Source organism: Schistocerca americana, chromosome 11 (assembly GCF_021461395.2).
Source record: "Schistocerca americana isolate TAMUIC-IGC-003095 chromosome 11, iqSchAmer2.1, whole genome shotgun sequence".
NCBI lineage: Eukaryota > Metazoa > Arthropoda > Insecta > Orthoptera > Acrididae > Schistocerca > Schistocerca americana.
In genome coordinates, this window is record NC_060129.1 from 78043658 (window position 1) to 78187836 (window position 144179).

Genomic DNA, 144179 nt, shown 5'->3' on the forward strand with positions numbered 1-144179 from the left:
GGTCGTCGAAGGCGCTGGGAGAGGCTTAATGAGCCAGAGCTTATTCTCATGAAGGGAGGACTATTGGCTATGCCAAAGGGACACCAACACCAGACAGATGGCAATGCAGAGATTGGAGGGAATATTTGTACTTTCAGGCTGAAGTACGAGGACTGCAGCCTTGGCAGCAGCGTCAGCAGCCTTGTTTCCTGGCAGACTGACATGACCAGGCACCCACAGAAACATGACACTGGCTCCACGAAGAGTGAGCCAGTGACAGTTTTCCTGGACCCTTTGGACTAAGGGATGTGTAGCGTACAGTGCATATAGACTTTGGAGGGCACTGAGTGAGTCTGAGCAGAGGACACAATTGGAAAGGCTGTGTCGCTGGATGTACTCCATGGCCTGATACAAGGTGAAGAGCTCGGCTGTAGATACTGAGGAGTGGGCTGGAAGCTGATATCAAAAGACCTGACAGGTGCCAACGATGAAGGCACACCTCATCCCCATGGTCAGTCCAACAGCAATCAATGTAGACAAAGGTACTATCGAGAAGTTCCATGTGGTGGTTGTAAAACTGGACGAGATAGACCAAGGCTAGAGTAGTGTTGTTAGGAAGCAAATAAAGGCCAAGGTTAACATGGGCCACTTCACGAAGCCAACATGGTGAAGGGTTCACACCCACTGGGAAAGTTGCAGGTAATTTGAAGTTAAGCTGCTGTAGCAAGTGGCGAAAGCGAACTCCAGGAGGTAACAGAAGAGGGACGAGCTCTATACTGACAATCAAAGGAATCATCAAATTAGGAGATATAGGAGGGGTGGCCATGTATGGCAGACTAACGGCATGCATACCTGCTGAGGAGAATGTCACAGAAGTAGGACAGTGGTAGTTCAGCAGCTTCAACATACAGACTTAACCAGGCTGGTGCAAAAGGCGCCCATGGCCAAATGGATGCAATGGTGGATAGTGTTGAGATGGCGTAAGAGGGATGGGCATGCAGATGCATAAACAAAGCACCCATAGGCGAGTTTCGAACAGACAAGGGGCCAGTACAAACGAAGGAGAGTGGTTCGATCAGCATCCCAGGGAGTACCGTTCAGGACACACAGGAGATTGAGGGACCACGTTCAGCAGGCTGCAGGGTACAACATATGGGAGGACAAGAGTGTTTCCTATCGAGCATATGCCCCAGAAATTTTGTAGTGTCAACGAACAAAGGGCAACAGACCCAATATGTAGAGATGGTGGGGGGAACTATTTGCACTGCCAGAAATTCATACAGACGGTTTTGTTAGGGGAAAAGCGAAAGCCATTGTCGATGGTTCAGGAGTATAGATGATCAAGACACCGCTGAAGACACCGCTCAGGGAGAGGTCCATGAAGAACTACAATAGATGGCAAAATCGTCTACAAAAAGAGCTGGAGGTACACAGTTGGAGACAGGTTATTATAGGGTCAGTGACGATAGCAAAGATGATGACTCTTAGGAAAGAACCCTGAGGCACACCATTTTCCTGGATAAAGGTGTCTGACAAGGCAGAACTCAAATGCACCTTGAAAACTCGTAAAAATGCCTGAAGAAAACAGGACAGGCGCCCATGGAAGCCCCATGTGTAAAGAGTATGGGGGAGACCAATTCTCCAGCAGGTTTCATAAGCCTACCCCCAAATCTAAAATCACGGCCACAGTCTGGGATTTCCACAGAAAACCCTTCATGACATGGGTGGACAAAGTAACAAGATGATCAACTGCAGAACCCCGTGCTCGAAATCCACACTGTGCATTCATTAGTAAATGTCAAGACTCGAGCCACCACACCAGTCGGGCATGAATCATGGGTTCCATCACCTTGCAAACGCGGCTGGCAAGAGAGATGGGGCAGTAACTAGGAAGTTTGTTGTCCTTACTGGGCTTGGGTATGGATATGACGGTGGCTTCATGCCAGCGTCCAGGAATTGGGCCCTCTGCCCAGATGCGGTTGTACATGTTAAGCAGAAAGTGCTTGCCCACAAGTGAAAGATGTTGTAACATCTGAATGTGGATAGTGTCTGGCCCTGGGGGTGGGGGATCTCATATAAACGATTGCATTGTAACACGATTTGGAGAAGAGATGGGCATCGCCCAAGCCTCCTTCGCTCGTTTCCAATGGAGGAACGGAGGGTGATAGTGGGAAGAGCTCAAAACTTCCACAAAATGGGGGCCCAAGGTGTTGGAGATGGCAAAAAATGTTCAAATTGTGTGAAATGTTACGGGACTTAACTGCTAAGGTCATCAGTCCCTAAGCTCACACACTGCTTAACCTAAATTATCCAAAGGACAAACTCGAACCTCTGCTGGCATCAGCTGTGGAGATAGCAATAGGGTCCGCAATGACCGTCATCGACTGTCCGGCCGGAAATTGTGGAGTGGATCTTGGTTCCAGAGATTGGCCCACACAACAGAGGAAGGTGTGGAACTGTTAAAAGAACTTGTGAACGAAGTCCAGCTAGCTCTTTTGCTACCGTGAAGTACGGGACGACCCTTTGCACACATCTGTTTATAATGAATGCAGTTTGTCGGCGCTGTGTAGTGGTTAAAGAAGCAGAGATCTCGTCAACATGTGCGAATTGATTCACGCCATGCCTCAGTCCAGCAAGGGACTGGGACACGACACAGTAGAGAGGAGATGTGGGGGATGGAACGTTCTGCAGCATTAAGGATAACGTTTGTGAGATATTCGACCTGGTCATCACAACTGGGGAAATACTGAAGTGAAGTTAACTGTCTGCAGTTTTTCATGGGGAAATATTGTTCATCAAAGGCCGCCACAGAGGAGTAAAGTTGCCAGTCAGTCTTAGGAAACTGTCGTTTAGGCGTGCACGCAGATGGGGTAGGACTCAGCAAACAGACAGCACACGGGAAATGGTCGCTTGAGTAGGTATCAGAACGGACCACTCAGGACGATGGGCAAGTTGGGCAGTGCAGAAGGATAGGTCCAAATGGGAATATGTGTGCGAGGAGTCAGAAAGGGAAGTGGGTACTCCAGTATTAAGGCAGAAGAGGTTGAGTTGGTTAAAAATGTCAGCAAGAGAGCACCCTTCTGACAGGTCGTGGGAGAACACCAAAGGAGGTTATGTGTATTAAAGTCACCGAGTAGCAGAAATGGGGGGGGGGGGGGGGAAGAAGCTGCCTAATAAGTTGAGGGAAGTTTACCCTGGTGACAGCAAATGATGGAGGGACATAGTAAAGGTGGAAAAAGTCAGGTCAGGAAGGGAAAGCTGAACTGCAACAGCTTGAAGATTGGTAGTCACGGAGATGGGTTGACTATAAATGTCATCCCATATGAGCAGCATGAGCCCCCACGAGTGGGAAAGCCGACCTCAGGGGGAAGGTCAAAATGAATCGGTAAGAAATGTGAAAGCTCAAACCAGTCTTGAGGGCGCAATTTAGTTTCCTGAAGGCAGAGTACAAAGGGACATTGCGACGCTAAAAGCAGTCATAAATACTCCCTGTGGGACCAAACGCTGTGAATGTTCCATTGGCGGAGAGTCATGATGAAGAGACAGAAGGGTGTCAAATCGGCGGCTGCCTATTGACAGCTAGGGAAGAGGAGCTACTACAGGACACAGAAGGAGGAGGATCCTTCTCCATGGGGTCCACAGCAGCGTCAGGTCTGTCGGTCGGTCTGTGGAGTCCAACGCCGAATAACGATTGTTGGTGCACACCAGTGACACGGAGGCTGGCCGGGCTAAGGTATCATGAACCAACACCATCAAATAGAATCTTCGAGGTGGCAAAGGAGACCATTTGCCTTTGGAGCCTTCTTTGAGCTTTTGCAGTTGGATGAAGGCTTGGGTGTCGTTTCGCTGGAGGGATGGAGGAAGTCTTCACAGGAGTATGCCTCCTGTCCTTGCCCGTCTACCGGTTGTGTAGCTGGTGGTTTCGTCCCTTGAGGCGAGAGTTTGACGATGTTGCACAGCTGGATGGGGGAAAGCGATGCTACTTTGACAGTGGTCGATTTCACAACCTCAGAACTGAATTGGAGATCCCATGTTTGCGTGGCCATATCCTTCATGGAGCAAGGGGTAACAAGAACAGAACTATAGGCATCAGATAGGAGAATGCTGGGTCTGAAACTAGCCACTAACCTGCGAGCTACTGGATAAGGCACATTATTCTTTACCTGGGCCTCTTGAACAGCCCACTCATCGAGATACACTGGACACTTCCGAGAGGCGGCGGCATAGCCGCCATTCCAGTTCATACAGTGGGGAGAAGGAGGTGGACAATTGCCCTCATGTGCATCCCTACCACAGGTGACACATTTGACTGGGTGTTGACAAGACGTTCTAATGTGGTTGAAGCGATGACACTGGTAGCAGCATATCGGGTTCAGAATGTATGGCCAGACAGTGATGATTTCATAGCCTGCTTTGAGCTTGGACAGAGGCACCACTCTATCAAAGGTGAGAAAGAGTGCAGGTGGGCACTAAGGAGGAATTACCTTTTTCAATACACTATGGATGGCAAAGACACACTGATCAGAGGGGTAAGATTTGAATTCGGCCTCAGACCTTCGAGCAGCCTGGTGTAAATTACACCACAGGAAGAATTCAACCTTCTATGGGCCTTGACACAAACAGGGTAACCGTGGAGAAGTGTGGCAGCAAGCAGTTGTTGTGCTTGAAAATCGGAAGTGGTCTCCTAAAGGAATTCTGTAAATGAGAGCAGGATTTCACAGGGCCAGCAATTGCATCAACACCTTTCTGAATAATGAACAGATTTAATGTGGGGAAGGACTGCATCTTCAGTACATGAAACCACAAGGAACCATGGTGCATTGGGAAGGGTCTTTGAATCATTAGCCGCATTGCATTTATGTTTTGTAGATGTTGAGTGGGAAGATGAATAACTCATGAGGAAATCCCCATGATTGCCAGCATCTACAATGGCGCACTCTTTCCAATCGCGGGCCCCCTTCAAATGGGGTGCACACGCCTTAGCTGATTGTCCACACCTCCCAAACACCTGATGGAAGGACCAATCGGCAATTTGGGAAATGTTACGACTCAGGCAATCACTCCTGCCTGGGCCTGTTGGGGGCATGCACGATCTGTTCCACCATTTGGTAGTGGTGCTACAGAATCTGATTTGTGATCCGACAGTGGATGTTGGCGAATTAGCATCATGCCACCGATACTGGTGATAGTATCTTGTGAGCTGGAGATGAGTTGTCCACGCCACATGCGTGTTTACGTTCGAGTATGGTTTCTTTCTCGCTGTGGTTCGGTTAGGGTTATCGCCAGATCACCTATGGTGCAATATTTTTCGCTGGTGTCACTTTTTCGTCTGTAGTTGTCACTTATCCATTATCGCCAGTTGTGCGATGATGTTTCCTTTGAGGTATTTCGATTGTGGATCGCTAACACCAGATGTGCGTCATCGGTAAAGCTTTGTATTACGTGGTGTACATAGAGTGAGGCACGGTAGCAAATTTTTAGATGGATAGGAAGGAAACAGCAAATGGCACCAGATGAAAGTGATAGATACAGATTCTTTTGCACTACAAATTATTAAAAATACTTGGTATTTTTATGTCACTGCAGCTGTTAATTGATATCTGTACATCGATTTTTGAGAGTTATTGGTTAGTTTCAGAGGGAAAGGTGAACTCGTTCAATTTATGACCTATAGTGACAACACAAATGGTGAGCAGTATTCGACGCTAATTCTGCACCACATATCTGCATCAGCATAACCATCCAATAAGTTTGCATCAGGAGAAGTATCACAGTCCAGAGTAGCACAAAGTAGAAAGGTCAGAAGTAGCTACACTTGGGAATGGGTAGAACATTTATAAGTGCTGCATGGTGTGAGCGCTTTAAGTATGAATTCGTAGGCTGTGCTGGCTTAGCCCATTGGGGTGCACTAGTGTTGGGAAAATACTGTAACACTGACTTATGCAACAGCAACATAGCTTGACAACTAGAAAAAGATTATGGTTTTTTAGATAAAAGATTCGTTATAATATTTGGTACACAAATTAAATGAAAAATCAGTAAGGCACTTTTCTTCACGTTAGTAATATTTTGAAGTTTAATGACCATCAGTTCATATTTTTGTTATGATTTTCTATGTATGTGTTTTTGTAAACATTCATTGTGAAACATGGCACTGAAACATGTACAAAGGATTATGCAGAGGACTACAGTGTTCCAAATGAGGATCGAGTGATAGACCATGGCTGGACGTGGCTTGGTACAGTGCAGGCGACCATATGACAATGCTGGCAGAGCTCGGGTGTCATAGCAAAGCCTTGGGTGCTGCTGACAGCGTGACGTCACAGCAGGGGGCGATGTCCCCAGGTGAGAGTCCAACTGTTGCCCTACGCGACAGGACAGGTAGCTGGACAACATGACACCGAAGCAGCTGAAGGACGATGGAGGCGCAGGCAGAATAATACTCATTCCTTTCACCTGTATATGAGAGAGAGAGAGAGAGAGAGAGAGAGAGAGAGAGAGAGAGAGAGAGTGAGTCCACAGGGGTGCCTCATCTGCAGCCAACAGGTAACAGAGGCTCGCCCCTAAAGTCATGCAACAACCTGGGGCCACCACTGACAAGGGTCTCTAGGGACCTGACAAGAAAGGAGGGACTGGAGAGCGCCAGACCAGGCAATTTATGTCTCACAGCAATTGCCACAACACTGACAACTGCTGCTGAAGGACTGTCTTTAACAAGAGTAACTGTGTTTGTGCTGCCCATCTCTGTCAATAGTCCAGATGCCTACCTGTTGCTGCCATAGATAAGTTCTGCCCTACCATGCTGCTATCACTGATAAGTAAAGGGGGCTAACTTTTCTTAGCACGAACTCACCCACTACACCAGCCACATCCAACCTGTTACGCACATCTTCACTAGTGCTGTGTTTATTTGTCTAATGTTTTAATTTTTGAACTTCATGAACACCCTTGAGAAGGGAGCAGGATTAGACAATGTTTGTGTTTTTAATTCTGATTTTTGTGTTCTGTGCTGTATTTTTTGTTAGGTTGAAGATGTGTATTGGGGTACAAGGTCGCTCTCACTTAAAATCTAAAACTGTCGAAAGATCACAACAAATACACTAATAATGAAACTGCCCGTGTCATTTCTGTAAGTCTCACTATGTTACACATGTCATGTGAATTTCATTTATTTTATGTCAACACCATTTACTCTGTTGTATTAAAAGAAAGTTTTGCTGTATGCTTGGCTAGGATTTGTCATTTTGTTGTGTACATGGAAGGTTTGCTTGGACAAGGGAAACAAAATATCTGAGGCAGAGAAAGCTCAATGCTCAACGATACTGTATTGGGGTTAGGGAAACCTATCATCTGATAGCCTCGTTGTAAATGGATTAGTCAAATGTCTGCATGAACTTTCAACCATTCAATCTTCGTATTTATGGTCAGAGTATGTCAAAGACCTGAGGGTCCATAGGAAAAATTCTGACACCCAGCAAACCACAAAAATTTTGCAGTCATGCGGCAGTGAGTGTATGACACCTACCTGAATGAGGTCAAGATAGGATGTTGTGTTTCTGGTTGGCAAAGTTGTCAAGGTCTGGCATTTCATTCTCAATACCCAGTTAGAGTGTCAATTTCTTCTGCTCCATGTCACACTAACCTCTTCAATAAAGTGTGAAATTATTTGTCAACAGGGAGCTAGGTATGTTTTTCCAATACTAAATTTGGTATGTGTGGTTTATGACTTTAAATGAGGAAATTGTGGGCATAATGTTCATAGAACTGCATGTGTAGCCTGCAGAGGAGAACTTTTACCGGAGGAGCGGTAGTGGAGGCGATGGAGAATAGGGAGAAAGGTGGATTGCAGGCCATACATGCTGTGTCCAACGACCTGGCTGTGCAAGTAATTCTGGGAAGCGGCGGTCTGTGGATTGTACCCCGAGAGGGGCTTCAGGCCATGGCACTCCCCTCTTTCCACTTACGATCAGAGCAGGAGAGCGCTGGTTCGCAAAAAAATTTATCTGGGCTAGGTAACAGACATCGACAAGGTAGCCAGTTGACAAAAAGTGGGAGGAGGAAACCATTTAAAAGAGACTACTGGAGTCTGATCTTTTGTGCAAACAGTGCTATGGTTAAACTCCAAGCATTCTCAAATTTGGAGCTGGGACGATACGGACAGAACGGCTGGTGCACGTGTTTAGTGGAGGCAAGACTGCAACTCGCCTGACGCCAGGAAGTCAGCAGCTTCTTTTAATGAGCGGCAAAAACACATTACATGGAGGAGGGGGGGGGGGAGACTGTCTGGTAAGCTTAACAGCTTCTTTCAGAAATTGAAGTGGTCGGCCTGGAAAGATTAGATCTCTCCATAAAAGACTGTTTTCCCATCTAGTTAGACTTTTTGCCAAAACATGGCCATGCTTACTGTGAGAAAGACACCTCCTTACTCTTAAAATCTTTTTCAGACGAAAGCGATTTTGAGTCGCTGATTGGCTGCTCTCACGAAATGCAAAGCAGATACTCTCCAGCGTGGGAACCCTGTGCTGTGTCTGGATTGGCTACCCAGATAACAGAACAGTCAAGGGAGTAGAGGATAGTTAGATTGGTTTGTACAGCTAGACGCTTTTTTGCTAATTTGGCTCCTGTGCCAAGGCTTGGTGGAAAGTGACAGTGTCTTCTGGTCCTCCTCTGGAGGGGAACTTCAGGTCTTTACCTAGTGGGTGAGACATGTGATGTGCAACTTGTGGTGGCCTAAGAGCCAGTGGCAGTTTCCAACTTCACTGACAGTAGAACTGCATATCATCTTACATATCGCGTGTCACAAGGGTGGTCGCAGTTTAATCCATTTGAATAAAATCTAACCTCACATTAGATTCATGTAAACAAAGATTACATTGTAAAAAAGTAATTCATAACAAAATTTGTATAGTTTCCATCCCAATGAATGCTTTGTCAGTCAAGAATCATCCATTTTTCTGTTTTGTCTGCTTTTTGTAAGATTTATCAGTTGGTTGTAGTTATAAAAGGATGAATAAAAAATTTTCATTACCTTTGCAATCTTAAATATGCCACTGTCCTCGTATGCCTGAACTATTATCGTTTTTATTTTTTGTGGTAATAAATGGGTACACAGTAATTAAACGGTTAATTTTATTAAATTAGTTAATTTGATTGTTAATTTGAGTTATGAAAGTGAGTGCAGATATAGGCAACAAAAATGTGATGAGTAAATTCATTAATTTCACAAATAAAAAAATTATGTAGCCCACGATTTGAAGATTGTTGAGAGTATTTTTCTGTATGTAAAGACAGTAACATTTAACGTCACTCAGATATATTTATGATAAAAGTAAGCGATGGCTTGCAGCCTCTTGTTAATGTAGAGTACTCATATCTACCTGTACCTGAGTTTTGCTGTAGTATTACTGGAGATGGGACCAAATAAGAGACTGCAGGATCAAATTTTTGCATTCTTTATTAAAACTTATCAAGAAGAAGTGTAAAAAAACTGTCAAGTTTCTTCCACAGTCATTTGCTGCACAGATAATTTCATGTCAGCATATCTCTGCTTATTTTGCTCTCTGACGATAACCAGGGGGCTTGTCTTCCTTTGGATCCCTGACCCCACTGTTTGCCCCTGCCTCAAGCAGTGCAGTCGCCACATCTAAATGGCCCTCTCTTGCTGCATCATGCAGTGGCGTCCTCCCTAGAGCATCTCTAGCGTTGGGGTCAGCTGATGCCCCAAGCAGCAGTCGCACCACAGGTGTGTGGCCCTCATATGCAGCCAAGTGCAGAGGTGTGACTTGTCTGTTGTCTCTGGCGTCCACCTCTGCCCCAGCCCCCAGCAGGCGCTTCACCGCTTCCAAGTGCCCGCTCTCCGCTGCCCAGTGCAGAGCAGTAGTCTCGCACTCTCCTCTCGCCCCCACATCCGCCCCTGCCGCCACCAGCGCGATGACCTCCTCCATGTCCCAGTCCTCAGCTGCTTCCATCAGCTTGCTGCGGCTTTCCTCTCTGGAAAGGCGGCAACACGAAACAAAAATTCTCTCAGTACTGCAAGCACACATACCTGACAGAGAAAGCTATCATACAGGGAAAAACTGTTCTCAATGCTTATCCATCCAGCAACAAACCTGATATTCTCCTAAGATCCAAAAATAGTGTGAAACTGTATTAAGCTACAGAGGTTCTGTTGTATCGCCTTAATCAAATTCATTTAACTATCCATTAAAAATTGCTTTATTCAATTACTCAAGAAATTATCTTGCCATATTTATTTTCACATTGACTCCTGCAAGTCAGTTCCTGTTACCTGAGGGTGCTACTCCATACCAGTCTTTTGTCTACATTGAAATGGATGCTTCTTGCGGCAAATATCAGTGCATGCACGTATGCCTGACAACTAATACCATCTCCAGGTATTTAAAGACATTTTTCTGATATGAGGCCAAACAGATCAGTCCAGTTATTTGTAAATTTCGTGATACAGCCTCACCAAATAGTGCGAGTTTGTTTCACATGCAACCACCTGATCGAAACATTTCATTTCAGACATTACAATGACACTAAGGCGACTACTATTCCAAATACACTAAGCTTACAACACGATCTTATCACTTAAGTCCATTTTATTGGATCACCTCTTTAATTAGCAGCTGGTTCTCTCCATACCACTCCCCATGCAAGGCACCCCCAGCTCCTTTCTAACATTTTCTATATGGTGGAGTTGCTTTAAGTCTACATAAGCTGGGACATTCATATGAGCACTTTTGTGCCTCAGTGGATTTGGCTAATAAGAGGAGAGACAGGCTAATGTAGCAAAGGCCTGGAGTCTAGGTAAGGATTTCATCTGGGTTATGTCGTGACAAGATGGGGCTCCTGAAATCAAATGTTTAACTGTAAAGAATATAAAAAAACCTGATGTGAAAACAAATCACAGTTTAGCTATGACGTTGAATATGATGAAGCTTAAGAGAACCATCAGTAGGAATCTATGTGTAATCAAGTCAGGTACTGAAGAACAGAGGAATAAAATGCTAGTTTGCCAGTTGAATGAGAATGGACTTCTCAAACACTGCCTATTAAAGAACGGGAAAAGACAAATGCAGGTACAGGAAAGGAAAGCTGAAGAAATCTTTGTGAAGAGGAAACATAATGATAGGGGTACAGAAGTAGAGGCCACTAAAGAATGAAATAGACAACTGCAGGAAAGAAAGCAAAACTGGGCAGGAAGAACTAGAAGAATTTGAAGAAACGCTCGTAAGAAAGAAAGAAATCGCAGCAGACGAGCATAGGTGATGCTTTACGAAATGTAGCATAGCCTTGAAATGTTGCCGTGTCAACCTGGCACGTGTAGGAATAGTTAACACAGGAGTACTCAAGCAGCAGATTTGACAATCGTTCCACACTGGCAGCTGTGGAAGTCTGATGTACATGCCAAAAGGCATAGCTCAGGCCAAACACATGCAGCTCGACGGAGTACTTGTACCAAACCCATTTATACTAAAGTCGTTTCTGTGAGCACCACTTCTCTAACACGAAACAGGCTGCCCCTTGAAGCTGTTCGATACTGGAGCAGTCACTACACACACTGCAATTGGCCAACACTGGTCCAACACTATTTGAGGCATAAGAATTCCTTGGCCGAGCTGCAGCCATCCTGTAGTGGGCTGCTGCCTTATGTATTATAAGGAGTATCAAGAACTTACAGATTGTTTCCGTGGCACACTCTTGCACCCATCCAACATGACCAGCTACTGACTGGATTACACGCCTTGTCAGAATTGCTACCACTTTATGTTCACCACCACATCTGAACTTCCAGCTTACACAGCAGCGAATCAAGAGCTATGATTATTTATTATGGAGAGAGTGTCATGGAAAGAAAGCTTCACCACCACGCTATGTGCAAAGTTTAGTTAAGAATAAGGATCTGTGGGTGTCACTATAGGTATTGGTAAACAGGATTCGCCAGTAACTGTCAGATTCATTTAGTACAAGTTGCTCGATACAAGTTAAAAAATTTTGTAGTGTAATCAAGATGGTGTAGTGCAAGTCAGCATAGGTTTTACGAGGGAGAAAAAGGTAATGGGAATCCCTGTACTCAGGTGTGGAAAGACTCCTGCCTTCTTCAGCTTAAGTGCTGCAGTGTGAACTCTTTGCACAGCTCACCTGGCCAGCTCGCCTCGCAATGCACGACTGCTGCATTGTGATTTGTAAGGCGTAACATCACCTGTGGCTGTGTCTGCTTTATTCTACTCCCTGCTTTGCACGTTTCCGACTGAATATGGTCTGTGTGTTACAGCGACAAACTGCACATCAAAAGTGGCTACCATAAAGTACAAGAATAAGAAATTCTACTGCATTGAGAGTAAACTTACAAAAGTCGCCGATATGCAGTGGGATTCTGGAACATATTGTGTGGGAACGTTATGAATTACCTCTAAAAAAACGGTCTTTTCACGCACACACAACATGGATTCAGAAATCATCTTGTGAAACACAACTAGCTCTTCATTCGCATGAAGTGTTGAGTGCTATTGACAAGGGATTTCATATCGATTCTGTATTTCTAGATATCCAGAAGGCTTTTGACACTGTACCACTGAAGCGGCTTATATTGGAACCCAGCGACTTCCTGTCTGGGGTCACAGTTTGTAGTAATTGACAGAAAGTCAGTAAAACACAAGTGATTTCTGGCGTTCCCAAGGTAGTGTTATAGGCTCTTTGCTGTTCCTTATCTATATATACGATTTGGGAGACAAACTGAGCAGCAATCTTAGGTTGTTTGTTGATGACGTTTATCGAGTAATAAAGTTATCAGAACATCAAGAACTACGAAACGATTTAGAAAAGATTTCTGAATGGAGCGTAAATAACAAAAAGTGTGAGGTTATCCACGTGAGTGCTAAAAGCAATCCGTTAAACTTCGGTTACACGATAAATCAGTCAAATATAAAGGCCGTAAATTCAACTAAATACCTAGTAATTACAATTATGTACAACTTAAATTGGAAGGAACACACAGAAAATGTAGTAGGGAAGGCTAACCAAAGACTGCGTTTCATTGGCAGGACACAAATTTAATAGATCTACTAAGCAGACTGCCTACACTACGCTTGTTCGTCCTCTTTTAGAATACTGCTGCACGGTGTGGAATCCTTACCGGATAGAACTGACGGAGTACATCGAGAAAGTACTAAGAAGGGCAGCACGTTTTGTACTATCGCGAAATATGTCACTGGATGCAGGATTTGGGCTGGATATAAAAGAATGGAGTTTTTCGTTGCGACGGAAACTTCTCGCTATATTGCAATCACCAACTTTCTCCTCCAAATGCGAAAATATTTTGGAGACACCGATCTACATAGGGAGAAACTATCACCTCGATAAAATAAGGGAAATCAGAGCTCATAAGGAAAGATACAGGTGGTCGTTCTTTCCGCGCTCTATACGAGGGTGGAATAATAGAGAATTATGAAGGTGGTTCGATGAACCCTCCGCCAGGCACTTAAATGTGATTTGCAGAGTATCCATGTAGGTGTAGAGAGGTACAAACATTATTTTCAGAAACACAAGCAAGCACAGTCAAAGACAACATCCTTTGCACAACAAAGCTATTGGTACTGAACATAGCCCTTGAAATGGGAAAGAAATAGCTGAGAATGCACAATTGGAACACTATTTTATAGAAGTAGTTCATGGATTGTCGGGGGGGGGGGGGGGGGAGACAGGAAAAGAAGGGAAATAAGCGATCGGAATGTGGTGGCATTGATGTGTGTTGAAAGTTAGGTGACCTGACGTAAGGCAACTGAACACCTCTACAGAATCAATGGAGATAGTAGTAGTAGTAAGGGGAAAACCCTGACAAGAAGAAGGGACAGGATATTAAGAACGTGTGTTAAGGTATCATATGATTACTTTCATGGAACTAGAGGGGGAAAAGTGTAGGAATACATAGAAATTTGAAAGCATCCAACATCTAAATGAGGAATTAGGGCGCAAATGCTACAAACAAAGTTGTCCCCGTTCCCCCTATAGAAAAGGAAATACCGAAGGCAAAGTCTGAACAGTAAATCGGCAGTAGAAACAGCCACAGTCATCATCTACATTGGCCGAGGTTTTACCTCATTTGTGTGGGGTTACTGGAGCGGGCAGCTGTGGCAACATTGACAGTGCTTCCAAGATGTTCCACATCCTGAGAAACTGAGGCAGAAAAGGCAGTCTCCTGTGACAGTTCTGTTTTGATTGTCCAACAATATAATTCTTGTTCCTCGCAGACTTCCCCCTCTCATTCCTACGATAGACCCCATACTGTCTTTCTTTGTCGATTCCGTAACTACAGTATTTCAATACTTCATCATTGTGTGTTCATCTGGATTTGCACATAAAATCTGTTCAATGTTGTAACATAGTTATTCTCTCTCACCAAATTTTCTACACGAGACTTTGGATTACATACCTTTATTGTTGACACTGGTTTTCTAAACCTGATGAGAATTGTTCTATCACTGAAGTGATCACAGTAACTTATTTCTCTTACATTCCTATTCTAATTAACCTTCCTCATAATACAATTTTATAGTACAGTAGATATTGTGCCACTGTTCATCTGATCAGATATCTAGATCTTGGCTGCTCCTTAGATTTACTTTACACATTTTCTAGTTTCCTTACCACGCAGTGGTACTGTGTAATGGTACTTTGTATGGATGCCATTTCTCGTGTGCACTTAGGAGAGGTAAATGCTAAATTTCAAAGTGGTGTCTGCTACTAGCTACTGAAACTCCTGGTACAAACCTACTGAGATCTCCACACAAGGATAGCACTAACTAGATATGGCACCCCCCAGTAGCTGTGCACTCACACCAGTAGAGGTAATCAATGAGTAAAATGTGAAACCCATTGAAAGTAATTATTCAAAGGCTTTTTACTGTTGAAATAAAACAGTTACCGGGTAACGAAAGTCTTTATTATTTGAAATATCAGAATGCACAACATAAAAACACGGTAAGTGAAAAACCCGGCACATAAACATCACAAACTGTCGTTAGTAAAGGTAGGATAGGACTGGAAATGAATCTTCGTACTTTCCATGCATAGAAATTTTGGATAACTTACTCTGGCTGCGAATAGAATTCAGAAGTTGGATGATTGTGCACAGAGAAAATGCCCTAGCAATAACACTTTTCATCTGAAAACCGGTGGAAATAGGATCTCCACAGACAGTTAAGTCTGCAAATATTACCAAAAGACACAGCCATCTGCAAGAAATTATGCTGCGGCAAAGACCTGCTATTTGTCTTATTAGTGCTGGTGGCTACGCTTGCTCACTAGGCCCAGATGTAAACAACACAGGATTCTGCCCCTATCTGAATCAGACTGTCATTAGGCGCCTCACACCCTTCCGTTAACAAGCTTCCCTGCTCGACACACCATGTTCGTTTAACTACAGAACACTCTTACTCGGCGCACCACGCCCATCTGCCTATCTGCCACGGCAGAACACTGTAGTTCCATGAGGACTGCCCCAGGAGCGCCTTCAGCCATTCGGAGAGAGCGCTTTTTCAGCACCAGTTTAATCAGCTTACACACACACACACACACACCACCACCACCACCACCACCACCACCACCACCACCACCACCACCACCACCACCACCACCACCACCACCACCAATGCAACAGGAAGTTAGCCAGTTGGAGCTTTGTCCAGAAAAATGAGGCAGCTCTATGATTACTGAGCAACTGTGCAGGTAATCAGAGTGAATTTCACGGTTTCCAGCAGGAAAGTCATCTTGCTGGCGTGGTTGGTGTAAAAAAACCTTGCACTCTTGTCAGGTGGGCTAGTGTTCTGCCCACATCGTCATGGCATCACACACACCATTTTATCCCTGGTCGACATCCTTCTCTGGCTAGCAGAAAGTAAGTTCTGCCACGCCCAGCGTGACCAATGTATACATTCACCGCTTCTCCGCCCCTGACAGCACCAGTCTGAGGCGAGACTAACGTATAGATTTACCTCCAGCATGTCAAATTCTCCGCCTGCCCTTTTGCCTTTGTGGGGGACCCTAACCCATTAGCAGGCTTACAGAGTCTCAATTCAGAGCATACTTGATTGATAATTGCACAGAAAAAATAACGCAAATGAAACCTGAGAGGTGAAGTTGAGGCTACCTGAAAGAACAACCCCCTTCCAAATTCTACCTTTGTTATGAAGGCGAGAAACGAAACCTGGCGTGGGTAGAAACGGGGATGGTAACCACAGAGGTCAACAACCTGCCATCACGTAAACAAAACAATTGCACTTTCAGTGAAGCAAAAATTTTTTATCAAAACAATTCCATTTTTTATGATTATTAAAATCATAGGCATCTGTGCCATTAAATATGGGTTCTACGCTACGTTACATGGAAGGGGGGACGGCGCTGGAAGAAGACAGTAAAAGACTAAGCTGCTCCAGAACCGAACCCTGGGTATGCGATTAACAACTAATGCCCAATAATGTATTAAATATGAGGCAGTGAATAACGTGGTGGTCAAGAATAATGACAAGGATCTGATGCAGATCATAAAGAACGGTTGAAAAATGCGCAGATAATAACAAAATTTTCCAACATAATATGTCATTTGACACCATGTGTAGTATGAGTTTGGAGTCTTCTAGATAAATATATTTGTGTGTAATGTTTTAAGGAAATACTTTATTTACAAGGAAGCACATAGCAATAATACGTTGCTTGTTGCAAATGTGAGTTTTTGTGTTAAGCTAAAGTGAACAACGACAGTGAAGTATGGTACAGGTTGTAATATAATTCGAAATGATCGGTAGGGTATAACGGTGCAAGGACTGTCACCTCAAAGGAAAGGTTTCCATTGACTGAAATAGCACAAAGAACTGCGTAAATATTTATATCTAGATGGGAACTACATGACGATATAGGAGTTTTATTGACTTCTAGACTCGCAGGAGGTTTATCAAGCTGACGAAGGAATGTTAGATCACAAGTCTTCAGTGGTCAGTTTCTTTTTGTGGTTTTAGGGCGCACAACTTCAATGGTCATTAGCGCCCAGACTACGTTAGGAATGCACCGCGAGGCACAAGTTTGAAACAGCAACTAAAAGGGAAAACACGATAAAAGATTGACAGGCATAGGATTAAAAAAACAGCATAATCAAATGTCCTTAGACAGGTTTGTCAAGTTGATAAAATGAACACTAGCAGCTGCTCCTGGGTCATCCGCTAAAATGGCATCGAGAGTACATGGCAGGCCAAGATCAAGACACAGTGTAGTAAAATCCGGACAGGACGTTAAAATGTGGCGGATTGTCAGCAATTGCCCACATGGGCAGAACGGCACCGGCGCAGCCGTCAGCAGATGGCGATGGCTGAACCGGGAGTGTCCAATCTGTAACCGGGCCAAAACTACCTCCTCCCACCGAGAAGGGCGTGAGGAAGACGTCCAAGCCACGGGGAGAGGTTTCAAGGCCCGAAGCTTGTTGTCCGTAAGTGCAGCCCGATCGGCATGCCACAGCAATAAAATGCGCTGACAAATGACCCTGCTACAATCTGATGAAGGGACACAACAAGAAGCTGTCCGAGGCTGGAGGACTGCAGCCTTGGCCGCAGCATCTGCAGCTTCATTCCCAGGGATACCGACATGGCCAGGAATCCACATAAAGCTAACCGGAGAACCGTCGTCCACCAGCTGCTGAAGAGAGCATTGGATCTGGTGCACGAAAGGGTGAACCGGATACGAATCACTGAGGGTCTGGATGGCGCTCAGGGAATTGGAGCAGATGACATTAACAGAATGTCGGTGGCGGCAGATATAAAGAACAGCCTGGTAGAGGGCAAAGAGCTCAGCTGTGAAGACCAAACAATGGCCATGGAGCTGGTATTTGAAACTTTGTGCCCCGACGATAAAAGTACTCCCGACCCCGTCACTGGTCTTAGAGCCATCTGTATAAATGAAGGTCATATTAATGAACTTCGAACGAAATTCGACAAAACGGGAGTGGTATACCGAACCGGGGGTAACCTCCTTTGGGAGCTAGCTGAGGTCAAGGTGAACACGAACCTGAGCCTGGAGCGAAGGTGGCGTGTGGCTCTCGCTCACTAATGGTTGCAGGCAGTGAAAAATCAAGGTGTTGAAGGAGGCGACGAAAGCGAACTCCAGGGGGTAGCAGGGCAGACACATACAACCCGTATTGATGGTCGAGAGAGTCGTCAAAAAGGGAACGATAAGAAGGGTGGTCGGGCATTGACAGTAGCAGACAGGCATACCGACAAAGCAGTATATCGCGCCGGTAGTTCAGTGGCAATTCACCGGTTTCAGCATGAAGACTCTCGACGGGACTAGTATAAAACGCTCCGATCGCAAAACGTAAACCCCGAAGTTGTATGGAGTTGAGACGGCGTAAGATGGACGGCCGTGCAGAGGAGTATACGAAGCTCCCATAATCTAGCTTTGAGCGGACGATCGACCGATATAGGCGAAGTAGGACGGTTCGATTCGCTCCCCACGAAATACCTCTGAGAACACGGAGGACATTTAGAGAACGGGTACAATGGGCAGCCAAATAAGACATGTGGAGACCAGCTAAGTTTCCTGTCAAATGTAAGACCTAAAAATTTTGTTGTCTCCACGAATGGGAGAGCAACGGGACCGAGTCATAAGAACGGCAGAAAAACGGAAGCCATTGGCGACACTCCAGGAGTAAAGATGGTCAAGAGAACGCTGAAGACAGCGCTCCAGGAAACATGTATGCTGCGCGCTGGTAAATCGTCCACGAAAAGGGAGCCTGATACATCAGCTGGGAGGCAATCCATTATTGGATTGATCGCTATGGCGAAGAGAGCGACGCTCAAAACTGAGCCCTGTGGCACCCCATTCTCCTGGCGAAAGGTGTCCAACAGGACAGAACCCACATGTACCCTGAACTGTCGATCCATTAAAAAGGAACGAATAAAAAGGGAGGCGACCGCGAAGGCCCCATGTATATATGGTGTGGAGAATGCCCGCCTTCCAATAGGTGTCGTAAGCCTTCTCCAAATCAAAGAACACAGCCGCGGTCGGGCGCTTCCACAAGAAGTTATTCATAATGAAGGTCGACAAGGTAACCAGATGGTCAACAGTAGAGCAGCGCCTACGAAATCCACATTGTACATTGGTAAGTAGGCGTCGAGATTCGAGCAGCCAAACCAAATGAGAGTTATTATAAGTACGAAGAAGGAAACCTTTACCCGCAGGAGAAAGGTTCTTCAGCATCTGAATATGAATAGAGTCAGGCCCTGGGGCGGAGGACCGTGACCGGGCAAGTGCATTTTCGAGTTCCTGCATGGTGAAAGGGGCATTATAACTTTCACGATTCGAGGAGCGGAAGTTAGGTGGCCTAGCCTCCTCTGCCTGTTTTCGGGGGAGGAAGGCAGGGTGGTAATGAGCGGAGCTCGAAACCTCTGCGAAAAAGCGGCCGAAGGCATTGGAGACATCCTCAGGGGCCACAAGGACATCATTCGCGACCGTCAAGCCAGAAACTTGTGAGTGGACTTTAGTGCCAGATAGCCGGCGCAGGCTACCCCAGACAACAGAAGGAGTAGTAAAACTGTTGAAGGTGCTTGTGAAAGCAGCCCAGCTGGCTTTCTTGCTTTCTTTAATAATACGACGTCACTGCGCACGCAATCGTTTATAAGTGATACAATTCGCCACTGTAGGGTGGCTTTTAAAGGTGCGTAAAGCACGTCGACGAGCACATAAAGCGTCTGTACATGTTGCGGTCCACCAGGGGACCGTTACGCGACGTGGAGAAGAAGTAGTGTGAGGGATGGAATATTCAGCAGCAGTGAGAATGACTTCCGTGAGGTGTGCGACCTGACTATCACAGCTTGTGAAGGTTTGATCCTGAAAGGTCGCCCTGGAAGAGAAGAGCCCCAGTCTGCTTCGGAGATGTTCCACCTAGTTTAGCAGGGATAGGGGGTATGATGCAGGAGATGGATGACACACAGCAAGTGGTCGCTCTAATATGTATCAGAAAGGGCATACCACTCAAACCGGCGTGCAAGTTGGGTAGTACATATAGAGAGGTCTAAATGGGAATAGGTGTGAGATGTGTCTGAAAGAAAAGTAGGGGCGCCAGTATTGAGGCACACAAGATTGAGCTGGTTGAAAAGGTCTGCTAACAGAGAGCCCCTCAGGCAGGATGCTGGAGAGCCCCAAAGGGGATGGTGGGCATTGAAGTCTCCATTTAACAAAAATAGTGCAGGTAGCTGAGCAATAATTTGCATCATGTCTGTCCTGGTAACAGCAGACGACGATGGAGTGGAAATGGTACAAATGGAAAATGTAAAAGTGGGTAGAGTAATTCGGACGGCAACTGCCTGCAGGCCAGTGTGCAATGTGATGGGATGGTAGTAAATATCATCCCGGACCGGCAACATAACCCCTCCATGAGCTGGAATACCTACCACAGGGGGTAGGTCAAAACGCACAGAGGTGTAGTGTGCCAAGGCAATGTGATCGCATGGGCGTAGCTTCGTTTCCTGGAGGGCTACGACGAGCGGACGGTGCAAGCGGAGCAGCAACTTCAAGTCCTCCAGGTTGGAGCGAATGCTGCGAATATTCCAGTGAATAAGTGCCATCGTGAGAAGAAAAGGAAGATGAAAGAAGGGGGGTCACCTCTAAGGCCTCTGAGGGCCTGGCTTCGAGCGAGCACTGCCGCCGCTATCAGTAGGCGGACAGTCATCGTCCATTGGTTCTATAGGTTCATCCGCCATCTCGTTAAGATGGCCGGGAGGAGCAGCTTCCTCCGCCAGTGGACGGCCAGATGTTCTGCTACCAGCGGTGCGGCCAGGCGAAACGGATGACGGCCTGGGGCGGCAACCGCTGGGTGGCGCAGGAGAAGAAATGCGCCGTGGTGGAGAAGGAGAACTGTGCTTCCTATGAGCCTTCTTGGAAGGTCGTTTAGTGGAAGTACTGGTCGACGGCTGGGAGTTCGAAGTACGTAGGAAGTCTGCACGGGACGGTTCCTTCTTGAAGGCCCGTGCATCTGACTTCTGGGTCTTCGTCTTGGCAGAAGCTGATGAAGGTGCTTGTGTCTGAGGGGTGACGGGAGGAAGAGGATACGTCGACCGCGCGATCTTAGCACTGGCCGAACGGACGAGCGTGGTGCTGAAGGTCAGATGGTATGTCTGCATCGACACCTCCCTGGTAGTCCGAGGAGAGGCGAGGACAGTGCTGTATTTTCCCGCTGGGAGCAGCGTGGCTTCCTACTAGCAAATAGCTTGCGAGCAGCCCAGGTGGACACTTTCTCCTTGACCCGAATTTCTTGGATACAGCGTTCTTCCTTGTAGATGGGACAGTCGCGGGAAGACGCTGCATGGTCACCCTGACAGTTCACACAACAAGGAGAAGGAGGTGGACAGTCACCCTCATGGGCATCCCTGCCACAAGTGACACATTTAGCCGCATTGGAACAAGACTGACGAGTGTGATTAAAACGCTGACACTGGTAGCAGCGTGTAGGTGGCGGGACATAGGGGCGAACAGAAATAACCTCGTAGCCCGCTTTGATATGCGACGGCAGCTGAACACTATCAAAGGTCAAGAAAAGTGTCCGGGTCAGTACAAGGTCATTGTTGACCTTTTCATGACCCTATGGACAGCCGTCACGCCCTGCTCAGCGAGGAAAGACAATCTCCTCGTCAGTCAATCCGTCGAGTGATCGAGTATATACCACACCTCGAGACGAATTCAAAGTGCGGTGAGCCTCCACCCGGACAGGGAACGAGTACAGGAGTGTGGCCTGAAGCAGTTTTTGTGCCTGAAAGGCGCTCTCAGTTTCTAGTAACAAGGTACCATTACGCAACCTGGTACACGACTTGACAGATCCGGCTATGGCATCTACGGCCTTCTGGATAACGAAAGGGCTGACAGAGGAAAAATCCTTGCCGTCCTCAAATCTAGAAACTACGAGGAACTGTGGGGCAGGCGGCAATACTTTTGTCACTGGTGGCTGGTCAAGTTTCCGTTTATGGGCAGAAGTCGAGAGAGAAGAAGACAAATCCATTGTGGAGGAATCCCCCACGATTGCCAGCGTCTCCGATGGTGTGCTCCTTCCTTGTGGGGACCCACTCAGAGGGCACTCCCGCCTTAGGTGAATGTTTACACCTCATGTTACACCTCCCGAGAAACAGACGGAGGGACCAATCGGCATGGTCAGAAGGTATCAGCTCAGGCAATCACCCCCCCCCTGGGCCTGGCCTTCACCAGGGCGTACGTGCATGCCTTACTTGTCTACACAGGGTGGGGAATTACGCGTAACCCCGTCACCGGCTACGCATGCGAACGCGTGGGTCGGCCTTCAGGCATGTGCACAGGGAGGAGAAGGAGGAGAAGAAGGAGGAGAAGAAGGAGGAGAAGAAGGAGGAGAAGAAGGAGGAGAAGAAGGAGGAGAAGAAGGAGGAGAAGAAGGAGGAGAAGAAGGAGGAGAAGAAGGAGGAGAAGAAGGAGGAGAAGAAGGAGGAGAAGAAGGAGGAGAAGAAGGAGGAGAAGAAGGAGGAGAAGAAGGAGGAGAAGAAGGAGGAGAAGAAGGAGGAGAAGAAGGAGGAGAAGAAGGAGGAGAAGAAGGAGGAGAAGAAGAATAAGAATAAGAATAAGAAGAATAAGAATAAGAAGAATAAGAAGAATAAGAATAAGAAGAATAAGAATAAGAAGAATAAGAATAAGAAGAATAAGAATAAGAAGAATAAGAATAAGAAGAATAAGAATAAGAAGAATAAGAATAAGAAGAATAAGAATAAGAAGAATAAGAAGAAGAATAAGAAGAATAAGAAGAATAAGAAGGCGGTGGCGGCGGCGCAAAGGAGGAGGAGAAGAAGAAGAAGAAGAAGAAGAAGGCGGTGGCGGCGGCGAGGAGGAGGAGGAGGAGGAGGAGGAGGAGGAGGAGGAGGAGGAGGAGGAGAAGAAGAAGGCGGCAAGGAGGAAAAGAAGAAGAAGAAGGCGGCAAGGAGGAAAAGAAGAAGAAGAAGGCGGCAAGGAGGAAAAGAAGAAGAAGAAGAAGAAGAAGAAGAAGAAGGCGGCAAGGAGGAAAAGAAGAAGAAGAAGGCGGCAAGGAGGAAAAGAAGAAGAAGAAGGCGGCAAGGAGGAAAAGAAGAAGAAGAAGAAGAAGAAGAAGAAGAAGGCGGCAAGGAGGAAAAGAAGAAGAAGAAGAAGAAGAAGAAGGCGGCAAGGAGGAAAAGAAGAAGAAGAAGAAGAAGAAGAAGAAGAAGGCGGCGGCAAGGAGAAGAAGAAGGCGGCGGCAAGGAGAAGAAGAAGGCGGCGGCAAGGAGAAGAAGAAGGCGGCGGCAAGGAGAAGAAGAAGGCGGCGGCAAGGAGAAGAAGAAGGCGGCGGCAAGGAGAAGAAGAAGGCGGCGGCAAGGAGAAGAAGAAGGCGGCGGCAAGGAGAAGAAGAAGGCGGCGGCAAGGAGAAGAAGAAGGCGGCGGCAAGGAGAAGAAGAAGGCGGCGGCAAGGAGAAGAAGAAGGCGGCGGCAAGGAGAAGAAGAAGGCGGCGGCAAGGAGAAGAAGAAGGCGGCGGCAAGGAGAAGAAGAAGGCGGCGGCAAGGAGAAGAAGAAGGCGGCGGCAAGGAGAAGAAGAAGGCGGCGGCAAGGAGAAGAAGAAGGCGGCGGCAAGGAGAAGAAGAAGGCCGCGGCAAGGAGAAGAAGAAGGCGGCGGCAAGGAGAAGAAGAAGGCGGCGGCAAGGAGAAGAAGAAGGCGGCGGCAAGGAGAAGAAGAAGGCGGCGGCAAGGAGAAGAAGAAGGCGGCGGCAAGGAGAAGAAGAAGGCGGCGGCAAGGAGAAGAAGAAGAAGAAGAAGGCGGCAAGGAGGAAAAGAAGAAGAAGAAGGCGGCGGCAAGGAGAAGAAGAAGGCGGCGGCAAGGAGAAGAAGAAGGCGGCGGCAAGGAGAAGAAGAAGGCGGCGGCAAGGAGAAGAAGAAGGCGGCGGCAAGGAGAAGAAGAAGAAGAAGGCGGCGGCAAGGAGAAGAAGAAGAAGAAGGCGGCGGCAAGGAGAAGAAGAAGAAGAAGGCGGCGGCAAGGAGAAGAAGAAGAAGAAGGCGGCGGCAAGGAGAAGAAGAAGAAGAAGGCGGCGGCAAGGAGAAGAAGAAGAAGAAGGCGGCGGCAAGGAGAAGAAGAAGAAGAAGGCGGCGGCAAGGAGAAGAAGAAGAAGAAGGCGGCGGCAAGGAGAAGAAGAAGAAGAAGGCGGCGGCAAGGAGAAGAAGAAGAAGAAGAAGGCGGCGGCAAGGAGAAGAAGAAGAAGAAGGCGGCGGCAAGGAGAAGAAGAAGAAGAAGAAGGCGGCGGCAAGGAGAAGAAGAAGAAGAAGGCGGCGGCAAGGAGAAGAAGAAGAAGAAGGCGGCGGCAAGGAGAAGAAGAAGAAGAAGGCGGCGGCAAGGAGAAGAAGAAGAAGAAGAAGGCGGCAAGGAGAAGAAGAAGAAGAAGGCGGCGGCAAGGAGAAGAAGAAGAAGAAGGCGGCGGCAAGGAGAAGAAGAAGAAGAAGGCGGCGGCAAGGAGAAGAAGAAGAAGAAGGCGGCGGCAAGGAGAAGAAGAAGAAGAAGGCGGCGGCAAGGAGAAGAAGAAGAAGAAGGCGGCGGCAAGGAGAAGAAGAAGAAGAAGGCGGCGGCAAGGAGAAGAAGAAGAAGAAGAAGGCGGCGGCAAGGAGAAGAAGAAGAAGAAGAAGGCGGCGGCAAGGAGAAGAAGAAGAAGAAGGCGGCGGCAAGGAGAAGAAGAAGAAGAAGGCGGCGGCAAGGAGAAGAAGAAGAAGAAGGCGGCGGCAAGGAGAAGAAGAAGAAGAAGGCGGCGGCAAGGAGAAGAAGAAGAAGAAGGCGGCGGCAAGGAGAAGAAGAAGAAGAAGGCGGCGGCAAGGAGAAGAAGAAGAAGAAGGCGGCGGCAAGGAGAAGAAGAAGAAGAAGAAGAAGGCGGCGGCAAGGAGAAGAAGAAGAAGAAGAAGAAGAAGAAGAAGGCGGCGGCAAGGAGAAGGAGAAGAAGAAGAAGAAGGCAGCGGCAAGGAGAAGGAGAAGAAGAAGAAGAAGGCGGCGGCAAGGAGGAGAAGAAGAAGAAGGCGGCGGCAAGGAGGAGAAGAAGAAGGCGGCGGCAAGGAGGAGAAGAAGAAGGCGGCGGCAAGGAGGAGAAGAAGAAGGCGGCGGCAAGGAGGAGAAGAAGAAGGCGGCGGCAAGGAGGAGAAGAAGAAGGCGGCGGCAAGGAGGAGAAGAAGAAGGCGGCGGCAAGGAGGAGAAGAAGAAGGCGGCGGCAAGGAGGAGAAGAAGAAGGCGGCGGCAAGGAGGAGAAGAAGAAGGCGGCGGCAAGGAGGAGAAGAAGAAGGCGGCGGCAAGGAGGAGAAGAAGAAGGCGGCGGCAAGGAGGAGAAGAAGAAGGCGGCGGCAAGGAGGAGAAGAAGAAGGCGGCGGCAAGGAGGAGAAGAAGAAGGCGGCGGCAAGGAGGAGAAGAAGAAGGCGGCGGCAAGGAGGAGAAGAAGAAGGCGGCGGCAAGGAGAAGAAGAAGGCGGCGGCAAGGAGAAGAAGAAGGCGGCGGCAAGGAGAAGAAGAAGGCGGCGGCAAGGAGAAGAAGAAGGCGGCGGCAAGGAGAAGAAGAAGGCGGCGGCAAGGAGAAGAAGAAGGCGGCGGCAAGGAGAAGAAGAAGGGAAGGGAAAGAGCAAGGAGGACAGTGAGATGGAGAAGAACAAAGTAAAGAACCAACCAAAGGAAGGAAGGAAGAAACGAGAAGTGAAAAACAAAAATGACAGCAAATATAGGTCGTGGAATCATCCGTCTCTGGACGCAGGCACTAACTACCCCCTTGAGGGGGAGGAACTCCTTTTAGTCGCCTCTTACCACAGGCAGGAATACCTCGGACCTATTCCAATCCCCAGACCCGCAGGGGGAGTGGTCAGGTTGTCAGAGACTTAAGAGCAATTGTAACAGATGGGATTTAGTAAGTTATTGGCAGTGCCCTAATTTAATAATGTATTCGCCAAATGGCTTTGGTAAATCTGTAGAGATCTGGACCAAAGGCAGACAGCTCTGATGTCCTTCCATCAAGGATGGAAGTAAGGCACATGCCATGGCCACTTTGCCAGAAAAGCTAATGTACCTAAGCATGACCCGCACTGTGGATCATTTATATTGCATATACACTACTGGCCATTAAAATTGCTACAGCAAGAATAAATGCAGATAGTAAACGGGTATTTATTGGACACATATACTAGAACTGACATGTGATTACACTTTCACATATTTTGGGTGCATAGATCCTGAAAAATCATTACCCAGAATAACTATCTCTGGCCGTAATAACGGCCTTGAGACACCTGGGCATTCAGTCAAACAGGGCTTGGACTGGGATCAAACGAAGGGTAGAGCCACGGGTAGTAACACATCTGAAATGTAACGTCCACTGTTCAAAATGCCGTCAGTGGAAACAAGAGGTGACCGAGACATGTAGCCAAAGGCACCCCATACCATCACACTGGGTGATACGCCAGTATGGCGATGACGAATACACGCTTCCAAAGTGCGTTCACTGCGATGTCGTCAAACACGGATGCGACCATCATGGTGCTGTAAACAGAACCTGGAATCATCTGAAAAAATGACGTTTTGCCATTCATGCACCCAGGTTCATCATTGACTAAACCATCGCAGGCGCTCCTGTCTGATGCAGCATCAAGGGTAACCGGAGCCATGGTCTCCGAGCTGATAGTCCATGCTGCTGCAAACGTCGAACTGTTCGTGCAGATGGTTGTTGTCTTGCAAATGTCCCCATCTGTTGACTCTGGGATGGAGACGTGGCTGCACGATCCGTTACAGTCATGCGGATAAGACGCCTGTCATCTCGACTGCTGGTGATACGAGGCCGTTGGTATCCATCACGGCGTTCCGTATTAACCCTCCTGAACCCACCGATTCAATATTCTGCTAACAGTGATTGGATCTCGACCGACGCGAGCAGCAATGTCGCGATACGAAAAACCACAATCGCGATAGGCTACAGTCCGACCTTCATCAAAGTCGGAAACGTGGAGGTATGCATTTCTCCTCCTCACACGAGGCATCACAACAAAATTTCAGCAGGTAACGCCGGTCAACTGCTGTTTGTGTATGAGAAATCGGTTGGAAACTTTCCACATGTCAGCACGTTGTAGGTGTCGCCACTGGCGCCAAGCTTGTGTGAATGCTCTGAAAAGCTAATCATTTGCATATCACAGCATCTTCTCCCTGTCGGTTAAATTTCGCGTCTGTAGCACGTCATCTTCGTGGTGTAGGAAGTTTAATGGCCAGTAGCGTATTTAGTAACAAAGTGAAGCACAAATATGCAGGATACAGAGGTGTAGCACTGAGGCAGATACAGCGATTACTGTGACCGCCTGCTTTACTACACAGAAAAATTTCCACATATCAGCACCGTATTCTGCCGGTTTGCCCATCTCTGTATTTGAATACAGATGCCTGTATCAGTTTCTTTGGCGCTTCAGTGTAAAGCTATGAGTAAGGCAAAAATTATTTTTTTTACCGAGTAGTTTCTGTAAAATTGGTTGCGAAACCTTCAGGGCGTGAGTATTCTGTAATCAAAGCACGTCACTAGCTGGCCGAAAGCGGGCATACAATGTCGGTCTCTCTTTCCGAACAAATCGTCCAGCGCTTAGGACGAAAACTGGTCGCTGCGCGCGTCAGAGTGTCCTGTGCAGAATCTGCAACTCTTCCTTAGAATTCTTCTGATGGCCCAGTCTAGCATGCGCCGTACTTCCTATTAATTTCCGTTGATCGTTCCACTTCAGACCACTCTTTACACATACTCCTGGATATGCTATGTAAGTAACTGCATCCCATGATTATTCTGCAATTGTGTAATCACACAACGAAGGGGTTTCTGTCTATGTATTTGCAGTACGTTACTTTTATGCTGAAGGACAACTGCTAGTCCCTGCACTAAGTGTCACGACGTCTATGTACAACAGCATCATCCGCAGAAAGCTTCCTCGGACTTCCGATGTCTACAAAGCCATTCACACAATTATATTGTGAAACTTAATGGTTCTGGAATACCATCCTGAGGCACTCTTATGATTACATATACCTTAAGAAATTCCTCTGTTCAGAATGACAATGTTTTCTGTTTGCTAGAAACTCTTCAATTAAATGACACTTGGTCCGATATTCCATAGGTTCGTATTTTATTACTTGGCAGCGTAGAGCTGCCTCCAATGCCTTCCACAGGTAAAGGAGCACGGCATCCACCTGGGCACCTTTATCTATTGCTTTATGGGTCTCTTAGGCGAACGGAACAAGCTGGGTTTCACCCAAGCGTCGTTTCACCCAAGCGTCGTTTCCGGAGCCCATGTTGGTTCCTACAGAGGGGGATTTTCAGTCTACAGAAATGTTTCTATATGCGAGGGTAAAAGATGTCCCAAAATTCTACAATATACCGACGTTATAGAAATATAACCTATATATCCTTGCATCTGTGTGTAGAACTAGTGTCTTGTCAGGTCCAATGGGCTTCTCTGTTGATAGATTTCTGTTGCTTTTCTAGCCCTTCGTTGTTATTCATGCGAATATTTAAACGAGGAACTATAGCGCGATGTTCCTGTGCGAAAGTTTTGGAAAAAGGCGTAGAGGCGTTTCGAAAAGAATGTACGTATTGCAAAGTATTTTGTCCAAACTATCGATCGCTGCGCCTCTGCTATTGGAGAAACGAGTACATAATCTAGCTTATATTAATAACCGCTAGATGTCAGTTGACTGTTTTGCTTGGCAACCGTCATATATTTAAAATGGCTACTCCGCTGCAAAAATCGTATCGTGTTCTCGAGTTTGCGAAGTTCATTCAGTGATTACAGTGCAAAGACGTTTCAGGTTGAGGTACCAAATTGATCCTCCGAGTCTTTTTCCAACAAGACAAGGCACCCCCCTCCACCGGACTCGCCAAATGCGTGAATATCGGAATGAAACTCTACCGAACCGTTGGATTGGTCGTCAAGGAGCTGGCGACTTAGCATGACCGAGCGAGGTGGCGCAGTGGCTAGCACGCTGGATCCGCATTCGGGAGAACGACGGTTCAATCCCGCTTCCGGCCATCCTGATTTAGGTTTTCCGCGATTTCCCTAACATCGATCCAGGCAAATGGCGGGATGGTTCCTTTGAAAGGGCACGGCCGACTTACTTCCTAGTCCTTCCTAATCAGATGAGACCGATGACCTCACTGTCTTGTCTCCTCCCTCAAAACAACCCCAAACCACCTTAGTATGTCTCAGCTGGGCTCCACAGTCACCGGATTTGACACCATCTGACTTCTTCCTGTGGGGCTTCGTTAAAGACAACGTTCCTGTACCACCTCTCCCACAGAATCTGGAAGAGTTGAAGAACCGGGTCCGTACTGTCATAACATCAGTGAGGAACAACATGCTTGCCCGAGTATGGTGGGAATTTGACTATCGGTGTGATACTGTAAGTGTCGCTGATTGAGGACATATTGAACATCTGTAATCTGAACTTGAAAAGTTTGTGAGTGTGAAGTTTCATATTCGTAAGTCTTAAATATATGCATTCGAAATATTTATTGGTTTATTTAACCTGGCAAGATTAGGGCCATCAGGCCCTCTCTAACCAGGCATTCTACTTATTTTACATCCATTTGTTTTAGTAGGCATGTTAAATTACATCTAGTACAAAAAGTGAAAAACAATAACAAAGTCACTTGAAAAAATACATACATATAGAGTTTATATTCATAGATGAAAGTACTGTTACAATTAGAGGAGACAGATTTTAGATAGGAATGCTAGCAGCAGGTAGTATGAGGGAGACTAATGGTGAAGGGAGGAGAATAGACATGATGAAACATAATCAAGGAAATATAAAGGAAAAGAAGATTGTGTGGCTAATAGAGATACATGAAGAGTAAGAAGAAAAAGGAGCAAGATAGACACTAGCTTCGCTATTTGACAGAGGAGAGGATTGGCCTTTTACATTAATTTTTTGGAAAATTTTATGTGGATGAGAGTAGGAAATGCTTCAACTTCTTAAAAGCAGCAGGGGATTGAATTTTGCGGAAGGTAAGGGGCAGTTTGTTCTAGAGGCGGACAGCTGCAACTGCGAAGGAGTTTTCAAAAGTTTTTGTTTTGTTAGTGGGCACAGTTAGGATACCAAATAAGAGTGACCTCTTGTTTCGATTATGATGGCATGAAAGGTGTTTAATCTCTGAAGTAAGGTACTGAGGGGCTTGCGTGCCGAGTAGTCTGAAGTAGACAAAATGTGGTAGTCACGCAATTTGTCTGGCCACAGCCAACCTAACTGGGAGTATGAAGCACTAACATGATCATATAGGCGAATGTTACAGGTGTAACGCACACTGGCATTCATGGTTGGTTCTAGTTGTATTTTGTTTTCACTACTCATGTCTTGTTGAATTACATCACAATAGTGGAGGTTTGGTGGAACGAGTGCTTGCACGAGCTGGCGTTTCAAGTCCTGTGGAAATAAGTTCCGAAACTTTGAGAGCATAGAGACAAGCAGACGTCTTCCGGCACACTGTGACTATTCTCCACCCAGGTGAGATGCTCATCCAAAGTTACACCCAAGTTCTTAACTGTTTTCTGATATGGTATTTGAATACCGTCAAGCAGAGTAGGAGCCAGCCGTTCGCGTAAATCTGAACTTATTAATTTCTGATGGGCTACTAAGATTACTTGTGTCTTTTTTGCATTTAGTTTAAGCTCCAGGTTATTCGTCCATGTCACTACTGAAGACAGAGCACCATTCATCTGAGCGATTGCAGTGTTTATATCTGCAGGTCTGACGCTTGGGTAGAGCTGGAGGTCGTCGGCGTAGAAATGATATTTACAGGACAGAACAGACGAAATATCGTTGACATATAAAGAAAACAAAAATGGTCATAAGACTGATCCTTGTGGCACTTCCGAGGATACATGTTTCCAGGAAGATTTTTATTTACACTGACAACACATTGCTGTCTTTAGTAGCTCTCAAACCATCTCATTGCACTATCTAAGAAATTAAGTTGTTCCATTTTTCTGAGCAATATGTCAAAGATAAGTGTCAAAAGGTTTGCTGAAGTCTAGTAGCGTCAATATTGTTGCCTTTCGGCTGTCTATGGCATATTTCAGGTTATCAGTTACTTTAATTAAAGCAGTGTTTGTGCAGTGATGTTTACAGAAACTGAATTGAAATTTGTCATATAGGCTGAATTCATGCAGGTATTCAGTTATTTGATCACGAACAGTATATTCAAGTGCTTTGGAAACAGCAGGCAGTATGCTAATTGGTCAGTAGTCACTAGGCAGTTGCGGGTTTTCGATCTTAGGGATGGGTCGAATTATGCTTCTTTTCCATGCAGTGGGGTATATTACGTTCACGAGGGAAAAATTAAATATGTCAGTTAAGACAGGTACTAAGATATCGGCAACATTCTTAATCATGGTTATATTGATTCTGTCATTGCCTATCGCGTCAGAAGATATTCTCATTATTGCTTCTCTTGCCGTATTTATTGTTGTGTGTTTTAGATGGAAGGCATCGTTGTTAGTTATCCAGTTAGGGGATTCTTGTGGAGGGTAATTACCAGCCATGGGTATTCAGAGGTGCACAGAAGAATTAATTTAATTCGTTAGCTGAGACATGAAAAGCAGTTTCCGATTTTGCCTTTCCGACCCCCAAGCTACGGAGATTCTTCCATAGAGTCGTGGGCGTCAGATCGCTGCATACAAGGGAGCGAGTGTGCCTGATTTTACCATTGCGAATGCATTGCTTCACTCTGTTCCATAGCTTTCTATATTCTTCGAAACGCTCGGGTTTCGGATCTGCGTTTTTTGTTATGGTTTTCGGGCGCAAAACTGCTATGGTCATTAGCGCCCGGTCTGTGACAGGAAAAGGTAAAAAAACAGCAGCAATGGGAACAAAACTCAAAAAATTGGAGAAACTAAAAACAGAAGGAAAGCTTTAAAAACCACTATAGAAGGGGGTTGATTGTCCCAAAAAGAGTTTCAAATGAATGAAGTCATCTCACTGGCACTAATAAACTCGAGAACGCGATCGGCTGAGCGCGTGTCATCTGCTAAAATGGAAGATATATCAGGCGACAGCTGTAGACGGGCGCGTAACGGAGTAAAATAGGGGCACTCAAGTAAAAGGTGTCTTACTGTCCACAACAGAGAAAAGACAGTGCCATATCCGGAGTCTAGTTAAAATTACCTCCTCCCGACGACGCGTTCGGGAGGAAGAGGTCCAAGCACAGGGAAGAGCTTTCACGTCCCGCAATTTATTATTCGGAAGTGTCGACCAATGTGTGTGCCATAAAAAAACAACACGACGACATGAAACACTCAGTAGGTCGGCGAAAGGAATCATGCCAATAGCTGGCCGAAGAAGAGAGACTGCTGCCTTGGCCACTATATCGGCCTCCTCATTTCCACAGATACCAACATGTCCTGGGATCCAGAGGAACGCTACAGAGACGCCCCCAAGTGGAGCAAGTGGAGGCAGCTCTGAATCCGGTGGACTAGAGGATGGACAGTGTAGAGACTGAGGAGAGAGCTGAGAGAATCTGAACAGATAACACTGCATCCGCTGATGGCGACGGATGTATTGGACAGCCTGCAGAAGAGCATAAAGCTCTGCAGTATAAACCGGGAAGCCGAAATCTATTTTAGGTGTCGCCAACAATATAGGCACTCCTAACACCAAACGATGTTTTTTGAGTCATCAGTGTAAATAAATGTGGCATCCTTCATTTGTGCGCAGAGAGCAGAAAATGACCGACGATAAACAAGTGAAGGGGTACCATACTTGGGAAACTGACAAAGGTCACGGAGCAAGTAGATCCGGGGACAGAGCCAAGGCGGTGCGGTACCCCAAGTTGTCAAAGTTTTAGGAAAGCGGAAGGAAAGAGAATGGAGCAGTTGATGGAAGCGGACTCCCGATGGTAGTAGGGAGGAAGGGCGGCCTGCATACCCTAAATCCAAGAAGGCGTCGAAAAAATGTCATAAGCCGGATTTGCAGGCATGGAAGACAGATGGCTAGCATAACAGAAGGACAGCTCGCCGATTGGACAGCGGAGGTTCAGCAGTCTCAGCATAAAGGCTTTCCACAGAGCTGGTGTAAAAAGCTCCAGACACTAAACGTAATCCACCATGGTGGATAGAGACGACGACGACGACGACGAGTAGACAGCCAAGCAGAGGAGTTAACTATGCTTCCATAGTCCAATGTCGAGCGCACTAAGGCGCGATAGAGGCAGAGGAGGACCACTCGATCCGCTCCAGAGGAGGTACCATTCAGGACATGCAGGGTGTTGAGGGATCGCAGACAGCGAACCGAAAGATAGGAAACGTGGGAGGACCAGCACAGTTTTCTGTCAAACACAAGACCCAAGAACTTAGCGACGTCCGAAAACGGAAGGGTGACAGGTCCTTGATGTAAGGAAGGTGGAAGAAACTCCGTACGACGCCAAAAATTAACACAAACGGTCTTACTGGGAGAAAATCGGAATCCGGTTTCTATGCTCCAAGAGTGGAGGCGATCGAGACATCCTTGAAGACGTCGTTCAAGACGGCTGGTCCGTTGAGAGCTGTAGTAGATCGCAAAATCGTCCACAAAGAGGGAGCCCAAGACATCAGGAAGGAGGCAATCCATAATGGGATTTATGGTAATGGCAAAGAGTACAACACTTAGCAGAGCCCTGGGGTACCCCGTTTTCTTGGGAGAAAGTACGGGAGCGAGTAGTGTTCACCCGCACTCTAAGTGTGCGCTCTGCCATAAATTCGAGAAGAAAAATGGGGCAGCCGACCTCTAAAGCCCCAAGAGAACAGTGTGCGGAGGATTCCTGTCCTCCAACAGGTATCGTATGCTCTCTCCAGATCAAAAAATATTGCTACCGTTTGGCGTTCCCGGAGAAAATCGTTCATGATATAAGTGGAGAGAGCAACAAGATGGTCAACTGCAGAACGATGCTTTCGGAAACCGCATTGGGCAGGTGTTAAAAGACTGCGGGACTCCAGCCACCAAGCTAAACGGCAATTCACCAGACGCTCCAAAACCTTACATACACTACTCGTGAGAGAAATGGGGCGATAGCTAGAGGGGAGATGTTTGTCCTTTCCAGGTTTCGAAACAGGAACGACGATAACTTCCCGCCACCGTCTGGGAAAAGTACTGTCGGTTCAAATTCGATTATAAAGGCGAAGGAGGAAACGCAGACTATGGTATGGTAAATGCAGCAACATTTGGATGTGGATACCATCCGGTCCTGGGGCGGAATAGCGAGAAGAATAGAGTGCATGTTGGAGTTCCCGCATGGAGAAAACAGTGTTGTAGCTTTCGCGATTTTGAGAAGAGAAGAGGTTGCATTTCCGCAGCGCGTTTCTTCAGGAGAAACGCTGGCGGGTAATTTGAAGAGCTCGAAATCTCAGCAAAGTGTTGACCCAATGAGTTAGAAATTGCGACGGGGTCCACTAATGTATCATGCGCGAGAGTGAGCCCAGAGACTGGGGAGAAACGAGGCGCGCCAGATAACCGTTGAATCCTCAGTGTTGAGGCAAACAAGATCCACTTGGTGGAAGACGTCTATCAATAGTGAGCCATGCAGACAAGGATGTGGAGATCCCCAAAGCGGGTGTTAGGCATTGAAGTCCCCAACCAGCAAATAGGGGGGTGAAGCTGATGAAGATGAAGGAGATCAGCTCGTGCCATTGGTGTGGACGATGGACTGTATACAGTACAAAGAGAGAAAGTGTATCCAGAAAGGGAAAGACGGATAGCAACAGCTTGGAACGAAGTGTTTAAGGGGATTGGGTGATAATGGAGAGTATCATGGAGAAGAATGTGCTGGAGTGCCTTCAACAGAGGGGAGATCAAATCGGACTGACTGAAAATGGGGAAAAACAAAGTGGTCGTGGGGATGCAGCTTTGTTTCCTGAAGACAGAAGATGACCGGCGAGTAGGATCGTAAGAGGATCGACAATTCATCCCGATTGGCTCGAATGCCGCGTATATTCCAATGGATAATGGACATAGGGTGGAAGAATGTGACCAAGGTCGCCCACAACGACAGCTCAGAGCTTGTGACTGACAGCGTGGAATGGTAGTCAGCCGAAAATCCTGATCCATAGGTTGTTCAGGAGCAGTTCTTGCCACCAGTGATCGGCCAGTTGATCGGCCGCCAGCATTGCCCCTCGGCAACACAGAAGACGGCCGAGGGCGGCTACTGCCAGGTGGTGCTGTAGATGAGACACGCCATGGTGGAGAAGGAGAGCAACTGGGTTTCTGATTAGCCTTCTTGGAAACAGGATGTTTAGATGAAGGAGGAACTGATGGTTGTTAATTTGGGGTACGTAAAAAATCTTCACATGTAGGCTCTTTTTTGGAATTAGGGGTATCTGACTTTTGGGCTCGAGATTTAGCGTTACCCGATGACACGTGAGCCTTAGAGTGAGCCGGCGAAAGTGGGGAGATTGAACGAGCGATCTTTGCGCTGGCCGATCTGACGACCGTGGCACTAAAGGTGAGATCACAAGTCTGCGTGGCCACCTTTGTTGGCCGAGGAGAGGCAAGGACAGTGCTGCATTTACCTGTCTGAGGCACAGTGCGCTTTCGACTGGTGAATAATTTTCGAGCAGCAAAGGTAGACACCTTTTCCTTCACTCTGATTTCCTGAATGAGCTTTTCGTCTTTAAAAATGGGGCAATCTCGAGAGGAAGCAGCGTGGTCACCCATACACTTGATGCAACGGGGGGATGGAGGTGGACAGGCACCCTCATGGGCATCCTTGCCACACGTAACACATTTGGCTGGATTGGAACAGGACTGGCTGGTATGATTGAACCACTGCCACAGATAGCAACACGTAGGGTTTGGGACATAAGGGCAAACGGAAATTGTCTCACAGCCCACTTTCGTATTCGATGGGAGTTGAACTCTGTCAAATGTCAAGAAGACAGTTCGGGTTGGAACGATGTTGGTGTCATCCCATTTCATGACTATGAACAGCCGTCACGCCCTGGTCAGACAGGTAGTGTTGAATTTCCTCGTCAGACAATCCGTCGAGGGAGCATGTATAAACGACTCCACGTGAGGAATTTAATGTGCGGTGCGCTTCCACCCGGACAGGGAAGGTGTGTAGTAGTGATGTACACAACAATTTTTGTGCCTGGAGGGCACTGACTGTTTCCAACAACAAGGTGCCATTCCGTAATCTGGAACAAGACTTTACAGGACCTGCAATTGCTAAGACGCCTTCCTGAATAATGAAAGGGTTGACCGTGGAGAAGTCGTGACCTTCGTCAGACTGAGAAACAACAAGGAACTGCGGCAACGATGGAAGAACTGTTTGTGGCTGAGACTCAGTGAACTTACGCTTGTGAGCAGACATAGTGGAAGATGAGGAAACCATTGTGGAAGTATCTCCCATGATTACCGGCGTCTCCGATGGCACGCTCCTCCCTTGTGGGGGCCCTCTCTGAGGGCACTCCCGCCTTAGGTGATTGTTCACACCTCAGGTCACACCTCCCGACAAACGGACGGAGGGACCAATCGGCACTTTCGGAAGGTATCAGCTCGGGTAATCACCCCTCCCTGGGCCTGGCCGTTACCAGGTGGTACGTACGTGTCCTACCTGTCTACCCGGGGCATAGAATTACGCGTTACCCTGTTAGCGGCTACGCACGGAAATGCGTGGGTCAGCCTTCAGACACACAAAGACGGGGGGGGGGGGGAAAGACGGGGGGGGGGAAAGACGGGGGGGGGGAAAGACGGGGGGGGGGGGAAAGACGGGGGGGGGAAAGACGGGGGGGGGGGAAAGACGGGGGGGGGAAAGACGGGGGGGGGGGGAAAGACGGGGGGGGGGGGAAAGACGGGGGGGGAAAGACGGGGGGGGAAAGACGGGGGGGGAAAGACGGGGGGGGAAAGACGGGGGGGGAAAGACGGGGGGGGAAAGACGGGGGGGGAAAGACGGGGGGGGAAAGACGGGGGGGGAAAGACGGGGGGGGAAAGACGGGGGGGGAAAGACGGGGGGGGAAAGACGGGGGGGGAAAGACGGGGGGGGAAAGACGGGGGGGGAAAGACGGGGGGGGAAAGACGGGGGGGAAAGACGGGGGGGGAAAGACGGGGGGGGAAAGACGGGGGGGAAAGACGGGGGGGGAAAGACGGGGGGGGAAAGACGGGGGGGGAAAGACGGGGGGGGAAAGACGGGGGGGGAAAGACGGGGGGGAAAGACGGGGGGGAAAGACGGGGGGGAAAGACGGGGGGGAAAGACGGGGGGGAAAGACGGGGGGGGAAAGACGGGGGGGGGAAAGACGGGGGGGGGAAAGACGGGGGGGGGAAAGACGGGGGGGGGAAAGACGGGGGGGGGAAAGACGGGGGGGGGAAAGACGGGGGGGGAAAGACGGGGGGGGGAAAGACGGGGGGGGGAAAGACGGGGGGGGGAAGGACGGGGGGGGGAAGGACGGGGGGGGGAAGGACGGGGGGGGGAAGGACGGGGGGGGGAAGGACGGGGGGGGAAGGACGGGGGGGAAGGACGGGGGGGAAGGACGGGGGGGAAGGACGGGGGGGAAAGACGGGGGGGAAAGACGGGGGGGAAAGACGGGGGGGAAAGACGGGGGGGAAAGACGGGGGGGAAAGACGGGGGGGAAAGACGGGGGGGAAAGACGGGGGGGAAAGACGGGGGAAAGACGGGGGAAAGACGGGAAGGACGGGAAGGATGGGAAGGATGGGAAGGACGGGAAGGATGGGAAGGATGGGAAGGATGGGAAGGATGGGAAGGATGGGAAGGATGGGAAGGATGGGAAGGATGGGAAGGATGGGAAGGATGGGAAGGATGGGAAGGATGGGAAGGATGGGAAGGATGGGAAGGATTCAGAAAAGGAAGGTATGCAGCCCGGAAAGGAAGGAGGGCCACATTAGCTCAGGGTCCCGTGCTCGCTACACACGTATCCACAAAGGAGTTGTGGACCCCCTGGGGGGGGGGGCAGCATCCCTATTATTCATCATTTGACGTAATTCAGCTGTCAGCCATGGAACAGGAGATATTCTTACACAGATTGTGTGTACAGGTGCATGTTTGTCATAGAAGGCAGTGAGTTTACCACCAGGTTCATTAATTTTGCCATCGATTGTAGATTCTCTGATTATTTGATGCCATGAGATTTCTGAGCAATCGGCTGTTAGAGCGTCAGGGTCAATACGTTTCATGTTCCCACAAGTTATGTAACGTGATTTGATCCTTGGGGACTGCACAGAGTAGGCCAAGAATATTACATCATGTGCTGAGAGGCCAGGGGCCGAAGTTTGACCATCTCTTACTTTGTCAGTCTGTTTCGTTGCGATTACGTCTATAAGAGTATGATTGTGCGCCGTATGGTGTGTAGGTTGTAATGTAATAATGTTCATGCTATTGCAACTAAACAATCTTCTTAGGTTTATTGCGGAGGGAGTGTCCCTTAGCAGGTCCATGTTCAAGTCACCTATTACGATGACATGTTCGTATTGACACTGAAGTGAATGTAATTCCGAGTGAAGGGAATTCATTGAGCTTATTTTTGGCGGCTTGTACACGACACCAGTCCAGAACTTCAGACTTATGTTTATTTCAGTGAACATGAATTCAGCATCTTTTCTTAAGCAGGGTTTGACGTACATAAGACTTTGAGATGTGTTCGTATACAGGGTGTTACAAAAAGGTACAGCCAAACTTTCAGGAAACATTCCTCACACGCAAAGAAAGAAAATATGTTATGTGGACATGTGTCCGGAAACGCTTACTTTCCATGTTAAAGCTCATTTTAGTACTTCTCTTCAAATCACAATCATAGAATGGAAACACACAACAGAACGTACCAGCGTGACTTCAAACACTGTTACAGGAAAGGTTCAAAATGTCCTCCATTAGCGAGGATACATGCATTCACCCTCCGTCGCATGGAATCCCTGATGCGCTGATGCAGCCCTGGAGAATGGCGTATTGTATCACAGCCGTCCACAATACGAGCACGAGGAGTCTCTACATTTGGTACCGGGGTTGCGTAGACAAGAGCTTTCAAATGCCCCCATAAATGAAAGTCAAGAGGGTTGAGGTCAGGAGAGCGTGGAGGCCATGGAATTGGTCCGCCTCTACCAATCCATCAGTCACCGAATCTTGTTGAGAAGCATACAAACACTTCGACTAAAATGTGCAGGAGCTGCATCGTGCATGAACCACATGTTGTGTCGTACTTGTAAAGGCACATGTTCTAGCAGCACAGGTAGAGTATCCTGTATGAAATCATGATAATGTGCTCCATTGAGCGTAGGTGGAAGAACATGGGGCCCAATCAAGACATCACCGACAATGCCTGCCCAAACGTTTACAGAAAATCTGTGTTGTTGACGTGATTGCACAATTGCGTGCGGATTCTCGTCAGCCCACACATGTTGATTGTGAAAATTTACAATTTGATCACGTTGGAATGAAGCCTCATCCGTAAAGAGAACATTTGCACTGAAATGATTGACACATTTTCGAATGAACCATTCGCAGAAGCATACCCGTGGAGGCCAATCAGCTGCTGATAGTGCCTGAACACTTGTACATGGTACGGAAACAACTGGTTCTCCCGTAGCACTCTCCATACAGTGACGTGGTCAACGTTACCTTGTACAGCAGCAACTTCTCTGACGCTGACATTAGGGTTATCGTCAACTGCACGAAGAATTGCCTCGTCCATTGCAGATGTCCTCGTCGTTCAATGTCTAGGTCTTCCCCAGTCGCGAGTCGTAGGCTGGAATGTTCCGTGCTCCCTAAGACGCCGATCGATTGCTTCGAACGTCTTCCTGTCCGGACACCTTCGTTCTGGAAATCTGTCTCGATACAAACGTACCGCGCCACGGCTATTGCCTCATGCTAATCCGTACATCAAATGGGCCTCTGCCATTCCTCATTTGTAAACATTGTACTGACTGCAAAACCACGTTCGTGATGAACACTAACCTGTTTATGCTACGTACTGATGTGCTTGATGCTAGTACTGTAGAGCAATGAGTCGCATGTCAACATAAGAACCGAAGTCAACATTACCTTCCTTCAATTGGCCAACTGGCGGTGAATCGAGTACATAGTGACGAAACTAAAATGAGCTCCAACATGGAAATTAAGCGTTTCCGGACACATGTCCACATTACATCTTTTCTTTATTTGTGTGTGAGGAATGTTTCCTGAAAGTTTGGCCCTACCTTTTTCTAACACCCTGTATACTCGCTGACCCCGCCACCTCGCTTTTTTTATGTCTGCCTTAAGAAACGTGTACCCTGGAAGATGAGTACATGCAGAGGATGTGTGGTTTTAACCACGTTTCGGATAAGAGGATTACGTGGTAGTTTAGTTGGTTGAAGAGGAGGCTTAGTTCTTTGTAATGTGCAGGTAAAGACTGGATGTTGCAGTGCGCTACTAAAAGATCTGTCGCGTTCCGCTGGGTAGCCTGGAGTAGGGTGGCAAACTGGTTTGTCCCTTTGTTAGGCACTGATCGCGAGGGGCACTGGCCGCTGCTTCCGCGAAGTGGCATAACAAAGGGGTGTCCGAGAAGGGGTGTCCGAGATTTTGCGCGCCCTGTTTGCGACTCCACGAGTGCCAAAAGAAAGGCGATCGCAAGATATTTCCTGAGGTTGCTGGGGTATAGAAAATGGAGTAGTGGTATTCGGTGCATGGAGAATATGACCAATACAGTGACAGCTGTCTGTCACTGTATCCTCTGTCGTAGAAGGTGAAATTTAATTAATGTATTTGAAACAGCTTAGGGTGGAAATAGGGAAAAGGGGAGGGATTTAAAAGACCAATGGTGCCAGCAGAGAGAAACAAGCTTAATTAATAGATTATCGTAGGAAGCTATGAACAATTTAAACCGAAGAGATGGGTGATTAATGAACTAAAGGAGAGACTAATAATTGCAATGGTACTATTACAGAATGGAAGAGAACAAACTGAGCAAATAAAAATAGTACTAGTAGTAAATAAAATTAAGTAGAAGCTACAGCAACAGGTACAAAAAATACAAAGTTAATACAATAACAAAAACAATTAGTTGATGTTACAAATATTGGGATAATTAAAAAGGTAGTATATCTGAATATAGGGATGTTATAGTTTGCAAATGATGTTAAGTTTGCACTTTTGGCTTGAGTAGCTTCACTTAATACTATTCAGTTCTGTCATGTTTGTGACTTTTTTCCAGCTGCTGTCTTAATGATTACTCTGCCATCCTGAGTCCACACATTCTGAGGACCGAAATGGGATACTGCACTGTTTAAAATCTTTAGCCATTCGTGTGTGAAATCTTCCCTTATTTTAAGCCCTGTCCTTGCTAACTTCTCCTGGGTAAAGATACCTGCCCTTTTTCGGTATGAGACAAATTTAACTGTAATTGGACGACGTTTGGTAGCACCTGGTACTTTTCGCCCCACCCGATGCCTCCTGTCGATGTCTGCCCTAGTCACTTCAACGCCTAATTTTTCACGTGCAACCTGTGTAAGCAGTTTGTGTCGTCTTCCTTATTTTCTGCTACTCCAAATAATCTTAGACTCTCTCACCTTTGGTACTGTTCTAGCTCGTCTGTTGCGGCAGATAGTTTTACTTCCAACTCCAGTGCCTTTTCTCGTATTCAGACAGACATTTTCAATGCTGTAATTTCGGCAGTATTGGCCTCAACAGTTTCACGCATTTTGGCCAATACTGCTGCCGTTAATGTATCCGATATAGTGCCTGCTATCAGATCGAGAAATACGTATATTGATTTTGAAACATCCAGTATTTCGATCGTTTGTGTGTCGCCCTATGCTTCAGTGCCATTATGACCAGTGTGCGTGTGCGGACACGCTGCTGCGACCCATTTACTAATTTAACCTGAGACCAAAACAGGTTTGCTGTCAAGTCTGCAGACAATTTTACTTTCGCATTCATTGAACGCTTTACAGATAGCCTACCACTCGCTAATTTTGGCCTCCTTTAGTTTGTGAAGCTGTGGCTGCATTTCAATTTGCAGGGAAGTTCTCTTTGGTTTCTTGGCTTCTTTCTAACGACTGGGTTAGCACATAGCGTCTTTTACACCGCTCACTTTCGCTCGGCACATAGTATTCTGAAGCATATTGTAGCACGTGGCTGTATCTGCAGTGCCGCTACACATGGAGGTCTAGTGTTGGCTGTAATTATCATGTGACACCGAAACTTAGTATGTAAGCTAATGCGCCTTATTGCTAAACCGAATTACGCTGGAAAAAATTAGTTCCAATTATGGCCACCTGGTGCTAATATGGCACTGTACACTGTATGACAGTGTGACACCCGCATTGCCATTTGACAAGCCACAAAGTGCGTGAGTGGACTTCATCCAGAAGAGACTGAACGCTTTTAGTCTAACGTTTATGCTGGCAGCAGCAATTGCAGTGCTGCGCAGAGGATATCTCCGACTGAAACGTCGGAGGAGAGGCCTGTTATCAACTCGTTTAAAGAAGATAACGGAACTCGAAAACACCTGTGAGTTTGGTGTGGCGCCTGGAAGAGGAATGCGTCCTATACCGGTGGAAATTTACGTGTTTGCTGTTGATATAACTGACCGTACAGCATGGACCGTGGGTAGTGCTAGTGCAGTTAGACGAGAATTCTCCCTCCATGGTCAACAGTACAGAGATATGTGGTCTGTTTTGCAAATGGTACCTGTACAGGATCCATATGGTGCAGCAACTGAGACTTCACAACTCTTTGGTTTCTGGCACAGATTCAAGTGAGCAAGCATCATTCTATGGGGAGACGAGGCACATTTTACACTACACAGTGCAGTGAATACACAGAACTGTCGAATTCGGAGTACTGTTACACCGTGTGTGGAGCTTTGAGAGCTACTGCACTCGCCGTATGTGACTGGGGTACGGATTCACAAGGACCGTTATTCTCAGTCCATGTTCTTTGAAGAGAATACAACCAGTGCGTCTGTCAAGTGTACCAAGACAGAGTATCTGAGTATCTAGTAGCGCAGAAACCGAGAAATGGACATTACTATACAAATGTGACAGTAGAAAACAAGTGCATACCAGGTGACAATTATTGAACTTCATGAAAAAACTTTAATTAGTGACAAACTAAGGCGTGCACACAGTTTATTTAACATGTAAACGTCACTAAACATATTCAGATTTAGGTTATGATAGGTTAGAGTGGCTGCCACCATTGACAATGATGTGGCGCAGAGAGCGAAATCCTGCATGATCCGCTGAAGTGTCGGAACATCTTCAAGAACAATTTGTGTCACAGTCTCCCAGTTGATTCCTTCCTTCTTCCAGCTCTATGCGCACAAATGAAGGATGCCACATTTATTTACACTGGTAGCTCAAAAACATTTGGTGTTGGGAGTACCTATATTGTTGGCGACACCCCTAATCGATTTCGGCTTCCCGACCAGTGTTCGGTTTTTACTGCAGAGCTTTACGGTGTTCGTCAGGCTGTCCAATACATCCGTCGCCATCAGCGGATACAGTATGTCATCTGTTCAGACTCTCAGCTCTCCCCTCAGTCTAAGCTCTACTCTGTCCACCCTCTGGTCCACCGGAATCAGGACTGCCTCCACATGCTCCACTTGGGGGACGTTTCTGTGGCGTTACTCTGAATCGCAGGACACATTGGTGTCCATGGAATCGAGGCAGCTGATATAGTGGCCAAGGCTGCAGTCTTCTTCAGCCTCCTGTTCACATGGTTCCCATCGCCGATCTACAGAGTGTTTCATGTCGTCGTGTTGCTCTTTTATGGCATTCACATTGGTCTACACTTCCCAATAATAAATTGTGGGATGTGAAAGCTCTTCCTTGTGCTTGGACCTCTTCCTCCCGAACGCGTCGTCGGGAGGAGATAATTTTAACTAGTCTCTGGATAGGGCACTGTCTTTTTAGCCATCGACATCTTTTAAGTGGCGATCCTCCCCCACTCTGTCCCCACTGCTCTCAGCTGTGGACGGTAAGACACCTTTTACTCGAGTGCCCCTATTTTACTCCGCTACGCGCCCGTCTACAGCTGTCGCCTAATATATTTTGGTCTTATGTCAAAGCGGTAGGTGGATCAAAACAAAATGTCCAGACACACTGTGACCAAAATGGTACTGAAACAGAGGATGAGACTAAATGCCTAAATAATAAATGTCTTTTCCAAAGCTGTTTCACAGAGGAAGACTGCACTGTAGTTCCTTCTCTAGATTGTCGCACACATGACAAAATGTTAGATATCGAAACAGACGACAGAGGGATAGAGAAACAATTAAAATAGCTCAAAAGAGGAAAGGCCACTGGACCTGATGGGATACTAGTTCGATTTTACACAGAGTACGCGAAGGAACTTCCCCCCCTTCTTGCAGCGGTGTACCATAGGTCTCTAGAAGAGCGTAGCGTTCCGAAGGATTGGGCAAGCGCACAGGTCATCCCCGTTTTCAAGAAGGGACGTCGAACAGATGTGCAGAACTAAAGACCTATGTCTCTAACGTCGATCAGTTGTAGAATTTTGGAACACGTACTATGTTCGAGTATAATGACTTTTCTGGAGACTAGAAATCTACTCTGTAGGAATCAGCATGGGTTTCGAAAAAGACGGTCGTGTGAAACCCAGCTCGCGCTATTCGTCCACGAGACTCAGAGGGCCATAGACACGGGTTCCCAGGTAGATGCCGTCTTTCTTGACTTCTGCAAGGCGTTCGATACAGTTCCCCACAGTCGTTTAATGAACAAAGTAAGAGCATATGGACTATCAGACCAATTGTGTGATTGGATTGAAGAGTTACTAGATAACAGAACGCAGCATGTCATTCTCAATGGAGAGAAGTCTTCCGAAGTAAGAGTGATTTCAGGTGTGCCGCAGGGGAGTGTCATAGGACCGTTGCTATTCACAATGTACATAAATGACCTTGTGGATGACATCAGAAGTTCACCGAGGCTTTTTGCGGATGCTGTAGTATGTTGAGAGTTTGTAACAATGGAAAATTGTACTTTTTTGTGGTTTTTGGGCGCAAAACTTCTATGGTCATTAGCGCCCGGTCCGTGACTTAGGAAACAGTAAAAAAACAGAAATTGAAAACCAGCAGCAATGGGAACGAAAGTCATAAAATTGGAGAAACTAAAAGCAGAAGGAAGGCTTAAAAATCCACTACAGAAAGGGGTTGGTTGTCCCCAAAAAAGCTTCAAATGACTGACGTCATTTCACTGGCACTAATAAACTTGAGAACGCGGTCGGCTGAGCGCGTGTCATCTGCTAAAATCGACGATATATCAGGCGATAGCTGTAGACGGGAGCGTAACGGATTAAAATAGGGGCACTCAAAAGGTGTCTTACCGTCCACAGCTGAGAGCAGTGGGGACAGAGTGGGGGAGGATCGCCGCTTAAAAGATGTCGATGGCTAAAAAGACAGTGCCCTATCCGGAGTCTAGTTAAAATTACCTCCTCCCGACGACGCGTTCGGGAGGAAGAGGTCCAAGCACAAGGAAGAGCTTTCATGTCCCGCAATTTATTATGGGTAAGTGTCGACCAATGCGTGTGCCATAAATGAACAACACGTCGACATACAATGCTCCATAGATCGGCGAAGGGAATCGATTGAATAGCTGGCCGAGGAAGAGAGACTGCAGCCTTGGCTGCAATATCGGCCGCCTCATTTCCACAGATACCAACGTGTCCCGGGAGCCAGAAGAACGCTACCGAGACGCCCCCCAGGTGGAGCAAGCGCAGACAGTCCTGAATCCGGTGGACCAGAGGGCGTACAGGATAAAGAGCTTGGAGACTGAGGAGAGAGCTGAGAGAATCTGAGCAGATTACGTACTGTATCCACTGATGGCGGCGGATGTAGTGGACAGCCTGGAGAACAGCGTAGAGCTCCGCAGTATAAACCGAACACTGGTCAGGAAGCCGAAAGTGATTTGGGGTGTCGCCAACAATATAGGCACTCCCTACATCTAACGATGTTTTCGAGCCGTCGGTGTAAATAAATGTGGCGTCCGTCATTTGTGCACATAGAGCAGCAAATGCCCGACAATAAACAAGTGAAGGGGTACCATCCTTGGGAAATCGACAAAGGTCATGGAGCAGGCAGATCCGGGCACGGAGCCAAGGCGGTACTGTACCCCAAGTTGTCAAGAAGGTTTTAGGAAAGCGGAAGGAAAGAGAATGGAGCAGTTGGAAGCGGACTCCCGGTGGTAGTAGGGAGGAGGGGCGGTCTGCATACCCTACATCAAAGGAGGCGTCGAAAAAAATATCATGGGCTGGATTAGCAGGCATGGAAGACAGATGGCTAGCATAACAGAAGGACAGCTCGCCGATTGGACAGCGGAGGTTCAGCAGTCTCAGCATAAAGGCTTTCCACAGGGCTGGTGTAAAAAGCACCAGACACTAAACGTAATCCACGGTGGTGGAGAGAGTCGAGACGCCGAAGAATAGACGGCCGAGCAGAAGAGTAGACTATGCTTCCATAGTCCAATGCCGAGCGCACTAAGGCGCGATAGAGGCGGAGAAGGACCACTCAGTCCTCTCCCCAGGAGGTACCATTCAGGACACGGAGGGTGTTGAGGGATCGCAGACAGCGAGCCGAAAGACAGGAAACGTGGGAGGACCAGCACAGTTTTCTGTCAAACATAAGACCCAAGAATTTAGCGACGTCCGAAAACGGAAGGTTGACAGGACCTAGATGTAAGGAGGGCGGAAGAAACTCCTTACGTCTCCAAAAATTAACACAAACGGTCTTACTAGGAGAAAAGCGGAAGCCGGTTTGGATGCTCCAAGAGTGGAAGCGATCGAGACATCCTTGAAGACGTCGTTCAAGAAGGCTTGTCCGTTGAGAGCTGTAGTAGATCGCAAAATCGTCCACAAAGAGGGAGCCCGAGACATCAGGAAGGAGACAATCCATAATGGGATTGATGGCAATGGCAAACAGTACAACACTCAGCACGGAGCCCTGGGGTACCCCGTTTTCTTGGGAGAAAGTACTGGAGAGAGTAGTGTTCACCCGCACCCTAAATGTGCGCTCTGCCATAAATTCGCGAAGAAAAAGGAGCAGCCGACCTCGAAAGCCCCAAGAGAACAGTGTGCGGAGGATGCCTGTCCTCCAACAGGTATCGTATGCTCTCTCCAGATCAAAAAATATTGCTACCGTTTGGCGTTCCCGGAGAAAATCGTTCATGATATAAGCGGAGAGAGCAACAAGATGGTCAACTGCAGAACGATGCTTTCGGAATCCGCATTGGGCAGGTGTTAAAAGACTGCAGGATTCCAGCCACCACGCTAAACGGTAATTCACCATACGCTCCAAAACCTTGGAGACACTACTCGTGAGAGAAATGGGGCGATAGCTAGAGGGGAGATGTTTGTCCTTTCCAGGTTTCGGAACAGGAACGACGATAGCTTCCCGCCATCGTCTGGGAAAAGTACTGTCGGTTCAAATTCGATTATAAAGGCGAAGGAGGTAACGCAGACTATGGGTTGATAAATGCAGCAACATTTGGACGTGGATACCATCCGGTCCTGGGGCGGAGGAGCGAGAAGAGAGTGCATGTTGGAGTTCCCGAAAGGAGAAAACAGTATTGTAGCTTTCGCGATTTTGAGAGAAGAAAGCAAGAGGTCGCACTTCCGCTGCACGTTTCTTCGGGAGAAACGCTGGCGGGTAATTTGAAGAGCTCGAAATCTCAGCAAAGTGCTGACCCAACGAGTTAGAAATTGCGACGGGGTCCACTAATGTGTCATGCGCGACAGTGACCCCAGAGACCGGGGAGAAACTAGGCGCGCCTGAGAACCGTCGAAGCCGACTCCTAACTTCCGAGGAGGGAGTGAAGGTGTTAAATGAGCTAATAAAGAATTTCCAGCTTGCCTTCTTGCTATCGCGGATGACGCGACGGCATCGCGCACGGAACTGCTTATAGCGGATACAGTTGGCCAAACTAGGATGGTGTCTGAAAACGCGGAGAGCACGTCGCCGCTCATGTATTGCATCACGGCATGCCTCGTTCCACCAAGGAACTGGGGGGCGCCGAGGCAATTCGGAGGTGCGTGGTATTGAATGTTCCGCAGCTGTAAGAGTAACGTCGGTAATATGTGTGACCTCATCGTCGACGCTGGGAAAGTGACGGTCATCGAATGACGCTAGAGACGAAAAAAGTGTCCAATCGGCTTGGGAAAACTTCCAGCGTCGCGGGCGCATGTAGGGCAGTTGAGGCTGCAGTCTAAGGACACATGAAAAGTGGTCACTCGAGTGTGTATCATCAAGGGCGAACCATTCGAAGCGCATAGCTAGCGGAACAGTACCGACCGCAAGGTCCAAATGAGATAAATTTGTCGTGGAGGCCGACAAAAATGTAGGGACCCCAGTGTTGAGGCTAACTAGATCTGCTTGGTGGAAGACGTCTAGCAATAGTGAGCCACATGGACAAGGATGTGGAGAACCCCAAAGCGGGTGGTGGGCATTTAAGTCCCCAACCAGCAAATATGGGGGTGGAAGCTGACCAAGAAGATGAAGGAGATCAGCTCGTGCCATTGGTGTGGACGATGGAATGTATACAGTACGAAGAGAGAAAGTGTATCCAGAAAGGGAAAGATGGACGGCGACAGCTTGGAAGGAAGTGTTTAAATGGATTGGGTGATAATGGAGATTTTCATGGAGAAGAATCACGAGTCCATGTGCTGGAGTGCCTTCAACAGAGGGGAGATCATATTGGACGGACTGAAAATGAGGGAGAACAAAGCAGTCATGGGGACGCAGCTTTGTTTCCTGAAGACAGAAGATGACCGGAGAGTAGGATCGTAAGAGGATCGACAATTCATCACGATTGGCTCGAATACCGCGGATATTCCAGTGGATAATGGACATAGGGTGAACAGAAAATGGAGGAGTGTGACCAAGGTCGCTGTACACTCAACGACTGCTCTGAGCTTGCGACCGACAGCATGGAATGGCATTCAGCCGAAGGCAGAAGATCCTGATCCATAGGTTGGTCAGGAGCAGCTCCTGCCACCAGCGATCGGCCAGTTGATCTGCCGCCAGCAGTGCGCCTCGGCGACACAGAAGACGGCCGAGGGCGATTTCCGCCAGGTGGTGCTGTAGATGGGACACGCCTTGGCGGAGAAGGAGAGGAACTGGGTTTCTTTGTAGCCTTCTTGGAAGTATGATGTTTAGAGGAAGGACGAACCGATGGTTGGGAAGTTGCCGTACGTAAAATCTCTTCACGAGTATGCTCTTTTTTCGAAGTCTTGGTGTCTGACTTTTGGGCTCGAGATTTAGCAGAACTCGAAGAAGGGTGAGCCAGAGAGTGAGCAGGCGAAAGTGGTGAGGTTGAACGGGCGATCTTTGCGCTGGCCGATCTGACGACCGTGGCACTAAAGGGTAGGTCACAAGTCTGCGTGGCCGCCTCCTTTGTTGGCCGAGGAGAAGCAAGGACAGTGCTGTATTTTCCGTTCTGAGGCACGGTGGGCTGTAGACTGGCGAATAATTTTCGAGCAGCAAAGGTAGACACCTTTTCCTTTACTCTAATTTCCTGAATGAGCTTTTCGTCCTTAAAAACGGGACAATCTCGAGAGGAAGCAGCGTGGTCACCCATACAGTTGATGCAGCGAGGGGATGGAGGTGGACAAGCACCCTCATGGGCATCCTTGCCACACGTAACACATTTGGCCGGATTGGAACAGGACTGGCTGGTGTGATTGAACCGCTGACACCGATAGCAACGCGTAGGCTTTGGGACATAAGGGTGAACGGAAATTGTCTCACAGCCCAGTTTTGTATTCGATGGGAGTTGAACTCTGTCAAATGTAAAGAAGACAGTTCAGGTTGGAACGATGTTCGTGTCAACCCTTTTCATGACTATGAACAGCCGTCACGCCCTGGTTAGACAGGTAGTGTTGAATTTCCTCGTCAGACAATCCGTCGAGGGGGCATGTATAAACGACTCCACGTGAGGAATTTAATGTGCGGTGCGCTTCCACCTGGACAGGGAAGGTGTGTAGTAGTGACGTACACAACAATTTTTGTGCCTGGAGGGCACTGACTGTTTCCAACAACAAGGTGCCATTCCATAATCTGGAACAAGACTTTACAGGACCTGCAACTGCTAAGACGCCTTTCTGAATAATGAAAGGGTTGATCTTGGAGAAGTCGTGACCTTCGTCAGACTGAGAAACAACAAGGAACTGCGGCAACGATGGAAGAACTGTTTGTGGCTGAGACTCAGTGAACTTACACTTGTGAGCAGACATAGTGGAAGATGAGGAAACCATTGTGGAAGTATCTCCCATGATTACCGGCGTCTCCGATGGCGCGCTCCTCCCTTGTACGGGTCCTCTGAGGGCACTCCCGCCTTAGGTGATTGTTCACACCTCAGGTCACACCTCCCGACAAACGGACGGAGGGACCAATCGGCACTTTCGGAAGATATCAGCTCGGGTAATCACCCCTCCCTGGGCCTGGCCGTTACCAGGTGGTACGTACGTGTCCTACCTGTCTACCCGGGGCATGGAATTACGCGTTACCTGTGGTGTCACCGCCAGACACCACACTTGCTAGGTGGTAGCTTAAATCGGCCGCGGTCCATTTAGTACATGTCGGACCCGCGTGTCGCCACTGTGTGATCGCAGACCTAGCGCCACCACAAGGCAGGTCTCGAGAGACGATATAGCACTCGCCCCAGTTGTACGAGGAGATTGCTAGCGACCATACGGACGAAGCCTTCCTCTCATTTGCCGAGAGCCAGTTAGAATAGCCTTCTGCTAAGTCCATGGCTACGACCTAGCAAGGCGCCATTAGCCTTACCTACTTTGAGAGTTATAGTATAAATGTCTCAAGAAGAATGCTGTAGTCATCAAATAATAAAGTTAAGTATAAAGCAGCTACGTACTTTTCTTGCTACCATTCAATAGTTATCCTGTTCCAGAATTGACGCCCGTCGGCGTGAGTGTGTACGCGTGCCTTTCTATCGGCTACCCGTCACTGTGGACTGGCTGCCTTGTCAGTCCACTTCATTACCCCATCACCGGCTACGCACGGAAATGCGTGGGTCAGCCTTCAGACACGCACAGCGAGGAAAAAAGAGAAAGGGAAAGGAAAGAAGAGAGATCTCAAACGCCGCAGCGGAGAAAAGGGTAAAGAGTAGAGGTAAGGCAAAGAGAAGGACAAAGGAAGGATGAAGACATACAAGCAAGGAAGGCGAAGAATGCGGTGCATTTACACGCGTCCTTCTCCAGACGTAGGCACAAACCATACTCCCAGAGGGGGAGAAAGGGAAGGAAAGAGCCAGAGGTGAGGGGGGGGGGCCAAGATGGGGGATGGGGAAGGATGCGGAAAGGGAAGGTATGCAGCCCGGAAAGGAAGGAAGGCCACATGAGCTCGGGGTCCCATGCTCGCTACGCACGTATCCACAAAAGAGTTGTGGATCCCCTGGGGGTGGGGGGGGGTGGGGGGGGGGAAATTGTACTGAAAAGCAGGAGGATCTGCAGCGAATTGACGCATGGTGCAGGGAATGGCAATTGAATTTCAATGCAGACAAGTGTAATGTGCTGCGAATGCACAGAAAGAAAGGTCGCTTATCATTTAGCTACAATATAGCAGGTCAGCAACTGGAAGCAGTTATTCCATAAATTATCTGGGAGTACACATTAGGAGTGATTTAAAATAGAATGATCATATAAAGTTGATCGTCGGTAAAGCAGATGCCAGACAGATTCATTGGAGGAATCCTAAGGAAATGCAATCCGAAAACAAAGGAAGTAGGTTCCAGTACGCTTGTTCGCCCACTGCTTGAATACTGCTCAGTAGTGTGGGATCTGTACCAGATAGGGTCGATAGAAGAGAGAGAGAAGATCCAACGGAGAGCAGCGCACTTCGTTACAGGATCATTTAGCAATCGCTAAAGCGTCACGGAGATGATAAACTCCAGTGGAAGACTCTGCAGGAGAGACGCTCAGTAGCTCGGTATGGGCTTTTGTTGAAGTTTCGAGAACATACCTTCCCGAGGAGTCAAGCAGTATATTGCTCCCTCCTACGTATATCTCGCGAAGAGACCATGAGGATAAGATCAGAGATTAGAGCCGACACAGAAGCATACCGACAATCCTCCTTTCCATGAACAATACGAGACTGGAATAGAAGGGAGAACCGATAGAGGTACTCAAGGTACCCTCCGCCACACACCGTCAGGTGGCTTGCGGAGTATGGATGCAGATGTAGATCTTCCATTTTAGCAGAGGACACGGACTCTGCCGATCGCGTCCTCGAGTTTGTTAGTGTCAGTGAGATGACATCAGTCATTTGAAGCTCTTTTCGGGGACAAGCAACCCCCATTCTATAGTGATTTTCTAAGCTTTCCTTCTGTTTTTTAGTTTCCCACTTTCTTTTCGCTCCCACTGCTGCTGATTTCCAATTGGTGTTTTTTACCTTTTCTTAATCCACGGACAAGGCGCTGATGACCGTAGCAGTTTTGCGCCCTAAAACTAACAAAAACAAAAAACTCATCACGAACACTACCCGTCCTCTCGAACTTGCAAATAAAGTTCTTGATTGTTAGCACACTTGCACCCGCTGTCTTCAGCTTCAACGCGGTCGCGAGCTTCCTTTGAGCCGCAGCAGGGCCCTTATTACTCGCATAGTAGGGCTTCACAAGCGCTATAACCTCAGGCACGCTGTACTGCGATATTTTCACGTGCAAATGGCCGACAACAAGGCGCATGCACATGCGCATACCAGCTCCCATCATGCCCCGAGGCTAACCGTGCAGTTTGAACGACCTAGCACAAACCGATCTTAACTTATGACTATATTTCATATAGGTCAACAATTGCCACACTGTATATTTTCTTTAATCTGAAATGCTCAGCTTGCTGCATCCTGTGTGAACACAGCCGGCAGAAAAGCGGCGTGACTATTGCGTGCGCTGATAGCGCATAAAATGTTGCGTAGTGAGTACCTGCTTTCTGGTGCCTGTGCCTCAGCAGACTCTTTCGCTGCAGCCTCGGGCGCCGCCGGCTGCCCCACGCCTGCTCCGTCGCCAGACTCCAGCTGCCCGCCCTGGCCACCTGCCTGGCTGCCTCTCCCAGACTCTGCCATCACAGTCACGGTCTGAAACATATACATCGGATATCGGTGGGTCTATATAGTTTCCACAGGATGGCAATCACCTGTTGGACGATTTCTAATTGACATGTTTGTCATTTTGATGTGTTTAAATGGAATAAACTACTAGGTCCACCCCCCCCCCCCCCACACACACACACACACACACACACACACACACACACACACACACACACACACACACACACACACACGAGAATAATATAAATCACCTATAGTGTTTAATTTTATTGCCTCATCAAGTTTCAAGATTTCCACTTTTCTGAAGATTTTAGTAGTTAATCACACAGCACACATTTACAGAACACTTTGTAAGTAGGCTGTTTAGGTTTTTTTATTGGTAACGCCACCTCTGTATGAAAATCACTGGCTGTGTGGTGTGCAGTCTGTGGCTAGTTTGCATTGTTGTCTGCCATTGTAGAGGGGCAGCTGGATGTTAACAGCGCGTAGCGTTGCGCAGTTGGAGGTGAGCCGCCAGCAGTGGTGGATGTGGGGAGAGAGATGGCGGAGGTTTGTAATTTGTCATGAACTGATATATATATTATGACTTGTGATGATATTAAGGTAAATACATTGTTTGTTCTCTATTAATATCTTTCATTTGCTAACTATCCCTATCAGTAGTTAGTGCCTTCAGTAGTTTGAATCTTTTATTTAGCTGGCAGTAGTGGCGCTCGCTGTATTGCAGTAGCTTGAGTAGCTAAGATTTTTGTGAGGTAAGTGATTTGTGAAAGGTATAGGTTAATGTTAGTCAGGGCCATTCTTTTGCAGGGATCTTTGATAGATTGCGTTGCGCTAAAAAATATTTTATGTCAGTTTAAGCACAGTCATGTATAAATTGTTCAAAGTGGAAGTTTCAACTTTGCCATATCAATATATGTTTTATTGTCACTTGCTCTGCTTAAAATACTTAAAAAATTAAATATTTATGTTTTGCCATTTTAAAAATGAGTGTTTAAAGAGTGACTTTGGAAAGTTTATTATCCATGCCGTATCTTGCTGAATTCTGTGCCCAGCAAAAAAAAAATTTATCAGAGTTTTATTTTAGTTTCCTCAACAGTTTTGTGCTGTTATGCCGAACTTCAGGGAGCCTTAATCTTTTAGCACAGTTTATAAGCTTTTAAATAAAAACACTAGGTATGAAACACACACCCGACCGTTCATCTGTGAAGCCTATTATAAAATAGTCCCGTCGCAAAGTTGACTATTTTGTGTGTACATGCTATGTACACTAACATTTTGTGCCACCGTTCAAAACTGAATAGGGAGAAATGAGGTAAGCCATCGTTCACTGGAAAATTACACCAGGGGTCTACATGCCTCTTACGGTGGCTACAATGGTCCTAAACACGTCGTGGCAGTAAAACCTTCTGGAAAGGTATCTGTAGCTGGATGCGGTCTCTTTCAGAAGTCTAACTTAAATTGCGTTGGAAAGTTCAGTAATGTGCTAAATTCAACCTATGGTGGAACAGCTGACAAACCGATTGCCTTCAGGAGGTAGTGATTACAGAACAGTTGGAAACTGGTTCCACACACTTAGATCGTGGCCTGGACGGATCGAGCGAGATGGCGCACACTGAACTCGCATTCGGGAGGACGGCGGTTCAAACCCGTGAGCGGCCGTCCTGATTTAGGTTTCCTGTGATTCCCCTGAAGCAATCCAGGTGACGGCCAGGGTGGTTCCTTTCAAATGGCACGGCCGATTTCCTTCCTCGTCCTTTGCTAATCCGAGCGCGTGCTCTGTTTGTAACGACCTCTAATGTCTACGGCAGTTTGAGTCCTAACAGTCCTTTACCCGTTTACATAGGAGCGAATGGAACCGAACACAAGTCGGCGAGCATTCTCAGATCGATTCGTCAGTGTTCACTAGCATTAACTGGCACCTGAACAAGCCGTTACACTATGGTGATGAGGGTGGGGGTCCGGGGGGCAAGCGAAATCTATGTAACAAGCATAAGGCGTGAGCGCTGCGCCACCGTTCTCTGCAGCTAGTAATTCGCACACACGATACCACGCCACAGTGAAAGCCACGACAGGAAACATTAGTGAAAGAGAATTTTGAATGTCGTGCACGCTGTTTCTGATGAAGAAAGAAAAAGTAGCGTAGGTAGAAGACTATTTAGTTGGCTTTATTTTTACCTAAGAGTGATGTGTGTGTGGAGACGGCAGTAAAACTTAACTACAACTTCCCTTAGAATCAGTTCAGAACTGTGACTGTGTGTCGGTTGAAGTTTTCCTTTGACTTCCGGTAACAGGACGGAATTTAAAAGCACAACAGTAATTACCGAGCACGAACATATCCTAAAGAAAAGCGGGCACTTACACTTTGTGTTAGCAGCTGGAATCAATGTTAATGATTGTTTCGCATTTCCCTAGCTGCTACATCTCATAGCTTCGGATGTCTGCGCCGACATACGCAAAGTATTTCAAGGATTTTATTGAACGTGTAAGGGATATAACGTTAATAAATTATCATCAACGGACTATAAATACTCACGCGTCACACTACTCGATATCTGCTATACAGGGTGATTCACGAAGATATGCAAATATTTTAATGTTATTCTACACGTAGAACTAAAGCAAAAAGTTCATACGAAGATAGGTCCGCAAATGTTTAGTTACGGCTAATAAAAGATTTTGCCTGACATTCAGCAACTTTGCTAATATGAAGGAATCGCAAAACCGCACGAGGTCAAAGTAAAGCACAATTTCCATTTATTTTTTTACTGATCTGGTGAATCTAATAAAACATGTCCCAGGCGTGTGTCTGCAGTAGTTTTCCACAACATCCAGAGAAGCAAAGATTATACAACTAAATTTGTTTACTTCCCATTAAGAATGTAGAAACTTTTATGTCATTGTTGTCAACCGCTAGTTGTTTCTGTCGTTTCCTAACCTTGAAACGAGTTAGTTTTCTGTATTGCTTAATGAAAGAACATAACAGTTTATGTGAAACCACATAGTAACTTCTGTAGCTCTTAGATTATTTATGAAAGAGGGATGCCTTTGAAATTTACGATAGAGGAATACGCCGATATGGTGTTTATGACAAATGTGATAAAGCTACGGCTGCAGTTAACGAATATCGCTTACGTTATCCAACTCTGAGGATTCCGAATGCACGAACCATTAGTGGAGTATTTCGAATGTTACTTGAGATATATTCTCTACCTAGCGTTCATAATGAGTACGAGTGCTCAATACGCGAAGACGACGAGGATATTATGGATGCTGTTCATCGTAGCCCGGATAAACAGTACACGACGTATCTCTCAACGATTAGGCATTTCACAATCTAAGGTATGGCGTACTCTGAAGTACAATAATCTGTATCCTTACCATAAACAAAATATGCATCATGTACATCCGGGAGATCCTGCCCTTCGCTTGGAGTTGTGCATCTGGTTAAATCCTAATCGGCGGTTACACAAATACATTTCATTTACTAATGAGGCACAGTTTACTCGAGATGGTATAAAAAAATTTACATAACTAACACGTATGGTCTGAAGCAAACCCACATGCAACAGTGCAACGCAATTTCGAGCAGCGACTTAGCATAAACGTGTGGAGTGTGGTATAATGGACCATTCATTTTCCCAGGACGTATAACTGGCGAGACGTACGAACAATTCCTTCAAAAAGAATGCCCTTCTTGCTCGAAGATGTTCCTGTTTCTACGCGATTGCAAATGTATTTTCAACATGACGCCGCGTCCACATTTGACGAACGCCGTTACTACACGTTTAAATGAACATTTTCCCCAGAAATGGATTGGTCGTGGTGCTACACGTCTGTGCCCACCCAGATCGCCCGATTTAACACCAATGGATTTTTGTGTATGGGGATGGTAGAAAGTTTACGAGCACAAATCAATACACGTGAGGCATTACTTGCATTATGAATGCAATAGATGAAATTACGAACAACCCTGTGAAACAAACGAGCAACAAAATCTAGTCACACATGTGCAGCTAAATGCATTGAACTCTGAAGACACATTTTTGAACATTTGTTGTCACTGTGTTGTGAAATTTTAACCGTGTAACTTCTGTAACACTGAGCTTTGTTTTTTTTCGGTTTAACATGAATTCACGTGTGCTATTGTATTAATAAAAGCAGATTATCTGACACTGTTTCAGTTAATGTTATTACCATCAGTTTCCAAAAAATTAAATTCTCTACAGCTTCTGTTGAAAACTGCAGTTCTCTGGAACTTAGAAACAGATTGGGCCAAGTAGGCAGTTCATTAAAAATTTTACGAAATTACGTCTTTGGTTCTCTGGATGTTCTGGAAAACTACTGCACATACACGTCTGGAACACGTTTTATTAGATTCGTCAGATCAATAACAACAAAATAAATGGAAATCGTGCTTTACCTTGTAGAGTTTAGCGATGGCTTGGTATTAGCGAAGTTGCTTAATTCCAGGCAAAATCTTTTATTAGCCTAACTACTTAAACATTTGTGGACCTGTGTTTATATGAGTTTTTTTCCCTTTAGTTTTACTTGTAGAATAACATTAAAATATTTGCATATCTTCGTGGATCACGGCAGATACTGCGATGCCAGGTAAACATTTTCTTTTGCCATCCAAAAGCAGCTAACATCGCACTGATACACCAGCCATGTAACTGCAGCTACCATGAACGTAAGCAACGCAAATGAACGTGTATTTTTAATATTTATCGTAGTAACACATTCACTTGTTTAACTTCAATAAATGTATCGCGCTTTTCTGTTTTAATAACAGAAAAGTCGAAGTTTGTGCTTATTCAGTCCGTTCCTGGTGGATAGCAGCCTGGAATGAATTTAGCGTCTTTCTCAACTCCCAGCTTGGACCGTTGACTGCTTTACAGTTTTCTGTGAATCATATTTCTTTGCATCAGCATTTGAGCTGTGGACTCAGGGATCCCAAAAGCATGTACACCGAAGGTACACCTGCCTAATATCGCCAGGGCCCCCTCGCGCACGCAGAAGTGCCGCAACACTACGTAGCACGGACTCTACTAATATCTGAAATAGTGCTGGAGTGAATTGACACCATGAATCATCACAAATTCCCAAGAGTACGAGGGGGTGGCTATCTGAACAGCACCTAGCAAGACACCGCGGATATGCTCAACAATGTTCAGGTCTTCGAGTTTGGTGGCCAAGGGAAGTGTTTAAATTCGGAAGAGTGTTCCTGGAGGTACTTTGTAGCATTACTGGACGTGCGGGTGTCGCATTGTCCTATTGTAATTGCCCAAGTATGTCAGAAAGCACAGTTGACATTTATCGACAGGATGCTTAGGTACATGTGATCTATCAGTCGCATCTAGACTTATCAGGGGTCCCATATCATTCCAAATGCACGCGCCCCACACCATTGCAGAGCCTCCACCAGCTTGAACAGTCCCCTGCTCATATGCAGGGTCCATGGATTCATGAGGTTGTCTCCGTACGCGTACACGTCCATCCGCTCAATACAATTTGAAACGCGACTTTTCAGACCACGCAAAATGTTTCCAGTCATTAACAGTCCAGTGTGTGTTGGCGGGCCCAGACTAATAGGCTTCCGGCTCCTAAAGCCCATATCGGTAATGTTTCGTTCACCGACTTGTTGATGTACCAGTACTGAAATCTGCAGTAGTTTGCGGAAGGGTTGCACTTCTGTCACGTTGAACGATTCTCTTCAGCCGTCATTGGTTCCGTTCTTGCAGGATCTTTTTCCGGCCGCAGCGATGTTTGAGGTTTGAAGTTTAACAAGATTCCTGATATGCCCGTTACACTCGTCAAATGGTCGTATAGGAAAATCCCCACTTCATCGCTATCTCGTATATGCCGTGTCTCATCGCTCGCGCGCCGACTACGTTACCTGCCATTGTAGCAGCAGCAGCCGATCTAACAACTGCGCCAGACCCTTGCTGTCTTATACAGGCGTTGCCAACCGCAGCGCCGTATTGTGCCTGTTTACATATCTCTGTATTTGAATACGCATGCCTATACCAGTTTCTTTGGTGCTTCAGTGCATAATACACATTCTGTCACGCAACTCACGTCGACAACAGAAGTAAACAGACTAAAGATTTACCCTAACTTTCACTGATGCTTCGCTGAAGAGGCGACCAGAGAAACCCGAGCGAATCCGAACACGGCCGAACGCTGTTCACTTGCGCTCGCCTGCTTTCGACGCAAGATATTCCTCGGCCGCCGACACTAACGCACTTTGTTTTCCTCTTGAACGGGAACATTCATCGATTAGATGTGTGACAGTTGTCACCGCTTCTCCCCCTCCCCCATCGTCATCTTTCTGTGGTGACTGATCTGTAGCGTTTTGGTTTTAAGTTGGAGAAACCAGTGTATGGGTGAACGTAATAAAGGTCCAGGTAAAAGACTGATGGCCGAAAGTATATATTCGCTCCATATATCACGCACTTTCAATTATAAATCTATGGAACAACGAAATTTCGAGAATACAGATTACAAATAGACAAATGTCCAATGAACATTTCGCTGTACGTTATGAGCACGTATCAAACCTAACATGGCAGTAGGCACTACGCAACTCACTTATTCGCTGGTAGCGCATTTCCCAGTATTTCCGTACATTTAAAGTTTACTATGATGTTCCGCACTTCCGCAGTACACAATTTGAAGGACGATAGTTACCAAATACAAATCGGTTTCACAAAGAACGAATATTATCTGGCATCTATGCGGGCAATTTGTTTTTTGCACTTCACATCACAGGAAAGCGGATGTCGCGTGGAAACTGTTCCGTCACACGTTTGTGAACGAAATCTTTTGTACCAGTCTACTCTTAATGTACGTTAAAGTAACTTCCAGTCTGGATAAACTCATTACATTTCACTCATTAAACCTGTACGATGATGAAAAATACCGCTTTAGTTGTATGATAAATCTTTCTGGAAGCCGTCTAATGGTTCAATTCTACAGCTGTGGATGCTGCTTTTCTTTGCTGTCTGAATGAAGAATAAAGGTGCAAGAATCATGTATATTTCTGTGATACAATAGCGTACTGTTTTATTTTCTTCGTGGAATTCAAATTAAATATTCGATAATGACGTTTATTAAATCATGTACCAGGCTCCTGTAAGTACGAGTTGGCGCAGCTACATCTAAAGTGTATATTTGCGAAATAACCAAGCATAAATACGAAATTCACCAAACACGGCACTTTTATCAAATGAAGGCTCCTTTGTTAAATTTTCAGGACACACAAGAACATACTTAACAGACACTACACAGTTCCTTCTCCAAGGTAAAGCACAAGTGATCTGTAAATTTGGAAAATGGCTAAAGTTGACAAAGGGTAAAATTGCATATGTTTTAAATATTATGCTTTTCTTGAATGATATGAGGTACCTATCTCTGACAATACCAAATGCCCATTTCAAGGTACAGCCCTACGTACTACAGGCCTGCCAACCCTACAGAGACTGCAAACATTACTACAGAGGCACTGTGAGTATTAAAGTTCGTCATTGTGACTTCTGAGGGGCGATCTGATATCTACGAGTTATTGACATACAAGCCAAGATAGCTTAAAATTTTTACTTAGAAGACCGGTTTCCGCAGTATTAAATTGAGTACAGCTTTTGACGTGACCTAGGCCCTATCAACCCAGGGGCTTAATGTTTTATGTTGTGTTCCTATTGAGAAATGCCGGTAGTGGAACTGGCGAGCTTTCTCAACTTCAAAAATAGTAGGTGGCTCTGAAGAGTTACGGTTACTATTGTGATACAGATCCGATGACGGCAGTTTAGGCCTAATTCTGCCGGAAACGGTTATTTAAATAAAAATCTTAAGCAATCGTGGCTCGTAGTTGATTAATAACTGTCAATATACTGTAAGACGCACATATTGTACTCTAAATACTGTATGTTCTGGAATGTTTTGCTTTGTTGATATTTTGGGGATGCTAACTCCTACAGGCAAAATCTCTGGTAAATGGTAGTACTTTCAAAACTAAACAAAAACCTACATTCGAATATCATACGATTTTTACTATTAAATATTGCTTCAGGTCAAATATTTACTTAAAATACATAACTGTGGGCTCCATCCGGGTTCCCAGATTTCGCGACGACAGTTAAGTCCATTTTTTTCCTTCTCTCCGAATCCTCTGGGGAACGAACCTTACTAAATCTACTTCTGGAATGGTTAAAGCAAGTTTATGGCAGCACAACCACCCATAATTTCGTGCTAAAGTGCCGTGACGCAAATCCTATAGCACTGCAGAAACTTTACACTTCAGAGCTCTGGGAAAAAAATGGCGGATACGCCAGCTCGTGCTTATAGGAACCTTAGTGGATGCTGTGACGCCACTTCTTGGTGAGTAATTTTCTTTATAGCACTGTTTGCCGTATTTTCGTTGGTTTCGAGAGAAATTCAGTTAAAGGTGTGTATGAGAAGCAATGCTATGTTGATTGTCGAAGGAATTATTATATTCAGTTAGTTTATCAGTCTTGTTTAGGATGAAATTTTTTTTAGTCTTAGTGTTTATCCTGGCACGCACTACAGCAATAGCTTTTGCGATACATCTTTGGCTGCCATGTAGCCTAATATTGGTATCGTTGGGTGCCGCGAATAATAGGCGATGTCAGAAAACGCTGAGTAGGACTGCTTATACTGTTAAGTGTGAAATCACATTTATAATGCGAAATACTGTCCCTCTTATTCACTCACGCATTAGTAGAAAACCGATTCTGTTTTAGTATGGTCTTTTTTCCGGGTTCTGCAACTGTTCCCAGCTGGTGGATGCTTTGGAACCTGAGAACACAAATTCGTTGGCTCTGTTACCGTGCATACCGCCCACGTTTTTTATTTCGTTGTGGCGTCGTTTATTTTCTTACGAGGAATGTCAGTACGATGTTTAGCGAACGAAGGTCCATCACTGCACCCGATATCTTATGCAATCAGACACCTCCCGTTTCCGTATAGCGCACGGGATAGCAAATTTTATGCTTTTTAGAAGTAGAAATATATCATGGCTACCTTTTGCTATCAGAGATGAATGTAATTACACGTCCTTGTGTTTCAGTAGCTGCTAGATGTCCGCTGAAGTTCTACCACAGATTGCTTGTTATTAAGCAAACGAGCCAGTCAAGGTTTTTAGAAAAGCGATTGACAATAAAAGACTAAATTCAGGCCATTCAACATTCTAAGCACGACAAAAGCTGTGAAAGTTTGCACATTAGAAACTCCACACCCGTTTGGTAATTCATCTAAGCCTGCACTAACAGCAATAGTCAGGATACAATTGGAATGGGACAGTCTGACCTGACTATGCAACATTAGTTTGACACCAAGAACGTCATTCTAAAATATCCTGAATATCGAAAGTAAATTGTAAAGTGGCCAGCAGTAACACGACGCATTTGAGTAACAACGATGGTGTGCTTCGCTGACACATCATACTATTACTGGAAGCGAACTGAGCGGGAGCCATATTGGACTAAATGTTTACGCAGCCAAGTGCTATTACTAGTGGTTTCCATTACGTCATATGCTGCTAAAATATGCTGTTTATGTGATTGTGTGTTCAGGAACTCTCAAAAACGCACAATGGTACCATCTCGACCGGTAACTGCAACAACAGACCATAGCAGTAGCCAATACAAAGCAGTGCCTTGACAAGTTTTTTTACACCCAGCAGTGATTCAAGTTTTGTCTTATCCAGTACTTCTAAGGGAAACTTTTTGTTCCACTGCGAAAGATATTTCTTCTATCATCACGTATCTTTATTGGCTAAGTGCGATTTAGGGACCCACCTCATCCCACAGCCCACTGAACTTCTGGATGTGGTGCCAAACTAATCTACAGCATAGCTCTATTTCTAGTTTAGATTGAAGAGTGCTAATTTGGAAGAGTTCTAGAAACCAACGAATGTGGTAAGAGATTGAACTGTAGAGTAGCCTGATGTTTATTTTCGTGCTACATTTAAAGGTACTCTGCCATATAAAACGCACCTTTCCGTTATACAAATTAAAAGTGCTGGATAAATTCAGAAAATATGTAATACATAATGGCACGTTTCTCTTAGTCTGATGTATATTATGTTCATCTACCGCTAATGAACTATGAGAAATGCAGGAGGTCCACCACGCAAATATTACCCCGTTATTCCTTACTAAGAAGGATTTTTCCAGCAGATTCGTAGAAGTACAGCATTACATTCAGTTTCCAGTTTTCTCATCAAAATGGCGAGAGCACAAGACAAGACCTCCCTTCCAGTTCACGCTACACTTTTCGTACCTGAAATCTGTCAAGCAGCGGGATTTATGAGACAACAGTTATGGTTAGCAATAAGAAGTTCGGGAGTAACCATTTCAACAGGATATCTTGTTCCGTTTAGCCTCGACGGTGAAATAAAAAGAGAACAGGAAAATACCATCGCTGCGCAAAGTAAGTGTAAAGCACGCGCAAGAATGAAAAGAAGTACTTCTTACCTTATTAATTCGGTTGAGACGGGGAAACTACCTATGTGCAGCACAGTGTAACTCATCACACCGCTGCCACCACCACTGTGTCCAATCGAACGACGCACAGAGTGTCGATCTCACGAGTGCCACGCGGTCAGTCCTGCCAACTGCTCTAATGATGCCGCATTTTCAGAAGAACGAACGTCGCTATGAAAAGGGGTACTCACGGATTCGAGCCAAGAGCTGATTACGAAAATTTATTTGTTCTGCAAAAGGGCGATACACGCGCAGCAACAGACCTGCCGACCGACGGATTGGACGAGTGTACGAGTTTTGACCGACCGACTGACCGACCGACCGACGAACTTTCCCCTGTCGGCCGTCGGGCGGGTAGAATCACGCTACAGCCGAGCCCTAGACCCCTTCACCCAACAAATCGCGTAGTGTGTAGCGCTGACGTGCCAACCGCCCGACAAAACTCCGTCTATTGTCACTGGCGCAGGATTCAATGCCGCGCTACAGAGTGAGAGGTGGCCGAAATTTTGACAGAGTTGGTTGGTTTGTTGGTTGGGGGAAGAGACCTAACTGCGAGGTCATCGGTCTCATCGGATTAGGGAAGGAAGTCGGCCGTGCCCTTTCAAAGGAACCATCCCGGCATTTGCCTGGAGCGATTTAGGGAAATCACGGAAAACCTAAATCAGGATGACCGGACGCGGGATTGAACCGTCGTCCTCCCGAATGGGAGTCCAGTGTGCTAACCACTGCGCCACCTCGCTCGGTTTGACAGAGTTCCTGAAGAAATTTACAGGCTGCAGATGTTTATCGGTAACGTCGAGCGAGGAGCATAGCAGGAGAGCTGCAAGAAATGAAGCACTTGTTTGAAGTTTTAACGAATCCGTATTGGTTTATGTGTCACACAGCATGAGAGACATGTATTTTATGAACTGAAGTCCATCGACCTTCTCCATTTCGGCTCTTAAGTTTTATTTCTGATAATTATCGGAAATGAAGTCTAAAAATCGAAGTAGATTAGACCTTATATTTCATTCCCGATACATTTCGGAAGTGAAGCCGAAATACAGATAGTCAATGGATGTTTATTCATAAAACATACTAGCTTCATTGTTATCGGTGTAGAGCCCATATCCAACCATTCTGCTAAGAAGAGCAAAGTGTCAGAATTATTTTACAATTGTTGCATGCTGATACACGGCGTATCAGAAAGAAACATCCGATCTGAGAGAATCATAACTATAATGTTATTTGAGATACGTGCGTGAACGACGTACTGTTGGAAAGAGAAAACTCTCGAGTTTAACAAGGTTCCCGCTAGGTAGCTGCAGTGTGCGCCCATTTCAGTTCTAGTAAAAATGGTGTCGGGACGACAGAAGAGCGTTTTGTGTTCTACATTTTGCGCAGTGCGGGTCACTAATAACTGTTCAGCGTGACTTTCGTGCTAGGTACGGTGTGGATCCTCCTACAGCACAGAGCATTAGACGACGGCATGAACAATTCCGCGAAACAGGTTGTTTGCGTCAAGGCAAATCGCCGGGCCGTCCCCGAGCGTCTGACACAGTCGTCGAACGCCTCCGCCATAGTTTCCCAAGGAGTCCGCAGAAATCCGTTCGCCGTGCAGCTCGAGTTTCCCCTTCCTGGGACAATGAATTCACGGTGTTCTTATTTCAATTTCCAGGAGTGTATTTCTTGTGGGGGTTTATGAAAGACTGTCTATGTGCCTTCGTTACCAACGACAATGAATGAACTCTTCGGATAACAGCAGCTGTAGAAGCTGTAACTCAAGACAATCTCGCTGCGGTGTGGGAACAACTCGAATATCAAATTGACTTATTCCGTACGTCTCAAGGGGGAGGGGGTGGGGCATATTGAACAGGTATAAAAAGTTTTTAAAAAAAGCTTTTCGAGTTTCCCGTTCATCATAAAACAAAATTCACTGTATATGATTTTTAGTTTCAGAAATATACATGTGCCAAATCGGATGATTCTTTTTGATAGCCCCTGTGTATCTGTTGTTGCATTTGTTATATGATGTGCAGCACCGCCATTTGTTGTCTTTCTTCTTCTCATTTCAAACGAGTTTCTTAAACTTACGGGGGCATCTTTTACGCTACATACGTAAAAAAAAAAAAATTAAGTGTACAGGAACATATTTTGTTTTATTTATTTTGCTCCAGCATGATTTATTTGGTTTGTTAACTATAAACGACGTTGCAGGTTTCAGGAATTGCTTGTGTAATAATTGTAGGGATTCAACAGCACTGAATCTGAGGTCCTCTTAACTTCTGCCACTGGTTAGAAACAGAAAATCAGCTAACAGCCTCTCCTTACACTTCACAGCCTCTTTCATGACTGTGTTCTTTTTCCCTAAGAAAGGTTTCATGACTGCATTCTTTTTGCTTAAGAATGATTTCATGATATTTAGCAGCTCCGAAATACATGTTTCGTTCATTGTTAGATAGTTACGAAAATCATCAGCTCCCAGCTCGTTAGGTACCAGAGCGCTTTAGTTATTTCGTTGGCAGTAGCTTTCTCTCAGATCTTTGGGCCTTGTTATCTCTAAATCAGGGCTTCCCAACGTGTGGTCCGCGCACCCCTTAGGGGTCCGCCGGCTCTTTCTAGGGGGTCCGCGGCAACCCTTCACCAAATCGTGTAAAATAACGAGTAAAATTATTGAATAAAAATGTGAAAATCAAATTCATCACTTTTTCTCGTGTGAAAAACGTGTACTTTTACTTCATGTCGTATTCCCAAGCAGCCTTTGCGGTTCCTAAGTGAGAACGCATACACGGCTTCTCTGATCGACTGTTTTGCAACAATACGGGGGTCATTTGTGCGCCGGCTCACGGTGCTAGATGCGCTGAAACCTTTTACGCATGCGCGGAGCGAGCTTTGTCGACCAATCACAGTGCTCGCTGACATGTATGCGGTCCCAGGCATCATTAAATGTTAAACTTGCTTTGTCAGTGCATTGCCTATTTCATAAGTCGATTTTTGACCAGTTTATTACTTCTAACATGGATCGGTGGCTGAAGTCAGGATCATTGAAGAAGGGTGCAGTTTCTCTATCGCCTTCACAATAAGGGAAGTTTCCAGTTGAAATCAATGAGGAGCGCGGACGACCAAAGGAAGAACAATCACAAGAAGCTCCACAGTCGGATTTATTATGTGAAAACGTAGCAAGTACACCATTGGTTGCAATATCCTGTGGCAGTGGAATAACCAAGAAGTGTAAATACAACGAAAGCTATTTAGAAATGGGCTTTATGGAGACAAACAATGGTAAAGCTCAGTGTGTAATTTGTGCGCGAGTCCTTCCGAACAGTTCAATGGTTCCAGTTAAATTGCGCCGCCATTTTAAAGGTACTCGCCCGGATTTTCAGGCTAACGACATCGATTTTTTCAAAAGGAAGAGTGCCAAACTAGCTGCTTCTCAGCACTGCATGAAAACTCATGCAAAAACAACTAATGAAAATTCATTAAAAGCTTCTTTCTTGGTTAGTTATCGAGAGACAAAAACACGCAAAGCTCATACCGTTGCAGAAAATCTCATAAAGCCGTTTGTTAATGATATTGTTTCTTGCATGCTAGACAAAAAGGCAGTAAAGCTTGTATCTTCGGTGCCATTATCAAACAATACTGTCAAGAGACGCATTGTTGACATGTCAAATGGTGTGAAAGACACTCTTGTTTCTCGCATCCATTTTCTCTGCAGATAGATGAATCCACTGATGTTGCAGGATTAGCGATTTTATTGGCTTTTGTCCGTTATGAATATTCTGGATGTTTTGAGGACCTCATACTGTGTAGACCACTACCTGACAACACAACAGGTGCTGAAATATTCCGTCTATTGGATGATTTTTTAAGGACCAACGAAGTTTCATGGTCTAAATTGCATAGATGATGCAAAAGCTATGACGGGTCCTGCAGTCGGAGCAATAACGAAAATAAAAGAATTGCAGCAGTAGTCATTGTGCTCCTCACAGATACGCTTTAGCTACGAAACAAATGCCTGTTTCGTTCAAGGAAGTTTTAGACGAATCCATTCGAATCATTAACTACATAAAATCAAGACCGGTGAAGTCAAGACGCTTCACAATACTGTGTGAAGATATGGGAAGCCTCCATCGTTCCCTGCTTTTCCACACAGGAGGGAGGTGGCTCTCACGTGGGAACATGCACTCTCTCGGTTGTACGAATTAAGATTGGAAGTCTTAGCTTTCCGTTTGGAGCATAACACCAAATTAGCAGATCTTGTTAATGACGAAAATTGGCAATGTATACTTGCCTATTTGTCAGATATTTTCTCCAAATGAATATTTCAGTCCAAGGGCAAAGTGAAACAAAGGTCACTGCTCTCGACAAAGTTCGAGCATTCAAGACGAAAATCAATTTTTGGGCAGAGAGTGTTGAGGAGTGGGAGGTCGAGTGTTTTCCTCTTCTCAAGGAGTTTTTGAAAAACAAAACATTGGCGCTTGGGAAGAATTTGTTTCATCAAATCCTGTAACATCTCCGAAGCTTGATGTCATTGTTGGAGCCTTATTTCCCAACAGCTGAAGATGAGAAGCTGCAGAAATACGAATGGGGTCAACCCATTCACTGTATCCAAAAAGCCGAACATTCTATCATCAAATGGATATGAGTTGTTGACAGAAATTGCCACAGACCCTACCTTGAAATCAAGTTTTGACATTGACGGTTACTCAAACTTTTAGATCCGTTTGGAGAACAAGAAATATTACCCCCTTGTTGAAAAGGCAAAACGTGTACTTCTTCCGTGTGCCACAACATACATGTGTGAATCTGGATTCTCGATCTATGCTGCCCACAAAACTAAGTACCGAAGCTGTCTAGATGTGGAACCAGACATCTGTCTCCAGTCGTCAAGAATTGAACCCACCTTTTCAAAATTGTGTCAGCAGAAGCACCCTCAACCATCACATTAGGATTCGATTATTACTCCTACAGCCTCATCCATAGTAAAGAAGAAAGCATTTTTCTTCGTAGATGCTCAGTGAATGTACCTGAACTATGAAGGAATTTTGTTTCTGTCTTCTATCATTTACAAAATAATTATTAATTGAATTCTGTTGGCATTGATATTTTTGTTACGAAAATTAAAATGATCTGTAAAGCTAATTTCTTTTCTCTATAATATATTCCGTCCTCTCAGTTAAAAATATGGCCTGCCTATACTTCAATTACAATTTCTTGCTATTACTCCGACACTACATTGTGGCAACTGGCTGCGAGCGTAAAAAAATGATGACTTTTCACGTGCCACCTTTTAAAAGGTAAACCTCCTCTGCCAGAATTGTTTCCTTTGAGAAAAAAAAGGTCTTGCGTTCTGTGAAATGCTTTGTCTTCTTATATAGAAACAAGAGAGTCTGTTTGTTTGTTTTCATAATTTGTTTACAGTAGAGGCTGACTGCCACGATGTAGTGTCCAAGTAGTAGTTGTCAGCTGTGGCTAAACTGTTGCCACGCTGCCTGCCAGCTGCCAGCTACCAACTGACAGTACACTGTTGCAATGGCACCTGCTAGCTGCTGGCTATGGACTGACAGCTGCCATTCAATAGACATAGTCGGGCTGAAAACTCAAGAGCGAGCAGCGCTTTTGGTGGGGGAAGTGGCCTTTCCCGGAAGATCCCTGCCACTGGCCTACAGGGCAACCCAAAATCAGTTGCCCGTTACCTATCTAGCGGTGTAGTTCGGCGTGCAATGATATACGTCGTTTCTGTTCGTGGGATCTTAGTTGCCAGTCTCAGTCAGTTGACTTTGTGTACCCATGGATAAACTTCAGTATCCGGAAGTGATGGATAATCGCCCTGCATTGCAAGAAAATGTGCAGAATACGAAGGAGATATTTGCGCAGAGCGAGCGTTCGATCGTCTCTAACGTTATTACAGCTTGTGTTAAGGAGGCGACACAGAAAGAACTGTTGGCTAATATTACCAGTCCCAATCAAAGGGCAGCAGTATATGCAAACGTCAGCCTCGCCAAAATAGGACGCATAAGGAAGGAACGCGAAAACAAGGCGCATGGCGCATTATTTACTAATAATTTAGGGAGGAAACTCATCGTTATAGACAGTTTCACAAAATCGGTCATTCGACAAACGATGGAGGACTTTTACATAAACCAAAAAATAATGCCCACATTACGGAAATTACTCACTGGCGTGAAACAAAAAATACATTTTCGTTGCAGAAAGATGTTTTACACAAGATATTGCGTGAAATGGGATTTACCTGGTAATGCTTTTCAGACATGTTTACGAAGACAGTGACAAAAAAAACAGTGCGAATCGAACTAATACAACACACGTAATTATAAATTTCTCGCTACTTTTTAAACACTCTTCATGTTGCAAGAATTGTTAAGTTTTAATGCAGTCCTTCAAAGAAAACTTCTACCTTTTAGTAGAAACACAAAGTAAGAACAAGCCTTAAATTCTACAGACTGATTGCACTATATCTGGTTCGTCTTACGAATAGAGGAACGTACATTCATATGAATAGGCATTCGGTTCTATGTTTGTAGTAGAATCCTGACTTCCGTTAATATTATTTACTCTATAATGCTTTGTTTCGAAGAAGCTATCGTCTTTTGTTTTCCTTATACTCTTAACGCATTTGTCTAAAAACAAACGCAGCCGGGACGTATCTGTACACGGCGTCGTCACAGATTTAAAGCGCGTCCCGCGGCAGGGTCTGTACTACGTTGTGGAACAGCCTGTAGAAGCGCCCTGTGGCGTAGCTGGGTTGGCAGAGTGGGGACTCGCGCGCTCGCTCTTCAGTTTACCGACAGACTATACGCAAAGATGTAAAAATAACTAGAATTTCCGAGTTACATGGACAAGAAAATCGATTGTGGAACTGGAAAGCGGCTTTATAAAAGCAGATTTCCAGAATCGATTTTGAAGTGTTCACCTGACCAACCAAAAGCGGAACTGGGACATCGACTTACGAAATCCGGTTTTCGAAACGCATGTAAACAGGATGAATGTATTCCCACACATTGCGCAACAGATGTCACAATAGTCCTTTTAAGGCAATTCCTTGGCCTTTTTTCTTTCGTGATGTGTTTGTATCCCGAATCATGAGTCTCCCTCTTTTCTTCACAGCTGCGTGGAATAGCCGCACAGTCTGAGGCGCCTGCCGGAGGTTGGAGCCCTCCCTCGTGTGTGTGTGTGTGTGTGTGTGTGTGTGTGTGTGTGTTGTCCTTAGCGGAAGTTAAACTTAGGTTAATAGTGTGTAAGACTAGGGACTGATGACCTCAGCAGTTAAGTTGCATAGACTTTACATACATTTGAACATTTTTCTTCGGATTTCACAGAAAACCACACACACACACACACACATGACTGTTATTAAATATGCATGCTCCTTACACAACAGTAGCCAAACAGTGGAAGTGAACAGACCACAGGCGGCAGCTTGTCAACAGTGAACAGTTTGGGCGTGACGTTGATTGCTCTTGGAGGAAGGCAACTCCAACGTGTGAAATGTCAATTACCAAGTAATTTTAATCAGGCTATAGTGTGTTGAACAAAGGGAGTAATTCCACTAGTAAGTGTCTGGATGCAGTGGGAATTCAAATTGGATCGTTAATTCCAAGTTGTTTTCATTTGTCTCTAAACAAAAGACTATTAATACATCGAGGGGGGGGGGGGGGTTACTGGGAACATGGCACTTGCATTAACAAGCTTTTAGTTCCCATGGGTTTCGCTCTGAAATTTAAAGTTACTGTGCTCTTGAGTGACTAGGGGTCCACCATGGATTTTCGACTGAAGAAGGGGTCTGCCAGCTGGAAAGGTTGGGAAGCCCTGCTCTAAAATATAAATATAAAAAAATGAAATGAAATGATAATATAGCACCGTTGGCCGGGAGGTCCCATTCGGGGGAGTTCGGCTGCCTTATTGCAAGTCCTTTTTAGTTGACGCCACTTCGGTGACTTGCGAGTCAATGATAATGAAAATGATGATGGACACACAACACCCAGTCCCCTGCTGGGAATCGAACCCGGGCCCCCTGCATGGTAGGCGGTAATGCTACCGCTACGTTACGGAGCGTAAAACATAAAGTTAGATAAACAAATAATTGTACCGAGCGAGGTGGCGCAGTGGTTAGCACATTCGAGTCCCACTCGGGAGGACGATGTTTCAAACCCACATCCGGCCATCCTGATTTAGGTTTTACATGATTTCCCTAAATCACTTCAGGTAAGTGCCAGCACGATTCCTTTGAAAAGACACGGCCGATTTCCTTCCCCATCCTTCCCTCATCCGATGAGAGTGATGACCTCGCTGTGTGGTCGCCTCCCCCAAATCAACCAACCAACGAAATCACAACAACAGTGCGGGACTGTAATCGCCGGGTGCAGTCAGTGGAGACATGTGTGGGCTGATAAACTGGTGCATGTGTAGGGGCCTTAAACATGCGTACTGTGTCAAGGGCTCCACACAATGCACATACTGCAAGCTCGACAAGCATGCACGATCAAGTATTCGGTGCAAGTATGCTTGACCACTTGTTGCGCAATTTTGCAAAGCATTAGGAAAATTCAGACTGCTTGAAGGACGATGGGTTTCCAATGACGGAAATGTGCCAGGTCACTCCTGTAGCCGTGGCTATGCCCAAAACGGTAGCTCAGCATGTTCGGTCAGAGGACTGCCTGCCTTCCGTAATAGTAACGGAAAGAAAACTGAGTGAAATTATAGTGGACTGAATTCGAAAGATGGCATTCACCATCAGCACAGAACCATTGGCGACAAATCAACGAAGAAACAGATCGAATGAAAGAGGCCGAAAAAAAGTGGTTAGCGTCTGTGCCTTCTGTGTGAAGGGACCAGCGTTCGATTCCCGGTGTCTCTTGAAATTTATTCTGAGTTTGGGAGGTCTGGGGAGGAGGGTCCACTCAGCACGGTGAGGTGGCTGAGTGCAGAAACAGCGCTATCTTCAGTCCAGGACCCAAATGCTGGCAGTGTTAGGCTGGGGTGTACTGTCGGGTTGATGTCCGCACTGTAATCACCTCTTTCTCCGGGAGACAAATATTAATTATTATCAGTAGTAGTATATTAAGCTACAAATTATCATTTTAAACCTGTGTGGTCTCCCTCGTGTGCCTAGTCGACCACAAGTCCCCGTCACACTGTTCCCTCTGACAACAGAGTACATACAGGGCTGAAGACGTGGAGAAAGAAAGGTATCGTCACAATTTGAACTTAGAGTAATATAACTTTCTTACCTTTATTGGTCGTTATTGCACGCTCGTGGTCCAGTGATGAATCTCGCCATCTGCTGTTTGTTAAATCAATTTGAGGTCCAGGGTGTGTATTCTGCTGCGTTAAGAACTGACTATTTAAACTTCCAACTTTTATTTTATAAATGCTGATCGTGACGATATTCAATATTTTTCAATGTAACAGCTTTTCCATTACATCATTTCGTTCCCTCTATCGTTGACCTTCTCAAAGCAAGCGTATTACAAGATGTCTCAACACCAACTGTCCATAGTCTCTACACCCACCAACAACCGGCTCCTGTTCACAGAGCTTACAAACTGTGCAGTACTGCTAACCTTGGTGGTATATCGATATTTTACACATCGCTCATATACATATATGAAAACATAGTATGAAAAATGAAAAGTGTTTATAATATACACTCCTGGAAATGGAAAAAAGAACACATTGACACCGGTGTGTCAGAACCACCATACTTGCTCCGGACACTGCGAGAGGGCTGTACAAGCAATGATCACACGCACGGCACAGCGGACACACCAGGAACCGCGGTGTTGGCCGTCGAATGGCGCTAGCTGCGCAGCATTTGTGCACCGCCGCCGTCAGTGTCAGCCAGTTTGCCGTGGCATACGGAGCTCCATCGCAGTCTTTAACACTGGTAGCATGCCGCGACAGCGTGGACGTGAACCGTATGTGCAGTTGACGGACTTTGAGCGAGGGCGTATAGTGGGCATGCGGGAGGCAGGGTGGACGTACCGCCGAATTGCTCAACACGTGGGGCGTGAGGTCTCCACAGTACATCGATGTTGTCGCCAGTGGTCGGCGGAAGGTGCACGTGCCCGTCGACCTGGGACCGGACCGCAGCGACGCACGGATGCACGCCAAGACTGTAGGATCCTACGCAGTGCCGTAGGGGACCGCACCGCCACTTCCCAGCAAATTAGGGACACTGTTGCTCCTGGGGTATCGGCGAGGACCATTCGCAACCGTCTCCATGAAGCTGGGCTACGGTCCCGCACACCGTTAGGCCGTCTTCCGCTCACGCCCCAACATCGTGCAGCCCGCCTCCAGTGGTGTCGCGACAGGCGTGAATGGAGGGACGAATGGAGACGTGTCGTCTTCAGCGATGAGAGTCGCTTCTGCCTTGGTGCCAATGATGGTCGTATGCGTGTTTGGCGCCGTGCAGGTGAGCGCCACAATCAGGACTGCATACGACCGAGGCACACAGGGCCAACACCCGGCATCATGGTGTGGGGAGCGATCTCCTACACTGGCCGTACACCACTGGTGATCGTCGAGGGGACACTGAATAGTGCACGGTACATCCAAACCGTCATCGAACCCATCGTTCTACCATTCCTAGACCGGCAAGGGAACTTGCTGTTCCAACAGGACAATGCACGTCCGCATGTATCCCGTGCCACCCTACGTGCTCTAGAAGGTGTAAGTCAACTACCATGGCCAGCAAGATCTCCGGATCTGTCCCCCATTGAGCATGTTTGGGACTGGATGAAGCGTCGTCTCACGCAGTCTGCACGTCCAGCACGAACGCTGGTCCAACTGAGGCGCCAGGTGGAAATGGCATGGCAAGCCGTTCCACAGGACTACATCCAGCATCTCTACGATCGTCTCCATGGGAGAATAGCAGCCTGCATTGCTGCGAAAGGTGGATATACACTGTACTAGTGCCGACATTGTGCATGCTCTGTTGCCTGTGTCTATGTGCCTGTGGTTCTGTCAGTGTGATCATGTGATGTATCGGACCCCAGGAATGTGTCAATAAAGTTTCCCCTTCCTGGGACAATGAATTCACGGTGTTCTTATTTCAATTTCCAGGAGTGTAGTTCTGTGGCAATACACCTCATGATGGTCCTCATATTAACAGTTATGTAACAGAATAATAATATGTTTATGCTTACATAGTTAAAGTTCACTTGCTCCTTCAAGTTGATTGACGGCACCGCACACCTCGCCAGCCGGTGGTATCGGTAGTTTCAGGAGTCCGTTACATTGCAACATGCCCTAAAATCATAATCGATCCTCCCACCACCCTGTAGACAGCAGTCGGCCAGTGGTAACAGGCCTGAGGCCCAATCCCCGACTGGCGTTTACGTTTACTCAAGCATTAAGCACTGGATACACAGAGGTAAACAAACTGCCATTTTGACTCCCAATCTGAGGACAGTGTTGTATACTTCGCGTGGTGCACGAAAGTGAATCAGCGAATTTCGCTTTATTTTATTGTTCCGCGACGCCAAATGGTGTTTCCTTGTGTGTATTATTCTCTTACAGTCTGGGTGATTGACGTAATGTTTATCAATTGCTCACCTATGTTCGAGAGTAACAGTTAAAAGCATTAGCCACTAGCGAGGGGTTACTTAGTTAATTGCTTTTTCAGTCAGTTTGATATTGCCTGGACTATCTGACCTAGCACCCAATACTCTCTTTAATAACTTGCTAGGCTGCTTTAGCTTTATTCCCAGATTTGCGAAACAGTTTGTCATTTGAGAGTTTTTTTTTTAAATAACCTCTGATAGATTTCTTTTAAACCTTTGAAACAGTCAGTAAAACTGCAAGTCCCACTTGTGCTGACATGCAATTTTTATGTCTGCTGTATTCCATTTTAACCTTATTCCGTAACTGCTTACGAATGCGACTCTTACTTACCGTAAACTTAAGTGGGTGCACCATACATAAACCAGAAAATACGCTACTGCTAACCCATTTTAACCGTGTTTGGTAAATATTTATAAGATCAACGTATGGCTTACATGGAATGTAACTGAATGCATCATATTATAAATGCACGTCTAATTACCTACTTTAATTTAACATTCAAGCAACAGAAATTAAAAAACAACATCACCAATTCGATTAGACAAAACAGTTAACATGCCTGCACTTCGTCTCTTCAAGTCAATCGTAAGTCAATTCATTTACTACGCTGTGATATCACCAGTGCAACGAATGTACATTTGATGGCCTTAAGAGCATATGAAAAAGTGTACGTGTTCTGTATATTTTAAATCAGGGCCTTCAATGTGGGTTTCAAAATGGCGGATTGTTCAGCTTGTATATAGTGCTCCAGTGAGCATACCAAAGTTAGGCCTACCACTTCCTTATTCCATGAAAATATGAGACATCTAAAAAGACTGTGATCAGCTGACCAATAATTCCTGAAATACAAATACTGTGGTAACAGAACTTATGATGACGTGATACTGAAATAATACACTTTGCATCCGAATAATGTTTATTAACACCTTAAGTGAAGTACAGTAACAAATCGTGCTCATTACTTGCATTTTATTTGTATATTTCACCTGAGCTTCACACAGCTGCTTGTTATGTAGTATAAGTCTACGCATGAAATAAATAGATTACACTTAAGAATCACTGCATTGGCAGTAGTACTATCCGAAACATTTGTTCGATCACATGACCAGTAATGATGTAAGACATTTAATTAATGTAGGCTAGAGGGTGTCTCTCCTATGGGTTGTCAGACACTTTTCCTTTGCTCTTTCGACAGAGGATTGCAATTTATTTTTTGCATCGTATAGCTGGAGTTTCCACAAACAAAAGACTACTCCTCAGGTCTTTCATGTGACGTCCAGTGATGACGGAAATAGTCGATTTGTTTCTCATTGTGAGGAAAATGATCTTTTAAAGCGCGATTTTATGTGACGCTTTGGACTGAGCGGTCCGGGATTAGCCCAGTGCATTTATTTTGTCGATATGTATTAACAGGGTCGTTTATTATTTATTTTATTTATTTATTTATTTCATTAACAGTACAGAGTAACCAACCACCTTGGAATGTAAGCTGAGCCGGATGCTTCTGAATCTAATAGCAAAGACTTCTCATTGTTACATCTTATTGGTATACAGTTGTTAATGCTGTTTTTAATAATATAAAGAACTTAATACACACTACTGGCCTTTAAAATTGCTACACCAAAAAGAAGTGCAGATGATAAATTGGTATTCATTGGACAAATATATTATACTATAACTGACATGTGATTACATCTGCACGCAATTTGGGTGCATAGATCCTGAGAAATCAGTACTCAGAACAACCACTTCTGGACATAATAACGGCCTAGATACGCCTGGGCATTGAGTCAAACAGAGCTTGGATGGCGTGTACAGGTACAGCTGCCCATGCAGCTTCAGCACGATACCACAGCGCATCAAGAGTAGTGACTGGCGTATTGTGACGAGCCAGTTGCTCGGCCACTGTTGACCAGACGTTTTCAATTGATGGGAGATCTGAAGAATGAGCTGGAAAGGGCAGAAGTCGTTTTCTGTATCCAGAAAGGCCTGTACAGGACTTGCAACATGCGGTCGTGCATTATCCTGCTGAAATGTAGGGTTTCACAAGGATTGAATGAATAGTAGACCCACGGGTCGTAACGCATCTGAAATGTAACGTCCATTGTTCAAAGTGCCGTCAATGCGAACAAGAGGTGACCGAGACGTGTAACCAACCAATGGTACACCATACCATCACGCCGGGTGATACGCCAGTATGGCGATGACGAATACACGCTTCCAATGTGCGTTCACTGTGATGTCGCCAAACATGGATGCGACCATTGTGATGCTGTAAATAGAACCTGGATTCATCCGAAAAAATTGACGTTTTGCTATTTGTGCACCCAGGTTTGTCGTCGAGTACACCATCGCAGGCACTCCTGTCTGTGATGCAGCGTCAAGGGTAACCGCAGCCATGGTCTCCCAGCTGATAGTCCATGCTGCTGCAAACATCATCGAACTGTTCGTGCAGATGGTTGTTGTCTTGCAAACGTCCTCATCTGTTGACTCAGGGATCGAGACGTGGCTTCACGATTCGTTACAACCGTGCGGATAAGATGCCTGTCATGTCGACTGCTAGTGATACGAGGCCGCTGGGATCCAGCACGGTGTCCCGTATTACCCTCCTGAACCCACCGATTCCATATTCTGCTAACAGTCGTTGGAATGCTCTGAAAAGGTAATCATTTCCATATCACAGCATCTTCTTCCTGTCGGTTAAATTTGGTGTCTGTAGCACGTCATCTTGGTTGTGAAGCAATTTTAATGGCCAGTAGTATGTAACGGTTTCTCTGAGGTTACAGCAAATTAAATGCTTAACAATTGTTAAAATGATTCCATATAATTTGTTACTATCTAGTTGATGAGAATATAATTTGTATAATGCAAATGTCAAAGAAAAAAAAAAAAAGGAAATGTAACACAAGGCGCGTGGAAAATAATTTGTAGCATGTAGAGAGAGGTGATATGCTATATTTGGATGTGTAATACTGTCTAAATAGCATCTTGGTTAATAATGGCCTATTTCTACCTATTTCAGATGAGAAGGCCTCAGTACAACCTCGAGGTATTCTCATCTGAAATGGTCTGTGCTCCCCTCACCTTAACAGGGACAGTGAACCACGAACAAAAAGTCCTACTCCAGCGGTGACTGAGTTGCACTGCATGTTTGGCAGTACAGTGCACGCAAAACGTCATGGCCACTAGATGCGCTAGGGAAGTGAGGGGAGAGTGGCAGTGGTGGGGGGATCGCTCAGAGCGCTGTAGGGGAAATGCCGAGCTCTGAAGAGGAAAGTGCCGTTCTAGGTTGAAGCGTATGGTCAAATTTTTGTAAATATTAAGTGTGTGCCTCCACGCCCACACTTGCATGGTAACCATTCAAAAAGATCTGTCACCTGTACTTTTGTTAGAATCTACAATGAATTACGCCGAAAATGCAGCGATTTATTTCCGCCTGGCTTCTTAATCATTTGTAACTTTCAGAGATGCCTCATGAGTGATGAATTTTGAGTAAAACCAACACATTTCTCTGGCTGCCACCTCAAAATTTGTTTATTTTGCCAAAACACAGTGGACTTTACGCAGTCTCACCTCACTAATGTGTTTTGCAGGCACAACTGTGAGAGAACTCTGAAACAGTGGTATATTAAGTTTATTACATGGGGAACTGAGAGAACGTAAAGTCAGTAGCTTATGAAAAAGCACATTATCGGTGGAAAAAAAACATGTTATTTCTTCATGTATGTTGTTCCAAAACACATCGCATTCCTCTTACCAGCTATCGATGGCCTTCAAAAATTTCATTGAAAAAGTCTATGGTTAGTGGAATAACATGGTAGATAACAACGTCTTGTGTAGTACCTATATGGTGAACAAAATATTCTTTCTGTGCTATCATTTGCCAAAATCTCATTTCGACATCTCAAACTGTTTGTGAAATACGAGGAATGTTGTAGGTGTAGAGCCTTGTACCAAGGAAATGAGGGAGAGGATGTTATGGGTGGCCAGCATCCTCTTTCTACAACACAAATGCTCACGTAGATTAATGCGTTCTTTATTTACATGAATTATAAGCTTTTATTTAACCGGAATAGAGACCACACATTGTGGTACAAGCACTTCAGTCACTGTCCTCTGTTCTGGGGACGCAGTGCAGACCGCCGGTTCTGGCTTTAGCGTATCGTTCCATCGTTGCATTTGGTTTATCGGACGTCAGGTACCTTCAACAAGATTATCATCAGTCACCAGTTGGACTGCCACTACTCTAAGTTACCATCTTGTGAAGTGAATGCAACTCTTGGCTGCCTATCTCTTCGCTCGCGAAAAGTGTTTGTTGCCAGACCTTCTCAGAGGTCGATTCCTGAAGCACCGTCTGTGGCTCCTTGGTTCTTGTAAGATATGTGTGTTCTAAAAGGAGGTCTAATGGCCAGTAGTTCAGTGTAACGCTCCTTCAGCCCATGCCTTCTGTGGGGATAATCTGCCTCAGTACCCTTGTGTTTTATTATTGTATTATTTATTAGAATACCTTGTAATGCCTACATTAATGGTTAATAGTTTTGGTCGCCTTTTGGAATAAATCTAGCAGTGTAGTTTTCAGTAGATGTTAAGAGTTGTGTTACAAAGTTTGCCATCATCTTATTTCACCCGTCTGGTGATCAGTTGCTTGTTATTAATTGACTTTTGCTATTGTATTTGCTGTTTTACGGGAGGTTTCTAAATTTTTGAATTTATTACCATTCTTGGCGTGTAAGGCCTTCAGCCGTGATTGTCGTCATTTGCATTAAAATTCTAATTTGGTATTTGTATTTGCACAGTAAGCCTGTAAAACCTTATTTACTGCCATTCCTGGCGTCTGATGCCTTCTGCTGTGTTTGTGGCGACTTGCCTTTAATATTTCAGTACCTGTAATTTGTAAGTCGAAGCGAGTTTTCAACAATTCTGTATTTATTTCCATTCCTGGCGAGTAAGGCCTTCTGCCCAGAACACAGTGGCTTGCTTTTAAAACATTATCTGCTGTCTCTGTATTTAATGGTGATTTGCTAAATTGTAACTCACTGAAAACAACTATTATTTACACAGTTGTTTATTCCTTCATTAATCATGTGTGCTATTTTTATGTATTGTTGAGTCTGGAATTACTGCTTTAAAATAAATTGTGTGTAACTGTAAAAGGCCCCATCCACAATGGTAACCGAATCTTGCCTTCCCTTGACCACCAGGTTTCACTTAAATTTACTCAGTTACGACATGAGTAACATTAAAACAACAAGTACATCAGTTGTTGAAATCAGTACTTGATTCCAGCTGTAGATATTGTTGAAACAAATCACAGACGCTGTAGAAATATTTCGTCACTACTCACTATGATGAGGACAATGTGAGCATCGAAGTTAAATTCTCAATACTTTGGCAATTGACTAATTAATACCGAGTCTGTAGGGTCACGTAGGGTGCTCTATAATAGCGTGACACACACTTTTGTCACTAGATTTATTTATTTAATACCTTACTGGAGGGCTTTTTATAAAAAAATGTTCAAATGTGTGTGAAATCTTACGGGACTTAATCGCTAAGGTCATCAGTCCCTAAGCTTACACACTACTTAACCTAAATTACCCTAAGGATAAACACACACACCCATGCCCGAGCGAGGACTCGAACCTCCGCCGGAACCAGCCGCACAGTCCACGACTGCAGCGTCTCAGGCCGCTCGCCTAATCCCGCGCGGCGGCTTTTTGTAATCAAGAAATATATTTTACATCTTATTTCGTAGCGCCTTGGTCATACGAATCTCATTTCCTTTTGCGTACCTATAGTCTACCGCCGCATTATGCCATTTTTAGCACATCAAGCTGTCACTTCACGTCCGCCAAATATAATGGATGCTTCATGGCAAACCTTCCTCAACTACCATTGCTTACGTTATCGCTTTTCTGTTTACGTGCGCTACACATTTATCACCGAATATAACTCGCAGTAGGGTCGTCCGCTTGTGTTCCGCCACGTCACTGGAACGCCAGCACGTGACACAGAAAGTCACCAAACCAGCATCAGATGCGCATAATGACACTGCACTCATATTGAACACACTAAATCACAAATGCAGATCCCTGAAGTGCAAAGTCGAATTTATATCTCCATCAATTCTCCGTTTCCTCCAGTCGACAGAGCTTTGTCACTGCCTTACCGACTGATTGCCACCATTAAGATTTCATGAACGACTTCGCTGTCACGACAACTCTATGTTGACAGACATATATAGCTAAGTCTGTCTGTTTTGTGCTTGTTCATCGGTGTTGCCGCATTCATTCATAATATGCAGTACGTAATTCGATTCGTCCTTTTACTATATATTCAATTTATGAGTTTACATACGAATTACATGCCGGGGTAATTACAAAATAATTTCTGTGTCGCAACAGGTAACGCTCTGACTGGAGGAATTGTTTCCTGTATGATTGCATGCAAAACGCAAGACTGCTGTGTAGTGTGAGCTTTTTGCTCTTTCTTTACCTAAGAAAAACGCGAGAGTAGTAACAGTAAGTCAACTTAGTCATGAATTAGAGCCATAGTTCATAAGAAACACACTACTGGTCATTAAAATTGCTACACCATGAAGATGACGTGCTACAGACATGAAATTTAACCGATAGAAAGAAGATGCTGTGATATGCAGATGATTAGCTTTTCAGAGCATTCACAAGGTTGGCGCCGGTGGCGACACCTACAATGTGCTGACATGAGGAAAGTTTCCAACCGATTTCTCATACACAAACAGCAGCTGACCGGCGTTGCCTGGTGAAACGTTGTTTTGATGCCTCGTGTAAGGAGGAGGAATGCGTACCATCACGTTTCCGACTTTGATAAACGTCGGATTGTAGCCTATCGCGATTGCGGTTTATCGTATCGCGAATTGCTGCTCGCGTCGGTCGAGATCCAATGACTGTTAGCAGAATATGTAATCGGTGTGTTCAGGAGGGTAATACGGAACGCCGTGCTGGGTCCCAACGGCCTCGTATCAGTAGCAGTCGAGATGACAGGCATCTTATCCGCACGGCTGTAACGGATCGTGCAGCCACGTCGCGACCCCTGAGTCAACAGATGGGGACGTTTGCAAGTCAACAACCATCTGCACGAATAGTTCGATGACGTTTGCAGCAGCTTGGGCTATCAGCTCGGAAAACATGGCTGCGGTTACCCTTGACGATGCATCACAGACAGGAGCGCCTGTGATGGTGTACTCGGCGACGAACCTGGGTGCACGAATGGCAAAACGTCATTTTTTCGGATGAATCCAGGTTCCGTTTACAGCATCATGATGGTCGCATCTGTGTTTGCCGATATCGCGGTGAACGTACATTGGAAACGTGTATTTGTCTTCCCCTTAGTGGCGTATCACCTGGAGTGATGGTATGGGGTGCCATTGGTTACACGTCTTGGTCACCTTTTGTTCGCATTGACAGCATTTTGAACAGTGGACGTTACATTTCAGATGCTTTACGACCCGTGGCTGTACCCTTCATTCGATTCCTACGAAACCCTTCATTTCAGCAGGACAATGCACGACCGCATGTTGCAGGTCCTGTATGGGCCTTTCTGCATACAGAAAATGTTCTTCTACTGCCCTGGCCAGCACATTCTCCAGATCTATCACCAATTGAAAACGTCTGGTCAATGGTAGCCGAGCAACTAGCTTGTCACAATACGCCAGTCATTACTCTTGATGAACTCTGGTATCGTGCTGAAGCTGCATGGGCAGCCGTACCTGTACACGAAGCGCTGTTTGACTCAATGCCCACTCGTATCAAGGCCGTTATTACGGCCGGAGGTGGTTGTTGTGGCTACTGATTTCTCAGGACCTATGCACCCAAATTGCGTGCAAATGCAATCACATGTGAGTTCTAATATAATATATTTGTCCAATGAATACCCGTTTATCATCGGCATTTCTTCTTGGTGTAGCAATTTTAATGACCAGTAGTGTAGTTGAAGACATTTGTGTGTAAAATGAAATTAGACGAGGACAATAACGTTAGTGAGCTGGTCTGTTGGGGGTATAACTTCAAACCTGAGCCGGTGTGATAGCTGTTAACTCAGTCCTACTACGTTATTTAGCTTTTAAAATTGTCATCGCATGAAACCACCATAAACGTGCAATTTGACTGCTAGTTGCCGCGTTCGTTACTTCTTTCTGTTTTTATTCATTTAATAGAGTTCCAATCAATCCGGAGAAAGCATGAATTTAACTGCCATCATTCCGTGGCTCCAACAGCAACAATCAACCGCTGATGTAGCGACAGATCTCTGTGGTCTGCAGTACACAGAGAATTAACGGAAAGATAAACTCAGCTTCTACATCACTACGTTCTGCATCTGCAATTATTGTCTGAATGTGCTCACCATCAGTACAATGACACTATGCAAATGCGATGCTGGTTTCGCGTGCTGGCTCTCCAGTGACGTGGCGGAACATAGGCGGGCGACCGGGCTGGGAGTCATTCGGTGAGGTATGTGTAGGGTACGTAAAGAGTGAGTAATTTGAACAGGGTTGGCTGAGCGAGGTTTGCCATCCAGCACCGTTATACAGGGCGCAGAAAAACATTTTTAACAAAAGTGCAGGGGGAAAAGACAGCACGAAACACAGGAATTTGTTTATGCCAACTAAGGGTTCTAGCTGCAGATTTTCAGCGCTGCAGAAAAGGAACTGAAATCTGACATACAGATGTCTTTATTCAAAATGGTGGGTAATTTGCAGAAAAAGTATTCGTAAACAGAATGTTTGGATTAAGCAATCGTCACTTTGAGAACAACATAAATTTAAAGTATCATTTACATGGGTATCGGACTTAGTTGACGTTTCAGAAATGAAAACGATAACATCTCCATGTTCCATTTTTCGATATATCTTAAAAGGGCCAAAATGGAAGAAAAATGAGCCACACCTTAATCAACATAATTATGTGTAGCAAATATTCAAACTCGCCACCGTTTCCGCGCTGCTGTAGCGCCTTAAATAATCAAATGCGACCTTTAGTTTCGTATTCAAATTCTTTCATTCGATGCTGTCTTTGTGCCCTACACTTTTGCTCAAATTTTGTTTACGTATCCTGTATATGCCAGACGAGGCGTGACAGAATGTTGGACGAATTCTTAAGAGTCCAGTACACTTAGTTTTTCGCAGAATGTGCTGAAAACGGAAAATGACGGAATGCGTTGGTAGCGATTTGTAACTTTAATATTAAGTAGACAATAACTAAATAAAGGGAAATGTGATAGTATAACAAAGGCGCTAAGAAAATAGACATAAAATACCTTTATTGATTACAAAAAGTGCTCTAGTAAAGTAATAAACATATAAAACGCCTTGACAAGAGCGACAGTCACGCTATTATTGAGCAACATATGAGACCCACAGAATCGGTGTTAATGAGAGCGAAGGCTATCCACTGTTGGTCAATTGCCAGAAAATTGAAACCGAAACAAAATTTGTAACTACGTTAGTCACATTGTTCCCATCATCGTGAGTAATGACGAAGTACTTTGATATCATCTGTGATTTGAGAGTGATGACTCAGAGCCTGTTAAAAACGGTGATATTAACTCAACTTTGTTTCTCAGTATGTAGATACAACCAGTGGCGGGTACTGAAAAACCTCAAGGAGGGGGCGCTAAAGATATCTTGAGCTACCTTTACTTTTACAGTAATAAAAGATAATCAAGTCACAGGCAAAGTTTAAGAAAGTTTTATTTAAGCTGATTATACACATATACAATACAATGCCATCTTATGATATAAATAATTTACAATTGTGGTTCTCTACCTTAAATGATTAATTCTATGCTCCTATTCTTCCTGGCAAATTGGTCAATTACATCGTCAATAGGACAGTCAATGTCAGGGTGAGTGTTCCACAGAGCTAAGCCATTAAATCGATCCTCCTCCATTGTCTCTGTACAGGAAAACAGTAGAATATTCGCGACTTTTCTCGAACAAATGCCACACAGAATAACGTATCGAGCATCACTAGAATGGTCGCGACTTTTCTCGTAGGTATGTGTTAGCTACCTACGTGCCAGACAGAAACGTATAAAATATGATGACGCAGGCGCGCGTGCTACATAGGAAAGCACGACTACTCGATAACTCGATTCAGTCGAGTCGAGTGACAAAAGAGACGAACGAATAGGGTGCGGGCTGACTGGTGAGGGCGGCGTGGGTGGTAATGCGTGCGGCCCCGCAAGAAGGAGGGCGCCCCCCCCCCCCCCCCCGCCCCGCGCCCTTTATGTATTCACCACTGGCTACAACATACGGACAATGATCTATGGAACCATGTAGCTGCCGTTTTTCTCCCGCCAAGAGGCAAACACTATTCTCTTTAATCAAAATATCCACGGGTGTACTGCCTGTCCACAGTGTCCAACGGGCACAATATTTCGGCGATTATACATGTCGCCATCTTTAGGTGAACCGAGGGACTGAGATCCTGTGAATGTGCCGGCACGGAGATCCATACGCTATTTTTTTTCACTTTTCATTCCCTTCTCAGATGGAGAAGGGCGGGCTGTTATAGAGCGTGCGTTGGGCTCTTTTCAACCATGGGGTTAAAGTTGTTCTGTTTTGGCACTGTTTATTATTTTTTGCTGGGGTGCAAGGAAGGCGGGGGGGGGGGGGGGCGATTTCTTCCAATTGGGAATTTATTTGCAGGAGTTTGTAGGGGACAGTTCCGGTATTTAGCGGCCAAGGAAAACCTGCAAAGCCCGGCCAGAACTGCTTGTTATGCTCTCCTTCTCTTTATTTACCGAGTTGCCAGCGTCGTTGGCGCTGGCGTTCACGGTTGGCAAGGGCGGCTTCGCGTTGTCTTTCGCGTTCCGCCTCTCGCTCTCTTCTGTATTTTTCTTCTCGCACATAGCTTCTTATGAGCTCCTTGCTTACCAAGTAGCTCGTTTGATGTTCACTGCGGTCGTCAATGTCCGGGTTGGTGACGTCCAGGATCTCTCTATCCACAAGATAGTGGCTGTGATTCACAAACTCCTTGGTTTGGACACATGAGTCCTGACGTGCTCCCTTGCCTTCTAATGTGGCGTGTGTGGCCCGACTTATCGTCATCTCCTTCGGCCAGGCCGTTTGTGTGGCCTGGTCGTCTTTATGCAGCTCATCCGTCTGCAGCGCCTGCGTCTCCTTGGTGGCGTCGCGGCGGAGGGATTCACGGAGGGTGAGGCAGGCGGCCTCCATCTCTGCATGGAGAACCATGCGGAATCGTGTTTCCGCCTCTCGGAGGGCCGACTCGATGTCGGGACCAGCTGTCGCCGCCGTCTTCCCACTCGCTGCGTCGTGCCGCCGCCCCCCTCCTCCGCCCTTGCCACAGGCGGCGGGGGAAGGCGGCCGCACGTGAGCGGTGGCCGTCGTCGAATCTCCTCCGGGTGCCGCCGTTGTTCCCGCGGCGTTGCCTCCTCCTCTCGCTGTTTCCTCCGTCCCTCTGTTGTTCGCCGTGGCTGCGGAACGTTGTCGCCTCCTTCTCCTGCGGCGTCGCCTCTTTGCCTGGGGCGCCGTCTCCTTTGCAGTGGCGGGATTTCGGCCGTTGAAGGCCTGACATCCGCGCCAGTTGGCGACGTGCTCACCGCCGCAGCGGGCGCACGTCGGTTTGACGTCTTTGGTGCGGGTGTCATGGTGACGTCCGCACTTGACGCACCTGGCGGCGTTGCGGCAGTGCTTTGCCACATGCCCTTCCTCCTGGCACTTGAAGCACTGTGGCTTCGTGTCCAGGTGGGGGGGGGAGGGGGGGGAGAGTCTCCGGCTGCACGTGAAAGCCCAAGAGCTTCCGGATGTCAAGAATGCCCCCGCCGTTGTCGGCCGCAGGTGTGGCGACAATAAACAGAGGCGGTTTCTTTCTATTGGTTTTGTTGTGCAACCTGACGGTTGCGTCAACAAAACCTTGGCGGTGCAGTCCTTCTTTCACCGCTCGCTCCGTGAGGATCCAAGGCAGCCCCCTCAGGAGCGCCTTGGTGACTTCTTTGCGACGAGTCTTTTGACCCATCGCACCTCTTTCCGGGGCGTCCACCGTGTGGGCGGCCACAAGGGCCTTTAGGGCCCTGTAGTCGTTCCAGTCAGCGGCCTGGAGCTTGATGGTGGCGTCGGAGTCAACGGACTCAACGACGACCTCCTTGTCGCAGCACTGCCCCATCTCATCATAGAGTTCCACCCACTCGACCTCCCTGCACTTGATGTACAGGGCGGGAGGGGGGGGAAACTGCTTCTTCTGTCGCCGAATTGCCGCCTCTCGCGACATCACGTCCCACGCTGCTCATCTTAACCATACTGCGCGCTGGGGTTTGACAATTTGCTTTTTTGCCGTTAAAACAGCAACACGACAATTTGGCACTCGCGCGCAGTACGATCTCCTCGCTGACTCTCCCGCAGTAGCAGAGCGCCGCGTGCTACAGTGACCTGCGCGCTACGGCTGCCACAACTCGACCGGGTCGGCCGCGGCCGCGGCAGATTTAAATACCCTCCGCCCGCGGCGCGCTCCCTCCGCCGTCCGCGCCCCGCGCCACGGTCGCGCGGTGGAACAGATTGCGACGGCGTCTGAGATGACGTCGGTGTGATGGCTCTGTCCGCCGTGGTCGTCACAACTATACGTTTGCTCGATTTACTCTCGATTAACCCAATCGCTGGTTCCCACGCCTTGCTAAGATTATAGCCACCGTCACGGTTTATGAGGTCGTCATTGGTGCGAATTTCGATGGCCTCTCTAACAACGCTGTCCCAGTATCTCGACGTCTGTACCAGAATCCTCGTGCGTTCATATACCATGGCGTGATTTTCCGACAAACAATGTTCAGCGACCGCCGACTTGCTCGGATACATCAGTCGAGTGTGCCTCTGGTGTTCAAGGCATCGATCCTCGACGGTACGCATCGTCTGACCGATATACGACTTGCCACATTGACACGGAATCTGGTACACGCCGGCCTTCCTCAAACCGAGGTCATCTTTGGCGCTCCTCCCCAGTGCACGAGTTTTATTCGGAGGACAAAACACAGTTCCGACCCGGTGTTTCTTCAAAATGCGGGCGATTTTCCCCGAGAGTGAGCCCGTGTATGGAATAAACGCAGTGCCTCCCTCCTCCCTCGTAATTTCATCCATCTCCACAGGTTGTGCTGCAGTGGTTGGGCGGAGAGCACGTTGAATCTGCCGCTCTGAGTACCTATTTTTTCGAAATACAGTTCTCAGGTGTTCCAATTCCTGGGGTAGACTGTCTGCGTCAGAGATAGTGCGCGCCCTATGTACTAGAGTTTTAAGTACCCCATTCCTCTGCGAAGGGTGGTGGCAGCTGTCTGCATGCAAATACAGATCAGTGTGCGTTGTCCTCCGATACACCCCATGACCTAGGGTGCCGTGAGCCCTTCTCTTGACCAAGACGTCAAGGAAAGGTAATTTACCCTCCGTTTCAGTCTCCACAGTGAATTTGATGTTGAGGTGTATGGAGTTTAAATGTATAAGGGAGTCAAGGAGTTTATCCATACCATGTGGCTCGATGACGAACGTGTCGTCCACGTAACGGAAAAAGCAAGTAGGTTTCCATTCGGATGACGACAGGGCTTCCTTTTCGAAGTTCTCCATGTACAAATTCGCTACCACCGCTGAGGGTGGGCTACCCATGGCGACTCCCTCCGTTTGTTCGTAGTATTCTCCAATCTGTTCCACCGCGCGACCGCGGCGCGGACGGCGGAGTGAGCGCGCCGCGGGCGGAGGGTATTTAAATCGGCCGCCGCCGCAACCGAACCCAGTTCCCTCTGAGCAGCCATAGCGTACGGATCTCCATACCGGCACGTTCACAGGAGCTCAGTCCGTCGGTTCACCTGATGATGGCGACATGTATGATTGCCGAAATATTGTGCCCGTTGGACACTGTAGACCGGCAGTACACCCGTGGATATTTTGATTATCAAATGCGCCGGGAGAAACTCAAGAATCACACTATTCTCTTTATTAACCGTTTTGGCTATACAGAATGGTGGTAAGTTTTATCTTAAGGTCTCCATCAGGGTGAGCTACCAGAATTTAATATTTTCTACAGTTTATGAAGCCTGTTTACTGATCAGGCAAGGTGAACAGTACGATAGACACGACGTTTCACGGGACACAACATTCAGATGACGAAAATTTCGGAAACCATTTTTCTCTAGTTATGTTTACATATTAAAGCTTAATACGTTTTGCTAGTCCGAAGAAGCGTTCATGATGCGACCTTCATAATTTTTACGCCCATGTTCTCTGCAATGCAACAGTCCTTGGTACAGTGAACTTATTGGTCTTTTCTAATATCGAGAGGAGACTTTAACAAATGGTGGAGTGTATGGATTCCTTACGGACGCCAATGAAATCATGAGGAGGAGGAGAGGCTGCATCCTGATGTGGGGAAACTGTATCGCAGACATCGACACCTTCTCTGGCAGCAGGGCGAATGTGGTACGGTCCCGAGAAAAGGTGATGGACATTTGAAAATACGATATTGCGGTGCCTGTGTTACTATGATCACGGTGCAAAGCTCCTTTCCAAATGCAAGCAAGTGCAATATCGTATGTATCTGCCTATATCGGGCACGCAACTTTCAAGTACAACGTGTGACCTACACGGGAACGTACATAATGCACTTTAAGAGTCCAGGTCGCAGACGCGTGGCTGCGGAGATAGGCAAGTTTGGGTCTGGTTGTGAGTCGTGCACGGATTCCCGAATGGTGAGGCGACCGAGACTTTCACCGTCGTCATTCCGTTCTACAGGCGGTGGTTGTCCTTATTCACAACTGCGAATACTTTTAATGTATTTCCTAAATAGTCTCGAAGTGTTACTAAGGTTTAACTCGACAAGAGCACGAACAGTGTCTGACGCAAGAATGCTGTCGCGAGCAACTCTGTTCGCAGTTGTGACTGAATTGTCGGCCCACAGCAGGTTTCGCGGCAATTTATAAACACCGAGTCATTTTAATAATACGTTTGTCTGATTCTGACGAACTACAGAGCGGTGAACTAGGAAGTATTGCGAATACTATAATGAGTTGAAGGCTTTTCTTAGCTGCAGTTTAACCTGAAGCACGTGTGGCTCTGGCTCTGAGCACTATGGGACTCAACTGCTGAGGTCATTAGTCCCCTAGAACTTAGAACTAGTTAAACCTAACTAACCTAAGGACATCACAAACATCCATGCCCGAGGCCGGATTCGAACCTGCGACCGTAGCGGTCTTGCGGTTCCAGACTGCAGCGCCTTTAACCGCACGGCCACTTCGGCCGGCGAAGCACGTGTGTTTTCTGTGGATTTAGGCAGACAGCACTATGCTCTTTCAGTCTGTTCCCCTAAGCAATGGCAGTCAAAAACAGAGGATCGTTCTTCCACCACCTGAAAATCTTGATGGAACCGTTCACCTTGTTCCTCGCTACAGTCACCACGATTTCCGGAAATCTATCAATGTGACTGTGGAGGAAGTGACTCTTAATGCTCATATTAGCCCCCAAGCTTCTGAAGTTTCTGAGCGTGTTTTGCGCCAGTTCCTCATGACTATGTGCTTTGCGGTTGCCCAAGAAATTCTTCACAACAGAGACAAAACTGCTCCAGGCGGATGCTTCAATGTAATTCATAGATTTAATGAATTCCAATTCATGTATAAGCTTCCGAATTTGGGGGCCATCAAATATGTTGTTGTTGTTGTGGTCTTCAGTCCTGAGACTGGTTTGATGCAGCTCTCCATGCTACTCTATCCTGTGCGAGCTTCTTCATCTCCCAGTACCTACTGCAACCTACATCCTTCTGAATATGCTTAGTGTATTCATCTCTTGGTCTCCCCCTACGATTTTTACCCTCCACGCTGCCCTCCAATGCTAAATTTGTGATCCCTTGATGCCTCAAAACATGTCCTACCAACCGATCCCTTCTTCTAGTCAAGTTGTGCCACAAACTCCTCTTCTCCCCGATTCTATTCAATACCTCCTCATTAGTTACGTGATCTACCCACCTTATCTTCAGCATTCTTCTGTAGCACCACATTTCGAAAGCTTCTATTCTCTTCTTGCCCAAACTGGTTATCGTCCATGTTTCACTTCCATACATGGCTACACTCCATACAAATACTTTCAGAAACGACTTCCTGACACTTAAATCTATACTCGATGTTAACAAATTTTGCCATTGCCAATCTACATTTTATATCCTCTCTACTTCGACCATCATCAGTTATTTTACTCCCTAAATAGCAAAACTCCTTTACTACTTTAAGTGTCTCATTTCCTAATCTAATCCCCTCAGCATCACCCAATTTAATTTGACTACATTCCATTATCCTCGTTTTGCTTTTGTTGATGTTCATCTTATATCCTCCTTTCAAGACACTGTCCATTCCGTTCAACTGCTCTTCCAAGTCCTTTGCTGTCTCTGACAGAATTACAATGTCATCGGCGAACCTCAAAGCTTTTACTTCTTCTCCATGAATTTTAATACCCACTCCGAATTTTTCTTTTGTTTCCTTTACTCCTTGCTCAATATACAGATTGAATAACATCGGGGAGAGGTTACAACCCTGTCTCACTCCTTTCCCAACCTCTGCTTCCCTTTCATGCCCCTCGACTCCTATAATTGCCATCTGGTTTCTGTACAAATTGTAAATAGCCTTTCGCTCCCTGTATTTTACCCCTGCAACCTTTAGAATTTGAAAGAGAGTATTCCAGTTAACGTTGTCAAAAGCTTTCTCTAAGTCTACAAATGCTAGAAACGTAGGTTTGCCTTTCCTTAATCTTTCTTCTAAGATAAGTCGTAAGGTTAGTATTGCCTCACGTGTTCCAACATTTCTACGGAATCCAAACTGATCTTCCCCGAGGTCCGCTTCTACCAGTTTTTCCACTCGTCTGTAAAGAATTCGCGTTAGTATTTTGCAGCTATGGCTTATTAAACTGATAGTTCGGTAATTTTCACATCTGTCAACACCTGCTTTCTTTGGGATTGGAATTATTATATTCTTCTTGAAGTCTGAGGGTATTTCGCCTGTCTCATACATCTTGCTCACCAGATGGTAGAGTTTTGTCATGACTGGTTCTCCCAAGGCCATCAGTAGTTCTAATGGAATGTTGTCTACTCCCGGGGCCTTGTTTCGACTCAGGTCTTTCAGTGCTTTGTCAAACTCTTCACGGAGTATCTTATCTCCCATTTCTTCTTCATCTACATCCTCTTCCATTTTCCATAATATTGTCCTCAAGTACATCGCCCTTGTATAAACCCTCTATATACTCCTTCCACCTTTCTGCCTTCCCTTCTTTGCTTAGAACTGGGTTTCCATCTGAGCTCTTGATATTCATACAAGTTGTTCTCTTCTCTCCAAAGGTCTCTTTAATTTTCCTGTAGGCAGTATCTATCTTACCCGTAGTGAGACAAGCCTCTACATCCTTACATTTGTCCTCTAGCCATCCCTGCTTAGCTATTTTGCACTTCCTGTCGATCTCATTTTTTAGACGTTTGTATTCCTTTTTGCCTGCTTCATTTACTGCATTTTTATATTTTCTCCTTACATCAATTAAATTCAATATTTCTTCTGTTACCCAGGATTTGTATTAGCCCTCGTCTTTTTACCTACTTGATCCTCTGCTGCCTTCACTACTTCATCCCTCAGAGCTACCCATTCTTCATTTACTGTATTTCTTTCCCCCATTCCTGCCAATTGTTCCCTTATGCTCTTCCTGAAACTCTTTACAACCCCTGGTTTTTTCAGTTTATCCAGGTCCCATCTCCTTAACTTCCCACCTTTTTGCAGTTTCTTCAGTTTCTATCTGCAGTTCATAACCAGTAGATTGTGGTCAGAATCCACATCTGCCCCTGGAAATGTCGTACAATTTAAAACCTGGTTCCTAAATCTCTGTCTTACCATTATATAATCTATCTGATACCTTTTAGTATCTCCAGGATTCTTCCAGGTATACAACCTTCTTTTATGATTCTTGAACCAAGTGTTAGCTATGATTAAGTTATGCTCTGTGCAAAATTCTACAAGGAGGCTTCCTTTTTCATTTATTCCCCCCAATCCATATTCACCTACTCCTTCTCTTCCTTTTCCTACTGACGAATTCCAGTCACCCATGACTATTAAATTTTCGTCTCCCTTCACTACCTGAATAATTTCTTTTATCTCGTCATACATTTCATCTATTTCTTCATCATCTGCAGAGCTAGTTGGCATATAAACTTGTACTACTGTGGTAGGCTTGGGCTTCGTGTCTATCTTGGCCACAATAATGCGTTCACTATGCTGTTTGTAGTAGCTAACCTGCACTCCTATTTTTTATTCATTATTAAACCTACTCCTGCATTACCTCTATTTGATTTTGTATTTATAACCCTGTAATCAGCTGACCAAAAGCCTTGTTCCTCCTGCCACCGAACTTCACTAATTCCCACTATATCTAACTTTAACCTATCCATTTCCCTTTTCAAATTTTCTGACCTACCTGCCCGATTAAGGGATCTGACATTCCACGCTCCGATCCGTAGAACGCCAGTTTTCTTTTTCCTGATAACGACGTCCTCCTGAGTAGTCCCCGCCCGGAGATCCAAATGGGGGACTATTTTACCTCCGGAATATTTTACCCAAGAGGACGCCATCATCATTTAATCATACAGTAAAGCTGCATGTCCTCAGGAAAATTTACGGCTGTAGTTTCCCCTTGCTTTCAGCCGTTCGCAGTACCAGCACAGCATGGCCGTTTTGGTTAATCTTACAAGGCCAGATCAGTCAATCATCCAGACTGTTGCCCCTGCAACTACTGAAAAGGCTGCTGCCCCTCTTCAGGAACCACATGTTTGTCTGGCATCTCAACAGATACCCCTCCGTTGTGGTTGCACCTTCGGTACGGCCATCTGTATCGCTGAGGCACGCAAGCCTCCCCACCAACGGCAAGGTCCATGGTTCATAGGGGGGCCATCAAATATACCAGCTCTTAATTTTCCGTTACTGAATCCAGGGAGTGATTTGCATATATATTTGAAACAGTAACTGTTTTTGTCCAATCCTTTCACAAATTGCTTCATTAGATCAAGCTTGATATGAAGTGGTGGAAGGATGATTTTGTCCCTGTCACCTAATGGTTCTTTTAGGATATTAGCTGCTCCTACAGGAAAGCTATCTCTTGATGGCCATGGAACTTTTTCCCAGTGATCATGCCTTGCTCTGCTGTCCCACATGCAAATAAAGCAAGGGAATTTTGTGTACCCACTTTGTCTCCAAGGAAAAGTTAACTATTTTTTAATCGACATAGACAGGCCATTGGTGTCGACTATCATAGTTTCTGGAGAATCATCTGGATATTTTCGTATTCCTCAAGAAATTTCGTCTAGTGGCCAATCGGAATGGATACATAACAGTTACTATTATGCAGCAACACACATTTTAGGCTTCTGGCTGAACAATCGATAAAAAGCCTCCAGTCTTGAGGTTGATAGTTTGGTAGTATTATTTTTAGTAGTAAACCAGGAATATCACTGCAATAAACAAGTACATCATCTTGACTGAAGTATGTAATTAGATCTTCTTCTCTTGTCTGGTAAGCTGTGAGTTTAGTTCCTGGTTGTAGACAACTCTGCTCATTTAGTCTAGATGTCAAGAGTTGAGAAGTCTGTATAGAAAGACCGGGGTCTCTTATCAAATCGTGACGCTGTTCCCCACTGAAGAGCCGATGTTTTGTGGAACTTCCTTCGTTTTCAGATTAATTACTACTAGTGTTCACATTCTGCAAATCATCATCATATGAAGGACGTAGTTTTGGCAGAGTGGTGAACACTGGTACAGGAATGTCATCGCTATGTGGCACAGGTCACCTTGCTGATTCTAAATGGGGATATTCCCACTTATGCTTCTTGTAGCGAATGAAACGTTTTGCATTGACAATGCAAAAATAACAATCATTATGGTTGTTTTTTGGCTCTCGCCACAGTATTGGAAATACAAAATTTAAACCCCTTCGTCTACCATTAGTCCACAGTCGTAAAGACTCAACACAGCTTTTGCAAACTTTATGAGGAGCTCTGTGTTTATCTTGGTCTCACAGTTTAATCCCAAAATACGGAAGAGGGGCCTGTTTCACAAAGTCAGTGATGTTCTTCCATTGTTCTTGCAGAGAGTATTCTCCACAGATATAGCAGAACACATCGGGAGAGTTGAAACAATCTCTACACGAATAACGCATGGTTATCTATGAAAAGAATAAAATAAAATAAAAATCATATTTGCAAAAATATATTATTATAAATATGATAAGGTGGAACTAATAAGAAAATATATATTACAATATGATTTATAACTTACATTTAACTAATAGTAATGTAATAACTAATCGCGACATACGTTTCTCTTGATACAGTGAATGAGAAATTCTTCACTAACAAAAAATAATAACAGCTTAACAGCTATTACACAAATCACATCCTCTCACACGCTCGTTCCTCGCTCGATTGCCACTCTGAGCACAAACAAGGGGGTGGGGGATCCTGACCTTCAATGCAGCAGTGTGACCGACTGAGTCTCCTTGAAATTGTGGGACACAAGAGTGAGTCTCAAATTACTATCACGTCCCATAATCTCACATTCTCCTCCATAATGTGTAACATATAAGGTATTACATTTGTACATACGCAATCACAAAATATAAGATGAGTAGGCACACAGAACTATGGAATTCACAACTGATTTACTGATAATTTTTAACGATTAAACGAAACATGTCAGAGATAGCCTGTGTCTAAGAAACTCGAGCCACTTGGGGACATCCATTTTCAGATTCAGCATACCAAATATACCCAGTATACATTCACATATACTTGGCAACAAAGAAATGTTTTTTGTAGAGTTGTGTTATTTATTGGTAAAAGATAGCCATAAAGTTTATAATGCGCTATTTTCTTACAGTCATAGAAAAGAGAGAATCTTAGTTTCGTATTTCTTCTCATATTTTTGTATAAGTTTCCTCATAAGTATGAAATTCCCTTTTTGTATTCGTCTTCTCTGTAAATTCTTTTTAATACATTAATGCCAAGAATATATTCCATACTTCTCAAATGTCTACAATTAAAGGTAGTTTGAAATAATACAGTTGTTGTTGTTGTGGTTATAAAATAAATAAAATAAAATAAAATAAAATAAAATATTAATTATTTTTATCTGTCTGATTGGCTCTCCTATGAGTCGTCAGGTTTTGATTATTCGGTATCAGACGCTTGACAATGGCTTTTTCGTAAAGGCAATGTTACTCGTACTTGACCGTGAAATAAAACTGAAATAATCGGACTTCGTAATTAAATCGTTTCCAAAGACTGCTGCGGTAGGTGCGGACTCATAATCTAAATCTCAATATTACAATAATTTGCCAGCCATGCCAAAACGTCGTACAGAGGTGATTGTCTACTAAACAAAAAATTACACAGTTAGTTAAATCAGATATATTCAATGAATAAGCCTACAGTTCATAATCCTACTTACTTTTATAAATATAAATTCTTTACAGAATCGAGTGCCTAGTATGGTTGCAACTCGCAGTAATTTTCTATAACATGAAATATGGCGGTGTGCCAGACAATAAACTAAAATACGTGCTTCTCGCACCACTTCAACGAGAGCTCTCCTTTTTTTAATCAAACATACGAGTAACGTAAACTTGCTTTTGTTTTATCAGCGACACAGCGCTGCAGTTGTGTGCCATAGGCTTTATTTATTTGTCACTGATTATTTATTTAATTAATATCTCGCGTTTCCGAGGAAACTCACGCTCGGCATGCAAATGTGCCTTTATATTGCCCCCTGAATTGCGAGGCGAAAGGACACACCTGCAGGCGAGCAATTCACCTAAAGGCACAAGAAAATCTAAGTTATCTACAACTATTTACATGACTTACATTATACTGTATATTATATACAAAATTTGAATGACGCGCGTGCGCCGAAAAAGTTCTTATGTTGGCAAAACAGAGTGCGCGCATGCGCAGAAGCGTCTGTGTAACTACGGCACTGCCGTTATTTCGTAAATTTAGATCACGCGGCACAGTATTGCAGTTCATATTGTTCGTGTGCGCGCGCATTTCTTAGTCGTTGCACAAAGAAAATATTCCACCAAGATTACATATGAAGACTACGTTCTATGACAGGTAACTTAGTTTTAAAATTACAATATTTGTTATAATACAATACAACTTTAGATTGTTGAATGTTCTTAGTTACATAGCATTGCAATGAAATGCTTCAACGAAAAATGTTCTGTTGTTTCAGGTGCGTTGACCTATACACATCGTGTCGTTATTACAGTTTATATTCATCTACTGCACAGTACTGTTTCACAGGTTAGTGTCGTCGTGGTAAAGTTTTTTGATCACAGTAACATCGCTGTATAACAACGTGATTGATACATAAGCATGTCCATTTCCTATTTCCATTATAGTCGTTGTGATGCAGTTCGTTGTGACAAAAAGCATTGTTTATTACAGATCAGACGTGACCCGTCGAGTAATTAGTCCATATGCAGTTCGTTTTCGATATTCCGTGGAAGCTTGGTTGCAGAACCTCGGACGGCACATAGCTGGCGTCGATCCTTGGACAGTCCAGGTAAGAGTGTCCGTCACATTTCGAGAACATTTCATTCCCTGAAGTTCCAACCAAAATTCTTCCACCCGTCGTGTTGTTTTCTGGACAGGCACTTTGTGTCCATTTAATCCAGTTAACATCTTGAAGTTGGGTACTGTAGTAATGTCACTAGACGATGCACGAATTATTCACTTCACATTTTCAGTTTTTTGCTGAATATAGCTCACCTAAATGTTCGTTAATGTCCGTGAACAGAGGTTCACTATGCAATGTCTTTTTGGCACTCGTTTTGTTCAAATTTTTACATGATACATCAGTTAAAAAAATAAGTAATTATACATACACACGTCACATATTTTCTTAGCATAAACATAATACAGTTGCACATAAACATGTTTACATCATCATTACATAGCTATAGGTTATTACATTGTGTCACATTTGATTACATGAATTGCAGATATTTACATCCTCTTTAGCGGTTTTGCTGGGATATTATCGATGTTTTTTGTGATGTCATCTGAAATTAAGATAGGTTAGACACAACATTCATTACATCAGTAGGCAAGACCAGGCGTTTTCACTACTCAATAAATATTCAAAATAGTAAGAGAGAGAAAATGTTCGATTCCTCGCGTTTTGTGCGTGTGTGTAGTGTGTCTGTGTGGCCTTGACTACTGGTAGATGCTTTTCTTGCTGAGAGATGTGCGTCTAATCTATTTCTCGAAGTAAAAGATCGCTTCACAGATGACGTCTGTCGGTTCGTCAGGTGTCATAGCAAGTCAGTGGTACCTACAGTCACAAATGTTCCGTGAAAAATTTATATATCATTCACTGCTACGTAATCATAAATTTTACTTTAATATTCAGTCTTCTCGGTGGTGCCGCGGCGTTGAAAGAAAAGTTCTTCTGTCTTCAACTGCGTCACTGGAACCGCTGAAATGAAAATTTCTATACTACTTATAATATATGTTGTAATTTGTTTTAGTTCTTGCCACACAGCAGGTCGTTGAGATAACGGTACGTTATATGTCTTATGGTAGAAGATCTTGTGAGGCTTAACTTCAATCTTGTACACATACGTGTTGATAACACCTAATCGTTTGGTAAAAACTTGTAAATATTTGGATAACACTTCCTGTAGTTTTATACGTTCATGTACACTGAGAGCTGTAGCTTCACTTATCTTATGATCAAGCAATGTTTTCAAGTCCATTAGCTCTGTGTCAGATGAGTGTGTTTGCATGTCTTGAATGTCTTTGTCAAGTACTAACTGAACCTTGTACCCTGTACAGTGTTTGTCATGCTTTAGAGTTCTCCTGTCCAAATCAATAATAATTACCCTGCTTTTATCATTTAAAATACATTTACCTTTGGAGAAGTCTATAATGCAGTCCTTCTCGCTCATAATATCTATTCCTAATATGCAATTAGTCACAAGGTTTTGTACAACCAGGAATGGCCATTGTACGGTTCCATTACCTATTTTAACGTTTACAAAAACTTGCTTCGTAACCCTACATGACTTATTACCTAGTGCAGTAGTTATTTTACAGTTTTGGGCAGGAAACTCAGGCACAGGTTCCAATTCACACATCTTTTTATAAAAATTAAAAGATAAAACGCTCACAGCTGCACCTGTATCTAGGATAATAGTAGTTGGAATCCCACCTACTACACCAGTAGTGGATGCTAAAACAATTTCATTTGTGTTTAAACGACATTGTGTACTGTCTTGTAAAAGTTCATCTGATATATTGTTATTGTGGTTGTATCTTATAAATAAAACAGGTAGTTTTTGTTTAGAATTACTCGGCATATCATTATTCTGTTGTTCAAGTGTGGTGTCAAATAACTGATTAACATTGAAGCCGCCCCCCAAGAATTCTTCAGCCACGACCTGGGGCAAAGTAGTGACTGTTTCTAGTTTGTTGGATTATCATTTGTACTAGGTACTGACACAAATTGAGGTTGTGCATCAGGTGTCATTTCTATTATATTCACATTCGGATATTGCCTATTATGATCTCCAAACTTTTGCGGTTGTTGTTGCTGTTGCACATTATAACTTACCTGTCGGTCGTAAGGTATGCTCCAATTTAGTCCTGGTGGCTGCTGTGGTAAAGCAGTATTTGAATGATAGTATTGATCGCTACGAGTCCAGGCTTGATGCTGTCTTGGCTCGTAGTTATTATTATTTCTATTTCTGTTTGTGTTTTTGTTGTTACATTTGTATCCGTTGTTACCGTTGTTGTTATTACCGCGGTGCCTTTTGTATGGATTGCCGCATGAAGTGTTATTACTGTTGTAATTGTTGTTTGTGTTGGAATACGCGTGTTGATTTTGATTTCCGTATTGAGACGGCATGTGAGTTTGCTGTTTTTGTTGTACCGCGTATCCAACTGTGGGCGCGCCAGAATTGTGTTGGCAAGCCTGCATGTTTTGCATACCACTAGTGTAAACATTGTGGCTGCTGTTTTGCCGCGCGAAGCGCTGATCTTCAAGTAACATGTCAACCGAATCTAAAGCTGTTAAAAAATAATCTGAATCGTCATCCGGGATATGTAGAAGTTTTTCCTTGATGTTGAAAGGCAATTTGGCCTTCAACGCTCGGAGTATATCACGCGTTGCGACTGGTTCGTCTAAAAAATGTCCCATGTTCAAGTATTTTTCAAAATATCTGCGTAAGTTACCATTTTTACTGTTAAAAGTTTCAGGTTCCAAAATTTGTCTTCTGAGTCGCTCCTGGACGGATTGCGACCAGAATTTGTTCAGAAAGGCACGCTCAAACTCACTGTACGTGGTACATACGTCAGCTTGACTGTATGCCCAGACAGCTGCATCGCCTTGGATGTAACCGACAATATATGAAATCTTTTTCCGGTCACTCCAAGTGCGTGGAAATGCGTTACTAAAAGATTTAAGAAAAATCACCGGATGAATGGTTCGTTTCTCTGGGATAAAAGCCTGAAATTGCCTGTGTTTTATTAAGCTTTCTTCTTCCTTTGCATTATGATATGGATTTGTTCCACTGTAATTACTGCAATGCTCAGCTGGCGAGTAATTACGATAATGTTGCTGTGGTTTACCGTGATAATAGCTTGTGTTTGTGGTTGCACGTCGTGGTATGTGTTGTAGTCGTGGTGTGTTTTGTTCTTGTGTGTTTGTGGTGTGCGGTATGTGTGCGTCATACTCGAATGTATATTGGTTTCTGAACTGTACATTTTGACTGATATTTTCGTTACATTCAGACTGTGGTTGATCGGTGAATTGTCTCATGGGTGCAGTGACGGATTGTACTGCGTCACTAATCAGCTGTTTGTTATTAGTGATGTATTCCGCTACGGAGTCGTGCACAATTGTTGGTAAATTTTCACGTATGCATCTATCAAAATGTTTGTCTTTGTTCTCTACCCAATCATGAAATTCTTTATTAATATTTTGAAAATGAGCTGTGGCATCAGATTGTAAGATGTCAGTCAGGTGTTGTTCAACATCGTCAAATTTATTCTGCACGTCAGTAATTCGTTTTTCAAGGTTGTCGTGTACTGAAGGATATGTTTGAATTTGTTCAGTAAGAGCTTCACACGTGACATTAAGGTTTTTTAATTGTGTCTGTAAAAGTGCTACGTCATTTGTAGTCTTTTCTTGTCTCGTATTAAGCTTGGAAAATTTCGTACTGAGTTCAGTCATCTGTTTGGTCAGTGTGGCGTCTATAAGTTCCACACGTTTACACAAAGTGTCATTACATGCCTTGATTGCTATGAGATCAGATTTAATTTCGTCATTTTGTGTCTTTAACTGTTCATTTTGTGTCTTTAAGGTTGCCATGTTTTCCGCGTTCTGCATCCTTAAGGTTGCCATATTTTCTGCGTTTTGTTTCATTAGCATTTGTAACATGTTGGCAATGTTTACTGTTTGCAAGGTCTCTGCCCCCGCCGCGTCATTAGACGTGACGTCATGTATTAACATGGGCTCTGACTGAGACTTTGAAATTTTTGTGGTGGACGGCCTATTGTCAAAATTTCCGTTGACACTTGCGTCAATATTTGATGTATCGTCACTACCGGTTGCTGTCGTAAAGTCATTTTCTAACATTTGTCTCTCGTCCGAGTCGGATTGCGTCTGAATAGTACGTCTTTGCTGTTCCATTTTTGCGTATTGTTTTCTAGTTATTACCATGCCACACGTGCTATATATTTCAAGAAATTAATGTTTGACACTGGTTTTAAAATAAAATGCAGTTGAGTATGAATCGGTCGTAGCAACAATGGCTGTCTGTTAATTTAAAAATATAAACTGAATTTGAGATTATTGGTAATGGCTGCTGGCCATGTTACATGATATCGTACAGAAGTCGGCCATATTGTACACTCGTGTATTGGTATTGTTGCATACGTTATTGTTTAAGGAAAAATACTGAGAATGGAATTTATCACTGAAACTGTTATGCGGAAAAGAAACACTACAGAATTTTACTGAAAAGCTAATACACTGAATTATACGTCTGGTCAAGCCTGCTAATGCAAAGATGCTGCGTCTTACCTTATTTTGCTGGAAGCTTCTTTGCGTCTTCCCGCAAAATTTTATAATTGGCAAATATCTTCTGATTTTTTTTTATTTCTCATATAGTCAAGTCCAGGACCAGAAGGTTGATTTTTCACATGAAACAAAGAGAACAATGTAACAAATGACAAAATAACAAGTCCGACACGCAGTCGCCAATATAAAATAAATAAAATAAAATAAAATAAAATAAAATATTAATTATTTTTATCTGTCTGATTGGCTCTCCTATGAGTCGTCAGGTTTTGATTATTCGGTATCAGACGCTTGACAATGGCTTTTTCGTAAAGGCAATGTTACTCGTACTTGACCGTGAAATAAAACTGAAATAATCGGACTTCGTAATTAAATCGTTTCCAAAGACTGCTGCGGTAGGTGCGGACTCATAATCTAAATCTCAATATTACAATAATTTGCCAGCCATGCCAAAACGTCGTACAGAGGTGATTGTCTACTAAACAAAAAATTACACAGTTAGTTAAATCAGATATATTCAATGAATAAGCCTACAGTTCATAATCCTACTTACTTTTATAAATATAAATTCTTTACAGAATCGAGTGCCTAGTATGGTTGCAACTCGCAGTAATTTTCTATAACATGAAATATGGCGGTGTGCCAGACAATAAACTAAAATACGTGCTTCTCGCACCACTTCAACGAGAGCTCTCCTTTTGTTAATCAAACATACGAGTAACGTAAACTTGCTTTTGTTTTATCAGCGACACAGCGCTGCAGTTGTGTGCCATAGGCTTTATTTATTTGTCACTGATTATTTATTTAATTAATATCTCGCGTTTCCGAGGAAACTCACGCTCGGCATGCAAATGTGCCTTTATATGGTCTTCAGTCCTGAGACTGGTTTGATGCAGCTCTCCATGCTACTCTATCCTGTGCAAGCTTCTTCATCTCCCAGTACTTACTGCAACCTACGTCCTTCTGAATCTGCTTAGTGTATTCATATCTTGGTCTCCCTCTAAGATTTTTACCCTCCACACTGCCCTCCAATGCTAAATTTGTGATCCCTTGATGCCTCAGAACTTGTCCTACCAACCGGTCCCTTCTTCTTGTCAAGTTGTGCCACAAACTCCTCTTCTCCCCAATTCTATTCAATAACTCTTCATTAGTTATGTGAACTACCCATCTAATCTTCAGCATTCTTCTGTAGCACCACATTTCGAAAGCTTCTATTCTCATCTTGTCCAAACTATTTATCGACCATGTTTCACTTCCATACATGGCTACAATCCATACAAATACTTTCAGAAACGACTTCCTGACACTTAAATCAATACTCGATGTTAACAAATTTCTCTTCTTCAGAAAAGATTTCCTTGCCATTGCCAGTCTACATTTTACATCCTCTATACTTCGACCATCATCAGTTATTTTACTCCCTAAATAGCAAAACTCCTTTACTACTTTAAGTGTCTCATTTCCTAATCTAATTCCCTCAGCATCACCCGATATAATTTGACTACATTCCATTATCCTCGTTTTGCTTTTGTTGATGTTCATCTTATATCCTTCTTTCAAGACACTGTCCATTCCATTCAACTGCTCTTCCAAGTCCTTTGCTGTCTCTGACAGAATTACAATATCATCGGCGAACCTCAAAGTTTTTATTTCTTCTCCATGGATTTTAATACCTACTCCGAATTTTTCTTTTGTTACCTTTACTGCTTGCTCAATATACAGATTGAATAACATCGGGGAGAGGCTACAACCCTATCTCACTCCCTTCCCAACCGCTGCTTCTCTTTCATGTCCTTCGACTCTTATAACTGCCATCTGGTTTCTGTACAAATTGTAAATAGCCTCTCGCTCCCTGTATCTTACCCCTGCCACCTTCAGAATTTGAAAGAGAGTATTCCAGTCAACATTGTCAAAAGCTTTCTCTAAGTCTACAAATGCTAGAAACGTAGGTTTGCCTTTTCTTAATCTTTCTTCTAAGATAAGTCGTAAGGTCAGTATTGCCTCACGTGTTCCAATATTTCTACGGAATCCAAACTGATCTTCCCCAAGGTTGGCTTCTACCAGTTTTTCCATTCGTCTGTAAAGAATTCGCCTTAGTATTTTGCAGCTGTGGCTTATTAAACTGATTGTTCGGTAATTTTCACATCTGTCAACACCTGCTTTCTTTGGGATTGGAATTATTATATTCTTCTTGAAGTCTGAGGGTATTTCGCCTGTTTCATACATCTTGCTCACCAGATCGTAGAGTTTTGTCAGGACTGGCTCTCCCAAGTAGTTCTAATGGAATGTTGTCCACTCCCGGGGCCTTGTTTTGACTCAGGTCTTTCAGTGCTCTGTCAAACTCTTCACGCAGTATCGTATCTCCCATTTCGTCTTCATCTACATTCTCTTCCATTTCCAGAATATTGTCCTCAAGTACGTCGCCCTTGTATAGACCCTCTATATACTCCTTCCACCTTTCTGCTTTCCCTTCTTTGCTTTGAACTGGGTTTCCATCTGAGCTCTTGATATTCATACAAGTGGTTCTCTTTTCTCCAAAGGTCTCTTTAATTTTCCTGTAGGCAGTATCTATCTTACCCCTAGTGAGACAAGCCTTTACATCCTTACATTGTCCTCTAGCCATCCCTGCTTAGCCATTTTGCACTTCCTGTCGATCTCATTTTTGAGACGTCGGTATTCCTTTTTGCCTGCTTCATTTACTGCATTTTTATATTTTCTCCTTTCATCAATTAAATTCAATATTTCTTCTGTTACCCAAGGATTTCTATTGATCGCTGCTCCTCGGCTCGGCTATTGAAGAAACGAATACATAGTCTAGTTTGTATTAATACCCGCTAGATGTGAGTTGTCTTCTGTTTTGCTTGGTAACCATCACACGTTTAAAATGGCTAGTCCAAGTTTGCGAATTGCAATTCCATGATTTGAGTGCAAAGACGTTTCAGATTCCAGAACCAAATTGATCCTCTGAATGGGTGGAATATTCGCAGATAGTATCGACAGTTTGTAGGTACAGGATATGTATGTAAAGGAAAGAGTCCTGGCCAACCTCGTGTTCCTGAAGAAAGTTTTGCATGAGTTCAAACTGCTTTCCAAAGTAGTCCTTCAAAATAAACTCGTCATCCCAGTCAGTAGTTACAACTGCCTACAACAGCAATTTGGCGTGTTTTGAGACATCCGTTGGTTATGAAGCCGTATAAGCTGCAGCTGTTGCAAGCTCTGCGTCGTGATGACAAACAGAAATGTGTGGCATTTTGTGACGAGATTCTTGATGCTATTGACAATGATAACGTTTTCGCAAAATGCATTGTGCTCCATGATAGAGCGACTTTCCGTGTTAGTGGTCAGGTAAACAACACAATGTTCGAATCTGGGGCCTACAGAACCCACATGTAGCCACTGAACATGTATCAGATTCGCGCAAAGTCAATGTGTTTTGTGCGATATCCAAATCATCTGTTTATGGCTCATTCTTCTTTGATGGAAACACAGTTAACAGTCAGCAGTATCTCACTATGTTACAAAACTGGTTGTTTCCGAAGCTGCACGAAGACAACTTCATTTTCCAACATGATGTGGCACTCCCTCACTGGAGTCGCCAAATGCGTGGATATCTGAATGAAACTCTGCCAAACCATTGGATTGGTCGTCAAAGGGCTGGCGACTTAGCATATCTCAGCTGGGCTCCACAGTCACAGGATTCCTGTGCGGTTTCGTTAAAGACAACGATTATGTACCGCCACTCCGACAGAACCTGGAAAAGTTGAAGAACCATATCCATACTGCCATAACATCAGTGATGAAGGATATGATTGTCTGAGTATGGGCGGAATTTGAGTATAGATGGATACTGTTTGTGTCACTAATGGAGGACATATTTATCATCTATAATGTGAACTTGAGAGATTTGTAAAAATGTGTGTAAAGTATCATATGCAGATGTCTTAAAGTTTAATAAATACGTGCATTTGAAGTATGTATATTCCTTTTGAAACACCCTGTATTTGCAAATATCACATTGAAGTTGTTTCTGTCTTGGTTTATTACTTCTCTCCATAAAAATGACAAACTTAAATCTGTCCCATACATTAGTCATACTTTTTTGGTTGATTTATAAGAAAAAACAATTATTAGAATTTGAAAAAATAAAAATTATCTTAGAAGTTTTTGAAAAAAATTTATCCCCTTTATTCTCAAATTTAATTTTTTTAGTGCACAAGTTTCTTTTATTTTTAGTATCAGTTAAAATATATAATTCTTCTGATTTTCTTTTCAGTTAACAGATTTGGTTAAATTCACTGAATATATTACATTAAGGGTGAGGAGGGTGGGGTTAATGCAATTGGACGGTAGCCTCAGGCCTGGGGCGCAACCGGCATTTTCCATCTACTCTTACAGCATCACAGAAATTTCTTAGTGATTTGTATAAGGAGCTTAGGATAACGCCGCGCTGTATAACAATGTTCTAAGGACGAAAATTTAGGGGCAACGAAAAAGAGATGACTCAAAGAGCTCAAGGATTTGTTGCTAAAGTCGTGCATAACATCCAAATAGGCTCTATACAGAACTGTGATCAGTGTCAGTTCAACTATGAGCTTTCTTCTGAATGAATGTTATCCATGAAAGGTGAGAGAAACAGTGTTTCGGTGTTGTAATCACTTGGCAGTGCAACACACACCTACAAGATCGATATGGCTGTAACAGTGGATGGACGATCGGCAGGTAAACTCCATATATACTTCCGAGAACTAACTGAAAAACCTGGGCCCCTTGTGTCAAGACAAATACAAAAATGGTGTGTTTCATAGATTCAAGTTTAAGCAGGAAGGTGACGAAAGAACATCTTAACACATTTGGTGACAAAGTCAATAGTACTTTATGAACCTGCTCTCTACATGAGGATGTACTAAGGCAAGTCCGGAGGGAAATATGTAGTTTTACGAATTATTCCGCCTGAAACTACAAGATGTGGACAACCTCTGGACGTGTATATCTTCGAGCAATATAAAAAATTTTCCAAGAGAATAGTAGATTTTCCTAAAATACGTTCCAGGAACATGTAGCCGACATTAGATCAGAGATTCTTTGTCATGAAAATTAATTCTCTTATGTACAGTCCATTATCTGTGGAAATACATAGCCCAAAGCTTCGGTACAGGTGGCGGAAAACTCGTTAAGATATTGGTGAACCTATGAACAATTTCAAAAGTGTCACTGAGTTGGCGTTCAGCACTGACATTACAGAACGTGCAGTTATGACCGTGATGACCTTGCTTCCCTTCACTGTGCGTTACGTGGGCATTCATATTGTTTTGAGCATTTTACTAAAAGTCCTCACTTGCATTTTTAGTTGTGCAACCTGCATAGCGTGCGACTTCTGCAGCGGCATCTGCAGTGACATCTAGAGAATCTCTGCAGAGTCTTGAAGAAAGATGTTACTTGCGAGCAGTTTGAGAGAGACGTAATGTTCGTGTAACCAAAATGTCGTACAAATGTGTTCTTTCAAACGTAAATACTTTAGTTGTAAGAATGAGTTAAATTTCACTGAAGCAGCAGGTAGGATTAAGCCTTTTGAATGTTCCAGTAATGTTAATCCATACTGTATTAACTCACTTCCAACATGCTGCATGGAAATAGGCAGCAACTTACTGTGATTAAATGAAATTATGAAACCGTCGAAATTGCACAGTTTTATTTAAATGACGACCAGTTTCGGACCTTTGTCAGTTATCAAGCTATCCACGTAGGCGCCACTACACAGTGTGTATTCTGGCCACATTGCTTGTGTGAGTGGCTAAGTGGTGCGTGCAGCACGGGACTATGGTATGGAAATAGTACTTCGCACTTGGCCACTCAAACAAGCAATGTGGCCAGCATACACACTGTGTGGCGGCACCTATGTGGATAGCTCGATAATTGACTAAGGTCCGAAACTGCATGCAGCACAAGACTGCAGTATGTAAATAGTACCTTGCACTTGGCCACTCAAACAAGCAATCTGGCCAGCATACACACAGTGTGACGGCACCTATGTGGATAGCTTGATAATTGACTAAGGTCCGAAACTGCATGCAGCACAAGACTGCAGTATGGAAATAGTACCTTGCACTTGGCCACTCAAACAAGCAATGTGGCCAGCATAGACACTGTGTGTCGGCACCTATGTGGATAGTTTGATAATTGACTAAGAGCCGAAACTGCATGCAGCACAGGACTGCGGTATGGAAATAGTACCTTGCACTCGGCCATTCAAACAAGCAATGTGGCCAGCATACACACAGTATAGCGGCACCTATGTGGATAGCTTGATAATTGACTAAGGTCCGAAACTGCATGCAGCACAATACTGCGGTATGTAAATAGTACCTTGCACTTGGCCACTCAAACAAGCAATCTGGCCAGCATACACACAGTGTGGCAGCACCTATGTGGATAGCTTGATAATTGACTAAGGTCCGAAACTGCATGCAGCACATAACTGTGGTATGGAAATAGTACCTTGCACTTGTCCACTCAAACAAGCAATGTGGCCAGCATAGACACTGTGTGTCGGCACCTATGTGGATAGTTTGATAATTGACTAAGAGCCGAAACTGCATGCAGCACAAGACTGTGGTATGGAAATAGTACCTTGCACTTGGCCACTCAAACAAGCAATGTTGCCAGCATACACACTGTGTGTCGGCACCTATGTGGATAGTTTGATAATTGACTAAGAGCCGAAACTGCATGCAGCACAAGACTGTGGTATGGAAATAGTACCTTGCACTTGGCCACTCAAACAAGCAATGTCGCCAGCATACACACAGCATAGCGGCACCTTTGTGGATAGTTTGATAATTGAGTAAGAGCCGAAACTGCATGCAGCACAAGACTGTGGTATGGAAATAGTACCTTGCACTTGGCCACTCAAACAAGCAATGTGGCCAGCATACACTCTGTGTGTCGGCATCTATGTGGATAGTTTGATAATTGACTAAGGTCCGAAACTGCGTGCAGCACAAGACTGTGGTATGTAAGTAGTACCTTGCACTTGGCCACTTAAACAAGCAATCTGGCCAGCATACACACAGTATAGCGGCACCTATGTGGATAGCTTGATAATTGACTAAGGTCCGAAACTGCATGCAGCACAAGACTGCGGTATGTAAATAGTACCTTGCACTTGGCCACTTAAACAAGCAATCTGGCCAGCATACACACAGTGTGGCGGCACCTATGTGGATAGTTTGATAATTGACTAAGAGCCGAAACTGCATGTAGCACAGGACTGTGGTATGGAAATAGTACCTTGCACTTGGCCACTCAAACAAGCAATCTGGCCAGCATACACACAGTGTGACGGCACCTATGTGGATAGCTTGATAATTGACTAAGGTCCGAAACTGCATGCAGCACAAGACTGCGGTATGGAAATAGTACCTTGCACTTGGCCACTCAAACAAGCAATGTGGCCAGCATAGACACTGTGTGTCGGCACCTATGTGGATAGTTTGATAATTGACTAAGAGCCGAAACTGCATGCAGCACAGGACTGCGGTATGGAAATAGTACCTTGCACTTGGCCACTCAAACAAGCAATCTGGCCAGCATACACACAGTGTGGCGGCACCTATGTGGATAGTTTGATAATTGACTAAGAGCCGAAACTGCATGTAGCACAGGACTGTGGTATGGAAATAGTACCTTGCACTTGGCCACTCAAACAAGCAATGTGGCCAGCAACACACTGTGCGTTGGCACCTATGTGGATAGTTTGATAATTGACTGAGATCCAAAACCGGTCGCCATTTAAACAAAAACAAACATATGAGCAACTTTGACAGTTCCTTCATTTCATTGAACCATACATAACTGTCTGTATTACGTTCTTATTACCTTTATATTTTTATTCTTTTATTTTTCGTGTCTACAACATGTGTTATGAACCAAGCCGTTATTTCAAAAGTCTACACGTCAGTACCAAACATTATTGCGTCTGCAAGTGAAATAAACATTGCCATAACTACGGAAGCTCCAGCTGGTGGAACAGAGTCGTGACAGCCAGGTGGTCGTTTCGATCAGCTAATCTTCTTTGGGAAGAGTGGAGGGCTACAGTCTTGCACACAGCAGACTCCCATGTGCATGTGCATGCGACCTGCCGCCGCCTCGGACTACTGATCAACTGCTGGTGTCGTCACAGGCGGTCCCCGGACGACTGTATGCAACTAAAGAGCTGTGTTGGCAAAGACATGGAGTGTCTTTCTCGGCTCGCGGTGGAGTCTCGGTAAGCCAGCAGTTATTTGGTACTAGGGTGACAGACACAGCGATGATGGGTCATCATAGGATGTGCGTTGCTATTTTTCTTCTTGAGGGAGGAGAGGGGAAAACTGGTGGAGTTTACGTCTCAGCGTTCGCATATAGCTCTACCTCACAGACAAGAGTTTCTACATTTCACAACTAGGGTACAGGTTCCTCAGACAAGGAAAGAGCCCTTCCCCCTTTCTTGTTTTGAAAACCTTTCTAAGGTAACTAGTAACTACTCCAAGTGGAAGATTTGCCTTTTCCATACTTCAAGGCGCATTAACCAACTTAACTCTCGGAATATACTTTGCACCCGGTTTCATTCTGAATAAAATTTTGACATCAAGATCAGCCAGACGAGATTCGAACTTTAAGATTTATCCTTTAACTTTTATTTTTTGGATATTTATTTTTGTGATGTCATTTTTCTTTGTTTTCCTTTAATTATTTTTTTCACTACAGATAGGTAAACTGACTACTGTTAATGTCTTTAACAATGGAATTAACGATGGATGAGCAAGCAGCTTTGTTCTGGCCGAATACTTTTCAGCACCTTATGAAGGTACAATGCAGTGCACCAATATTGAGTAACGATTTTTCCACCTGAAAATGGTCTGCATATGTCAACAAACATAACTAATGCTGGATCAGTTGGTATTATTGAATTAATATCTCTGTTTATCCCTGCTATTGGAGGACTTTGTTTCCTGACACAATACGCACTTTCTCAATAATTTTTTAATTCCGTGCCACCATTTGAATAGTACTGGCATTAAAATTCATTTAATTTTCTAGGCAGTTTTATGACCACAAGGTGGCCCCATGCTAAATGTGTCTACCAAATCAAAATCTCTTCAGCCTCTTTAGGAATACATACTACCCACGTGTCAGTTTCATCATTACGTCTGTAAGGTCCCACATTTCAGGGGCATAGTGCAACGCTGGTCCTCCTATTGTTGAAATATTCTTTCTTCCATAGACAGACACTGTGGATGCTGACAAACTTAATTTTGCACATATCCAAATAAAGACGCCGTAGCTTGCTTATTGCAGCAGCAATATTTTTGTGAGCGAATTTGTTTTGAAATTCAATTTAGCTTTTTCTATTCCTGAGTCAGCGAAGACTTTTCGTTCTCCTTTACAAAAAACTGTTTAAAATCTATGCTCTTGCATCAATGCTTCAACTCTGTGACTGAATGGACTTTACACTGGGAGTTAGTACTCGGCATACAAATCCACTCACACATATATAGTGTCCTGGAGTCATACGCTGGTCTGTACTCAAGGTCTGATTTCAGCATTTTACGCTGCTGGAACGAAAGCAAAATCTTTCGGCGTATTTTATTGATATAAAACATTTTTTCGGTATCCGCAAAATACTATTAACATTATGATTTCCATTCCCGTGCAACGTTCTTCCTTTGTATATTGCGCACAGTTCAGTCATTTTGGACACGATTTCACACAAATCCTGTGATAAATACGACACAGATCAGGGACGGCCTTTAATTCATTTATAGTGCGAAGCCTTACAAGATCCATTAACACCTTGAGCTTACTGTAATTCGGCCGAATCCCTTCTGGTGGTGAAACTGATAAAAGGAGAAAAGGAAGATTTTAATTCACAGTCATGGGAGTGCATGGCACAGCCTGGGACGGGACAAGAAAAGAAACAGGAGTCCAAATCAGTGGGAGGCATCCCAGCCTTCATCAAGTTGTTTCTGGTTATCTCCAAAAATTGTTTACTGTTTCTATCTGACAGGTAGCTCAACAGTGAATCTAGAGTCCTACATAGAAGCTGAAAGTTTCCCATGGGTGACCTGTAGGCTGTTAAAATTGCAGGAGAATTTTTCTGGAGTAACAACTCACAATCACATGCTTCCAGCTTCTTGTCTAAAACAAATATTACTCTTTTCACTACTGTAGCCCTTGTGCTGAACTGTAAGATATGAAGCGACTCCTCCCTTCCACAATACAATAACGCTGCACGAAAAAGATGACAGTTAATAACGAGTTCCATCCAACTATTCTATCCCCATAGCTGTATGGCGTTCAGACAAACAGGCATCATCTACTGAATCAGAACTATGTAAATACACCGAAGATGAAACAAGCTCATACACTTTTTTTTGTCTTCCGTCTCCTAATGTTCTGACCTATCAACTCACTCTACTTCTGAGAACTGTTGGATTTGTTGTGCTCCTGCTGTGTTCTGATATCTTCCCAGACTGCTTGTCTGTTAGCTGATCACGATCTACAAAACGCGCCCCCATGACAGCAGTAACTTCAGAGGGTTGTCCTTGTGTGTCCGTGGCCCTCTTCAAATCCTGCAAGCAGCTCTGCTCGTCTCTGGTGCGACTGCTTGACGATAGGCGATCGGGTTATTCCCCTTGTAGCGGAGGAAACTCATGACTCCCCTGATCCACTCCCTTCCATACCTCCTTTAGCTTGCACGCCATTTCCTTTACGTGTTCATTGCTGAGTCCAGCGGCTGATCGTGCAATGGCCAAAGGTGAATGCATCTTTCTTCCACATACAATTTCATACGGACTTAGGCCAGTTGCCGTGTACATTTTTGTATTGTAAGCGCTCACGACGTATAGAAGACACACATTCCAGCTGATTGCTGATTATGTAGTGGCTAACCATCTTAATGATCGTTCTGCAAACTCGATCAATCGTCCATTTTCTCCAGCATGTACTGGTGTACTTCCTAGTTGCGTTATTTGCATTGGCTTCAAGCTTGCTTAAGCAATTCGCTCATGAAATTGCAGCCTTGGTCATCGATTATGCTTAATGGTGATCCAAACTTTAGAATCCACTCTTTTACAAAAACTTTAGCCATGGTCTTGGTATTCTGATCCGGTATTGGTATCATGAGGAGATACCTGGAGAAGTGATCTAAAATCATTCCCATCTTTAGTCCCTTAATCTTAGGCAATGGTCCAATGACGACGAGTTGTACTCTTTCAAATGGTTCACTAGTCTCTGGCAGTTCTTGTAATAATGGTGCCTTAATTTTTCCCAAATTACTTCGTGCGTTAAAGGAATCACATTGTGAAACAAACACAAAAAGTCAGATTTACGACTGGGTCACCAGTATACCTCAGCTGTTTTAATATTTGTAGCTTTTTCACTGCAGTGCTTAGACAATAAAGAAGAACCAAGTTGTTCTGTACTTATTTCTCCTCTCATACTGTCAGGAATAACTAGGCGGTTTCTTTTACTGATGATTTTGTGAAGCAATCCATCCTTTTCGACAAAACGTTGATAGCTTTTCCATATTTTGCATTGTGGATCCACTTCTTGATCTGATTTTAACTCTTCCTCATAACTTATTGTAACATAAACACGAACCTTTTGGCTCATCACACCATCATTTACGCATAGTCCAACAGATCAGTGAATAACCGGAAACTCGAACTCACTCAGTCACGAAGCCCACTTCGTTAGGCTGGGACTTGGGTTCTTTAAGCTCAATAACCATTTTAATGTAGCACAGTCTGTAATCACTGTAAATTCTCTTCTTTTCAAGCAACATCTGTTATGTGCTGTACCAAAAACTTAAGCGGAGAACTCCTTTTATGTTGTAGAATAATTACATCTACTTTGTTTAATTGTCTGGAAGCAAACGATATCGGGTGTTCACAGCCTTCAGTTTCTTGAGACAAAATAGCAACAACAGCGCAACTTGAAGCTTCTGTTGGAAGAATGAAGGGCTTGCTGAAATCTGTGTAGGCTAAAACTGTATCTGTGGTTAGGAAAGTTTTTATTTTTCCACTGTCTTTATGCTTGCTGTCGATCTACTAAATACGTTTTTTTTTTAGCAGCTGTGTCACTGTATGTGATTTATTTGTGTAACCAGCTGTGAAAGATCTATAGAAATTCGCTGTTTCCAGGAATGACTGCTCTTCCTTTCAATTCTGTGGTTCAGGAAAGTTCTTGATAGCTTCAGTAAAATTGGAACATTGCAGATGGCTTTAATGGTTATAACATGTCCAAGGTATCCACGTGACTTTGTGTAAAATGATATTTATCTAGTGGCAATGACAGATTTGCCCTTCTTATACGTTCAAAAACTACATGAAGTCTCTCAGTATATTGCTGAGTATTTTCACTGAAAATTATTACAGGGTATACAAGAGCTTGTACTGGTACAAGCCCTCAGAAAACTGAATCCATTAGGAACTCAAGGATAGATGGCATTGTGAAGTCGAAATTGCAGACGCAACTATTTGTATAGTCCCGTTGCTGTAACAAAAGAAGTTCTCCCTTGATCATCTGAATAGACAGTCAGCTGATGATATTCGCTTGTTAGACCACAAATCAAACACATTTGCCCAAGTAATGTGGGGTTTCTACCATTTCTGGTAAATGGTAAATGTGGGATGTGGTTACTGTATTGTAAGCGTGATAATTCACACAAAAACGGAAATGTGGCTCTCCAGAATCATATTTCTTTCTAACAAAACAACTGGTGAAATCTGATAACCTGCAGAATCTCTTGGTTCTATAATTGCGGCTCCCAGTTGTCCATCGCCATTTCTTCTACCAGCTCTCTTTGAGTGAATGGTTTTCTGTATTGTTTCTGGGGAGCTGTTGCTGCACTTGCAGTAGTACTACGGTGATGAACCAGATAAGTGACTGGTGACTCTGAACAGTTCTGGCGAAGATCCGCATACTCCAACAAAGTATGGATTAATATCTTTCGCTCTTCAACTGTCAAATGTTCTATATTTGTCAAATTTTGTTCTTTAGTTCATTATTAATTTCGACTTCTTGTTGAGTTGTCAGTACCACTGCAAAAATCTATCTACGTAACTGCGGCATTTGAAACTTCATTTCGGACCTGTATGACATCTCTTTTACTTATGCTCTACACTTCTGCAACCTTCGTTCCTCCTGGCAATACAACGTCTTCGTTGCTCAAGTTCGTTATTGTTATTGGGACTCTAGCTATATTCTGTCTCACCACTGTAGCCACACCTACACTTTCGCCGATATAACGGTGTATTTTGTCCATTAACTGACATTTATACGACCACTCGCGGCCAATAACAGAGCTCTTCCTTGCACCAGAATGACTTGACTTGGGCCGGCCGGGGTGGCCGAGCGGTTCTAGGTGCTACAGTCTGGAACCGCGCGATCGCTACGGTCGCAGGTTCGAAACCTGCCTCGGACATGAATGTGTGTGATGTCCTTAGGTTAGATAGGTTTAAGTAGTTCTAAGTTCTAGGGGACTGATGACCTCAGATGTTAAGTCCCATAGTGCTCAGAGCCATTTTGAACTTGACTTCGACATAGATTGTTTTTCCTGCACCCTGGGGAATTTGCTGAGGCTGATAAGTCTGTACATCAACTTGGGGGGCTTAACTGATACGTCTGTCGAGATGATCGATCCCAAGACATCAGTGTTGCCGCTCCTTTGAGTACTATCTGAAAAACAATTTCGTAGGTCGTATTTTCTACGGCTACTCTGACCCTCCTATCTGCTACAAATACCTCCGCCTCGTTAGCGGACAAGAAATCATCCAAGTACATCGTCGTAGCGTGTTTCGTTGTTGCACCTAGCTCAGCAGCCCACACGCAGAGGAAATATTTCAGCCACAAACAGGCCGCACCTTATTGACTATGTCAATATAGGAACTTGGATTAGCGATCATGAAGTCATTGAAGCGACTATGATTGCGAAAGCTAATAAATCAGTCAAGAAGACTAGGCGAGTGTTTCTGCTAGATAGAGCAGATAAGCAGTTGTTAACATCTCACTTAGACAGTGAACTGACATCACTTAGTTCCAGTAAGATGGATGTAGAGGACTTATGGGCAAAGTTTACCCAGATTGTAAATCGCGTGCCTTGTAAGTGGATAAAGAATAGAAAAGATCCACCATGGTTTAAAAACGAAATTCGGAAATTGATGAGGAAGCAGAGCCTGTTGAACGTTCGGTTCAAAAGAGGACACACAAATGACGACAAGCGAAGGTTAGTAGAGAATCGTGCGTCTGTGAAAAGATCTAAGCGCTAAGCGTACAATAACAACCACTGTCACACCTTAGCAAAAGATGTGGCAGTGAACCTGAGAAAATTCTGGTCCTCTTTAAAGTCCCTAGCGCGGAGATAACTTCCCTGGTCTGCAGCAACTGATCGACTCCTCTCAGAATGCCGACAACATCTAAAATAGTCGTCAGTGGAAATAACGCCAACTACACACACAACGTGACAAACACTTGCACGAAGACCTGAACGATACCCAACAGTAACTAAACACCAACGAAGACAAATCGGGAGTCGATGCACACACACACACAGCCGACTCCTGAACGATCGGCGAGTCAAAACGCGTCGCCCGGTAGGACGACCGACTGACGATCCACCAAGACCGTGGCCCGGCTCAATAGTCCAGTCAAATAGCAGATATACCTTGCAAAAGGTGGGGTAGAAGATTTTATTTTTTTAACTCGTTCATATTACTGGAAAGGTTAGAAAACCAAGTTTTGGCAACAAAATTTTTCTTGGGAAAACTTTATGCAGTCAAAAAACTTCGAAAATTTCGGACATTTTTCAGTTTTTTCAAAATATCTCAGTTTCATTTGCTCCTATCGCTTTGACGTCTATTTTCTTTTTTAAAGAGCACAAAATTCTCTACAAATTTGATTTTTACTATTTTCTTCTACTCCCAGTATCTAAGGCGTTACGGCACGTCAAAAAATACCAATTTTTCAAATTTCGAGCAAAGTGGCAAATTACCTAATTTTTGAACACTGTTATTTCCGTTTCTATTTGTGTAGTATAAACATATTACCCATCATGTTATTTGTTGGAATTTACCACCTCACTCTGCTGCAGGGCCAGGACAAACAGCATCATATTCAGTAACTACGAACACATTCACGTCGGATTGCGTGAAGTTTATTTGTGTTACAATATGTGATACGATTGCATGCAGGTGCCGTAAATTTTCTACAGTTGATTGACGTTAATGATCAGTTATAAGAAAAAGTATGTAGAAATTGTTCTTTAGCGGACAAAAGCGTATTTATTCTTTGGCGGGCGGAAGGCGATTATCTCTGGTGATTGTTCACAGCGCGCTGACAGCTATTAGCACACAACAATAAGGGTCCTACAGTTTGGAGTCGCTTCCATTCAGTATACGTTGTGGTGCTGAAAATGAGTATGTCTGACATGAATTTGTGTTTCATTTGCGAAAAAAATGTGGTGAGTGGTGGACGGAATGTGAAAAAGAGCACAATTATCGATTGTAGTGCTAAACGCAGGGAGTCTGCTCAAACCCGTTTTTTGAAAACGCTTAGTGAAGTGATGGTGCATGAAGCATGCTACAAGAAGTACATTAATGAGAGAATGATAGCAGCTATCCTTCGACATCTTCGGGAACCAACAAGCATGATACGTCGGTCGCAGAAAAAAGGTCAGTTCCATTTCAAAGAGAAATGCTTCTTATGTGCAAAAGGGAATTCTGATGACTTTTTAATCAAGCAGTTAAGATTGCCATATGCCAAACTAAATTTGGTTTACAAAGTAATGAAATTCGAAGTGCAATCGACAGTATTAGAAACGGCTAAATGACGTGGTGATGAATCTGGTCAACAAGTGATAGAGCGGATTCAAAATGTAAATGATTTGGTTGCTGCAGATGGGTGGTACCACAGATTTTGCTACAGTAAGTTCTTTCACCGTGTTTCAGCTACTGGACAGAAACGAGTTTACCGACCTGCAACACAAGTAGATGAAGGCATGGAGGCTATATTTGCCTACGTGGAAACCAATTCGGAAGAATGTCAGCTTTCTATGGACGATCTGTTAGAGCAAATACCCACATCATCTCGTCCTGATATTCGAAGTGTCAAGGCTCGCCTTTTCCATAAATATGGTGACGATGTGATGATAGCTGAAACAGCTTCAAAGCCAACAGTCGTATGTTTCAAGAATGTTGGGCACCAACTACTCAGTGAAAATTGGTACACCAAAAGAAATTCAGATTCTCAGCAAGAAAGACTACGAATCGTCAAAGCAGCTGCAAATATCATATTAGACGATATAAGATCAGTAGCGTACGATGTAAAACAGATCCCTCCCTCTGATAATTTCTTATGTGATGTAGAGTTTGTCATACCAGAATCTGTAAGATTGCTCTTTGAAACTATAATTTCGAAACACAAGCGGTCTCCCAGAAAATGGGGGAAAATATGTGCTTCTCTTGCTCATGCACTCAATTGCTGCGAGGCCACGTTCATTTATTTCATCGCTTTTGACTGCTATTAGTGCATACTTGTACCGGAAGTTTGGCTCAAAACATCTCATCCAGGTTTTGTCTTCCCTTGGCTTTGCAGCATCTTATACGGAAGCTGCCCTATTGGAAGTGTCTTCAGTCCTTCAGCTTGACAACGAAAGACAACGAAGTGATGCATTTTGCCAATTTGGGTTTATAATGCAGATTTCAATGTAAACAAACTAGATGGGACTGGTACTTTTCATGCAGTGGGAGGTATAATGTGTGTTACTCCTCATGATGCATTGCTTCCTCAGAAAAATATTAAAAAGTTGAATCATCATCCCTCAGCTCAACTTGTTAGTGAAGCCGGAAAAAATGACATACAGACATTCCACAGAACACACGTTGGAGGGCTGAAGGCTGTAAAAATTGAAGATTTGGACATAATTGCTCCTGCAAAAGGTGAGATCGTCATCTCAACAGCGGAAATTACGTGGTTATATTGTAAATGGTGTCAGAATGCAGCTGTTTCAGGATGGAATGGTTACATGGAACGCTTGACGGCAGGCAAAGAGTATGAACGTTCTAAAATAAAGTATCTTCCATTTCTTAATTCATCACGAACCCATTATGACACCATATATACTGCTCTGATGATAGCTGGAGATGCATGTAAAAGACATAATCAGACTACATGCTTTGTCACATTTGATCAGCCTCTGTATTGGAAGACAAGGGATATTGTGGAGATTGACCTTCCTGAATTTCATAACGTGGAGGTCCGACTTGGAGGTTTCCATTTCCTTATGTCGTTCATGGGATGTATCGGTATGATCATGGGCAGAAGTGGATTAAAGGACTTATTTGGTGTAATATTCGCTGGAAACAGCGTTGAAAAGATTTTGTCAAGACATGCATATTCCAGGGCTGTGAGGGCGCATTTATTGTGTCACCTTGCTTTGGCCTGTCAAGTGTGGGATCACATTGAGCTAACAGAAGATGAATGTGGGACATTGAATGACTTATCTTCTCCTTGTGGTGAGTCAGAACTGTCAGTTGGCCAGGATACCAGTGTTCTCAGGGAACAAGTCATAAAAAAGTTTGTAACTGCCCTGAAAACGATTGAAAGTAAGGGACCCACAGCAAAATTATGGGTTCAGTACTACAAGATGGTCACTCTCATTAAATAATTTATTGAAGCGGATCGATCAGGCAGTTGGAAACTTCATCCTGAAAGCGTGCGAAAAATGCTTCCCTACTTCCATTCAGCTGGACATTTTATGTACGCTAAAAGTGGCCACCTCTACTTACAGGATATGTTGAGACTCGAGGAAAAAATGGATTTATCAGAATATGAGAAGTTCACAACGAAAGGTCATTTTACAATCCGGCTATCAGAAAAGCATTGGTCAGGGGTTCCTTCCACATGACTATTGAACAAACATTGATGAGAACCATGAAGAGTTCTGGAGGACTTACTTCTGGCCAAGGAATTACGGATAGTTATTAACCAGATGGACATTGGGTATGACTCACATGCAGAACATTTGTGAGGAAATTGAGTCGTATTGCGAAGTGACCGCAGTAACATCAGAACAGCATGTAGATGCAAGAAGTTGTCGCATCGAACGAGATGGCATAGACTTGCGTAAGCTGCGTGATTGGTCTTCAGTGCACCCTCCCTTCCCTGAAAGTGATTTTATAACGTCTAACAGCAGTGGTGTTGTCGGAACGGAGGATGTTAATTGTCATATGTGTCACGAAGAGGGGGAAAAAGGCATGAAAAGAATAGTTGGTGACAATTTCCACGATGTAAAGTTCCGTAGAAAAGATGAAGTTGTGACTCTCCTTTCTGCGTTCAATTCTGTAAAAGCTGGGAGCACTAAAATTACTCCTGTCGATCCTTTAACTCTTTTCCAACGGATTTGTTTAATGAAACAAAGTGAGGAAGAGTTAAAAGCCTTTCTGAAATTTGAACTTGCTCCTTACCCAATGTCCCTATTCTCATAAAAAGACATACGAAAAGGAACAAAATCTTCATTCTACAATGCCTTTGTTCCAGTGGATGAAGAGTACCTTATCCACAAAGTGACTTGAACTCGAAGTGTTTGCTTCAAGTCAATAGCCCAAAGCTATGTTTCTTACCTGCAACGTCATTTTGGATCTCAGTTTGCTATTGTATTTGATGGGTATCCATGTGAGGGAGACAAATGTAGCACAAAGAGTGCTGAGAGGATTCGTAGGTCCAAAAAACGTTCTTCGGTTGACGTTGTGGTTGAATCAGAGATGGTGAACCAAGTCCCTCAGGACAAGTTCTTGTACAAACTTCTTAAAAAGGAATTTCTGGAGTGTAGCATTGAAGTGCACCAGGCACAAGAAGATGCTGACGTTATGATTGTAACATCTGCCATTTCAAGAACCAAAGATTTTGTAAGTGTTGTCATTGTAGGAGCAGATGTTGACCTGCTTGTGCTCATGACCGGTTTGGGGCAAGGCATTGAAAACTTATTTTTCTTAAAGCCAGGAAGAGAAAATGCAGAAGACAAGTGGTTTTCCACTGCATCTTACAAGTTTGACAGTGAATATATTCTGTTCACTCACGCCTTTAGCGGATGTGATACAACATACGCTTTTTTTGGTCAAGGAAAAATTAAGTGCTGCAATATTGTTGCGAAAAATGAACACATAACCTCAGCGCTTTGCACGTTCAATAAACCACATGCTACCCGTGAAGAAATAATAACAGCAGGAGAACAGGTTACTATCGCATTGTATAGTGGAGGTGTCAGCAGTTCCCACACACTAGACCATTTGCGGTACCAGCTATTCGCCAAGTCTGCCACAAAAAGCAAACTGAATCTTGCACCGTTGCCACCACACAAGTTGCTGCACAACATCATTCGTTGCGGACTTACCAACAAGTCCAAAGTTGGATGGGAAACTGGAAACCTCCTGAGAAATGGGGCAGGGATCACAATGACCACGTAATGAGCAAAGATCCAGCACCTGAAACACGTCTTCACATTGTTTCATGCTCATGCAAGCTGAACTTTGGCGGAGCGTGCTCCTGCAGAAAAGCGGGTTTGAAATGTTCTTCAATTTGCAAGAAATGTATTGGGGTCAACTGTGAAAACGTACCAAAATTTTTATATGAAGACAGTGAAGAAGATGTTATGGAGGATGTTGAGGAAACCGCTGACGGAATCAACGAACTTGCTGAGGCTGACTCGCTGTTTAAAGAAGAGGTCAATCTGGGATCAACTCTATGTACAGACCCTGAATCCGTAACTCAAGGTATTTCTGGTGACACTGAGGAACCTGGCCCATCAAAACGTTGGAAGTGATGCTCATATCTGTCTCAAGTGCGCTAAAGTGCGATATTACAAGTATTACACACCCAGAACTGTCAACATTTTTTAGTAACTGACAATGCATTTTAATTGTAATAAAGCTACTTATTTTTAATGTCAACTGTGTGGCTTTTATACACAAGAATAATTATCTACCTAATTAGGTTGCCTATTGCAGCTAATAATAGTTCAGTTTCCTGAGACAATTTATTGTGTGTGTGTGTGTGTGTGTGTGTGTGTGTGTGTGTGTGTGTGTGTGTCTTAATGATGTATTTTTATATTTATAGTTTTATATTTATAGTTTTACAAATACCAGGGCTGAGGTGGCCCATAGTGAACTTCAGCTAGTGATGTAAGAATCACAATAGTTGGCTGCCCAGCAAGCCTCATGTTGCATACAGAGAAATTGAATAACTGAAAGTGAGGCGGTAAATTCCAACATATAACATGATGTATAATGTATTTATACTACACAAACAGAAACAGAAAAAATAGTGTTCAAAAATAAGGTATCTTACCACTACGCTCAAAATTTGAAAAATTGGTATTTTTTGAGGAGCTGTAGCGTCTTAGATACTGGGAGTAGAAAAAAATGGTAAGAATCAAATTTGTAGAGAATTTTGTGCTCTTTAAAAAATAAAATAGACGTCAAAGCGATAGGAGCAAATGAAACTGAGATATTTTGAAAATACTGAAAAAAGTCAGAAATTTTCGAAGTTTTTTGACTGCAGATGGATTTCCCAAGAGAAATTTCGTTGGCAAAACTTGGTTTTCTAACCTTTCCAACAATGTGAACGAGTTAAAAAAATAAAATCTTCTACCCCACCTTTTGCAATTTACAGGCTTTTTTTCTGACAGTTTCACTGGGCTACAAGTGATGCGTGGTGGCAATGGTCGGGCGAGCCATATCGGCGCAGACCTCACTGCTGCTCCGACCCGACTGCACTACTGTCACATTGCAACTCTCCAACTGGCAGATTCGGACTCCGCTCCAGATGCGTTCGAACTGACTGGCAGCCCAAACTCGTGATCCGAACTCGCTTACGACAGACAACGACCGGGAAGTAATAGCAGTTGAGCAAAGGTAATACGAGAGGGGATATATCGATACACGCTGCTAGTGCCTCTGACGGTCAGGCAAAACAGCAAATCATTGACACCAGTAATGTAAATTAACGTAGTGAGGTGGAAATATGTTAAAAACAGGGTGTAAAATACATGATGGTGGGAACATGAGCCACACACGGCTCAACAGTGAATAATAGTAGTATTACATTGAGAGTAATTGGTATCTTCTCATCCACTACATCCACACTCTACCCTTGCAGTATCACTGGAATATCCTGTAATTCAATGGTTGGCTTGTATGTTAGGATCCAGTACCCACCAGCACCATGCTGTTTGAGACTGAAGATGCTGCTCAGCAGGACATGGCTGCCTCTGGCTCACTTCTGTGACTCGAAGACAGTTATATCCATGGTCTGCTGTTGGGTGTCTTCATCAATGAGAAGCACAGACAGTAGCAGATTCTTGTTTGGCTCCAACATGCTGACTAGTTTCGCTACAAAACTCCACATGCCAGAGGTCACTGCCACTGCTGCAGGTGTACACCTACATTTACATCTATGTGGCTGCTCTGCAAATCACACTTGAGTGCCTGGCAGAGGGTTCATCGAACCACCTTCACAATATTTCTCTCTTATTCCACTCTTGAACTGTGTATGAAAAAAAGGAACACAAATATCTCTCTGTGCGGGCTCTGACTCCCTTATTTTATTATGATAATCGTTTCTCCCTATGTAGGTCAGCATTAAAAAAATATTTTCGTCTTACTATTCTGCAGGGAGGTGCTAAACGACCTCAGCTGCTGTTGACATATCATCATCCCTCCACTGACTAAAGCTAGAACTGGTGAGCGACTGTGCCAGCCTTATACCTCAGGTGTTCCAGATCATGTGGTGGGATCTCGCACAGGCATCAGTTGGTCAGGGATTCTGGAAGAAGAAGGTTCGCTGCAACACTCTCTGTGTGGCTCCACGGAGAGCCCTTATTAGTTCAGCATATTACTGCAATGTCTGTTATGCTAAACACACAGTGTAGCACCTAAGAGTAATATGACTTATTTGCTCTATTGGTGGCAGTGGAAGGTGTAGATTAACTAGTCATTTCAAAAATGGTTCAAATGGCTCTGAGCACTATGGGACCTAACTTCTGAGGTCATCAGTCCCCTAGAACTTAGAACTACTTATACCTAACCAACCTAAGGACATCACACACATCCATGCCCGAGGCAGGATTCGAACCTGCGGCCGTAGCGGTGGCGCGGTTCCAGACTATAGCGCCTAGAACCGCTCGGCCACTCTGGCCGGCTTTGTAACATTCAACTGAGCACACCTACGATCTATAAAAACTTCACCAACGTTACCTGACAGAGAACTCAGTAACATTTCACTGCATATCTTTCTCTTTAAATATTGGAAACAAACACTGTCTGCAAGTTGACAGCGACTATATGTCGTGATCCTATTGAACATACATGTACTGGTCCACTGGAGTAGGGGACAAGTGATCAAAGTCGCTTCCAAGGGCCTGTGTACATAGCTCATGTCCCTGTTGCAGCTCCCTACAGTTGGAGTGGGAATCAAGTTAACATGCAGAACTGTTTCCAGATTTTGGTTTCCATCAGCTGCAGCACTATATGGGCCTGCAGACTCTTTCTCTGATGTGTCAGTGTGAGACACTGAAGTGTTTCCAGACCTTGAGTTTCTACTACATTCTTCGCATACTGCGCTCATAGAGGCTCATATAGCTACAAAACAAGGGTTACTATACTTTCAACTATCTACCTCGATTACTTTCAGCCTCATCCCATCTGAAATGCATGCATGTGGATTATCAGAAATAGAGAAATCTGCAGGAATATTTTTAGCATGTTGATGTATATAACACATATAAAATCAAACCACATCTGGTTATGTTAGCAATATGAGCAAATGCATACCGAAAAAAAATGTGGAGAAAATGATCTAAAAATTGGTAAAACAAATTACAAAAATTGACTGAAAGTACATATGGAAAATTGAGGAAGAAGGGAGAGTACTTACATATCTGCTTACCACACGAAAGTTCTTGTACGTGGGTTGAGTGTGTGACAGCAAGAGAGATACAAGAAGAAAATCGAAATGGAAGCATTGGTTCTCAGGGAAACACTAATATGATTATTGGCAACGATGAGACGGCTGGAGTAGACTGTTTAATGTGGACGATCTATAAACGTAGAGTAATAAATTTATATATGTTAAATGACAAGCCCGGGTGTGACCAACTCACAGATTTTTATAAAGTCTCTGGACATGTGACTACGAAAATATTTTATATCCTCCTTGTTAAAGAGTCTTATATTACCAGGTTTGGGGCTGCTATATACAACTACTGAACGGTTTACATCCTTTACCCTGTGCAAGACTGCCTAAGTGTTTTAAACTTAAACAAACAGTATTTACAAAATGCTTGTCTGTACTCTCTACGAATCGCAACCATGTGGTTCTGCTAATAATTACCTTACTGAACAGTTGTTGCACGGTTTATAACAATATTCTGCAGTAATGAGGTGGTTTGAATATATACAAGTTGACCGCTGTCTTAGACGATTTCCTTGGAAGTTGTCCAGAGTGTGAGTTGGAGTGCTATCTACCCACAATCGTTAATAGTAAACCTCCCCATACCAAAGTCAACAGAGGACTTGCAACACATGTGTGACGAATCATGTCCACCAAACTGTTGGGAATCCTATTCCGGCCCCGTCCTTCCAATGTATACGAAGTACACCATTGTCCAGTCACATTTTGAACATGAATCGAAGCGTCAGTTTCATAACTACACTACTGGCCATTAAATTGCAACACCACGAAGATGACGTGCTATAGACGCGAAATTTAACCGACAGGAAGAAGATGCTGTGATATGCAAATGATTAGCTTTTCAGAGCATTCACACAAGGTTGGCGCCTGTGGCGACAACTACAACGTGCTGACATGAGGAAAGTTTCAAACCGATTTCTCATACACAAACAGCAGTTGATCGACGTAGCCTGGTATAAGGAGGAGAAATGCGTACCATCACGTTTCCGACATTGTTAAAGGTCGGATTGTAGCCTATCGCTATTGCGGTTTATCGTATCGCGACATTGCTGCTCGCATTGGTAGAGATCCAATGACTGTTAGCAGAATATGGAATCGGTGGGTTCAGGAGGGTAATACGCAACGCCGTGCTGGATCCCAACGGCTTCGTATCACTAGCAGTCGAGATGACAGGCATCTTATCCGCATGGCTGTAACGGATCGTGCAGCCACGTCCCGATCCCTGAGTCAACAGATGGGGACGTTTGCAAGACAACAACCATCTGCACGAACAGTTCGATGATGTTTGCAGCAGCACGGACTATCAGCTCGGAGACCATAGCTGCGGTTACCCTTGACGCTGCATCACAGACAGGAGCGCCTGCGATGGTGTACTCAACGACGAACCTGAGTGCAGGAATGGCAAAACGTCATTTTTTCGAATGAATCCAGGTTCTGTTTACAGCATCATGATGTTCGCATCCGTGTTTGGCGACATCGCGGTGAACGCATCTTGGAAGCGTGTATTCGTCGTGGCCATAGTGGCGTATCACCCAGCGTGATGGTATGGGGTGCCATTGGTTACACGTCTCGGTCACCCGTTGTTCGCATTGGCGGCACTTTGAACAGTGGACGCTACATTTCAGATGTGTTGCGATCCGTGGCTCTACCCTTCATTCGATCCTTGCGAAACCCTACATTTCAGTAGGATAATGCACGAACGCATGTCGCAGGTCCTGTAAGGGCCCTTCTGGATACAGAAACTGTTCGACTGCTGCCCTGGCCAGCACATTCTCCAGATCTCTCACCAACTGAAAGCGTCTGGTCTATGGTGGCCGAGCAACTAGCTTGTCACAATACGCCAGTCACTACTCTTGATGAACTGTGGTATCATGTTGAAGCTGCATGGGCAGCTGTACCTGTACACGCCATCCAAGCTCTGTTTGACTCAATGCCCAGGCATAACAGGGCCGTTATTATGGCCAGAGGTGGTTGTTCTGGGTACTGATTTCTCAGGATCTATGCACCCAAATTGCGTGCAGATGTAATCACATGTCAGTTCTAGTATAATATATTTGTCCAATGATTACCCGTTTATCATCTGAATTTCTTCTTGGTGTAGCAATCCTAGTGGCCGGTAGTGTACTTTGATTCTAAGTCACTGACATAGCTTTGTGAGTTGCTCCAAATCCTGTGTGTTCAATTGCTTGACAGCTGTGCTGTGCCTGGAGTTAGAGGATCATGCTGTGTAATTTCACATGTTAAATACCGCTGCTATGCATTTGTCTATTTCCTCATAACAAGTATTTTTCATTGTTGACGATCATTTTATTAAGCTGATGCAAGCATACTATAATTTATGAATCACAATCAGATGTAAACAGTGGGCGCTATGCACTTCCAGAGAGCTATATTGCGCATGTATTACAGAGAATCTACGTTTTTCTTTGGTGCAGAAGGAAGTAGTTTCATAATCTTAACGTCTGTCACGGTAGCGAATGGGATAGAAAATTGCAGGATTGCTGTATGTCAAATGTTGGATGTATATGTACTGCACTATAGCATTAAGAGCGTTGCATTCTGCACAACTAATATTTCAGAAACCACATGGCATTAACACTATATTGTGTTTAAGTGCAGAACTGTGTAGCCTTAGGAGCTGGTGTGTTGGTGTTCTACGATAAGTTTGCTCTTGCCAATACTTTCTTGGTACGCTCTCCAAGCACTAGAACAGTACTCCAGAATTGAAATCACATTTGATTTATGTAAAATGTTTCAAAGTTTGTCCTTTAGGTGCTCCATCATTCATAAACCATACATTTATTCTTGACTGTCTGTTATATCTCTGCAGCACTCTCATATCTACTATACACCAATAACGGGTGCCTTCTTCCTGGACATGAACACGTCTGGAGAGATCTTGTGCACTTGGACAGGTGCAATTAGTAAGGCTGGTGTGGAACAGTCTTCTCTGAACAGCAGTTGTGGACTCAGCTCGCTCTGTCCCTATATGAGATGTGGAATGTAGTGGGTGTAGTACCCTCCTACTGCTGATCTGTCGCAAATTAAATCGGTGACTTTGTTGCAGGGAGGATTGATCAAAGACAATGTGGGGATATCTTTCGATCTTTGACTTTATCCTGCGAATGCTATGTGACTCCCATCCACATAGGAGAAGATGGCAAATCGTAATAGAATATTACTGAATTGGTAAAGTCTTTCTTCCCTCCACCAGTGTGATTGACAACTGATAGTGCATACTTTCCATGCTTTATGGGTTTAAATCCTGTAGAATACCTCCCTGTTCCACATATGGTTATGCATTGTAAGTAACAAAAATGAAAGACGCGGTGTCCAAAGATTTCGAGGTCAAGATGCTACCACGTAGGACGCCAAAACAGCTACCATATATCTGAGTGCAATATGCACCACGAACATGAGGAATTAATGCTCTAGGTCTCTTCGAAAATGGAACACTGAGACATCTGCTGCCCCATCACTGTGGTAGATCGCATTAAATGTAGAGGTGTTTGGACAGCTTTATGGAAACGTTCCACAATGCCAAAAACTCTTCCAGTTGCCATATGCTTCAATAGCTTCCACATTTTTGTCAATAAGAAACACTGCCTCTGTCTTTTATTTCAACCATCCTGTGTGTTGTGGGAGCAGCGTAGTTTACATGTGATGTCCAGCTTTCTGTGAGAGCCAATGGATCGGTACATAGCTGTAGTCATACACTACTTCGATGTGTTATTGCAAAAACCAATGTATCAAACTGCTTATGGAACAATAACACAAGAATCCTCTCTTCTGATTGATAGTCTGTGTGCTATGGCCTTCCTTCAGTACGGGCGACCAAACCTTATGCTGATCTGTGTCTGCAATTTTCGATCACTGGTCACCTACTCCAGTGGACCAATACATTTGTATTTAATGGGAGCACCACACTGGTCGATGTCAACAAGCTGACGGTATTGTTTCCAATATTTCTGGAGAAAGAGGTACTGTGACATTTTATTGAGTTCCCTACCACGTTAAGTTAGCGAAGTTTTTATAGTTCGTGGGTTTACTTAGTAGGGTGTTACATAAGAAAAAGCAAAGCAGGGAGAGAGAGAGAGAGACTGTGCTGTCAACAAAAGCTTGGACACGATTACACTGTCACATACCTACCACAGAAATCATAGGAATACGATAAAGGAGATTTGGACAGTACAGGGAGATATTTATAGACAGTCATTCAGTATTGATGAGCTCTAGATATTATGCTTCTGAATTTCTTTGTGCAGTCCATGTATACTCTGCATGGTTGTAAATTTCCTCCTGTACACCAGTCTGCTATTTTTCTTATTGTGATAGCCCTCCACTAGGCAATGATAGATGGAGTACCAGATAGCCTTCTAACTAATGGAACAGTACTGTCGGAAGGTGATGGGATTTGGAGATAAATAGCAGGAATCTGTAACCTGGTGGGTACATTTATTACTCTTAAAATCAGCGGATTCAAATGCTATAAGTCAAAGACTGGAGGATTCGTGAGAATACATCAGTTAAGAGATACTCTGATGGAAAGAGAGTTGAGAGGTGAGCTCTATACCTTTTCTCCTAAGTATTGTTAGCAAATGTATTACAACTCCTCACATAGGTCTCGTGAAGTGACTGCAATAAGTAAAGACACATTCAGCAGTAGAATTCCGTCTTTGTTCTCTCAATAGATGAGAGACATCATTTTCCCATGAGTTTTGTCTGCCTATAATAGGATGGACTGACATCTTGATAGGTAGACTAAATTTACATCTACGTCTACATCTATATGCATACCTCACTAGCCATTGTACAGGGAAAAACAAAGAGTACGCTGTGCCACTAATAGTCATTTCCTTTCCTATTCCACTCTTAAGTAGAGACATGGAGAAAGACACTGTCCATATGCCTCCATATGAGTGTTAATTTTTCTTATCTTATCTTCATTTTCTGTACATACAAACCGAGCGAGGTGGCGCAGTGTTTATCACACTGGACTCGCATTCGGGAGGACGACGGTTCAATCCCACATCTGGCCATCCTGATTTAGGTTTCCTGTGATTTCCCTAAATCGCTCCAGGCCGGGATGGTTTCTTTAAAAGGGCACGGCCGGCTTCCTTCCCTACTCCGATGAGACGCATACCTCGCTGTTTGCTCTCTTCTCCGAAAACCACCCCCACCACCACTGTACATAAAATGTATGTTGGTGATGGAAGAATTCTTCTGCAGTCAGCTTCAAATGTCTGTTCTCTATAGTGTTCCTTGAAAAGAACATCGCACTCTCTCTGTGAATTCCTATTTGTGTTCTTCAAGCATCTTCCCACCAATGTGACAGAAGCCAATAGGAACGCTTCTATAGGACTGTATTCTTAGGGATGCCTTGGTCTGCAGACCCATATACATTTGGGATGTGATGGTCAGAAGATGTGTATTTCCCTGTTGGTCACTGGGTCAGCCTTTCTGGGATATTTCGAAAACACATCTCAGGAAGATTAGATTTGCAGGACGGATGAGGGGAGCATATTGTTTAACATCATGACATGTACCTCAGTGACATTTAAGCACCCACTTCTTCTGAGCAGGTTAGGACAACTTTTGAGAGTGTGGAATCTTTAACAGCTGTCCACTATGGTGAGTGGTGGGATGTTGGATGGGAGCAAAAGAGCCCTGATGTGAGGGCAGAGGTGGCGGTGACAGATGTTCATATGCAACCCAATGGTGAAGCGCTGATGGGAGAGGAGGCGGTGCTGGGATGGAGAGGAGAATGAAACATTTTACTGCCCCCATAGACTAATAGGTCTCAACAGGGTTCGTTTGGCAGTGGTATACCAGAATTATAAGTGACTTTCCTCCACCAGCATGACAATTCAACCAATAGACAGAATGCAGTTAGTGTTGGATTTCTTCAGATACTTGACGACGCTTACCACCCATTTTGGTATCAGGAGAAGTGAATACCTAGCCTATGGGGAGCCTCCAGAGACGTCATGAAAGCATCTGTTATGTTTACCTGGTACATGCAATTTACTACAGGAAAAAAGTTATACACCATGCAAAGGGACTCCCATGATCAATTTAATTAATTAGTCAATCAATTTGATATCAATGACGTGCAGGTGGAAGTGCAGGTGGAAGTGAGTGTGAGAGTACCACAGGTATGATGCGAGAGTTGAAGTGGTAATCATTGTGATGAATGGTTTAATGGAATTTCATTCTCCTACTTACAGAGAGAGAGAGAGAAGCTCATCCTGTAACAGAGGCAGAGTATGCTCTTAGCACTCCGTCATGAGGCAAAAGTGAGCTTAATATTCCAGTCCTGTGGTGCAGGACGTGGCAGATATTAAACTGATAATAACATATTTTCCTACCTGACGAGAGAATACTTAGAGGAAATGTGGCCTATGCCACATTGTAGCACATGATTTTCACAATAATTAGTGATACTTAAGAGTTGCGAAACCACGTTTTTGGTCCTATTTCTTCTGTCTTCGAAAATAATTCGTATGAAATGGAAGAATCTACAATTTGCGTGACAAATTCGAGGTGTATTAACAAAACAACATCTCCCTTTTGGACTGGGTAACGTGGATTTTTTAAACTGAGGAGTCTGTGTCAGTGGTGGAACTGCAATTAGTCCATGTTGCGCCTGCTTGTCTCTCATTGTGCCACGGTCAGCGGCAGGAATGGTCACGAGGGTATGGCAACTGGAAGTCAAGGCTTAAAGCCGGTCGCCTCTTCAAGTAGCACGATTCACTCACTAGATGGCTCTCGACCACTGTGGAGGTGACTGGTTTCGTTCCCCATTGATGTTGCTACAGGAGTCCCATATATGGGGGCAGAGATGTATAGGCGTCCAGGGACAGTGGGTCACTCTTGTGATATTCTTACCCCTCCTGATGTTTCTTCCGGCAACTATTCACTTGTAATTTCTGAAAGTATTTCTCTTGCGGAACAGTGGTTTTTTATTATTTATAAATAAACATGCCCCCCCCCCCTTGAACCATGGACCTTGTCGTTGGTCGGGAGGCTTGCGTGCCTCAGCGATACAGATAGACGTACCGTAGGTGCAACCACAATGGAGGGGTATCTGTTGAGAGGCCAGACAAATGTGTGGTTCCTGAAGAGGAGCTGCAGCCTTTTCAGTAGCTGCAGGGGCAACAGTCTGCATGATTGATCTGGCCTTGTAACACTAACCAAAACGGTCTTGCTGTGCTGGTACTGTGAACGGCTGAAAGCAAGGGGAAACTACAGCCGTAATTTTTCCCGAGGGCATGCAGCTTTACTGTATGGTTAAATGATGATGGCGTCTTCTTGGGTAAAATATTCCGGAGGAAAATAGTCCCCTATTTGGATCTCCAGGTGGGGACTACTCAGGAGGACGTTGTTATCAGGAGAAAGAAAACTGGCGTTCTACGGGTTGGAGTGTGAAATGTCAGATCCCTTAAACGGGTAAGTAGGTTAGAAAATTTAAAAAGGGAAATCGATAGGTAAAAGTTAGATATAGTGGGAATTAGTGAAGTTCGGTGGCAGGACGAGCAAGACTTCCGAACAGGTAAATACAGGGTTATAAATACAAAATAAAATTAGGGTAATGAAGGAACAGGTTTAATAATGAATAAAAAATAGGAATGCCGGTAAGCTACTACGAACACCATAGTAAATGCATTATTGTGGCCAAGACAGATACGAAGCCCACGCCTGCCACAGGAGTACAAGTTCATATGCCAACTAGCTCCTCAGATGACGAAGAGATTGATGAAATGTATGATGAAATAAAAGAAATTATTCAGATAGTGAAGGGAGACGAAAATTTAATAGCCACAGGTGAATGGAATTCGATATTAGGAAAAGGAAGAGAAGGAAAAGTAGTAGGTGAATATGGAATGAGGGTAAGGAATGAAAGACGAATCCGCCTGGTAGAATTTTGCACAGAGCATAACTTAATCTTAGCTAACACTTGATTCAATAATCATGAAAGAAGGTTGTATACGTGGAAGAAGCCTGGAGATACTGGAAAGTATCAGATAGATTACACAGGGTGGTCCATCGATAGTGACTGGGCCAAATATCATACAAAATAAGCACAAAACGAAAAAAACTACAAAGAACGAAACTCGTCTAGCTTTGTAGGGGAAACCAGATGGCGCTATGGTTGGCCCGTTAGATGGCGCTGCCATAGGTCAAACGGATATCAACTGCGTTTTCTTTTAAATAGGAGCATCCATTTTTTATTACATATTCGTGTAGTACGTAAAAAAATATGAATGTTTTAATCGGACCATTTTTTTCGCTTTGTGATAGATGGCGCTGTAATAGTCACAAGCGTATAAGTATGTGGTATCACGTAACATTCCGCCAGTGCGGACGGTATTTGCTTCGTTATACATTACCCGTGTTAAAACGGACCGTTTACCAATTGCGCAAAAGATCGATATCGTGTTGATGTATGGCTATTGTGATCAAAATGCCCAACGGGCGTGTGCTATGTATGCTGCTCGGTATCCTGGACGACATCATCCAAGTGTCCGGACCGTTCGCCGCATAGTTACGTTATTTAAGGAAAAAGGAAGTGTTCAGCCACATGTGAAACGTCAACCACGACCTGAAACAAATGATGATGCCCAAGTAGGTGTTTTAGCTGCTGTGGCGGCTGATACGCACATCGGTAGCAGACAAATTGTGCGAGAATCGGGAATCTCAAAAACATCGGTTTGAGAATGCTACATCAACATCGATTGCACCCGTACCATATTTCTATGCACCAGGAATTGCATGGCGACGACTTTGAACGTCGTGTACAGTTCTGCCACTGGGCACAAGAGAAATTACAGGACGATGACCGAATTTTTGCACGCGTTCTATTTAGCAACTAAGCGTCATTCACCAACAGCGGTAACGTAAACCGGCATAATATGCACTATTGGACAACGCGAAATCAACGATGCCTGCGACAAGTGGAACATCAGCGAACTTGGCGGGTTAATGTATGGTGCGGCATTAAGGGAGGAAGGATAATTGGCCCCCATTTTATCGATTGCAATCTAAATGGTACAAAGTATGCTGATTTCCTACGTAATTTTCTACAGATGTTACTACAAGATGTTTCACTGCATGACAGAATAGCGATGTACTTCCAACATGATGGATGTCCGGCACACAGCTCACGTGCGGTTGAAGCGGTATTGAATGGCATATTTCATGACAGGTGGATTGGTCGTCGAAGCACCATACCGTGGCCTGCACATTCACCAGATCAGACGTCCCTGGATTTCTTTTTGTGGGGAAAGTTGAAGGACATTTGCTATCGTGACCCACCGACAACGCCTGACAACATGTGTCAGCTGATTGTCAATGCACGTGCGGACATTACGGAAGGCGAACTACTCGCTGTTGAATGGAATGTCGTTACACGTATTGCCAAATACACTGAGGTTGACGGACATCGTTTTGAGCATTTATTGCATTAATATGGTATTTACAGGTAATGACGCTGTAACAGCATGCGTTCTCAGAAATGATTATTTCACAAAGGTACATGTATCACATTGGAACAACCGAAATAAAATGTTCAAACGTACCTACGTTCTGTATTTTAATTTAAAATACCTACCTGTAACCAACTGTTGGTCTAAAATTGTGAGCCATATGTTTGTGACTATTACAGCGCCATCTGTCACAAAGCAAACAAAGTGGTCCCACTAAAACATTCATATTTCTTTATGTACTACACGAATATGTAATAAAAATGGGGATTACTATTTAAAAAGCGCAGTTGATATCCGTTTGACCTATGGCAGCGCATCTAGCAAGCCAACCATAGCGCCATCTGGTTTCCCTCTTCAAGCTATATAAGTTTCGTTTTTTGTAGTTGTTTCGTTTGATGCTTATTTCGTGAGATATTTGGCCCATATATTTATATAAAGTAAGGCACCTATTTCTTTATCTGTTATTACCTTTCTCGTGATTATTTTGTATGTACTCCATTGTAGCAACTGCTGGATATCCTGTATGCATGGTTGTCTATCGCTGATGTAGTTTGGTGTGCAATGGGCAGGGCATCGCGTATTTAAGCAACAGCTGTATTGTTTTCCTCAGCTGTTAGCGTTCGTGGAGTGGCGCATCTTGCTCCGTTCACAGCCACAGTCTACCGTCACGGGTATAATTTCGTCTTTTATTATTTGTCATGTAAGTTGTATTTTGTGTATTATTACATCTCTCTAATACTGTTGTATGTACATATTTCAATCTGAGGCCCGAAGATGGTGTAAATAGACCGAAACCGGTAACCTCACCAAAAAAAAGTTGCTTGCAGTTGTGACTGTTGGTGTTCATTTGTAAGTAATATTCACTGGTAGATCGGCAGGAAGCTTATCTCCCGCCCTCAGTGATTGCTTGCTGTTCTGTCATTATTACCCATCCTTCTCGCATAGGGCTTTTGGGTATACTCTCTGGAGCAACTGTCTAGTGCTAAACTAAGCGAAAATATCCTCTGTGCACCCTGCAGTTACTGACGAAACTGGATAGAGCTGCCGTATAGTGCTTGATCAATGTCAAGTACCGCTCCCCAACTCCTGTGCGTCACAGCCAGAGGAAAAAAATTGGATTTACCAGCCAATTTTAGAATATCCCGCCAACAGGAATAGGAGCATTAGACTACACCAGTATTCTAGGTCGGCCCTCTTGATTTCTGGTCGTAATTTGAACTTCCAGCCTTTGTTTTTAAAGTAGGGGGAGAGGAGGGACAGGGATTTCCTAGGCAGGCAGTGGGGGAATTGACCACAAGGGAATATCCCATGATGTCATTATAGAGTTGATTAATTGATCAATTTAATTAAATTGCATAATTAATTTGATATCAGTTTGATTTCAAAAGTTTCCTTGTACCATTATTTTGCCACTACTATCGTTCTTGGCTGCCACAGGCCCAGTCTCCCCGACATAACATCACAAAAGAGCGCTGAGGTCTTCCATGGAGTCTGTGTAGATGCGTTTGCTGAGTGTTCAATGGGTCATTGTCGATATCAGCACGTGTTTCTAGTGTAGACCAGCTTACATCACGAAAGGAAATTGCCACCTCTCTGGCACCATCGCAACTATTGTAGCTTGCTAACAAATACAGGATTATTCAGCCAATCCATATTCTGTTCAAGGTATGTAGTCCTGTGAATGTCTGACAGATGTAAACATAGTCCACTTCCATGCTGGTAGCAGCTGCATTCGATTTGTCATACCACATATTGATATCTCCTTACCGGCATCCTTAAGCTGGCAACAGAATTGCAAGTTTCCATCAGACGCCGATAGCGGTTGAGCACCATTAGGCCTGAGGGAACCTGCATAACTCCAGTGGGTCTGGACTACGTACACCCTCTGCCACCATGACATAGGACAGCTGTTGGCATCCAGACAGCCAGTTGCACTTGGAGTCTCTTCACTACCTGATGTTACGTGGATGCTTCCTAGTCACAGCTCTGATACCGTCATTCGTGATTTTGTTCAGAGGATCTTATCCGTGTTGACTATGTGACAGCAGGACTCTGTTTCTTGCCACATTATTTGTAATGAGTGTTCGTATGCTTGGAGAAATGCAAACTAAGTAAATCTTCTGTTTACTATATGAACTTGTTTGCTAATCGTCTCTGCTCCTGTCGAGCTTTCCTGCTGCACCATTCTGCAGCCCACCTCGCCTTACCGCTGTGTGTGAAATTGTACACAACATATCTGGCAACAAGTCATCGTGGCTATTGTAGCTCTCTTCAAATCTTCAAGTTGACTTCTCCCTGTTCTGTAGCGTTTTTGATTGGTTTTTGTTGTTCTTGATTGTCTTTTGTGTTTCCAGTGATTGCCTTGATTGTGCTCTTTATGTTTTAGGTCCCAAGGTTCCTGCTTTTGTACCTTCTTTTTGTTTTTTATGTTCTTATGCGTCTTGTTACTTTGTGTGTTGCTTAATTCAATATGGCTACTAAGCACCAGTCACCTACTGCGCCACTTGCAATTGATCTAGTGCAGTTTATTCAGTTTCCGAGTTAACAAAAAGCGCAACCGCTTCACGTGTTGTGTGACTTCACAATGACGCAGACAACTTCACACTAGACAGAAGGTCCAATGGCAGCACCACTGCCTGCATTGCCTATGTATGTGCCGCCATTTCATGAGTTTGATTACGTGAAGGAAAACTGGACAGAGTACTTCGCACAGTTCAGCACACATATGAGGTATTGACAAACATTCTTATTCCTTGACCATGGTGGGAGTGATTATGTGTTAGTTGGCCACTGAGTTGTTTCCCCTGTCCCGCCTTGAACTAACGCAGTTGGAGAACTTATTGCAGGCGCTTACAAAGTGTAATCAGGACACGGTTCAAGTGGTGGCCACCTGTTACAAATTCTTTAGGTTGCATAAGCAACAAAGACACACTGTAGGTGGGTGACTGTTACAAGGCCTTACTAGACAGTGTACATTCAAATATTAAGGTCGCAAATGTTACAGTGACACAATGGTTCGTGATGCCATGATGCACTATGTAGCTGACTCTCGCATTCAGGAACAGATGCTTAAACACCCGTGTCCTTTCTTGCATCAGATTCTGCAGATTCTAGCCTGTCAAGAATCGTGAGAAAGCGCAGCAGACAGTTATGAGGAAGCGACTGTCTGTTCTGTGGACTGCCATGATAAATAGGCTTCACCACGAGCTCGCAAACAGTCATTTACAGTTATCCCTTGCTGTGCCCAGGAGAACTGATGGATAAATTGGGTGCTGGTCGCTACTGTCAAAATTGACTTGAGTGACGCTGACTTGCAAATAATTCTGGATGAGCACTCGCTAGAAGGAAAAATAGAAGCAGCTTAGAGCATGCTACGCCCTATCTACTTCTCAATAGTTACGATGGTTTTTGGGGATGGTATATTTCTACTGGCGGAATTTACATCAAGAAGCTGCAATGCGTGTGTGGCTGACGACGGATTTAGCGGGCCAAACAAGGTATTCACTGCCAATTGCATTATATACAGACGAAAAGCCCATTAGCTTTGCTTTTACAAGGCCTAAGGAAAACTTTCCCCAACATAGTTTCGGCAGAATTTATTAGTCAAATTGCCACAGATGTGAGACATGTTAAAGGGGTTGACAATATGGTGCCAACTATATTTCATAGCTCAACGAAGTTTTCTAAGAGGGCTGCCCAGAAGGTAATCCACCGCATGTTTTTCGCCAACAATTCTTTATTGAACATAATCAGAATTACACACGAAAGAATGGTATTTTATCTACACACCCTATTTTTCAAAGTAATCTCCAGCCAGTTCCATGGCGTTCCTCCACTGCGAAACCAGAGCGTGTATGCCCTATCGGTACCAGTCCTTGTCCTGGTGGTGGAGCCAGTGCTTCACTTTGTGAATCACCGCTTCATCGTACTCAAAATGTCTTCTACGAATGGCGTCCTTTAATGGCTAAAACAAGTGTAGGCCCGATGGGGCTAGGTCAGTGTTGACAGGTGTGAGAGCCGTGGGTGGTCTCACTGACCACTGCAAATCATGGAGCTCCACTGAACCGCCTTTTGATGACCACCCTCCATGCCCAGCGACCAACAGTACTTCTGTCGACAGCAGATGCACCAGCGTTTACACAAGCGTTTGTGAATATTCCCCACAGTTTCTTTTACTGCAGTGAGAAATTCAATGATGACACACTGCTTGTAACGTACATCACACACAGACTCCATTTTGAAACAGTCGTGCAGCCTCACTATCTGTTGGAAGTGACAGAAACTTGGTGTGATCACTCAGGAGACTTCAAGTAATACATACGTGAAGTTTCACATTCGTAGCATTGTTTTCGGCTGAGAAAAAAAATGCGATGCATTGCTTTCCGGGCAACCCTCGTATGCCACTCTGTGAAAAATTCGTTTCATGACAAGCACCAGACATCCCTTTAGAGTAACCCATTTGAGCGAAGACATGGGAATTCAGCTGAAGAAACTGTAGTCAAAGGGATCGGAAACATCGTTGCAGTGCAATGTCTCTAAACTACCTCCCACACCGTTTCATGCCTTCTGCTGTTTTCCACAAGCAAGTGATCATCCCAGTATACAATGACTCTGGAGCTGATACCACAATTCAACTAGTTAAAGACAGAAACTTTTGGCCAAGTGCTGAAGAAGTCCGTTGCTTATGGACTAGAGTATGTGTGGTGCTCTAGGCTGCAAAAGAAACCACAATGTACTTTAGTCAATAGGTCATTTTTATGGCACCGCACAGCATAATTTGCCACCTGCCTCCAGCAGAACGGTTCTGGTAAGTCTTCATGATGACTGAGTGATACACCTGTTGGGTTGATGCGAATCCATCTATGTACATTTCTGTGGGAAAACCAGTCAAAACTTTCCTGACTACATGACCCACTTGGTTTCACTGTCTCGTACACATCACATAGGACCAAGGGCAACAGTTCAAGTCACTGTTATTCAAAAAACGGTTCAAATGGCTCTGAGCACTATGGGACTTAACATCTGAGGTCATCAGTCCCCTACAACTTAGAACTACCTAAACCTAACTAATCGAAGGACACCACACACATCCATACCCAAGGCAGGATTCGAACCTGGTTGTGTGGTTCCAGAACAAAGCGCCTAGAACTGCTCAGCCACACCGGCCAGCCCACCGTTATTCCTTGAACTGGATAAGTTGCGTTGTTTTCACCATCATCACCCAATCAGCTACCACCCAGATAGCTACGAGATGGTGGAGCACTGGCACAGGGTGCTAAAAGTTGCACTTACGTGCCACGGTGCATTCTGGATGGTGCCACCAGCACTGATGTTACTTGACTTGCACATAAAATAGGATATTAATGAACCATCAGCCAAAGTGGTCTACAGGGATCACGACATCTCCTGACGGAATTCTTTGTGCCATGACAGTCACCGTTACTATTACAATAGGTGAAACATCTAATCACCAAGATTTGGCCTACACAACGCACTAGCATCTTTACACAGAGAAACCAAGATTTTATCAGCAAAGTCTCACAAAAGTGTTCACACATAATGTTAACCCTTTGCCTGCTGCAACCGTGCATCCATTTAGCTGGGTCGAGCGCGCCATTGAGGCCGCCTAATCCTGGTACCTGCGCTAATGGCTTTCCCCACGGACCGTTGCCTGCAGCTGAGCTCGCCACTTAAGCTGGGCTTACACTAGCAAGTCGCTTGCAGAAGTTATTGCTAGCCGCTTGCAGCTGTGTTTTCACAGCAGTGCAAGAATTAAGCAAGATTTTTCCGCAAGTTCTTTGGCAAGAAGCTTGTGTCAACAACTTGCTGATACTGTTTACATATGCTTTCAGTACCACTACGAGTGTCAACTGAAGTGTAAAATGACAAGTAGGTGGGTGAGATATGCTGCAGTTCTTGTAATTGTAATGCAAAACGTGAAAAAGAAAAAGAGAATTATTTGGGTTAGAGAGTAGATAATGAGAAGATCACAAAATGGTGCCTGTAATAACTTTTTGCGAGAACTTAGTATCGAGAGCATGGATACTTTTGAAAACTTTTGCAGAATGTCCTCAAATGATCTGGAGTATTTGTTGATGTTATTAGCGCCTGTCATATCAAAACGAGACACAAACTTCGGTACTGCTATTTCAGCAAAGGAACGTTTGCTAGTCGCTCTATGATTTATAGCTACCAGTGAGCTAGGAATAAAATAGGCATTTCATTTACTTATGTGAAACATAGAAACAAAAAAAGTTTGAATTTTGAAATCTTTTCTTTGTAGGAGACTCATACAAGTCCCTTATGTGCTTGTTTCATATTCCCGTCAGCACGATTTCTCTGATCCTACCTGAATTATGTAGAGGCATTTTTAACGTCTTGAAAACGGAAAATTATTTGAAGGTATGTAAAAACACAACAATGAAATTAAATTTTTATTGAAATAAACTGCATTTTACAGAATGATATGCTTATAAAAATTTTTTTTTCTAATGCTCTTAAAATGGAAAGTGACAAGCTAAGTAAATAGAACATATAATAATTACACATCATCTTTTTCTAGCCTCCTGAAACAACAAGCGAGTGGATGCAGGTGGCAGGTGGCAAAGGGGTTGTGTCTTCAAGTTATACTGCTTTCTATGGACTTCTTTTATAGATGTGACGAATATCGACAACATTTCATTTAATGCGCTCATCTTCTTCACTCTATCCTTAAAGTCTCGGTTATGCACGTTCCGTATTTCGGGGTAGCTCTCCACGGCTTCAATAAAATGTTATGTATCCTGCTTCATACATTCCCGTTTCTCCTCCATTTCTGAAATTTGTTTGCATCTAATACGTAAGATGGTTGCATAAAATTAAGTCACCATATTAAGTAAAATGTTAAGTATGAGTGTTCTGCAGACATCATACATACTATAACTTGCACTTCCTACTTGCAGGAAATAGAAATAAATCCTAAAAGCTGCAAGTTACTTGCAGATACTTCTTGCGTGGTGTTCACACTGGAAGCGGAAAACGTGCAGCAAGCCACTTTCGCAATAAATTGCTACAGTCGCAAGTCGACTTGGTAATATGTTTACACTCGCAAATCGCGCGGCAAGTTCCTCCGCGCAAGTAAATTGCTGCAATAACTTGCGAGTGTAAACCGAGCATTAGTAGCCAAGCATGCCCTGTGCTGAATATTTCTCGAGACAGGGGGTTCGCGGGTGTCTCGCCTTCTGCGTATCTCGATACTTTTTCCATGGCTTTGAATCTGCAGATGAATTAGCGGATTGAAACTGCTTATGTTGCTAAGAATCACTGTAATAAACGATATGTAGAATTAATTATTGTTAGCTTTGCCGTCTTAAGCTTACTGCAGTTAATGAAAATGAATTTCACACTAGAAGTGTGTCGCTTTTATTTGCAAAACATCTGCTGTGTTCACTGGTTTTCCTGCTTCATATTTACATCTTTTGCACACCACTGTTTTCCCAGTCTTCATTAGCGGAGGTGGACATCTAAAGACGACAATAGCTGGCAGTATTTTTTTGCCATTTTCGGCTTTTTCTTCCGCTGCATTGGCACTGTCTCGAGTTCCATAAGTGAGGTGAACTACAGTGCCAATGCAGCAGAAGAAAAAACTGAAAACTTAAAAAAATTGTCAGCCAAATGTATACAAAGGAGTCATCTTTAGATGTCAACCTCCGCTAATGAAGAGAGGGAAAGCAGTGGTTTGCAAAGGATGTAAACATGAAGCAGGAATACCAGTGGGCACAAAAGATGCTTTGTAAGCAAAAGCGAAACGCGTCTAGTGTGAAATTCTTCTTCATTAATTGGCGTAAGATTAAGATGGCAAAGCTAACAATAATTAATTGTTAGAGCTTATGCGGAAGATGGCCATGCAAACAAATGTGATGTTTAAAACTTCCTGGCAGATTAAAACTGTGTGCTGGACCGAGACTCGAATGCGGGTCCTTTGCCTTTCGCAGGCAAGTGCTCTACCAACTGAGCTACCCACGCACGACTCACGCCTCGTCCTCACAGCTTCACTTCCGCCAGTACCTCGCTTCCTACCTTCTAAACTTTACAGAAGCTCTCCTGCGAACCTTGCAGAACCAGCACCCCTGAAAGAAAGGATATTGCGGAGACATGGCTTAGCCACAACCTGGCGTATGTTTCCAGAATGAGATTTTCACTCTGCAGTGGAGTGTGCGCTGATATGAAACTTCCTGGCAGATTAAAACTGTGTGCCGGACCGAGACTCGAACTCGGGACCTTTGGCTTTCGTGGGCAAGTGCTCTACCAACTGAGCTACCCAAGCACGACTCGCGCCCCGTCCTCACAGCTTTACTTCCGCCAGTACCTCGCAGGAGAGCCTCTGTAAAGTTTGGAAGGTAGGAGGCGACGTACTGGAGGAAGTACAGCTCTGAGGACGGGGCGCGAGTCGTGCTTGGGTAGCTCAGTTGGTAGAGCACTTGCCCGCAAAAGGCAAAGGTCCCGAGTTCGAGTCTCGGTCCGGCACACAGTTTTAATCTGCCAGGAAGTTTCATATCAGCGCACACTCCACTGCAGAGTGAAAATATCATTCTGGAAAAAGTTTTTTTAGTTGAATTTCCATGTCTCCATTCATGTGACCTCCTCTGTCTGCATGTTGGCTGCTTGTTCTGAAACGAGTTTTTGACTATCAGTGGTATCCCCCCATTGAGCTTTGTAAACTAGTTGGCCATCATGTTGTCAGCTCCTTTAAAGTGTTTCATATCTGTAGAAAGTTGACTAATAAATTCTAACTCCCAAAACAATGTTGGGGAAAGATTTCTTTAGGCCTTGTAAAAACAAAAAAAATGAGCTTGTTTTTCGTATAAACTGCAAATAATATACAACAATAACCCACAAACAGTGTCACTCAAAATGGTAAAACCAGCTTACCTGTTACCCAATGACCAACTACCAGCTCAGCACAAATCTCGTTTGTCACAAAAAGCAATGAGCGATTTTATCATACCACAGGTGGCAGTGACACCTATGTCGCCATACTCTACTGAGGACACCCATGACACGTGTTTGCATAAGAATTGGTCATCAAGTTTGCCACAAATTCCCATATGTTTTGAATGTGTGCTCGACTACAGAGGGGGGGGGAGGGGGGAGATATCGGTAGGAGCTACCCTGTAGAGGAAAATCTGTCTCAAGGTTGACACATAGTCTTTGTCAGGCACATTGCATCTCTGTAGTGTGTGAAGCAAACTATCAGCTCACTTTGCTATATATACACAAACTGTCTTTTTATTTTGGTACAAGTACAGTGGAGGCATAGTTGCAAGTTCTGAAGAAATTTTGGTTCTTGTTTAGCATTTTTATCTGTGTGTTGTTCATTGTGGTTAAAATACACACAAGTATGACCAGTGACACATTGAAACAGTAAGTAAATTGCATCTGATAACAGTTTGGTTTTTTTAATCAT

The 144179-nt window shown here is 44.4% G+C and overlaps 1 protein-coding gene and 1 non-coding gene across 2 annotated transcripts; one reads left to right on the forward strand and one right to left on the reverse strand.

Annotated features, from left to right (window-relative positions):
• Nucleotides 1–9527: 9527 nt before the first annotated feature.
• On the reverse strand, nucleotides 9528–86337 carry LOC124553250 (ankyrin repeat domain-containing protein 65-like). The gene is made up of 3 exons (XM_047127137.1): nucleotides 86038–86337; nucleotides 52925–53076; nucleotides 9528–9969 (listed from the first exon to the last, which is right to left on the reverse strand). Exons 1-3 carry the CDS (start codon nucleotides 86335–86337, stop codon nucleotides 9528–9530), a joined length of 894 nt encoding a protein of 297 aa, XP_046983093.1.
• Nucleotides 86338–143165: 56828 nt separating this feature from the next.
• On the forward strand, nucleotides 143166–143240 carry Trnal-caa. Its single transcript has one exon. It is a non-coding gene; the product is annotated as a tRNA-Leu (tRNA).
• The last annotated feature ends 939 nt before the right edge of the window (nucleotides 143241–144179 follow it).

Bases quoted from the DNA above. Each gene is read 5' to 3' on its own strand.
- LOC124553250 (XM_047127137.1), bottom strand. From the start codon at position 86,337: ATGGAGGCCGCCTGCCTCACCCTCCGTGAATCCCTCCGCCGCGACGCC. The intron at 53,077-86,037 runs GTAAGCAAGGAG...TATATGTTTCAG, and splicing joins AACATCAAACGAGCTACTTG to ACCGTGACTGTGATGGCAGA. The intron at 9,970-52,924 runs GTACTCACTACG...CCGCCTTTCCAG, and splicing joins GCACAGGCACCAGAAAGCAG to AGAGGAAAGCCGCAGCAAGC.